Source organism: Eleutherodactylus coqui, chromosome 1 (genome assembly GCF_035609145.1).
Source record: "Eleutherodactylus coqui strain aEleCoq1 chromosome 1, aEleCoq1.hap1, whole genome shotgun sequence".
Lineage (NCBI taxonomy): Eukaryota > Metazoa > Chordata > Amphibia > Anura > Eleutherodactylidae > Eleutherodactylus > Eleutherodactylus coqui.
Window position 1 is genome coordinate 475,862,314 of NC_089837.1, and position 144,179 is coordinate 476,006,492.

General features: G+C 43.4%; 2 protein-coding genes across 2 annotated transcripts; both read left to right on the forward strand.

Moving 5' to 3' along the window:
• Positions 1–18,749: 18,749 nt before the first annotated feature.
• Positions 18,750–74,212, forward strand: TAC3 (tachykinin precursor 3). The gene is made up of 6 exons (XM_066589002.1): positions 18,750–18,860; positions 54,666–54,768; positions 58,837–58,869; positions 61,500–61,553; positions 69,778–69,844; positions 73,901–74,212. Exons 1-6 carry the CDS (start codon positions 18,750–18,752, stop codon positions 73,917–73,919), a joined length of 387 nt encoding a protein of 128 aa, XP_066445099.1. The 3' UTR covers positions 73,920–74,212.
• Positions 74,213–103,501: 29,289 nt separating this feature from the next.
• ZBTB39 (zinc finger and BTB domain containing 39) lies at positions 103,502–120,415 on the forward strand. Its single transcript, XM_066584457.1, has 2 exons — positions 103,502–103,576; positions 117,714–120,415. Exon 2 carries the CDS (start codon positions 117,840–117,842, stop codon positions 119,919–119,921), a length of 2,082 nt encoding a protein of 693 aa, XP_066440554.1. The 5' UTR covers positions 103,502–103,576; positions 117,714–117,839; the 3' UTR covers positions 119,922–120,415.
• The last annotated feature ends 23,764 nt before the right edge of the window (positions 120,416–144,179 follow it).

Consider the following 144,179-nt stretch of genomic DNA (forward strand, 5'->3'; position numbering starts at 1 on the left):
TTTGAATTATGCACTGAAGAACATCAGAAAAAAAATGCAGAGGTTACAAAACCCGTTTCTGAATTGATAAAATATGATTTAAAAAGAAAACAAAAACATTTGATAGGTATTAATTAACATGTTCATAATGAACTCAACAGTGAAAATATTGTGTTATTAATCTCGCTTTAAAAAATAAATGCCAGGTTTCTTTTTGTTTGCCTCCTAGAAACCACAATGAACCTAAAACTGATACCAATAAAAACTGCAGTTTTTTTCTGCAAAAAACAAGACCTCATGCAGCTCTGTTGCTGTAAAAGTAAAAATGTTATGGGGTTTTAGAATGCAATTATGCAGATTCAATTCTTTTTCTATAAAAAACTGTTTTTTGTGCTAAGATAGTAAAAAAAAATAAATCAATCTATATAAACTTGTAGTAATCATGCTGATCCAAATAAAAAAGTTATCGTTATTTAATGTTGAACGCCGTGAAAAGAGAACCTGCCAAAAAATAGCAAAACCTCTGGGGAGGATTTTTCATCTCCCCCCAACAGAAAACTGTAATAAAAGTGATACAAACATTTTTGTACCCTGGCGTAGTGCCCAAAGTACAACTCATACCACAGAAAAACAAGCCCTCATACAGCTATGTCAATCAGTTATGGCTCTTGGCGCAACTATGAAAATCGCTTGGTCCTTAAGGCACAAACTAAGCTGATCACTAAGGGTTAATGTTTTTAGTGGTTGCCACATTCAAAAAAAAACAAAAAACTAATCTGATACAATTCTTAAATGCCAATTAATTTGGAAGGAAAAGCAAAAGAATTGCAAGTAGAAGAATAGAGGATACAAACGAGAAAGGGTGAACAATGACAGGAATAATACAAATATCCTACTGCAAAAAATGACGAGGAGATGAGGAAGGGGGGAGAGGCAGAGAGTGGAAAATAAATAGGATGAGTTATACTGGAGAGAGGGAGAGAAGGGTTGAGTGACAGGAGCATCGCATCACTGAGGACCTCAGTCTCTATTTAAAGGCAGAAATCCTGCGCTGACTCCTCAAGGCAGATCACAGCTCTTCAGCAGAGGATCAGTGTGACTCCAGCACACAGGTACAGCCTCCACTACCTTCATAGCACTGCTCTAATGTATCAGCTGTCTTGTCCTGTAAGACTTGCTTACTTCTAGGATATATTGTATCTTTAGATACAAAACAAAGTTTAGCTTTTCTAAATGATACAATGTAGATAGGAAAGTTTACAGTTCTTCTAGAATGTATCTTATAGGCTACAGTAGAACATTTCTTAATGTTAACAGCTTCCTGATTTCTGTAGACTTGCTCCCAAGTGTTTTTCCTTTTAAATGAAGGATGGATTGTAGGTTACAAAGAGATAATCTGCTCCTGTACATACAGTACAACTAGTGATGCACACGAGTGAAGTATTGAAAAAGGCTTTTCTCCATTCATGCATATACACTATATTGCAGTAGTAAATAGCATTAGTAATGTTTTTAATTAGCACATTTGTAGGATCTGAGTTGACCCTGTATGACCCCTTTACAAATCAGTTCTAAGTTTCATTAATTATGATTTGATTATATAGAAGAGGTAATGATAAGTAACATATATGGGAAGAATGCAATTACGCCCAGGTGATAAAACTTCATCATGATGATGACTTCAATGTTATAGAAAGTAGAAACTAGTATAATAAAAGCAAATAAATAGAGGATGAAGATAGCACCTTCAGTGTGTATCAATTTGTAGTAAGTAGCCTTATAGATCGACTTGTTAGGGAAAGTCTTTTTGTGCAGGTTGTGCTGAGCATTAGATTTTTAATGGAGCTCTTAGGGGTTGCATTAACATTAGACCACACTTTTCCTGTAACTCTTTCATATCCACATGTTTTTGCTTATTTCCAAAGCAAGTGTAGGTTACAAAGAGTATAGAAAGTTAAATAACTAAGTAACCAACTATCAAACTAATGATAAATGAATGGACACCCATGTAGCCATGCTGTAAATACAGTATGCACTAATGTTGATTCTATGATTAAATGTAATTTTATAAAACAAAGCCTAAGTAGGTAACAGGAATATGGAAAGAACTAGGAACTGTTGTGCTTGTAGTTGTATCTGTATTGCCACCTAACACTAGTTCATCAATACAAAATTTTTGTTCAAGGTGGGGAAATATTCCCATCACATATGGTACAAGCAAATCTATTGAATAATAAATAACACTTAATGAGTTTGTCTATATAGGCATGACCCACAACAGGGAAGGAATATTCCTTAGAGGGTTACACAGCCCTGTCAAACGCAGTAGGTGACACTTTGTAAAATGCCATCCTAATAACTATAAAACTGCAGCGCTTGAGTTATTGTTGATAATTAGTCAGTACAGCTACAAGACGACTAATGAAGGCTAATGAATGCACACCATAATGAAGAAAGGTCTCTTTAACTTTAATTAAAACTCCTAGTAATTACCGCTGTGGGAAACACTACACACTAGATTCATTTAGTATCATTATGGACATGAAGTTTAACTAGTAAGCCTAGTAAGCACTCTGAAAACCTGACAAACATTGATGTGAACAGGAAGAGATCTTCCTTAGCATGACTGTATTGTTGAAAATGTATGTATTTATTATATAGTAATTTTTACTATTATGATACCCACATATTCTACAGCATATCACCTCCTGTCACTACTGAGGCTCACAATGTAGGTTCTCTTTCTTGAACACATACTAGAACTGATTTTATGTACTGTACATCCTATTGCCTGCAGCAGTGTCTTCAGTATTACTTTATGATTAACTGTATATACCTGTGGATTGTATAAAGGAAGATGCTTACCAGCTGTTATGGTAGATTTTTACCCTCTCCTATACACACACACCTACATAACTGCATACATACTATTCCCATATATATGGGTACATTCCCATATATTATAGACTGGATTGCGGCCAAGACTCCGCCCAGACACTGCTGCAAATAGCCACATGATCTTGCCGACCTTATCGGCAACATTATGCTTCCATTGGCAGCCGTGGCTGGATGGAGTCACAGCCGCAAGCCAGAACCTGGTACATGGTAATGCAGCCTAAAGGTACTTTTACATGGGGCAATTATCGCCCAAATTGTTACAAAAACGGCAAATTCAGGCAATAGTTTTTCTGTCTACAAGAAGCCACTGACAGGGCACTGAGCAACAAATTGTTCATTTGCTTTTTAGCTTAGGTAAAAACTAAGCGACTGTCAGGCCGTCTAAGCAGGAGTCGCGCAATCTGCCTGTTCACTGTAAATGGAGCCAGGTGTGTTGGAACAATCCCCAGCCCACTCCACCTCCACTCACTACTATCACTCCTGTCTAAGAGCACAGGATCAGTAGATGCTGGGATAGCTGTCCTCAGTTGTCTCATGTAAAGGGACCTTAAAGGGGTTTTGTCATTAAAAAAAAAAATTCTATACTCGCCTATTTATTCCCCGTCAGTCTCCTTACCACATCTCCTCATTGCTGATCTTCTGCAATGTCCTGGGTCAGCTCACCACATGCTGGCCATCTTGTTATGAAGCTGGCATTCCTCACATCCCTTCCGGCTGGGTCAGTGAAGGTCATGTCTCTGTGACGTAGCGTTCACTGGCTAGGAAGGAATTCTGATCTATTGCCAAGATAGCTTGCATGAGCAGTCTCTGAAGTAGATTGGCACTCCCCCTGCTGGCCTGTGAACTGTGACGTAACATACATTGACTGGTAAGAAGATGACTGCCGGCAATGCACGTAACCTCACAGGAAGGAGAGGAATTGGCCAGCTGGAGGTGAGGTGACCCCCTTCCTCCCCTCCGGACTGCAGGAGACAGAAGAAGATAGGTGAGGTGAAGATCTGGTAAGTAGACTGATGGGGGAGGAATAGATAAGTATAGCATTTCTTTTTTTTTATGACAGAACCCTTTTAATGCTTTCAGAAAACAAGGTATTATAGTTAATAAATTCCATGTGGAGCGTAAATAAAAGTTAATTGTAGAACTAGAAGGGGGAACAAATAGAAAGCACATTCATTATGGATAGTAATAAAAACCAAGCCTTTGCTGAGTGGAGATGAGGGAGTAAGAGAGGCAGTGTTATGTCATTGTAAGGTTTCCATTTTGAACATAGATGACTTATACATTCATGCATAGTTCATAGAAGGACTATAGAATAACATTTAAACAGAAAAAATAATCTAAACTAACAAAAACTCACTAAAATAGCAATAACATATAATATCTATGTCTGTCATGTGCCAAAGCAAGTGCCCGGGAATATAAGCTACCCGTTTGCTATCTTTTATGGTGTCTTTTCCTTCAAATGTTAAAAATTGACCATCCTCAATAGCTGATAATTTTTCCAAGTTACTTTAGAATCATAGAATGGCTCCAGGGTCATCGGGTCCAACCCACTGCTCAGTGCAGGATTCGCTAAAGTATCCCAGACAGATATGTGTCCAGCCTTTGTTTGAACACTTCCATTGAAGGAGAACTCACCACCTCCCGTGGTAACCTGTTCCACTCATTGATCACCCTCACTGTCAGAAAGTTTTTTCTAATATCTAATCTGTGTCTCCTCCCTTTCAGTTTCATCCCATTGCTTCTAGTCTTTCCTTGTACAAATGAGAATAGGGCTGATCCCTCTGCATTGTGATAGCCCTTCAGATATTTGTAGACAGCTTCTCAGCCTTCTTTTTGCAAGCTAAACATTCCCAGCTCCTTTAACTGTTCCTCATAGGGCATGATTGGGAAGAATAGAGGGGGATAATTACGTCATATGATCTAGACTCTATGCTTCTCCTAATAAATCCCAGAACTGTGTTTGCCTTTTTGGCTGCTGCATCATACTGTTGACTCATGTTCAGTCTGTGATCTATTAATATACCACTATTTCACACGTGCTGTTGCTTAGCCAACTTCCTCCCATTCTGTTTATGCTTTTTTCATTTTTCTTGCCTGAATGTAGGACTTTACATTTCTCACTTTTAAATACCATTCTATTAGTCACAGCCTACTATTCCAGGTTGTCTAGATCTTTCTTCTCTAGTGTTAGCAATCCCTCCTAGCTTTGTGTCCTCTGCAAATCTCTTCCTGTTTCTTTTCTTTCAAAAGACAAAAACAGAGTCTTCAGTAGTTTTTCTATTCAGTAGATTCCAAGTTACCTTAGCCTAGTGTTTCTCAACTCCAGTCCTCAGGGACCCCAACAGGTCATGTTTTCAGGATTTCCTCAATATTGCACAAGTGATGTAATTACCGTCGGTGCCTCAGACATTGAAACAGCTGTTCTTACTATAGGATATCCTGAAAACATGACCAGTTGGTGGTCCCTGAGGGCTGCAGTTGAGAAACACTGCCTTAGCCTATCAAATGTTCGGTTACCAAAGGTGACAACTACTTTTTTACTGTGCTCACATGAGTCATTATCCCACTCCTTAATGATCTGGAATGATGTAGTATTCTGCATTATTGTACAGGGTTAGTTTCCAACCTTCAAAGCAATTCAGAAGTGCTTGCATAAAGTAGAAAGCTGAAGACAAACAGTTCCTGTACATTCCAGATAAGGTTGTATCTAAAGCCATGAATTACAGAAACAGTATTATGTCTGTCCATGGTATGGCACTTCAGCTTCATTCGCTTTAAAGGGAATGAGACGAAATACCAGAGACAGTCTATGGACAGCCATGGTGCTGTTTCTTTGCAACCGCAGAATCAATGATGCAACTCTGTTAATATTCTTAATTAAAAATCTCCTACTGTTTTGTGTCTCCATCATCCACCGTTACAGACTGCAAACAGATCTGTGTTGTCTGGTTCTACTGACAGAAATGTCTGCATAGTTATAGTATAACCTAATCCTACAATTATACATTTTTCCATATGCACCTTAACAACTGCTAATCTATTTAAAGGGGTTGTCCCGCGGCAGCAAGTGGGTCTATACACTTCTGTATGGCCATAATAATGCACTTTGTAATGTACATTGTGCATTAATTATGAGCCATACAGAAGTTATCAAAAGTTTTATACTTACCTGCTCCGTTGCTGGCGTCCTCGTCTCCATGGTGCCGACTAATTTTCGGCCTCCGATGGCCAAATTAGCCGCGCTTGCGCAGTCCGGGTCTTCTTCTGTTCTTCAATGGGGCCGCTCGTGCAGAATGCCGCCTCCGTGTAGCTCCGCCCCGTCACGTGCCGATTCCAGCCAATCAGGAGGCTGGAATCGGCAATGGACCGCACAGAAGAGCTGCGGTCCACGGAGGGAGCAGACCCCGGCGGCCATCTTCAGCAGGTGAGTATGAAGATGCCGGACCGCCGGGATTCAGGTAAGCACTCTCCGGTTTGTTTTTTTAACCCCTGCATCGGGGTTGTCTCGCGCCGAACGGGGATGGGGGGGGGGGGGGGGGGGGGGTTTAAAAAAAAAAAAACCCGTTTCGGCGCGGGACAACCCCTTTAATACATGCTAACAAGAAGTAGGGGACAGATGCAATCCTTACATTTTTTGTGGGATTTCCAAACAAAATGGACTTTAAATGGGTGTGGCTTATGCAAATGTGTGTTTCTTGAACAGTCTGTGACTAATCCTGGATGGATTGCAGTGGAACTTCAAATATCTTGTGGGTGGGGATTTAACAGTTGTGAAGTACAGTACCAGTCAAAAGTTTGGACACACATTTTCATTCCATGCTTTTTTTTTAAATTTTCTACATTGTAGATTCATATTGAAGACATGAAACCCATGAAGAAACACCAAAAAAGTGTTAAAAAAACAGAATATGTCTTATATTTTAGATTTTTCAAAAGTAGCCCACTTTTTGCTTTGTTGCCAACTTTGCACTCTTGCATTCTCTCGGTTTCATGAGGTAATCACCTGGAATGGTTTTCCAACAGTCTGGAAGCAGTTCCTTGAGGTGCTGAGCACTTGCTAGCTGCTTTTCCTTCACTCTGCAGTTCAGCGCACCCCAAATAATGTAATTTGGATTTAAGTTGGGTGGTTGTGGAGGCCAGGTCATTAGACGCAGCCCTCCATCATTTTCCTTCTTGGTTAAATAGCCATTAGATAGCCTTGAGGTACCCTGTTGAAAAATAAAGATGGGATGGTGTGTCGCTGCAGAACGCTGTTGTAGCCATTCTGCAGCAATAATGTCACCAGTAAAGCACCCCCACACCATCACACCTCCAGCTCCACGCTTCACGCATCTTTTCTGTGCCTCACAAAGACATGGTGGTTGGAACCAAAAATCTCAAATTTTGACTCATCAGACCAAAGTACAGATTTCCAGTGTTTCCTAGTGTTTCCTGGCCCAATCAAGTCTCTTCTTCTTATTGATGTTCCTTTTTTGAAACAATTTGACCATGAAGGCCTGATTCTCGCAGTCTCCCCTAAACAGTTGATGTACAGATCTCTCTGATACTTGATCTCTGTGAAGCATTTGTGTGGGCTCTAATCTGAATTTATAGTTTCTGAGAATGGTAACTCTAATGAACTTCTCTGCAGCAGAGGTAACTTTTGGTCTTCCTCTCCTGGTGTGGTCCCCATGAGAGTCAGTTTCATCATAAGCATTTGATGATTTTCATGATTGCACTTGAAGATGCCTGCAAAGTTCTTTTACATTTTCCAGACTGACTGATCTTCATATCTTAAAGTAATCTTGGAGTGTTGTTCCTTTTTACTTGGGGCCCATTTACATGCAAAGATAGTCGTTCAAAAGATAGGTTTTGAGTGATTCTTTTGCATAAGCTGCTAATGGACACTAACAGCCATTAGCAGCTTATCACCTTCATTTGCATGTTAATAAGCCTCTGGGAGCTGTATGTAGAGAACAGCAGGTGGTCTGTTCTCTGCATACAGCTTTATTCTTTTGCCACTGGGCTGCCTCGGGCTCTCTGCTAAATATAGTGTAATCAGCACTTCCACAGAGAATTCAGCACCACGGCAAGCAAAGATAGCATGTGGTCTGTGTTATCTTCACTCAGGCTGAACAATGGATTTTATGCACAGCTAAAAATCATCGTTCACCCAAAGAGTGAAAGATAGGAGCATTTACACACAATGATTATCGCTCAAACAATGGGTTTTGAGCAAATTTTGAGCGATAATCGTTAGGTGTAAATGGGCCTTTAGTTAACTGGTACTTGCAATAATGTGGTTGAATAAGGCTAAACACTGTATGGAACTATGTACCAACCCAACCTCTGCTTAACACAACTGATGGTCTTAAACACATTAAGAAAGCTTTCACGTTGTACAGAATAGGCCACACGGCACACCGCTAGCTGTGGATTTTGATGTGGCATTGAAAATGGCTTAAAACCTGCCTGCAATTCTGCATCAAAATCCGCAGTTAGACCTGCAGATTTATTATGGAATTCTGCATTCTTTAGATTTTGCTGCATCCTACATTGTAATTCCGTCCTATGCGAAAAGTTCTAAGAAGTCAAGAAATCCCACAAATTACCTCTTGACAAGCCATACCTGTTAATTGAGGACCATTCCAGGTGACGACCTCATGGAGCTCAGAATCCCCAGAGAGTGTGAAGCTGTAATCAAAACAAATAGGGGCTACTTTGAAGAAACTAAAATACAAAATATATTCTGGTGGGTGTAACACTTTTTTGTTTACCATTTAATTACCTGTGTTCCTTCATAGTTTTCATGTCTTCATGATTAATCTACAATGTAGAAAATTTAAAAAAAATAACAACGATAAAAAGAATGGAATGTAAAGGTGTGTCCAAACTTTTGACTGGTATAGTATGCAGATATGATAGTAAGATCAGATGACACATCTATTTACAGCCTATAGCGGTGGATGATGGAGACACAAAGCTTTGTATACATAATAGATCTATATAAACTTATATCTGTAGACACAAAATAGCAAAACTACTGGCAGACTAATAATAATAATAATAATCTTTATTTGTATAGCGCCAACATATTCCGCAGCGCTTACATAGACAGGGGATACAGAAAGACAAAAGTACAAACATTACAGAACCACGGTTACATAGTAATCAGCTGATGGAAACAATAGGGGTGAGGGTCCTGCTCCAACGAGCTTACATACTACAGGTAATGGGGTGATACAGAAGGTAAAGGGCTGGAGATGTGCACGGTATGGCAAGGTGGAGAGTGAGGGGTGATATACACATAGACAATGGTCAGACATTTAGCCGTGTGACGGCAGAAACAGTAGGACTGCAGGAGCGGTTTATGATGGCTAGCAGGGATTGCAGTCAGTAGGTCAGGGAGCATGTTATCAGGCGGAGTACAGAGGGGTTTGTTTAGGGAATGCGGTATGCCTCCCTGAAGAGGTGCGTTTTTAGAGCACGCCTGAAGTTCTGTGAGTCCTGGATTGCTCGGGTAGCATTTGGTAGTGCGTTCCAGAGGACCGGTGCTGCTCTGGAGAAGTCTTGGAAACGGGAATGAGAAGTTTGAATTAAAGGGGCACTCAATCTGGTTTCATTAGCAGAGCGGAGAGCCCGGGCTGGTTGATGGATTGAGATGAGGGAGGCGATATAGGGGGGCGCTGCGCTGTGGAGGGCTTTGTGGATGAAGGTGGCGAGTTTAAATTGAATTCTGTATTTAACGGGCAGCCAGTGCAGTTACTGGCACAGGGCAGAGGCGTCCGAGTAGCGGCTGGACAGGAAGATGAGCCTGGCCTACTTTTTAGGCGCCAAGACTACTGGCAGACTACTCTTTTTAGGCGCTGAGACTACTGGCAGGCTACTTTTTAAACTTTGTAGCAACAAGAACAATTACAAACGTGGAGCAACCGATAGCAAATATAACACACCTATCTGTTTCATGTGGATATGTTCAGTTTTACATCAGTTTTATGGGCTGCCAACCATTTTCACCCAATCCGATTAAACATGCCTTCTCAGGTCGAAAATTAAAAATAGGCATTAGTTGATATTTTAACTAAAATATACTAATCTTTGAGTAGGTTATTAGGAAGTGATATTCAAATATACTGATAAAATGAAGGGAAATGTTTGGACGAATTGTTATTTTGTACTTAAATAAATGTAATCATCATCGGTAATCAATCCTACATATGTAACTATAGTCTATAGGGCCTACAGGAATCGTTTTGTGATGCAGCTCTCCTCATTGAATTTTGAAACGACCCACCTACATGGGTAACTTCAGCATTCTTATAAAAATTTGCCTCTTGACTTTGATAGACCTTTAATCCTGGATTAAAACAGCATCACACCAGACCTAACGGACGTTTCTGGTATAAGACCCTGGGGCTCTTGGATGCTTTTAACTTCAGATGAAAGGACAGTGTTAGGAGCTGGGAGACCCCCTCCAAAGGCAGCTAGTAAGGAGTCCTAGGATGATGGTAAATTAGTTTTGAGTTGCTGTTTAAGTAAAATGTAAGTTTGTCCGCACTACTTTTGCAGTCAATGTTGCTATATGTGCAGTAGACAGATACAGAGGAAGATTCAACTACAGTTTATAAAAATATCTAAAAATTGAAACTTAAATCAATCACTTTTGCCCACACATTCTAAACCCAAATGGATAAAATTGGGCAAATATTCAGTTAGATGCCTTAACCATGTACATAAACACTTTGATCAAGGCAGATAGGAACCCCCCTGGCAGCAGGCACATGGGGTCGGTGTTGTCAACCATCCAGACATTCCTAGTCAATCCGTAAAATTAGGGGTTTATTTCTAGTATGTGTGAAAAAAAAATTGATGCGTCCATGATTTTTTTGAGGCTTGTGGTACTTGAGTAGTTTATTATCATTGCGCTGATCATCCTTTTATAATTCACTGGAAATGCTGGTAATTACTTCATATCAGTATGTGACCTATAGACATTTTTAAGTGTTGGCTGTTTGTGGTTTTTGGATATCTTATCTAGATAAAAGAAAAAAATCAGGTTGGCAATCCTGCATGGGGTACACTACTAGCTACACCCCTACCTCAACCATTAACACAGAAAATGTAAAATCATTATGTAAGTCTTGGATAGAAAAAAAATTGTGGCAACCAATAAAATACCTACAAAGCGACTATATTAGGACATTTTTTTATATCCTAGCAGTGACATACATAGAGAGATGAATCCCCAAAGCAAATATAAAAATGGGGCCAGTGTCAGATTTTGCTATGTATGATAAAAAGACCTGGGTGGGGGTAGATTTATTCAGACTAGCGCATTGGAATAAAAAGCTGCACTGCTTTTTGCACCAATTTACACCTCTAAACTTAATAAGTCTGTTAGATTCCCCCTAAACCCACCATTTTTCAGTGCAGAGAAAAGTTGTACATTTTAGCGCAACTATGGTGGACACCAAAATTTGTGATTTTTTTTTTTTTTACATTTTTTTTTTTTCATACCACAAAATTGATGCATATTGAATAACACCTTCTAATCCCAAAGGTTCCCCCACCATTTCCTTTTCATGACCCTTGAGTCAATTACCCACAACCCTTTTTGTTAATGAGACGATTCCTCTGAAGAGGAAGTCCTTCTAATGAAGGGAATATCAGAATGCAGAGCCTTGTGTGGTGCAGAGTGTTAAAGCAGCAGAAATGCAGTCTTTAGCTCTCACTCACGACCTGAAGGTTGTGAGTTCAATCTCCACGTGGTTCAGGTAGCCGTCTCAAGGTTGACTTATCCTTCCATCCTTTCAAGGTCAGTAAAATGATTACCCAGCTTGGTGGGAGGTAATAAATAAATTACTTGAAAGCGCTGCAGAATATGTTGGTGCTATACAAATAAAAAGATTCATTTTATTTATTTTTTATTTAGTGCAGTGGTAGCAGTAGTAAAGGCTGGGCGTTCATATACTCTTGAGATTCCAGCCACCTAGATGAAGATTACTGCATACAAAGTAGTATGGGAACAGCACTTCTCCACAAAACCAGTAAGGTAGGACCCTAGATAAACAGCTGCCAGCTACAGCAGGAGTCCGGATCAGTAGACTCCACAGAGGTATAATCCAAGTAGAAAATAAGCCGTAGCTTGACAAAGATCGCTATGTGATCGAAACGTTGCACAGAGGAATAAAGACAAACATCTGATTAACTACTGCATCATTATTGCTGCTACCGCTTATTTTCTACTTAGATGAAGATTACTGATGGAGTTATAAGTGGGCAAGTGCCTACTGCCTCTGCTGGATAGCGGAGGTAGCCTGTTCCTCTGGCAGTGGCAGTAAGCAACTGCAAGGTACAATAAAGAATATTAGGAGAACAGGGCATTTTTGGAATATGTATCTAATGGGTGAGTGATTTATTTTGATATTTAGAACACACTGGAATGAGATTCCTGAGATAGGAATACCTCTTTAACTTCTTCACCATTCTTAACCACTATAAATATTAGATGTTAACATCTAAGCCACACTAGACCTCCGGGGATATTAAGTATTAACCCATAACCATCCAAGAAAACCATGAATATTGCACTTATCTCCGAGGATACCCTAAACCATCAGAGATATTGGGTATTAACTAGAGATGAGCGAGCACCAAAATGCTCGGGTGCTCGTTACTCGAGACGAACTTTTCGCGATGCTCGAGGGTTCGTTTCGAGTAACGAACCCCATTGAAGTCAATGGGCGACTCGAGCATTTTTGTATATCGCCGATGCTCGCTAAGGTTTCCATTTGTGAAAATCTGGGCAATTCAAGAAAGTGATGGGAACGACACAGCAACGGATAGGGCAGGCGAGGGGCTACATGTTGGGCTGCATCTCAAGTTCCCAGGTCCCACTATTAAGCCACAATAGCGGCAAGAGTGGCCCCCCCCCCAACAATTTTTACTTCTGAAAAACCCTCATTAGCAATGCATACCTTAGCTAAGCACCACACTACCTCCAATAAAGCACAATCACTGCCTGCATGACACTCCGCTGCCACTTCTCCTGGGTTACATGCTGCCCAACCCCCCCCCCCCCCCCGCACAACCCAGTGTCCACAGCGCACACCAAAGTGTCCCTGCGCAGCCTTCAGCTGCCCTCATGCCACACCACCCTCATGTCTATTTATAAGCGCGTCTACCATGAGGAGGAACCGCAGGCACACACTGCAGAGGGTTGGCACGGCCAGGCAGCGACCCTCTTTAAAAGGGGCGGGGCGATAGCCCATAATGCTGTACAGAAGCAATGAGAAATCCAATCCTGTGCCACCTCCATCTGGAGCTGCACACGTGGGCATAGCAATGGGGAAACCATGTGCCACACACTATTCATTCTGTCAAGGTGTCTGCATGCCCCAGTCAGACCGTTTTTTTTTTTAAATAGTCACAGGCAGGTACAACTCCGCAATGGGAATTCCGTGTGCACCCACAGCATGTGTGGCTCCCTGGAACCCACCGGCTGTACATAAATAAATCCCATTGCAGTGCCCATCACAGCTGAGGTAACGTCAGGTTTAATGCAAGTGGTCTTCGGCCCACACTGCATGCCCCAGTCAGACTGGGGTTCTTTAGAAGTGGACACATGCAGTTACAACTCCGTGTGGACCTACAGCATGGGTGGCTCCCTGGAACCCACCGGCGGTACATAAAAATATCCCATTGCAGTGCCCAGCACAGCTGAGGTAACGTCAGCTTTAATGCAGGTGGGCTAAAAATTACTAGGATTACAATGTAGGCGAGGGCCCCAAAAAATTGGTGTACCAACAGTACAAATGTACTTCAGAAAAATTGCCCATGCCCAACCAAGAGGGCAGGTGAAACCCATTAATCGCTTTGGTTAATGTGGCTTAATTTGTAACTAGGCCTGTAGGTGGCCCAGTTAAAATAAAAATTGGTTCAGGTGCAAGTTTCAACACTTTATTGAATTGAGAATTGAAACGTATAAACATTGTTTGCAAAAGTTATATGACTGAGCCTTGTGGGCCTCGGAAAAATTGCCCGTTCGGCGTGATTACATGAGGTTTCAGGAGGAGGAGGATGAATATAATACACAGATTGATGAAGCTAAAAGGTCCCCGTTTTTTATGGTGATAGAGAATGATGCTTCCATCCGCGGGTGCAGCCTACGTATTGCTTAGGTATCGCTGCTCTCCGCTGGTGGAGAAGAGAAGTCTGGGGAAATCCAGGTTTTGTTCATCTTTATGATTGTAAGCCTGTCGGCACTGTCGGTTGACAGGCGGGTACGCTTATCCGTGATGATTCCCCCAGCCGCACTAAACACCCTCTCAGACAAGACGCTAGCCGCAGGACAAGCAAGCACCTCCAGGGCATACAGCGCGAGTTCAGGCCACGTGTCCAGCTTCGACACCCAGTAGTTGTAGGGGGCAGAGGCGTTATGGAGGACGGTCGTGCGATCGGCTACGTACTCCCTCACCATCCTTTTACAGTGCTCCCGCTGACTCAGCCTTGACTGGGGAGCGGTGACACAGTCGTGCTGGGGAGCCATAAAGCTGTCAAAGGCCTTAGAGAGTGTTCCCCTGCCGGCGGTGTACATGCTGCCTGATCTCTGCGCCTCCCCTGCTACCTGGCCCTCGGAACTGCGCCTTCTGCCACTAGCGCTGTCGGATGGGAATTGTACCATCAATTTGTCCGAAAGGGTCCTGTGGTATAGCATCACTCTCGAACCCCTTTCCTCTTCGGGTATGAGAGTGGAAAGGTTCTCCTTATACCGTGGGTCGAGCAGTGTGTACACCCAGTAATCCGTAGTGGCCAGAATGCGTGTAACGCGAGGGTCACGAGAAAGGCATCCTAACATGAAGTCAGCCATGTGTGCCAGGGTACCTGTATGCAACACATGGCTGTCCTCACTAGGAAGATCACTTTCAGGATCCTCCTCCTCCTCCTCCTCTTCCTCAGGCCATACACGCTGAAAAGATGACAGGCAAGCAGCATGGGTACCCTCAGCAGTGGGCCAAGCGGTCTCTTCCCCCTCCTCCTCATGCTCCCCCCCCCTCCTCCTCCTCCTCCTCAATGCACTGAGATATAGACAGGATGGTGCTCTGACTATCCAGCGACATACTGTCTTCCCCCGCCTCCGTTTCCGAGCGCAAAGCGTCTGCCTTTATGCTTTGCAGGGAACTTCTCAAGAGGCATAGCAGAGGAATGGTGACGCTAATGATTGCAGCATCGCCGCTCACCATCTGGGTAGACTCCTCAAAGTTTCCAAGGACCTGGCAGATGTCTGCCAACCAGGCCCACTCTTCTGTAAAGAATTGAGGAGGCTGACTCCCACTACGCCGCCCATGTTGGAGTTGGTATTCCACTATAGCTCTACGCTCTGACTCGGTCCCAGCCTCCACTAAATTCACCCAATGTGCCGTCAGGGAGATATAGTGGCCCTGCCCGCCTGTGCTTGTCCACGTGTCCGTTGTTAAGTGCACCTTGGCAGTAACTGCGTTGGTGAGGGCGCGTACAATGTTGCGGGAGACGTGGTCGTGTAGGGCTGGGACGGCACATCGGGAAAAGTAGTGGCGACTGGGAACCGAGTAGCGCGGGGCCGCCGCCATCATGTTTTTGAAAGCCTCCGTTTCCACAAGCCTATACGGCAGCATCTCCAGGCTGATCAATTTGGCTATGTGCACGTTTAACACTTGAGCGTGCGGGTGCGTGGCAGCATACTTGCGCTTGCGCTCAAACACTTGCGCTAGCAACGGCTGGACGGTGCGCTAAGAGACATTGGAAGATGGGGCCGAGGACAGCGGAGGTGAGGGTGTGGGTGCAGGCCGGGAGACGGTCGTGTCTGTGTCCTGAGAGGGGGGTTGGATCTCAGTGGCAGGTTGGGGCACAGGGGGAGAGGCAGTGGTGCAAACCGGAGGCGGTGAACGGCCTTCGTCCCACCTAGTGGGGTGCTTGGCCATCATATGCCTGCGCATGCTGGTGGTGGTGAGGCTGGTGGTGGTGGCTCCCCGGCTGATCTTGGTGCGACAAACCTTGCACAGCACAGTTCATCGGTCGTCTGCACTCTCAGTGAAAAACTGCCAGACCTTTGAGCACCTCGGCCTCTGCAGGGTGGCATGGTGCGAGGGGGTGCTTTGGGAAACAGTTGGTGGATTATTCGGTCTGGCCCTGCCTCTACCCCTGGCCACCGCACTGCCTCTTCCAACCTGCCCTGCTGCTGCACTTGCCTCCCCCTCTGAAGACCTGTCCTCAGTAGGCGTAGCAACCCAGGTGGGGTCAGTCACCTCATCGTCCTGCTGCTTTTCCTCCGAATCCTCTGTGCGCTCCTCCCTCGGACTTACTCCAATTACTACTACCTGAGTGATAGACAACTGTGTCTCATCGTCATCATCCTCCTCACCCACTGAAAGCTCTTGAGACAGTTGCTGGAAGTCCCCAGCCTCATCCCCCGGACCCCGGGAACTTTCCAAAGGTTGGGCATCGGTCACGACAAACTCCTCCGGTGGGATAGGAACCATTGCTGCCCATTCTGGGCAGGGGCCCGAGAACAGTTCCTGGGAGTCTGCCTGCTCCTCAGAATGTGTCATTGTAATGGAGTGAAGAGGCTGGGAGGAAGGAGGAGCAGCAGCCAGAGGATTCAGAGTTGCAGCAGTGGACGGCGCAGAATTCTGGGTGGTCGATAGATTGCTGGATGCACTTTCTGCCATCCACGACAGGACCTGCTCACACTGCTCATTTTCTAATAAAGGTCTACCGCGTGGACCCATTAATTGTGAGATGAATGTGGGGACGCCAGAAACGTGCCTCTCTCCTAATCCCGCAGCAGTCGGCTGCGATACACCTGGATCAGGAGCTCAGCCTGTGCCCACACCCTGACTTGGGCCTCCGCGTCCTCGCCCGCGTCCACGTCCTCTAGGCCTACCCCTACCCCTCAGCATGCTGTATTACCAGTAGTGCAGAAACAGAATGCTGTAATTAAATGTGCCGCTTATTGGCCTGTGGTTGGAGGCTGACTTCCCTTACGGAACGCACAGCAGAGCCAGGAAAGAATTTTGCGCAAGCCTGTAGTGAGACGTAGGTGCGTATGACTGAGCTAGTGGAATTCACAGCGCAGAAGCAGTCAAGTGTCCAAAGGTCACTAGTAGGCCTTAAGTATTTTCCTTCTATTTTTTTAAAGGCTGAGCTGAGACAGCAGACAGATACTGTAGGCAGCGTATATATGTATACTGTTTCCCTCTGGATGGGATGACGGCGGTGATGTAACGGGCAATGCAGAGCCAGGAAAGAATTTTGCGCAAGCCTGCTGTAACACTTAGCTGCGTATTAATTAGGACTACTACCCCCAGCAGAGACGCAGTACACTCAAGACGGTCACAGGCAGCCCAAAGATAGTATTTTTCCCAAATTTGTTTGAAAAAGCCCACTGCCTATATAGACAGTATATCTCTTTCACCTTTCCCACTGTCCCTGCCTCACCACTACTGGCCCTATACTATGTAAAATTACTGCAGACTGAGGACGCAATGCTCTGCACGCCCGATATACAAAAAAAAAAAAGGGCAACACTGCTCACTGCAGCCTTAACAGTACTGCACACGGTCAGATGTGGCCCTAAGAAGGACCGTTGGGGTTCTTCAAGCCTAAAATAACTCCCAACGCTCTCCCTATAGCAGCAGCAGCATCAGCAGCACTGTCCCTGATCTCTGTCAGAATGCATCTGTGGTGAGCCGCGGGCGGGGCAGATTTAAATACTCGGGTGACACCTGATCTCCCCAGCCACTCACTGCAGGGGGGTAGTATAGGGCTGGAACATCACAGGAGGAAGTTGTAATGCCTTCCCTGTCTTTCTATTGGCCAGAAAAGCGCGCTAACGTCTCAGAGATGAAAGTGAAAGTAACTCGAACATCGCGTGGTACTCGTCTCGAGTAACGAGCATCTCGAACACCCTAATATTCGAACGAGCATCAAACTTGGACGAGTACGTTCGCTCATCTCTAGTATTAACCAATATAGACCAACCATCTAGACAAACATGGATGTTACTAAGAATACTATTACTAACCCCTCAAAATGGTTGCCCACTTGTAAACTATTGACGGCTTATGTCTAGAATAAGACATCAATAGTAGAACAGGATAGGGCCTGCCACCAGAGATCCCTGACAGTCAGCAGTTTGCCAGGCTAGTGTGCTCATGCATTGAGCTGATTTCTGCAGGAAGTAGACAGCTCAATTCCAACTTGAGTGGCCAAGCTTGGTATTGCAGACCAAGTTCTCATTGACGTGAATGGGAACTTCACTTGTAATACCAAGCTTGGCCACTTCAGTGGAAATGGAGCTGTCTACTTTCTACAGAAATCAGCTCAGTGCATGAACCCACTGACCTGGTAAACTGCTCACCGTCAGGGGTCCATGGAGGCTGACCTACTAGTGATGGTCTACCCTAAGAATAGGTCATAAGTAGTTTACAACTGGATAACCTCTTTAACCATCCTTTGCCCATGTATAGAGATATATGGTACCTTTTGAATTAATGTAAAATACTGACATGGAAAAATTAGCATTTCTTTAACCTGATTAAAATTGACATTTGGGATTTGGGGCTATCATGTGGACCTTTTTTCTTAGATCTCCTAAGATGTCAGTTCCATGTGCAGATACAATGATGATATAAATAAGCAAGACTGAAAACTAAACAAGGAAGATAAGGAGTATTTTATGAAGCCCTGCTCTGGGATTGTTATAGAGATAGTGATTCCTCATCTTCAACCAGTATAGTCCTCTATCATTATAGATGGAGTCTTCTTATTCAAAAATGATTAATTTATCTACATTTATTTTCTCAGTTACTGCTCTCCAACGGTGACACAAGAAAACCATTGTCATTGATAAGATGAGGAATTCTACGCTAGGCCTGGCAATACTTTTCTTTATGGCAGTGAGGACATGTCGAGGAAGCTGTGCAGAACCACAAGACACTCAGGACTCCGGTGCACAGTTCAAGGTAGGACAGCTTATTTCTTCTTGTTATATTGTTATTCTCTATCACCCATTCACCTGCTAGAATGCGTGTGACTTCTATGGCTAAAATGTAGGATTACGTGATGGTCATTCATACCGTCCATGTGATGCATGACAGGAGCCACTCTTGGTTCCGGAGGGCTTTATCTACATCCAGGAGTTCCATCTTGCTTTATATCTATTAACCTAAAAACGGAAACTCTGGATGGAACCAGGATGCAACCTATCAGTTCTATTGTTGAGATCTGCTAAAACGGAGACCAATAGGTGTCCATTTTGCCAGCTTTCTATTAATTTCCGCCATTTTGTGACAGAAAAAATAATATGGATGTAAATAAAATTGAGCAGTGAACAGGCCTTTAGATGTAGTGCAGTCAGAAATGCTATATCTAATCCTTAGATTATGGGTCTATTTTATTCCCTCTGCATTTTTCTGTAAAGTTACTTTCTCTTTCTATGCTTATTGAGTGGGCGGCTCTTCTTGGGGTGATGTCACAACTGTACTATGAGCCAATCAGATGTCTCCCCTTTGCTGCTCCCCCTCATGCATTCTCACAAACAAACAGAGTCTGAGAGGTAATATTTTTCCTTATGGCAAGTACCATGGAGGTATGGGGAGTCCTATATAGGCCATGCAAAGTTTCATGGGAAAATGCTATGCAAATCAGTGATGGAATAATTCCTCTACAGCACCACCTATTGAAAGGTACCGTATATTCCGGCGTATAAGGCGACGGTGCGTATAAGACGACCCACCAGCTGTCGCCTTATACGCCTGGAATACGGTGTTAAAAATTTTTTTTTAAAAACAGTACTCACCTCCCCCGGCGTTCTGCGACGGTGCTGCAGGCTGTCGCTCCCTCCTCGTCCCCAACGGAGCATTCCTTTCTGGATGCGGGGCTTGAAATCCCTGCCTCCAGAAAACTAATGCTGTGATTGGCTAACTCGCTCGCCGTAAGCCAATTACAGCCATTCAATGACATCATTGAATGGCTGTGATTGGCTAACTCACGCAGCGCCAGCCAGCGTATAAGACGACCCCTGACTGCAGAGCAGATTTTTCGGGGTTAAAAGGTCGTCTTATACGCCGGAATATACGATAACTACCCTACGAGTTAATATCTGAACTTTGAACATGCCTTGCACTTTTCACTAGGGATGTAGTACAAACTAAAATATCCATATACAGACAGCTGTTGTAGAGATTTTGCACTTTATCAATATACAGTAGCATTCTGTTTTGGCTGAGGGAGAGGCCATCAATGTGAGTCTGAAGGGTGGTAATGTTTCTCATTGTAAAGAGCACCACTAGGGTGTAAAGAGTCTTATATAGGCTATTCAATGCTCTCTGGAAAAAAGCTATGCAAATCAGTGATGGAAAATCTGAGCTTGAGTATTCTGGATCGGTATTCTATTTCAAGGCCTAGTTCAGATGGTGTATAAAAGGTTGGATATTGACGCATAGGGTAGCTATCTTACACTAAGTGATGCTATGGAGGAATTAATCCATCACTAGTTGGCACAAACAGACAGAGATACAGTAATTGCAAGTTGATACTCCCTTCCTCTCACAGCACACCAGCACTGAAAGAGCGACCCTGCTGCAGCTCCCCCCATGTAGTATTTACCTTTTTAATGGGAACTCTTTTATCTTTGTGAGTGCAGAGTTTTTTGATAATTTACAGAAAGTGCAACAGGCTAAGGAGAGCTACAGGCTGCTGAATGGTGAGGATAGGTACGCTTTCCACTGACACAATATGCTGTATTACATATTTTCATACATTTTCATATATTATTGATTTATGCACATAAGTTATAAGGATCAGTAAACTTTAATCTTATTCCCAACCTGGGTTCCCCAGGACGATTCTATGCATTAATAAAAAAAATTCAGTGTGAATGTCATTTAGATGTAGCAAGCATCATAAATCCAGACCTGAATCTCAGGATATATAGATTTTATAATGCGCATGATGTAAGAATGAATATTATTCAGGGTAAGGGAAAAGTCTTGACACACCTGTTTAACTAGTGTAATAATGAGAACATTGACTTCCAGTGTGTGAAAGTATTAATTGAAAGGGAGGCTGCATTTTTTTGTGGAGGAGATGTTCTTGGTGGCCATTTTGAACTCTACCGTTTGGAATTCAGCTCAGGTTTTTCAAAGTGCATCATGTAATATATCAATCTTGTCTAGAATCTACTCATAAACACACCTGTAATGTTAGTTTTGCCCTATCTTTACTTGTTTAGGAGTTGAGTGAGGGAAAAGTTTCACAAAGTGCTTTTGACGATGCGTTCAATGAGTCCACCATTCTGTCGGATACACATGGTTAAACATTTAACACAGTCTTCGTGAACATGTTGAAGAAGTGCAGGTCATATTTCTTCACAGCACTTGTAGGATTTGCCATATCAGTTGAACCATATTGCGTATTTTTTCCCCACTGGTTTATGTGAATGGTGAGATAAATCCTTCAAACAGACCTCCTTGCCACAAATCGGTTTGTCTGTGGTGACAGCAGCTGGGGAACCCCGGTTTTCATGTTTAACCCCTCCAAGCAGGAAGCCGGCTTTCCTGCAGAGTCTCCAAGCTATTACACACACAGATAGTCTTGTTTGCGTGGCTGCTGACCCTACACTAGGGCAAGGTCTGAAAAAACAAGCTAGAGTCTGGGCTGGTGGCACATAAATGAGGGCCAGACTAGTAAATCAGGGCAAGCAGTCAGAAAAACAGAGTCCAGAAAAGGAGCCGAGGTGAGGGGAGGCTGCCTAATATAGCAGGTGATAGCAGATGATAGGTGGACTGGAACCAGAGGGCATGTACTGTTCCTTTAAGGGGAAGGATAGCAGCGTGCGCATGCACTCCAGGCAGGAGTCCATTCGTGAGCAGAGACCACCAAGAAGCTTGCACTACACAGATGGCGTCGGCGTCCAACTGCACACCCCAGGACAGGGGAAGCGGCAGCACTGCGCCTTGACACAATCGCCACAATCTCTGGAATTGGTCCAATAATAATTAATCACAGACTGACCCATGAAAAAGAATGTGTTTGCAAAAGGTCATAGTTTGGTGTGGTATTTAGGGGGACTTGTATCATTTGCCTTTTTTGATGGATCACTTAACAGTGAGAATTACCTCAAGATGTTACAGGATGCCATGTTCTCATCTGTGCTCAGAGAGAATAGTGAGTTCCCATTTTATTAAAAAAAAAATATATATAAATCTTGTTATTTGTATAGTGCCAACTTTGAAGTAATTTTTATTTATTACCCTCCACCAAGCTTCCTTGGAAGGAAGAAAGGCTGAGTTGACCATGAGCTGGCTACCTGAACCAATGCGGGGATTGAACTCGTGAGCGACAAGTTAGGACTGCATTTCTGCTGCCTTAACACTCCGAGCCACACAAGGCTCTTTTAAGCAGAATGCGCATCTTTGCACTTTGCTGTGCATGACTGCATGTGCAATTCCTTAGGCACTGGATTGGCTGTAGAGTTCCAACAGAATGGCCAACAAGGTCGCTGGACTCAATGCCTTTGGATTTTTATCTCTGGGGCTATTTAACCCCTTAATGATGCAGCCTCCCCCCCATTTTCATTTTTTCCTCCCCCCTTTTAAAAAATTGTAACTCCCTTATTTAATCAATCAATGTTGCTGTATGAGGGCTTGTTTTTTGCAGGACGAGTTGTATTTTTCAATGGTGCTATTTACTGTACCATATAATGTACTGCAAAACTTTCACAAAATTCTAAGTGGAGTAAAATGAAAAAAAAACCTGACATTCAGCCATCTTTCAGTGCGTCCTGATTCTACGGCGCACAAACTGCAACAAAAATGACATGATAACTTTATTCTATGCGTCAGTATGATTACTACGATACCAAACTTGTAAATATATATATTTTTTTTGCTGTACTACTCGTAATTTTTATTTTTCCATTGACAGTTGTGTGAGGGCTCATTTTTTGTGGGATGTCCTGTAGTTTATGTTGGTACCATTTCAGAATACATACGACTTTTTGATCGCTTTTTATTTTTTTTTCGGACGGCTTTCACCATGCAGGATAAATAATGCACTATTTTAATAGAGCAAACTTTAACAGATGCGGCAATATGTATTTTTGTTTTATGTTTTAGACTTTTTTATTATTGATATGGCAAAAGGAAGGGGGGGGGGGGGGATTTAAACCTTTATTACTTTTTTTTTCTACAATTAATAAAACTTTATTGATTTTACTGTTACTTTTTTTTGTAGCCCCCCCTGGGGGACCACAGCTGGCAATGCTTTGATCGCTCCTGCAGTATAATGTAATGCTATAGCATTACATCATACTGTGATTTGACAGGCATTCTATCAAGCCACCCCACAGTACGTCATATAGCGGGAAGGGGTTAAAGTTCCTTGTGCATAAGTAAAAATAGTTCTGATTCAACTGAAATCTTTTTAAAATGGTGACAATTACCTTTTAACACCCTTTGGTTACTCTTCACTCTTATTGGCATGCAGTTTCCTTAAAAAGAATACCAGCTATTTCTCAACAACAGCACCGACTCCCGATTTCCATATCTCAAACATATAGTATTTACACAGTTGTTGATGACTTGGTATTTATCACCGATGTTCAGATTTGACATCACACTACCTGATCATAACACACACGATGCTGTCTCTGTCTGCCCACGTAGGACGAGTAATGTATCAGTATGTTAATGTAGTCTGATTACTTGTTTACAAATTGTCTTTCTTTATCCAGTTATCGGCTTAAGCATTTAATTTTCTAGGTATTATTTGTTCCCATACTCTTGGCTGCACTCAATGAATTAATATGAGAGTTCAGCCTTTAGCTTTCGGTAAACAAATAGAACACACATTTTTTTCTCAAGAGTGTAATAAATGTATAGAAACTATGGATTATTATAAAGCCGGCCAAACACATGAAAGAGTTGTCAGCTGAACCATTTTCGGCAAACGGTTATTTTTTTAGACTCCACCATTAACACACAGTCAGTCCAGCTGAGCATGTATATTTAGTTCTGGTAGAGTAATCACTTAATTTAGATGATACTCAGGGGGTATCGTAGCCTTATCAATCATGTATGCCTAATTAGTATTACAATGCATCAGAGAAGAGTACACATAAGAAACACTCTAGTGAGGTTTCCAAGGTCCTTTGTTTAATTGTTGCAATGCAAGAGTTTATATAGTTGAACAAAACCCCCACACATCCCCCACAAGGTTAAACTATTCAAAGTCTATGTGTGCTTACAAAGGTTAATTATAACAAAACTGCATGCTCTGGGACCCTGTTAGTAAAATGTAACTACAATGCGTCTCTTACTCATATATTTCTTGTTATGCACACAGGACAAATATTATACACATGACACTATTGCATACAATATTAATACTTTCACAATTTCACACATAGGTGCAGTTTGTTGAAATTCAAACTACCCCATCCTTCTTTCCCATGCCCAGCGGTGGATTACAATGTAGGCGATTTGGGCAGCTACCTGGCACCCAAGGCTTCCAAACTGTCCACCATTCTAAATAAAACCTGCACTAGTAACCACCAATGAATGGGCTGCAGCAGGTTGTACTCATAGTAAGGAGGAAGTCATGACAGCAGTGGGAAAGCACAGTTGCTGCTTGCTCCTCCTCGGTTTGGTGGCTGCCATTCTCTGGACACATGCCTAGTGAAAGCCAGGCGTCTCCATTTTGGATGAGGCACAGCTACTAGTCTCCTCACATGAGCCTGGTGGTGTGCACCATGCATATCAATAGGGATGCATCAGGCGTTTATGGGGATGAACATAATATTGTCCCGGAATATATGCGGGTGGTGAAATAGGGTTTATGTGGGTTGGAACACATAATATAAAAGGGGTATAGTATGCATATCAGGGCCAAGCTGTATAGAGCGGAGTTATACACAGTAGTTGGAAAAGAATAGGGTGTATATGGGGACATTGCTGATATATACAGATGGGCACAGGAAATGTATATAGTGCAGAGGACATCTATTGGGACACAGGGTATTTATGTCTTATATATATTAATATATATTTTATTTTTGTGGAGCATTGTATAGGGTGCTGCTTCAAATACTGATACAACTCGTGGAAATATTAGCATAATGCAGATTTTTAAATCCACCACATGCTCATTATGTGGTGGAAAACCCAATAGCCAAATCATTGACAAAATCCACATATCACACGTCCATAGTTTGCTGCCGATTCACAGCAAAATCTACAGTGGAAATTATTTGCCCTTCTGGATTTGTGTTGACTAAAGATACAGAGGGGTAAATCAGTTTTTGTGGACAGCCCAGGGTCTATAATACAGTTAATCCATCACAGCCTCAGAGATTTGCCATCAGGTGCTAGTTGGGAGCTGCCCACACACATGAGATTGTTGAAAAATAAAGAAAAAAGTGGCAAATTCGTCCAACTGTTATTTCATGCATATGGGCATTCTAAAGGGGCATTAATGTTTCAGACAACTTCTGCTTATCTAATAGCTGTGTGTATCTCATCAATCTTGTAATATATTTTCATTAAAAATGTTGTTATTTTACCACTGTAAATTATGTTTAAAAATGGCTTCCACTAGTGGTCTCCCTTCCAGCTGCTCTGCAATCCACTGCCTGTTGTTAGGTACTGAACTTCTGTGGTAACTCGGATGCTGGGACATTTTCTTAGCTGTAAGGAAGGGGCTAACTTCACAGGCTCACTCCCCTGTACTCATGCTGACAGATCTGCAAACCTCTCTATAATTTCTGCCTCTACAGCTTTACAGCATGTGTGTATGTGTTGTGTGCACATTATATTGCTCTTACTAACCATTTGGCCAGAATGTCTCTGAATGCCTGACTTATACAATCATCCTGGGAAAGCAAAGTGGCAGGCATGCATATACTGCCTCCCTCTGACTGGACCAGACACAGAACAATGCAGCATAGGAAGTAAGGGAAAGGAAGTACAGGACAGTGAACTACTGGCGGAATTGTTAGGTTTACAACACACCACCTGACTAAATGTGAAATGTAGACAGCAGGTCAACAGAAAAATGGAAAGACTATCCAGAAATCGGGACTTTTAGACATGAGACAGGGTGCAAACAGCAGCAAATGAGAGAATAAAGGGAGAATCTACTGTAATTTAGAAAACTTGTTGAAAACTCATGTATGCTTGAAGGGGTGAACTATCCAGCAAATGTCTGTCAACATAACATTATGTAACCTAACATCATGTCAACATAATAATATGTAACTACAGTTTTCGGCCGCCTGCAGACGAGCGGAAATCCCGCCGCGGGATTTCCCGCGGGATTTCCGCCGCTAAAAGTCTGCATAGGAGTGCATTACAATACGCACTCCTATGCAGACGGCCGCGGTTTGGCCGCGCGAAATCTCGCGCGGCAAACAAACCGCGGCATGTTCTAATTTCCTGCGGGGCACGCACTCACCTGGCCGCCGGCTCCGGTCTGCGCATGCGCCGGCTGCGCGGCAGCCGGCACATCAAAGAGCCGGGGCCGCCAGGCGCGGGTGAGTACGCGCTCGCCCCTGCAGGCTCTGGGGTCGGATCGCGCGGCGAGATTTCTCGCTGCCGGATCCGACCCGCTCGTCTGCAGGCGGCCTAAATAGCAGAAGTATAAATGTTGTTTCTGCTGTTGTGTTCCCTTTGGTTCCAGCTGTCACCTTGTTTTCATGCTAATTTACATCTGGGGAGAATAGTTACATTTGTATTTCTGCTGTGAACTAGGAAGTGCCAGCAAAACAATGTGCAGACATCTGTCCAGTGAATTACACTGTATATTATGTAATAGTTATGCTAACATCATAAGTATCCACAAATACCAAACATACAGGAAAGCAGTTAATTATAAAAATATAGAAATTTCAATATTGAGTCTTTGTTTTGGGCTGCAGAGACCACACACAGTCTATGTTGCTTCACACATTCTTCAAGCTTGACACACTCTTCACATGTCAGGCATTAGTCTTTTTCTATATTTTGCCCTGCTCTTAAGGACCCTTATATCCTGGCAACAGTTCCCTACAGCTAAAGGGTTACTATACTCTTCCCATCTCTACGATGACGGCTAGCAATCCATCTCACCACCAGACACTCACACCCCACCTGAGGTCCTCGCTCTCACTCACTCACAGACAGCAAGACAGTCTTTGTGCATTATATGGTGTATCTCAGGACGCCTGTAACACTACCTCTTCTACTGTCAGGTTCAGTAGAGTCCAGCCTATCTCAGGACGGGACTACCAGGCCAAATCCCAGGAATGTAGAATGGCCTATTTCCTTGGAAGTTGTCTGAACAGTGTATTGTGTTTGAGGTTCTGATACGCCTTTAAAAAAGAACGAGTTAAATCTAATGCAAGTTTATTCATAGAATGAACTGTAATATAGGTGCATATAGTATACTTTTGCAATAATTTCTAGCAAAGGTTAAGTACTTATTTACTTACTTGCACATCACCAAGGGCTGTTACAAGCATCATCTGTCTGGTCATCAGCTGGAGAAGCATCAGCAAATTTCAGAAAACCCCAGGGAAATTCACAGCACATGCAGACATCTTTGGCCACGGGTACAGAGCTTCTGACTCAATTGAGGCTCCTCAGCTTATTATACACAGTAACAAATATTTTACCCGATGGAGCCACCCCTTCTCTTTTTATGCCTCCCAGTTCCCTTCTACAAGCCTCGTAGTGCAGTGTATATTTATAGTCACTGTGCTCCATCCTTAGCTAGCACCACTGGCATAACTATAGGGGATGCGGTTGCACCCGGGCCCAGAAGCCTTGGGGGACCCATAAGGCCTCTCCTCTCCATATAGGGAGCCCAGTACTATGAATGAAGCATTATAGTTGGGGGCCCTGTTACAGGTTTTGCATTGGGGCCCAGCAGCTTCAAGTTACGCCTCTGGCTAGCACCACGCTCTTCCTGGGTCTAGCTGGGCCATGTACCTCCCCTTGTGGATGTTTCCCAGAAGACACAGTCTCAGCCTTTGCACAGTCACAGCCTCACACTTATACAGCTGAAGGGGATAGACAATCTGGTGGTTAGAATATGTCTCTTGCCATCAGGGGGTCAATGAAGCTGAGACTGCAAGCCATGCTGAGGTTGGAACCTGCAATTTGGCCTGTCTGACAGGCTGTAGCCATTCTCCTCGGCGTTATAGTCACCTTCTCTGCAGCAGGATAGTAATACGACAACAAAACCTTGTGGCCAGGTTCGGAGCACCTCAAGACCATCGGAGGCCTATGTCAGGTCTTGCTAAACTGGGCCCATGACAAAATTGGGATGAGAGGTTGGACTGCATTTCCAACTTTTACTGTATATATAACAGGGCTATCCAGGCGATAGGCAATAAAATGAATAACAAGAATGTACAGCGCTCCCATGCTGAAAGTATAACTCTGGCTTCTTAGATGGTAACCAGCTGAGAGTTCCATGAACAGCTGCTTGCAAACATCCACTACAGTGACCCCAAGTAAGGCAGAGTCACTCTATTACCTTTACACGGTTTCTCCAACACAACAACTTATTGTCCTTCTCCAGGAACATGTGTGCAGTTACGCGGTAACAAAGAAGTGCGGAAGTGACTTCCCAGGAGTCATGAACCGGCATTTAGGAGAGGGAGCTGAGACTCAGTGCAAAGAGGCCACTCTAGAATAGCCACTCTATGTTCGCCCACAGGGCAGATGGCTCTGGTTTCCTGTAGGAATCAGGCCTGCACAGGAAAGAACCAGGCCTGCGTCCTTGCACGCTCTCTTCTAAACTCAGACTGGCCTCTAACTGCATGCGACCATAGAGCTCCGCAACCAAAACGGGCAGAACTCCTCTCCGCACGGCAATCCAGGCTACCTCTGCAGTACTTGCTGGTATATTTAAGACATAACACATTTGAACAACATTCCCAAAGCCCCATACGTTCTCTCTTCTACATAACGGTATCACAGAACACCACAACTTGCCATCAAGCCAGCCTGAAAAACACATATATACATGCAACACGACATATTTACATGTTCAGTGGGATTCAAAGACAATGGAGCAAAGGTAAAGCTGATTTCTTTATACGTGAATTGACATCCAACAGCCAGAATGACCTGAGAAGATAGAAGGACTTTTCAAGTTTTTAAAGCATCTTGCAGATGTTTATGTGGACGTTGTTGGGGGCACTAGAAGATGACCTAAAACAATGTCTCTAACCACAGTGGCATCAATAACAGAGGATATGCTGGGTCATATCTGGGAGACCTGGATGGCCAACTTGACATCTTACCAACCGCACCCACATCGAATTTCTATAAGGTCTATTAAAAACTTGAAGTTCTTCTATCTCTTCATGTCATCCCCCCACCCACACCTCCTTCCCCAACCCACTCACCCCCTAGGTGTCTTCACACACTTTATACCTCAAAAATCTGTTCTGGGAAACTATAGAAAGCAAGCTGGTTTATTCACGCAGCTCTTTTAGATCACATTTTCCTTTATTTTCTCCTACACTTTTATTATCTGTGATGGTATATCAATGTAAATGATGCATGTAGTATTCATATGACCAAAGCTTGGTGACCCTAATCCACTAGCTTCAGAAATAGCAATGCTTTCACACATGGATTATAATGAATCAGGAAACCAGAGAGAACCAGAGGCAATGTTACAGAAACATGCTGAAGTGGAGAGTCATCAGTTATTAGCTGGGCAAAGAAGACTATACATGGGTGAAAATGAGTTGGGACAAGGTAGTGTTAGAAACGTAATAACTGTGTTCTCCTTACAACTGAACCACACAGGGTACGTTTACGTCTTTTTATACAGTTTGGCCGCTTTCACATGTCCGAGAAAAATCACATGAGATTTGTGCATTGCGAGATGCACAAATCTCACATGAATATAAACCCCATTCTTTTGAATAGGGTCATATGCGGGAGCGATTTTATTTTCGCGGTGCCGGAAAAAATTGTGGCATGTCCTATCTTTGGGTGTCCCCTCAGAATGCCTCGTCGATTGTTTTCAATGGGGCAGAAAAAACATTGCACAGAGTGTGAAGTGCAATGCGAATGGGAAACACTTGCCGATCCACTTAAAGCCACGCTGGAGGATCACTACTTCGCTGACACAAAAACATGAACAAGAGCAATATCGCGCTCACCCGTGGGAAATTAGCCTTAGGGTATGTTAATATGGGACAGAAATGCTGCGGATTTGCCATAGCTGAAAGTCCACTGCAGAAAATCTGCACCAATTGGTGTGAATTTTGATGTGGATTTTGACAGATTTTGGTGCAGATTTCACCTCCTCATTTGAAAATATGCCGCATAAATTGTCATGCTGCAGTTTAAAATCCACAGTGAGGGCTTAAACGGACAAGTATGTTTTAGTCCCATTATGGACAAAACAGCGGGGAACAGGGGGGAGCCCTCTTTCTCTCCCTCTCCCCCCCACTCCCCACTGCAACCCCCCACTCACCCACGGCGCCCCCCGAATCTTTTCGCCCGAGTACGGAAGTACTTGAAAATCGCGGCACTCGGGCGAAAAAGGGGCGTGGCCGAGTACGCTCGCTCATCTCTACTCAGGATAGAATATCAATAGCAGATCAGCAGGGATCCACCACTCAAGATCCCCACCAATCAGCTGATCCTTCTGTTTGCTGTTAGTGCAGTGGAGCTGGACATTTACATTGGCTGCCAGTAAAAGAAGTTTAAAGAGTACCTGCACTTTCACTTTGGAGCGCTCCTGCTCCGTTGGCCGCTTTTAACTCCTTACGACACTGGAAGACAACCCCATATAGCGCTATATGGGGTTATACAGAGCTGTCTTTATCTGCCAGAAAAAGACAAAATGGCTGATGGAGCAAGAGAGGTCTAAAGTGTAAGGTCACTACTCGTGTCTGCTGCCCCTATGTGGGTACAGGCAGCTACAAGCGTTGCTCTGCTCTCCCTGTCTGCTTTTGTCCAGCACTGAAAGTGTTCTGACACATTGCTTTCTTTGGTCACCTTCTTCTGTCTAAGTTCTGTTTGTGCCATCTTAGTTCTGCCCCACTCTTTGAGTTTTCTGTATGCAGTCAGTCTGAGTTCTGTCTATATTCCTGAGTTTGTGTCTGGATTCTGTTTATGCTGTCTGAGCTCTATATCTGTATGTATGTTTGTTTTCTGTCAGTTCCCATTCCTGTTTTTAGTTTGCCCCTGTCCTTTCCTGCATCTGTGTGCTCTTCTGTCTGCTGCCCATTCCTATGTTTATTCCCTCATCAGGGATAGTCAGACCCGAGGTTCCAGCGCAGAGACGCCCTTATCGGGGTGATCGCCTTGCTGGTAGGTAGGGGTCTCCATTCCCTCTGCAGCCAAGGGTCAGTCACTCCTTTCCTGTCCTGGTCCCTCTATCTGAGGAGTCAGCTGCCAACCACACCAGGACTTGTCTAGGCTTGGTTGGTTGGTCCAGTGGATCCACAATCCAAAATCCATAACAGAATTCTGAGGCCATGGATCCCGCTGATCTCTTTACTGGGGCAATTTCAGATTTGCGCAGGAATTGACTCAACAGCGTGATCGCCAGGAACAGATCTTGAGCACCTGCTGGAGTTCCATTTCTACTGATGCAGCAGTACCGCAGTCTTCCTCAGTGGATGCAATCTCAGCTCTGTCTGAGTTCGCCTGTTCGGCATGTATTAAGTCCGTTCTGCAGTTCTGTCTGAGATCGCTAGTTCTTGGGTGTGAAAGACGTAATAGAAGTTACACGTATGAAGTGTATATCTGTGTTGTGTACATGTTCTCTGTGTTTGGCCGTATGGATAACTCTGATTCCGTATCTGTATATCTGGCCGTGTGCCTCTACAGCCTGTCAGTTCCCTCTCGTATCTGTATATCTCATGGCACATAAGCGGCTGTGCTTATGTGCTATGGACTATAATAAAGTCTGCTGATTATCTTAATTGCGCTGTCTGGAGTGCCGCCTGCATACATTACTATTGGACTGTTCTGGGAACCTGGGATCCGGTTCCCTCTGGCGTGCACCATTGTGCTTTGAGAACTCCTGCCATTTATTGGTGTTGGTGAGTGCTGCTGATACTGTCTTCTCATTGATCATATCTGTATATCTGTCCATGTGCCTCTACAGCTCTCTGAGTTTTGAGTATGCAGTCTGAGTTCTGTCTGTATTCATGAGTTTGTCTCCAGATTCTGTTTATGCTATCTGAGCCCTGTATCTGTATGTTTGTTTGTTTTCTGTCAGTACTCATTCCTGTTTTTAGTTTGCCCCTGTCCTTTCCTGCATCTGTGTGCTCCTCTGTCTGCTGCCAGTTCCTATGTTTATTCCCCCATCAGGGATAGTCGGATCCGAGGTTCCAGTGCAGGGCCGCCCTTATCAGGGCGAGTGCCTTGCTGGTAGGTAGGGGCTTTCCATTCCCTCTGCAGCCAAGGGTCAGTCACTCCTTTCCTGGTCTAGTCCCTCTATTTGAGGAGTCAGCTGCCAACCACACCAGGACAGGTCTAGTGGATTCACTTCATGTCACGGGTTTTGGGAATGTGGAAATGCAGGTACTCTTTAATAAACGGCTTCATTTCTGCCTTGACCAACAGTGTGGATGACCAACTACACTGGCTAAGGCCGGAAGTTTAATAGGTGGCTTTTCTCCCAGCATTGGACTAGTGTTATGTGTGGGGTGTTTTTCCCTTTTCCTTTCTCTATTTGTAGTGCTGTACTCCTGTTATAATGTAAGGTTACTTGTTTGGTTTACAAGTCTTTATTCTTTATCTTGTACTAATGCTTTTATCTGTATACTTTTGTTTACATTGTTGTAGCACTTTATGATTATGCACTTTTTTAGATCATGTATCTATTCCCCCCCCCCCCCCCCCCCCGAGCATGAGATACACATTCTTAGTAGGTGTTTGGGTGGTATTACTACTGATTATGGAGGGAACCATTATTCTTTAATGTTTTCTGCGGGGAGGGGGGGGGTTATGGGGGTATGTTTGGGGGTTATAGGTCTTGATTTTGTATTTGGTCTAATCAAGATTGTATGTTTTATTCTGTATTTTGTCATTACTTTGTGTGTCAATTTGCTATACATATGTTTTGCATTTTTTCTCTACTTCTGAGGTTGTGCTACATAGAGATAAGAAAGCAGGAGCACTTCTCTATTCTCTATGTATCTGTGTATTGTAACAGCTAGTCTCTACCCACTAAATCAGAGAAGACTGAAAATTAAAAATGGAGCATGCAGATGGGAAAACTGGTGACAAAATGCAGAATATAATGGACAAAAATAGTGCAATACCCCTTGTACATACCCGTGACATTTTGTTCTGTGAAATAACATGTATGCTTGAAACAGTTGATAAATATGTGTCTAAATATTCATCAAACATTGCAGTTTGACATTAGTGGCTTTTCTAAGGGTCAACTCTAAAAACTTAAGAGAATAAATACTCCTGTATTTTCAGAGAGCAGCAATGATCCTTCAGTGCATGGAGGCTGAGCATGTCAGAGATTTCTTCCGGCTGCCTGCCTCCATGCAGAGTAAACAGGCAGTTGTTCATAGATGATCAACTGCCTGTTTACACATTTTGATTTTTATGCCTGCATGAACTGAACGATAAGTGACCAAATTATCTTTTGTCGTTCAGTCGCTGATGGTGTTTACACTAAATGATTATTGTTCAATTTTGCACAATCTAGCGATACACTGAATAATACGTGTTCTATGTAAAAGGGCCCCAACACTAGTGGAGGTCTTCACACTAAAAGCCTTTACAGTACAGGACTAGAGATGAGCGAATCTACTCGTTTAGGGCGTTTTTGCACTCGAGCACCGCTTTTTCCGAGTAACTGACTACTCAGACGAAAAGATTCGGGGGGGGGGGGGCATGGTGGAGCGGGGGGTAGCAGTGGGGAACAGGCGGGAGCTCTCTCTCTCTCTCTCTCTCCCCCCCCCCCCCCACTCCCCTTTGCAACCCCCCGTTCACCTCCGGCGCCCCCGAATCTTTTCATCTGTGTAGTCAGTTACTCGGAAAAAGCGGTGCTCGAGTGCAAAAACGCCCGAACCGAGTAGGTTCGCTCATCTGTATACAGGACCCATGCATAAATGCTTTTCTTTGTCTTAACTGCTTAGGACCTCAGATGTGGATTTTAATTCCAAGGCTTAATTAGCATATTGATTAATCTGTCTGATAAGCCAAGATGTTTAATGCAATGAGATTATGAATAAGAATGTGATTTATCATAGTCTTAACTCCTTTATGCCCAGATATTTTACACCTAACTGACCAAATGAGTTAGTAATTTTGGCACAGGTCATATGAGAATATAATTTAGCAAATATAATATACCTAATAAATACAGCCTTATTAACAAAGTCCATTGTGTTCAACTATATGTTCAACTTCCATTGTCTGATAAGCAGCAATTACAGCAATGTGCCTGCTATTAAAGTGGATATGGTTACAGGACTAAACATCCAGAAACTGACAGTAAATCATTGAATAACCATGCAGACAAAATAACCATACTTCTATATTTTGTTGCTATTTTTAGTGAAATAATCTTTTAAAAGTCAACCACACATAACGTAAGGGTGGTTTGACATTCTGAGCAGGGAGCAGGAAAGGGGAATCCTCACGGCCGAACGGTTCCATTTCTGGACAGAATCGAACAGCTCCGGGTGGACCCCATTGACCATAATGGGGTCCTGTCCACTTTCCACCTTGCTGCCCGACTTTTGAATGGAAGAAAAAGTGCTGCATGCAGCATTTTTCCTTCTGGTATATTTTCAGATGGATCCATGACAGAACCTTCAAATACAAAATTAAAACTGGCGTAAGATCTATAGTCAATGACTCTAGCTCAACTATAGTGTTCTGTACTGCCTGCTAGAGTTGCATGTAATTTCTGTGATTGTCCACCGTAAGAGAAACCACATAATCTTTTGTATACAATACCTTCTAATTGCTAAAAAAATCCATGAGGTTATAGCGAGCTTTCAAACTTACTCAGGGGTCTTCCTCAGGCTTAAATGGAATAGATTCGAAGAGTTGTATGTATATATATATATATATATATATATATATATATATATATATATATATATATATATACACACACACACACACACACACACGTATACACACACACGCATACATATGAAAAGGCACAGACATGGTGTGATTAATTTTTGTTACATTCAACGAGGACGCGCTGGATCAGTCACCCGCAGATCTCCCACAAATGCAAATGAACAAACAAAACAGGGATAGAACCAAACTGTGGGAAACACTGTACCTATGTAACCAAACACACAGAAGGGCCATGCCTGAATGCAGGGCGATCACCCCGATAAGGACGGCCATGACCGCATACCTCGGCCCCTAGTTAACCTTACATGGGAAAGGGAAAACACAAGAAAACCAAAACTAGAAATGATAACAAGTGCAGTACCTAGCTTGAGATGCAGGTAACTGAATGCTGCAGCACCAGGGCTCTGAATGCTGGCTCAGCCAAACAGAGACTGACAATTAACCGAAATGTTCAGCTCAGTATCAGACCAGGTTAAATAGCCTTAGAATTACCCACAGGTGCGACCAAGCACATCACACCTAATACCACACCAACTGAGCCAGAAGATGTAGAGATATATCTAAAACCAGTACCAGACTATCAGCAAGGCAGACATTCCAGAACCGCAACTTTTTCACTTAAAACAATACCAGAATAGGATGTGTAGAACAGTATACACTTAATTAGTCTACTGATATGAGATGTGAAAGCTTTATGGTCTCTTAATTGATGTCAGGGGGTCACCAGGCCAGCATATTATCTCTTCTCCAGATTTCTCATATTCTCCACTGATGCAAAAAGCCCATCCGAGCTTCATTCCATTCTTGAGAATATCAAGGATGGTAATAAACTTAGTGGCCCCATAACACAAATTTAGAGACCATAAAACTTTTACAACCCTTATCAGTGGACTAAATAAGTATATAGTTATAAACATCCTGTTCTGGTACTTTTTAAGTGCAAATTAATCACTTAATGTCTGTGCCTTTTTATATGTATGTGTGTATATATAGATGCCTCATCTGATCTATTCCATTTAAGCCTGAGGAAGAACCCTGAGTGGGTTTGAAAGCTCACTATAACATCATGTATTTTTGTTAGCCATTAAAACGTATCATATCTACAAGATTACTTGGTTTCTCCTACTCAGAACAATCACATTTTTCTCTACTGGCTAACATGGTAAGCAAACTTTTTTCGTTCTATGTAATTTCTGTGCATGTCATAGTTTTCATTGCAGTTCCACATTCTAGATTGGCTACAGTGTTTAAGTATGAACCCAGCATTGAGGTATATTGGAGTAGTGATTTCCATGAGATCTTTGTGCACAGACCCTGTACAATGGCACACCGAGTTTCAATAGGTTCTTAGATACTCCATATGGTACCATAATCCCCTTAGGATCAATCCTTCCTGTGGAATATACCTTGGTAAGGCTATGTTCACACTGCTTTCTGACTTTAAGCTGGGGTTTCTATAATTTTTGATGGCAAATACGGTACTAGAACTTGATGCCCGCCTGTATCACATCTTGTATGCAAGCTAGAGGCAGTACAACAGGGTACTAGAGCTTACATGATCATCCATATCATATCTTGTATCCAAGCTAGAGGAGGTACAACAGGGTACTAGAGCCTCCATGCCTGCCCGTATCACATCTTGTATCCAAGCTAGAGGCGGTACAACAGGGTACTAGAGCCTCCATGCCTGCCCGTATCACATCTTGTATCCAAGCTAGAGGCGGTACAACAGGGTACTAGAGCCTCCCTTCAAGTGTTCAGTTTTCCATAATAAATTCTCCTTTGCACTGATATTGTAATCACTTACTTATATCAATGTTACAATCACACAATATACTTTTATTTGATTTTGACAACTCCTTCTAGGGGCTTAATTTTTTCACAGAGAGTGTAAAATACTAAATTAATTCCTGTTTACTTCTCTACATTCTAAGTAAATTTGACCCAAAAGTGGAGGTTCACTTTAACCCTTTGCAATCCAATTTTGGATTCAGGGTTTCCTAGGGGGCTTTCTCTTTCTGTCACTATACACAGATGCCATCTGCTGGCTACAGCCAGTACTGCAGTATGTAACAAGGCGGAGAAGCGCCTGACAACATAGTGGCCAGTAATATATATATAAAGAATACCCTGTCGGACGTCTTCCAACATCGGAGCAGAATGTCTTCAGACGTCAGACAGTGGATTGGAAAGGGTTAAAGTACAGTAAAGAAGAAATACATAATGTTGTTCTTGATTCTGCCAACTCTTATACACAGACTTCCTCCTTTTACACTATACTTACATATCATTCAATAGAATTTCTTCTGTAAAGTGAGTTGCAGCTTTCGATTGTCTAGAGAACATTATTAAGATTCATTTTCTACTTGCATATCTCGTTCATGGTATCTTGTGTTGGAGAACATGCTATTCTAACCTCTACTAAAGAGTTGTACAATAAATATGAAGTACATTACCATGCTGTCTACAAAAAACAATGTTTTAAAGAAAGAACCTCAAAATACTTAAAATATACTGAATACAGATCTGACAGTTACAGATAATGTCACGTCTCTGCCAGCACACTTGGCACTGCCCTGGCCTTCTATCCTAACTTGGTTACTATCTCCTGTGCTTACTAGTTCAGGTTAATTAGTCCTGCAGCTGTTAGCTGCGGTAATGGCTGGTGACTGACAGTTCTGTCAGCCATCAGCTCTCAAGTTTTCTTATTAATTCAGCCCTTCCTGGCTGGGAGTTGCTGGTTATTTTCTGTGGTCTTGGTCTAGTGAGGTTGCTCAGCGCTTCTGTCTGGCTCTCATGTTTTGTTTTGCTCCTCTGTCTCTGTCTGTCATGCATTCTGTATTCTCGCCTTTTATTTATTGAGTTTCTGTTTGTCTGTGGTTTCTGTACTCTGGTTCTCCTCTGACCTTGACCTGTCCTTGTGGAAGTAGTGGGTTGTCCCTTTCGGACGGATGCCCCACTGTGAGGTGGGTTCTGTCTGAGGGGTTCAGAGTGCTTCGCTTTGATCGCTACGTCTCATTCTGTCTGTTCCTGCATCTAGCCACCTGTGTAGCAAGTGAGCACATCAGTCCTGATGCTCAAGTACCAAATCTCCACATGGTTTTGTCAGCAGTCCAAGACGTACATAACAGTACATTTATGGAAAATAGAGATGAATCAAAACTTGTGCAAAGTAAAAGTAGAATCATTGCCAAGTTGCACCTTCATTTTCCAAAAGACTTCTTAAAATAAGAGTTTACCATAGGCACTGGCGTACATATAGGGGGTGCTGGGGGTGCGGTTGCGACCCGGCCCCTGAGCCCCTGGGGGCCCACGGGGCTTACTTTCCGACACTGACTGACTGCACTTACTTTCACTATGGTCTCTGCGCAGGCAGGCAGCCTCTCCTGCACATCGGCGCTTCCTCCCAGGACCTCTGCTTAGACTCCTCCCCTATCTGGTTCTCCAGCACAGAGATCATCAGAGGGGAGGAGTCTGAGCGGAGGTCCTGGGAGGAAGCGCCGATGTAGGAGAGGCTGCCTGCCTGCGCAGAGACCATAGTGAAAGTAAGTGCAGTCAGTGAGAGGGAACGTCCTCGGTATGATTAAGAGGGGGGAGGGGTGTTCTGTGTGTGATGGGGAGTGGGGGTGAGTGAGGGGTGTTCTGTGTGATGGGGAGTGGGGGAAATGAGGGGTGTTCTGTGTGATGGGGAGTGGGGGTGAGTGAGGGGTGTTTTGTGTGTGATGGTGAGTGGGGGAAACGAGGGGTGTTCTGTGTGATGGGGAGTGGGGGTGAGTGAGGGGGGTTCTGTGTGATGGGGAGTGGGGTGAGTGAGGGGGCTTCTGTGTGTGATGGGGAGTGGGGGTGAGTGAGGGGGCTTCTGTGTGTGATGGGGAGTGGGGGTGAGTGAGGGGTGTTCTGTGTGATGGGGAGTGGGGGGGACGAGGGGTGTTCTGTGTGATGGGGAGTGGGGGGGACGAGGGGGGTTTTGTGTGATGGGGAGTGGGGGTGAGTGAGGGGGCTTCTGTGTGTGATGGGGAGTGGGGGTGAGTGAGGGGGCTTCTGTGTGTGATGGGGAGTGGGGGTGAGTGAGGGGTGTTCTGTGTGTGATGGTGAGTGGGGGAAACGAGGGGTGTTCTGTGTGATGGGGAGTGGGGGTGAGTGAGGGGTGTTCTGTGTGTGATGGTGAGTGGGGGAAACGAGGGGTGTTCTGTGTGATGGGGAGTGGGGGTGAGTGAGGGGGGTTCTGTGTGATGGGGAGTGGGGGGGACGAGGGGTGTTCTGTGTGATGGGGAGTGGGGGGGACGAGGGGTGTTCTGTGTGATGGGGAGTGGGGGGGACGAGGGGGGTTTTGTGTGATGGGGAGTGGGGGTGAGTGAGGGGGGTTCTGTGTGATGGGGAGTGGGGGTGAGTGAGGGGGCTTCTGTGTGTGATGGGGAGTGGGGGTGAGTGAGGGGTGTTCTGTGTGTGATGGTGAGTGGGGGAAACGAGGGGTGTTCTGTGTGATGGGGAGTGGGGGTGAGTGAGGGGTGTTCTGTGTGTGATGGTGAGTGGGGGAAACGAGGGGTGTTCTGTGTGATGGGGAGTGGGGGTGAGTGAGGGGGGTTCTGTGTGATGGGGAGTGGGGGGGACGAGGGGTGTTCTGTGTGATGGGGAGTGGGGGGGACGAGGGGTGTTCTGTGTGATGGGGAGTGGGGGGGACGAGGGGGGTTTTGTGTGATGGGGAGTGGGGGTGAGTGAGGGGGGTTCTGTGTGATGGGGAGTGGGGGTGAGTGAGGGGGCTTCTGTGTGTGATGGGGAGTGGGGGTGAGTGAGGGGTGTTCTGTGTGTGATGGTGAGTGGGGGAAACGAGGGGTGTTCTGTGTGATGGGGAGTGGGGGTGAGTGAGGGGTGTTCTGTGTGTGATGGTGAGTGGGGGAAACGAGGGGTGTTCTGTGTGATGGGGAGTGGGGGTGAGTGAGGGGGGTTCTGTGTGATGGGGAGTGGGGGGGACGAGGGGTGTTGTGTGATGGGGAGTGGGGGGGACGAGGGGTGTTCTGTGTGATGGGGAGTGGGGGGGACGAGGGGGGTTTTGTGTGATGGGGAGTGGGGGTGAGTGAGGGGGGTTCTGTGTGATGGGGAGTGGGGGTGAGTGAGGGGGGTTCTGTGTGTGATGGGGAGTGGGGGTGAGTGAGGGGGGTTCTGTGTGTGATGGGGAGTGGGGGTGAGTGAGGGGTGTTCTGTGTGATGGGGAGTGGGGGTGAGTGAGGGGGGGGGTTCTGTGTGATGGGGAGTGAGGGTGAGTGAGGGGTGTTCTGTGTGATGGGGAGTGCGGGTGAGTGAGGGGGGTTCTGCGAGCCGGCACCTGACTTCACTATTAGAGGTATGCTAGAACCGAGCCGCTGTATTGGTGACTAAGGGCTCAATGCCACAGCCATAAGCCTACAACACTGTGGGAGACCACCAGCATCTCACACATTTCCCAGCCATGCACGCTGCCGGCAGGGACCACATATGGCCTTGTGTAGCACTGCACATGCACAGGGGGATTCTTTTTTTAATTCCCCACTCTGTTTAGAGTGACAATGCGTATGGAAACAATGTATTGTGTATGGGCAGTGTATCATACAAGTGTACAGGGCTCACGTTACGTGGTACGCAGAGAAAGAGAGCATGCTGGGATTACCACGTGTGCATAATACGTGGTGAAGACCTGGTCGTGGACATGAGCCCTAACATGTTATAAAAGTTAGCTCATGCTGTCTCCAATGTATGTGTGCCTGTATTATGTATGTGTATATATAATTATTTTTTTCTTTCTTGGGGAAGCAAAGCGTGCCTTGAGGCTTGTGTTCTGGATGTTTTAAAAATCTAAAACCCCTGATTACTAATGATCTATTGATGGGTCATTAAAAAAACAGTAATGTAGCTAAAAGTGATATACAAGGAGTAGCTGTGAAAAGGAGTGGTGGGTGGACGGGTCTGGAAGGGGGCCCCAAGCTAAACTTTTGCACCCGGGCCCATGAGCCTCTAGCTACGCCCCTGACCATAGGCAAAAACACTACTTCCCCTTTATACCTGTTTTGATTCATCTCTCCCACTGCATGATAGCTGATTTTGAAATATGAAAGTTTTCTCTTGTTTTCTCTATGTGAGCACAAAAATGTTGTCACCAAGTGCTCACTAGGCTGCAGAATCTTTAAAAAAAATCCATATTTATCTCGCTCAATCCCATGCTACTACTGTTACACCAGTGCTTGGCTCCCTTCTGCTCTCCACTTCCTGCAGCTGCGATGACATCATTGACACCAGGAACATTTGACCGTTACAGCCAATCATTGACTCACTTTGACCACTGATTAGCTGCAGCGGTCATACGTCCCTGTGCTGAACCTCATTACAGCTGCAACAGGAATAACAATGGCACGGGATTGTCACAGGCAGAACAAAAGTAGCAGAGGATTGAGTGAGGTAATTATGGCTTCTTTTATGTTTGTGAAACCTAGTTGTAAGGGGCTCCCCTAAAAGTCTACAATTTTACTATTGAGATGGACTGAATAATGCATCCAAAAATTGTGCCAGAATTACCGGGTCCTTAATTTTGGTGCAGCAGAACTGAGCATGCTCACTGGGAACCTTCAAGTGGGATGATTCCTGAATATAAAAAAGGACAATTCATGCTGCGCAACAGTGTGTGTAGGGGCCGCTGCAGAAAGAGAGGAACTGCAGCTGGCCAAGCTGAGGAGAAGAGCAGTTGCAAAGCTGCAGAAGAGGCAGCTGACCCCAAAAAGGGTGCCTGAAGGACTGTGAGCAAGGCCTGGAGACCTGCTGTGAGTATCTGGAACCAAGAGTGAAAGAGCAGCCGCGCCATCTCCCTAACCTGGTGGAGCAGCCAAAACGGACAAAAGGTTGAGGATAACCATGATAGAGTTGTACTGTTGACCCAGTACAAGCCCAGGTCAGTAGCAGCTATGACTCCCACACAACAAAGTGTGAGTGAGGCTGGCCTCAAAAGGGGACACTGGGTGTGCATACCAATAAGTAAAGTAGTAAGTAGTTCGGTAGCAGGCCTGATGCAGAAGATAGGACTTACACTTTGGACATTGTATTGCTTCCAAGTTGCTTATGCTCAAGCCTCTGTTCTTGGACAGAGTTGTTGGTGGCCCAAGGAAAGTCAGGCAGTGCCTAAGGTATTGAGCACTTCTTAAAGGGGCATTACAGGGGCATACTGTTATCTGCCTTTTGATAGACTGCATTGGAGTGTTAACCGCTAAGAGGAAGCAGTCTCCTACATTCTGTAATCTGACATTTTGTGAAACTCTGTCAATATTAATTGTGTTATTATTATTGTTAAGATTTAGAGATGAGCAAGTATACTCGCTAAAGGCAATTGCTCGAGCGAGCATTGCCTTTAGCGAGTACCTGCCCGCTCGAGACAAAAGGTTCGGGTGCCGGCGGCGGGCAGGGAGCTGCGGGGGAGAGCGGGGCGGAACGGAGGGGAGATCTCTCTCCCTCTCTCCCGCCCGCTCCCTCCTGCTGACTGCCTGTTGAGCCCAAATGCAAAGATTTTTTACAACACCCAAAACACTCTTTCATGACATTAGAAAATTGTGATTGCACATAAATATTAGTGCGCTCTGCTATAACTCAGGAACAGTAAAAGATAAGTAAAGCAATGTATGTACAATTACTTAGCCTTTTATACAGATTATTAGAGATGAGTGAACTTTTCAGTTCCGACAGTTCACTAAATTTCGTCACGACGTTCGGTTTAGTCTGAATTAGTTCAACCCGGACTGGAAGTTCATAAAAATCCCTGAAAATAGTATTCAACACTGTCTAGTAGGGTAGTGGTGATTCTTCAATGGATGTGGCTCAGTGGTTATCACTGTTACCTTGCTGTGCTGGGCTTTGTAATACTCCATGCAGATGTTGTCCTTCATTGAAATTGAATCTAGGACTCCAGTGCTGCAAGGCAATAGTGCAAAAGAAAACACCAGAAGAAGGAGGAGAAAAGGGGGATCTCTCCGGAGGAGGAGGAAGGAGGAATAAGAAGCAAGAGGAAGATGAGGAATAGAAAGAGGAGAAGAATGTCACCTTTTTCTCATCCTTCTGTGGAAGAAGAAAGAATAAGCATGGTGGCTGAGTAGTTAGCACTGCTGCCTTGCAGGGCTGGGGCCCAAGGTTCAAAACTGACTGAGGATAACAACTAAGTTGAGTTTTTATATTCTCTTTGTGTTTCTTCTTCTTGTTCCCCTCTTTCTCCTTCAAAGCAAGAAATGTAAATGTGTGGTGGCTTAGTGGTTAGCACTGTTGCCTTGCAGTCCTAAGCTCAAATCTGACCAAGGAAAACATCGTTACGGAGTTTTACACAGTCCAGGCTGATGTTGTCCTTGATCAGTTTTGAATCTAGGACCCGGAGCTGCAAGGCAACAGTACTAACCACTGAGCCACATCCATTGCAGAACTGCCGCCACACTTTAAGACAGCGTTCAATAGTAGTTTTAGGGGTTTTTATGAACTTCCAGAAACAAAACGCTTGAGGTTCAGATTCCTGCCAGACTCAACTTTTATCAAAGCCAAATTTGAAACCGTGATCCAGGGTTCTACTGGTTCAGTTCACTCAACAGAATATTGCCTCATTGACACTTGTGTAGTTCTATCAGTGTTTTGCATCGGTATTTGTCAAAATTAGGAATGGAACATAAACAGAGAGGGTTAAAATGGAAGGTTATTCATGTTTTCAGTTTATTGGATCTGCTTTTGGTCTTGGCTTACAAATACCAATGCAAAATATTGACCAGTGATACAAAAGTGTGAATGTGGTCTAGTTGTAGTATCTGTAAACTATAAACTGATAATTAGAGATAAGCGAGCATACTCGCTAAGGCAAACTACTCGAGCGAGTAGTGCCTTATTCGAGTACCTGCCCGCTTGTCTCTAAAGATTCGGCTTCCGGCGCGGGTGAGAGGTGAGTTGCGCCGGTGAGCAGGGGGGAGCGGGGGGGGGAGAGAGATCTCCCCTCCGTTCCTCCCCGCTCTCCCCCGCCGCTCCCCGCATCTTTAGAGACGAGCGGGCAGGTACTCGCATAAGGCACTACTCGCTCGAGTAGTTTGCCTTAGCGAGTATGCTCGCTCATCTCTACTGATAATCCAAGTTGACTATATGTCGATTAATTCCTTCACTCTTCCTTAGTTCTAAGCATTTCTTTGCATTCATATCCGTCGAATCTCTATTATTGATTTAATAAAGAATGAAAGTTCTGCTGTGCTCCTCTAGATTTTCAGCTTTGAGGTTGTGATGAAGAGGTGGAACTGTACAATTGTCATTTCTATGGTATGGGTATTTTGTCTGTCTCTTTGGGTGATTTGTATTTCAATCTTCTCTTTCCTTTTAGCTGCCTTTCAGCACTTTCATCTTAAATCATATTAGAATGGTTCTGGTTAAGTCATTCATTTTCCATTAAAGTTGTTTAGATATAATGGGGAGAACTGTGTCTGACATTTCCCTTAGACCAATTTTATACAACAGTTTTATTGAAGCCAGTCATAGCATTGCATGCTAGCTATAATCAGTGCATTATGTGGGGTTATTTCAGCTACAGATTCAATACTTCAGTAGTCGTAATCTATTCTTTTGTAGCATAAATTTACTGACTTTATGGTGACTCATGTATACGATTATATTTCAATGTGGTCATGCATACTGCCAAATAAAGGTGATGGTGGGGTGCTCAATTAGTTCTATTGGACCAAGTTTTTCCTTAGAAGCACAATTTTATGGGTTTCTAGATAAAAAAAACTTAGTAGGTGATATAGCACACCACATAGGAATTCCACGGGGCACAATACGGTTTTGTATTGCACAAGGTACTACAGGCCGCAGTCCATATGGCATCGAATTTGGTCATAATTAAAGGGGTTGTCCAATATGACTGCTATCTTACAGATGTACTCTCCCATTGGTGGATGGGTTTCTACAGGCTGCATGGACAGCAGTCATTTTGTGGCATTCTTGTACAACCCATTGGTGTACATAGTGTTGGATTGGAGGTAGTCTTTACTTACAATGTGGTAGACAGTAATATGTGGTAAACAATAATATGATATAAAGAAGGCACAGTGAATATTACTGAACTATCACTCAATTCTAATTAAGGTTAGCTTAGGCCTGGAAATCTTACTATATGTCCAACACAAAATAATACTGTTTCACACTTTGTATACAATAAGCAATACGCCGGTAGAGCACAATATGAACAATGCAACTTGGATCCTAAAGCAGTTAAGTAGAATATTGACCGTGGACTACTACACACAGCCCATTAATGCAGAAATATTCATGGTTTCCAGAAGCAATCTAATTAAACTTTAGTTTTGTATAAATGTCCAGGCTTGATTACAGTAAAGGTTGCAGCAATAGTCGCCTATAGCCAGTTGAGCCCTGGGTAAACGCCTACTGTCCACAAATCCAGAATTTAAATCCTCACTAATATGCAACAGACCTGTTGGCTAACTATCAAGTCTGTATGCGTGTGAACACCAATTCGGCTTTTAATGAGGCTGACCTCACTTACAACTTATTGCTACTGATCACCTTGACATCCACTTGGCACTGTCTATTGCTTGATAGTGCTATTCCACACTTGCTCTGAACTCTTGGACTAGCTTCTCTTGCAGTCTGGTTGTCCTCAGGCTGAATCTGGTGCTCCGCACCTGCAATACTCTCTCCAGCCCTGGCCGTTTCACTCTTCCATTCTGCCTCTGTATACACACCACAGCAACTCAGACCCAATCCCTCTCAAGTCTGGGGGTTTCAGGCCCTCTCCCCTTCTAATTAGTCTTTACTATCAGCAGAGCTTTCAGCTAGCATCACAGCCCCTGCATTCTCCTCTTATGGTGCAGCAAGGAGGGAGACAGACATCTCTGTAATCAATGAGCCTGTGACTACCTTATGCTGTCCTGAACATGGAGGAAGACTGCGATAGATTCCCTTTAAAAGCTGCTTTTGGTTCTACATAGGGAGTGTATGGTAAAAATACACAAAGTTTTTAAGAGACCTAGTGTGGCCTGGGTAACAGCTCTGCATGGCTCAATTGAAGTACTGACAGGGACCCAGAGTCAAGGACGTGCCACAGTGGTACGATGCAGCAAAACTCGCGTATTGTCACAGAGAGAGAGTCAGTGAGTTGGCTGAGGAAAATGTCCTGTGTATTTCTGGGCAGTGTGAAACCATCACTGCTCTGGGGAGTGGATTGTATGATAACTTCAGTCCTGGGAAGAATCAAGTTAACACGTCTCTGTGGGCTTTGCGGTATCTTCAGCCCTGTAGCTCATGATTGGGGTTTGTTAACATTAACGGGAGAAGTTAAAATAGCCGAGGGTAGCTGCAAGCAATTCTGTGGTATGTACTGACTCCACAATCATGGAGACCTCCAAAGAGGCTGGAATCGGCACACGTGACGGGGCGGAGCTATGCGATGACGTGTAGAAGGGGGCGGAGCCAGAATGCCGCTCGTGCCTGGACCGTCCAGAAGGGAAAATACCCCTCTGCGCAAGCGCGTCTAATCGGGCAATTAGACGCTGAAGTTAGACGGAGCCATGGAGACGGGGACGCCAGCGCAGGGAAGGTAAGTGAATAACTTCTGTATGGCTCATATTTAATGCACGATGTACATTACAAAGTGCATTAATATGGCCATACAGAAGTGTATAACCCCACTTGCTTTCGCGAGACAACCCCTTTAAAGCAGTTGTTCCATGAAATGGATTTTTTCCCTATCTGAGGTTGCTGAGGTCTGCTCCTATTGAGCAGAGGAGCTGCAGGTGCTGCACGGGTGGGAGCTAGTGAAACCTCTGCTGTTTGACAAGCCAAGGCCACCTTTCTAGGAGTCATGGTTTCCTTCTCTTCAGAGCCAAAAAGAAGGAAACTAAGATCTTATGGGTCAGGTCTATCTAGATTCACAGGCTGCTTATGGCAACTGGCCTTGTATTGGGCCTAGGACATCATGGGTTAGCAGGAGCTCCACGCATAAACTGTGTGCAGACATTTGCCACTCATCTTAAATACTTGAATAACGTTTACTAAGATAACATGAAACCGGGTCGATCTGGCCATCCAAACAATAATAAAGTCTACAACAGGTTGGAATCAAGCAGTATATGTGTGCTTTGTTGCTTAAAATATCTGCTATCTTAAGGCCTGGTCACTATTCATAATGAAGTAGTCTTTCTATGGCGGTATCTGCTGATGAGTCCTTTTGTTAGCAATCGAGTGGAAGGAGAGCATCAATCACTGGAAGCCGGATGTTTCAGAAGAGATGTTGTGTAAGGGCCAGACTGCAATTGCAGAATACCCGTCTGTGTCCTTTCACACTTGCTGCATGCCTCACTCTGGTCCATGGCCAGATGCCGACCATAGATCTCAGGAACAATGAAAGGAGGAGTATCCACACCCTGCAATCCCCTCCATTCCTCCGGTCCTGCACACACTGATCTCCTTCAAGTCACATTACGTCTTATCATACCAACAACAAACACGATCCCCTAAAGCAGGGGTCCCCAACTACAGTCCTCGGGGACCACCAATAGGTCCTGTTTTCAGGATATCTTATGGTAAGAACACCTGTGGCAATGTCTGAGGGACCGACCATAATTACATCACCCGTGCAACACTGAGGAAATCCTAAAAACATGACCTGTTGGCGGTCCCTGAGGATTGGAGTTGGGGAACACTGCCCTAAAGTACCCCGTGCACCATCTTGGGAAGAAAATAAAGACTACTGTTGATCACTAGATAAAAGTTAGTTTCATGGCCCAACAACTAGAAGTTGTTACAGTTGTCTCTAGCCTAGACAATTCCCTGTACAGCTTCATCTCCACATTGATACATTTTATCTACTTTGATGCATTGTAACAAGCTGTCGGAACAGGTCATGGAGTTAGCAAGCAGAAATCTTTACAATGGAGAGCAATTGAAACACAAAGTACATTAAGAAGTTGCTGAACTTTATATTAAACTGAAAAACATATTTAAATAAGCTTATTTAATGCATAAATTGCACAAAAAAATCTAGTTAGCAACAATTTTTTTGTCAGCTTTCCGAATACACCAGCTGCACTTTCTTTCATACTCGTAGAATAGAAGACTCTGTTGGAAATGTCAGAGCACCAGTATGAAGCAATTCACTGGCTGCTGGTGGCAAACTTCAGAGTTGTTCGTAACGCCACCAGGGGGAGGTTACTAATCAGTTGTCAGCTCTTTATAGAGCTGCTGTTAATCTGCACTGTCAGTTTTCACCACTTGGAAAGGCAGAACGAGCAGCTAAGTCCACATCTTTATAGTTCAAGGGCGAAACTTGTAATGGTAGAAAAACTTGTCATAATTACATAAACTGCAATTCTACCACTTTGCAAGCAGAGGATCCTCCAATGCAAGCAAGTCCTGAAACTAGTGTATAATATGGTGCTGTGATTATAGATAGTAGAAGGTCCAGCAGTGGGAAACTACAGTATATGTAGCTGACACCTCCTGCAGGGTATTATGACCTTGTTTTTTTAAGTTATTGCTTGTTTGTGTGTGTAATGACAACAGCAGAATTCTCAGTTTCCCGGTCAATGTTTAAAATCATCTCTCTACTCCTTGCTCATATTATGGAATCACCACACTTGGGTCGCCTGCACACAAACGGACTTACATTGCAGAATCCGCGGTTGGCGTCTGCACTGTGGATCGGCAGCAAATGCCATTCATTACATGCTATGGAAAAGCGATTCTTCCTACAGACTTGTGGAATCAAATTGCGATTTCCGTGAGCGAAGGAAAAATCGCAGCATGCTCCATTTTCGTGCTGATTGAACGCAGACAGCTTCCATTGTCTGACCCACGGCCCTTCCGTAATTGACATCGTGGAAAGGTCTCAGTTTCTGTGTCATCACCTAGCAGCGGCGCAAGAATGAAAATAAAAAATTCAAAATCCATCCTCAATACAGGTATGCATGGACGCCGGCCAGGCACAGGGTTGGATTCTGCTTCGGGCTCCCGCATACGGAAGCCGATCCGGTCGTGTGCAGGCGGCCTTAAAATATGTTAACTTAGGTTTTTCACTCCATAGCAAAAACACAAAGATATCACACAACAATAATGAGATTGTAGAAAAAAAATACACGATCTGTTGCAATATTTATAAGGCCGGGCTTACACAAACAGGCTGGGTTCTGCATGGGGAGGCCCGCAGTGGATTCCAGCTTTGAGCCCGGCCGGTGACCCTGCATATGGCACTTTACTGTGTTGCGCAGAACTGCGGAGCCACACAGAAGATCATGCACAGTATAGTTTTTTTTTGTATTTCCTACGCCGTAGTCACTTAGCCGTAGCTCATACGTCCGCTCGTACTACACGGTAAAATAAAGCATGCTGCGATTTTTCTTCCACTCATGGAATACTGTGAATGCTGTGATTTGTTTGCTGCAAAGCATCACATCATGGTGCCATGCAGGAAAGCATCATTAATGTGTATGACCCCATTCATATTTGTGTGAGACTTGTGCTTCTCACCATGCACAAATCTCACGTAATTTTCTCGCCAGTGTGAAGGCAGCCTTACAGCGGAAAAAATCTGCTGTACAAGAATTTCAAAATCCATAGCTCACTTTGTTGCGGAAATGGTACAAATTGACACTAATTTGGTGCAGATTCAACTATGGAATTCACTCATTGCAGCAAAGTCCTCATGCGGATTTTGATGCAAAATTTCTCAGCATTGTGTGCACATACCCTTAAAGGGGTTGCATGGGTTATGTAAAGGGCATCTCAATGGGTCCCTTGTGGTGTAAATTAACAAAGTAGCTGATACTACTACAAAGTAACTGATGCTTTTGCCGCTCCCCATTTGTCTCCTGCGACATCTCTAGGTCTCTGCTGTGCTGTTTGTTTACAGACTACAATCAGCTTGTGATGTTCCGTAAACCTGCTGCTGCAGCCAATGTAGTGGCCTAGTATTAGTGGGGCTCCTCCAGAATATTCTATGTTTGTCTCGTAACAATGTCTTGTTTCTTGATGCAGTGCATATGATTTATGTGTATTGGATGGCTGCAGGATCAAAAGGGTTACTGTCTGGTATGTTCTGTCCCATCTGGAAAATGTATCGTTTTGTGTGTGTCAATTGTGAGCACGTGATATTGCATGATATATGTGTTTGCAGAATGCAATGCAAGGAAGTAAGAGTAGTAAGCCAGTCTCGAGAGTTGAGTGAGGACCTGTTAGTCAGCCACACAAACACTATAGAGATTGGTCTGTGTGTGGAGCATGGAGGAGGCCGAGCGTTGGCTTGATGCTTAGCCTTGGCCCCTCCAACCCAGAAATCCTCAGTACTACTGCTGAGTGCTGAGAGAAAGGAACCACTCCATAGCAAGAGAAGAGAGAAAGGGTGAGTGTTTTGCCAGTGGAGAAAGTGAGAACCAGGAGTGAAGGAACCTGCAGATAACTTGGACTGTGGATTGTAGAAATACCCCATGAGTGCTATCAAGCTGTAGTTCTTGTAAGCTGTGATTTCTGCAACTGTTATTGACTTTATTGAAACGTTTAAGTAAATGGACAATATCGCCCGTTCCGCTTTTGTTCCAAAATTTACTCTTCTGGTGGTGGATTATTTTATTCAACTGCATGATCCATCCTTGGAGAAGGAACAGTGGCGTCATGGGTGACGATCAGACTACAGGTAACCCACAGTTACTATGCCTGTGATCTCCCCCAGCAGTGACGTCGTCGGGTCTCGAGCTACCTGCATGGGAGGAGATGGTAGAGCCCCGTGACAAGGTCTTTCCCTACCCCTCTGTCTCCTCGGCTATAGGCCTGCTCTTCGGACACTGTGCCAATAACAGAGCTTAGAAACGATCATAGAGCCCTGTTATTGGCTGCAGCAGCTTGCTCGGAGACAGCTCAGGGTGACTGCACCCTGTAAAGATGATGTCATCAGGGAGACTCGGGGCATAGGCAGGGAGTAGTGAGTGTAAGCTGCTTTGTTCTTTTACACCCCTTGAGATGCCCCCTACATAACTCAGACAACCCCTTTAACATGAGGTACTTTGTTATATTTTGATCAAGTTGCATAACCCTGTTACCTAATATCACCACTGCTGTCAGGTTAAGCCGCATCACCCACAGCCACTGCACTACAGCAATAGCAGCATCATGTGAACAGGCTACTAGCACTTACCTGTCCGTATGCTCCCAGAAACAGTCTGAGAAACAAGTAGCGTAGGGATGCACCAAAAAGAGGTTCCCGAGAAATGGCTAGTTTACTTTCTACAGCTTGATCAAAATGTAGCAGAGAAGCTTATGTTAATAAATGCAGCTGAGAAGCACTAGACCAATATATTATATGTGGATGTACCCCTTTAAAGGGATTGTCCAGGATTACAAAAAAATGTCATGAGGACAAGGGGTGGTCATAGTAAGGCAAGTTTTTAAATCTCTTAACGACACAGGACATACAGTTACGCCCTGTGCATTGAGGGTTGGCGGTTGTATGGACGGGTATACAATGCAGATGTCAGCTGTTTCTTACAGCTGACACCCGCAGGCAATAACTGTAATTAGCACTCATGCTAATCGCGGCTCTTAACCCAATGAAATCACAGGGCGCTGTTTGATTGCTATGAAAGCCCCCAGAGCTGCAATTGCAGATTTCCAGTCAAGTAATACCTGTGATGTGACTAGATAGATTGCCTGTCAGCTTGCAGTATAATGAAGTACTATAGTATTACATCATACTGCAGGACTGATCAAACCATCACAAGTTCTTGTCCCCTATGAAGACTTAAAGAAAATGTAAAACATAATTTTAAAAAGTTTTATTAATTACTATTTTTCTAAAGAAAAATAAAGGTAATAAAAGGTAAAAAATAAAAGCAAAAAAACTTTTCCCATATTTATAATAAAAAAAATTAAAATAAAATAAATCCCAAAACATATTTGGTATGGGCTGCGTCCAATCTATTATAGTAACACAGTATTTGCTCCGCATAGTGAACGTCGTCAGAAAGAAAAATACACAACGCTTTTTTTGGTCAACCCCTCTCCAAGAAAAAATGTAATACTAAGCGATCAAAAAGGCATATGTACTCCAAAATAGTACCTATAGAAGCTACCAGTCGTCCTGCAAAAAAACAAGTCCTGATATATGTATGTCGATGAAAAAATAAAAAAAGTTATGGCTGTCAGAAGATGGCAGTGGAAAATAATTGTATTTTTTCCCTAAGATATTTAGTTTTTTTAAAAGTAGTACAGCAAAAAAAATCTATATAAGTTTGCAATCGTAGTTATCATACTGAAAGCTTATTCAAATGGGTTTTCACGCCTGGGCGACATATGCTGCACCTCTCTGCAAGGGGAAGATGCGGGAAAGGATGGGAGTTAGTGCACCGAGCTCCCACCCCCTCTCTGTCCTCTGTCCGCCCCTAGCCACTGTTTGCAATGGGAGGGGGTGGAACTTAGCTCCACCCTCGTCCCACCCCTCCCATTGCAAACAGTAGCGAGGGGCGGAGAGGGCACGGGAGCTCAGTGCATTCGCTCCTGTCCCGTCCTTCCTCTTCCCCTTGCAAAGAGGGGTAGCATATATCGGCCGGTTGTAAAAACTCGACCGATACACGTCCATCTGAATAAGCCCTGACCCATAGAATAAGGTTATCATGTCATTTCTGTAGCACTGTGTAACACTGTAGAAACAAGACCTCCACCCCACCCCCCACCCCCACCTAAATATGATGAAATTAGTTTTTTTTTTCCATTTCACGCTACTTTAAAAAAAAAAACTTTTTCAGTATATTATGTTACATTCTATAGTACCATTGAAAAATACAACTTGTTCTGTGCGAAACAAGCTCCCAGGCAGCTACGCTGATGGGTAAATAACAGAGTTAGGATTTTTTGAATGTGGGGAGAAAAAAAAACTGAAAAAGGAAAAAAGGGTCGATTCCACTGGGGTAAAAGGAAGACATAACCCTGTTGGTGGCTTTGCATCAATCCCAAAAAAATTTTCGCTACTGATAACAAGAAAATCCTTTATTAATAATCTAGTTATTTTTTTTCTAAATTTGCCTCCCCCGGAATATCTTTTTCCAGTGGGTTTTGAGTGAGTGCCGTGGTTTTCTGTTTACTATTTTGCTACATGGAAGACATAGAGATGACAGCGCCTTGTGGTGCTCCCATACAATCAACATGGGGCGCTGAAAACCAGTTGTGTTGCCATAAAGCTCCCTTCAGATCAGTGTCTGTCATGATACTGTCATCTACATTGTATCGTCTCATTGTATCATCCTTTTGATTTCCACTACTACTTGTAGGGCAGTTTCTTGGCAGCTGTTTGCATGTGGATACATGAGATGATTGCGGCTGAGCAGTACTTCTTTACGGTAGATTACAACAGAGATTAATGCATACTTGTGCTTGTGCCCATAATTACTCACTATTTCCCGGTACATAGCAGCTGGAACTGCCGGTGACTCACGGGCGAGTGCCTTTTATTTTAGTAGTAATGTTACTAATACAATGCTGCTTGAATCATAGAAGAAATTCCCTATACTGTACAGCTGTATTCACACGGGCGATAAAATCTGACCCGCATCGCATTCTATTTTGTGGCGATTTTTCGGTAATTGCTCCCGACTCCTTGTCGCCTCACCTAACAGGACCGTAAGTTAGTTTATGGTGCTTTAGGCAGGTGACAGGTCCCCTTTAGGGCTCCTACCTACTTGTCATTGGGACTTTCAAATGTTAAAAACGCATCGCGCCAAAATCGCAAAGCACTAACCTGCCATGTGTTTTTAACATTAGAAAATCCCATTGATATTAAAGACGCAGCTTTAACGCAAGTGGAAAGGCACCCTAAGGGTTTATTCACACTCATGCAATTGCACAGTGCATTGCGCACGCAAAATTAGTGAGTGCAATCCGCAGTAAATAGAACCCATTGATTTTAATGGGTTCGTTCACATGAGTGTATTTTGTGCACGCATTTCATTTGCGCCAAAAAATGTGCAGCCTGTTTTATTGTTATGCATATACGAGAATCCACGCTGTAGCTCATATGCAATAGATTTTCCACATCATGGGGGGAAACAAAATCCATTGACATGTCTGATCTGGATGTGGATGCCCCAATGTAAGGGCGTCTTCACATGGGCGTATGAGTTTTTGTGTTCACCTGCAGTGCATGATGACATGGGTACCAGACGCACCCTTGCACTGATTTAAATGGCTATTTAGCCTAATGAGTCCCAGGTGTGTTCTTTCCCTAGTAGAATTGTGCAGTGTATTTGTGCACCCCGTAGACATCTATGGGCAGCTTTGGTGCACAAATTTGCACAAAATAGAGCAGATTGTATTTTTCTGCGCATGCATGTAAAAACAGAAGACCTGTATGAACCCACTGATATCACAGGGTGCGATTATCTGCATTTTGTATGCGTACATTCTATGTGTGCAAAAATACATGACAATACACCCATGTGAAGGAGTCCTAAAATCTACATGCGGGTTAGCCCCTATTGAAAAGCTATAATCCGTGATCAGATCTAATGAGACTCTGCATCAGAATCCTCGGTCACTGCAGATTATTGACGCATTTTTTCCTTGCCCTTGTGAATAAGGCTTTGGGGCAGAGGTTATTAGCGACGTGCCTTTTCCTGGGATTTGTATATAAATATGGATCTTTGATGTTTCTTTTAACAGAAATCTTCAGATGTCTACAAACTCCCAGCAACACTGCTGAAAAGGTTCTATGAAGACGATTCATATGATGGCTTCGTTGGACTTATGGGAAGAAGAAACTCTGGTAACTGAAATATTTGTCCATGTGTTATATTTCCCACAGTCCCCGGCCCTAATGGGGTTTACAATCTAACGTCTCTGTAGGTCAGGCACACATTAGGAGCATTTTATAGGGAGTCAATATTGATTTTATGGTGGGGAGAAACCTAGAGGAAAAGCTCACAAACACGGGGAGAACATACAACCCCAATTCCCAAAAAGTTGGGATGTTGTGTAAAATGTAAAGAAAAAAAGCATGCAATGATTTGGAAATCTCATATCCCATATTTTCTATTAACTGTAGAATATAGAAGAGATATCAGAAGGGGAAAGATTGCTTTCACATCTGCGCTCGGGATTCTGCTTTCTTGCTCTGTTCAAGAAGCAGGAAAGGGGAATCCACGTGACCGATCGGCTCCGTCTCAGGGCGGAATCAAACAGCATTGGGCGGACCCCATTGACTATAATGGGGTCCGTTCGGTTTCCTCTCAGCTGCTAGGCTGAAGAGAAAAGCTACATGCAGCGATTGTTCTTTTAGTGTTTTGAGCCGAATCTGCAACAGAACCTCGGCCAAAGTGAGACATTTCTCCAATTCATTTTAACCCCTTCCTCTGCAGCCAGTTTTGGCCTTTCTGACGAGGCCCCATTTTTCAAATCTGACACGTGTCACTTTAAGTGGGATTAACTTTTGAATGCTTTTATTTATGGAAGTGGTTCTGAGATCATTTTTTCTCGACACATTGTACTTAATGTTAGTAGTGAGTTTTGATCGATATATTTTGCATTTATTTATTTAAAAAAGCCTACATTTACAGAAAATTTTGAAGAATCTGCCATTTTCAAACGTTAAATATTTCTGCTTCTAAGAGCTTTTTTACACGGGCGTATATCGGCAGGCGTTTTCACGGCCGGCTTATATACGCTTCCATTTAAGCAGTTCCCTCACCCTCACTGGCTCTCTGCTTCTCTCCTCCCCTCCGAGCGGTTTGCGATGGGAGTGGGCAGGACGGGTGCAGAGCTAAGCTCCTGCTCCCTCCCAGCCCCTTATTCATAGCCAGCAATGGGAGCGGGTGGGACAGAGCGGAGCTTAGCTCTGCCCCATCCTGCCCACTCCCATTGCAAACGCCGGAGTGGAGGAGAGAAGCAGAGAGGCAATGAGGGGGAGGGAAGAGGGGAACTGCTTAGATGGAAGAATATATCGTCCGGCCGTAAAAACACCAGCCGATATACGCTCATGTAAATAAGCCCTAAGACAGATAATCATACAACACAAAACTGCTAATAACTAACATTTACCGTATGCGCACTGTGTGTTGGTACAATTTCGAAAACGTTCTTCTATTTATTTGGGATGTCAGAAAACATACAAGGGCATTTTTCTGATTTTCATGAAAACATCCCAAATCTATGTTTTAAGGGACCAATTTATTTCTGAAGGGAGAGAGAAGCCTACATATTAGAAATCCCCAGATATCACCCCATTTCAAAACGCGCACCCCACAAAGTATTCAAAATGGTATTACGAAATCTGTTACCTGTATATACTGCTCAGCATTGTTAGTGCCTTAAAATATGTGTAAGCTGCAGGACACTGTGTCCGTGCTTTCCAAAAATAATTCCAAATTTTGATTCATTTGACCAAGGAACAATTTTCCATTTTGCCTCAGTCCCTTTTAAATGAGCTTTGGCCCAGAGAAGATGCTGTCATTTCTGGATTGTGTTGATACATGGTTTCTTCTTTGCATTTGTGGATTGCATGGTGAACTGTGTTCACAGACAATGATTTCTGGAAATATTCCCGAGCCCGTGCAGTGATTTGCATTACAGAATCATACCTCTTTTAATGCATTGACGTCTGAGGTCCCATAACATAGTAACATAGTTCGTAAGGCCGAATGAAGACAATGTCCATCTAGTCCAGCCTGTTTATCCTCCTATGTTGTTCATCCAGAGGAAGGCAAAAAACCCCAAGAGGCAGAAGCCAATTAGCCCTTTTGGGGGAAAAATTCCTTCCCGACTCCCTAATGGCAATCAGACTAATTCCCTGATCAACCCCTGAGTTCCCACCTACCTGTAAACCCCGATTAACAGTTAACCTAAGATTTATATCCTGTAATATCCATCAAGTCCCCTTTTAAACTCCTTTATGGATTTTGCCATCACCACATCCTCAGGCAGAGAGTTCCACAGTTTAACTGCTCTTACAGTAAAGAACCCCCTTCTGTGTAAATCTCGAGCATCCCATCTTGACCGCCAGCCTTGTCCCTTGTGCACATGAATTGTTCCAGATTCTCTAAATCTTTTGATATTATATATTGTAGCTGGTAGGATGTTCAAAGTCTTCACAATTTTAAGTTGAGGAACATTTTCTTAAACTGGTCCATAGTTTTTAGATGCAGTTTTTCACAGAACCTCTGACTGTCTTTCCTTCTGGGAGACTCTGCCTCTCTAACATGTTCTTTGCATGCACAGTCATGTGACTTAGTAGAAAATTGACATTCCAGCTGTTTTTCATTAGTACCCTTACTTTTTCTGCCTTTTGTTCACCCTGTCCCAACTTTTTTGAGATGTGTTGCTGCCATCAATTTCTACATGAGTTAATTTTTTTTTTTTTATGAAAAATGTCTCACTTTCACCTTCTGATGTCTTTTTTGTTCTATTTTGAATAAAATATGGTTATATAAGATTTCCAAGTCATGGCATTCTTTTTTTCTTAACATTTATATTTTACACAGCGTCCTAACTTTTTTCAAATCGGGGTTGTACAAACTCATTCCAGATGTTGTCCTTGGTTGCTTTTGATCATAGCATGCTAGTTGTAGAAGGCATAAGTGCAGAACATCTATGTTTATTTTAATTGCAGAGGGGAGTAATCCTCTGTCAGGCCCCTTTGCAGTGTCTTAACTTCCGCAACTACAGAGGATCAGGCATGTTGAATTTACCACCATATAAGCAGTCTTGCCAATATCAGCAGGTTTAGCCAACTTTTATGTATTTACCTATATGGTATAGGCATAAAAACCACAACTGCAGTTTTTGCATGCATTTCCTTTAACTTGATAAAAGATAAAAGGTCCAACGAAGATAGAAGGTGCTGTTTTAAAAAAAAAATGTGGCTTTGTGTTTAACCCTTGAAATTGCACTTCTCATTAACATGGGATTCATAGCAGTGGGGTATCTGATATAGAGGCAGATATTTCCTTGATTCCAAAATCATAAGAGCTGCAGGGTTTGTATAACATTTTGCTGCCAGTCTTAGAAGCTATGGTTGAATGACATGACCAAGAAGCAGGAAGGTGGGCACCAATTTGATTTTGCTGAGTGCCCCTGTTCCTTTCTGTACAACCCTGATAGGTACATATGGATTTAGGCATATATATTGTTTCCATGCACAAGAGGTAAGAGGTAATTTATGATAAAAATTTTTAGACCACACTCAGCACCAATTTATAATTCATTTCACCCAAAACTTCTCAACTCTTTTTATGTCTCTTCCGGAGTTTCAAGCAAGGCTAGATGTTAAGACTGTATATTGGGATTACTCCTTCTACTGAAGGCCACCAAAGAAGGCAACTTACGAGAACCACATGAGGCACTTTGTAACAGTTTTTGTATGTGTGCTCTAGAGTTATGTGTACTATGTTACATAGTGCAGATGGCATTTTGCATTTATATAAGTTTCTTTTATATTGTTGGTGTCCCATACTTTATAGGTTAGTAAATATTAGAAAAGGATGTTGAAAGTGATACATTAATTATTCTAAGTGGAAACAGTTAAAAGCTGAAAAAAATAATGTTATACTTATCAAAATGGCTGTCCTGGCAGAAAGAAGTGCATGTGTTATTAATATCACTTGCCTATAGTTTATTTATAAGCCTTCCAAGGAGATAGCGGTGCAGTGTAATGGGGCATAGAATGCGGTACAAGTAACATTTATACATAATAGATAGCAGTATGTAGGGTGTAAAGAGCAGCCAGGCGGGAAGCAGATGTGAGCAGCAGGTGCGATGAAAGCAGCGATATCAGAAATATACTGTAGGAGATTATATACTATCATCCTCTATAACCCAAAACTGCTTTATCATTCTATAGATTCCAAGGAGTTTTCATCATTGCCCATAAAACGTAAGTAGAATAACAATAGAATTAGGGGTCATTTATGTGTGCGAAAAAAATCGTAGTTTGTCCTATTTTGGACCGTATTTGGACTGAAGTAGCCCCCATGGAGGGCTTAAACACACGGACGTATTTTTCTGCCCTTATACAGTTGTGATAATCACGGCCGTATAATGGGACAAAGCAAAGCCAATAGCACTTCAGTGATTTTGTTTTCACTGCGGGGATTTTGTCTCCCTCCTTAAACTGCTGGCGAGGGAGAGAAAATCTTCCTCGTTCAAACGCAACTACGCTAAGTACCGCCGAGTGTATTTGCAGCAGTGTGTTTTCAGCCTGAAGTCAATAGATTGCATAAATACGCAGTGAGTACACATGATACATGTAATCACATATGTAATACATGAAATCAATGGACCTACTTGCATCTTGTTGCATGCATGCATAGAAAACACTGTTAGGGCTCCTTTACACGGCATATTTGCACTTGTAAAATTTATGCAGACAAAACGAAGGGGAACTCTGGCATCAGTGCTGCTGGGGAATCCCTCCATATCCACTGCAGGGGAACCCTGGAATCCACACTGCTGGGGCATCCCTCCCTCTCCCCTGCAAGGGAATCCCTTCATCTCCCCTGCTGGGGAACCCGGCATCCATGCTGCTGGGGAATCCCTCCATCTCCCCTGCAAGGAAACCCTCGGCATCCAAGCTGCTGGGAAATCCCTTAATCTCCTTTTGCTGACCGCCTCACATAGTCTCCCATAGGAGTCTATGGAGGCTTCTGTGCTTTTAAGCACCAAAGACAAATCAGGACCTATGTTTTCGCACAGCAGGGAATTTCTTTTGCTGATGTCCTATCTTTTTAGGTGCAATTTTGTTTTGCGTGCCTAAAATTCTTTCGTCTGAATGTTTCCATAGAAAACCATTGGTTCTAATAGTTGTGGTTTTTTTGCGCATGTAAGTTAGCTGTGCAAATTCCCTTGTATGAATGAGCCCTAAGTCTTATAAAGGCACCATAGCAAACAAACTGGGTAGGTTCACATGGTGAAATCTGACGTAGATTTTTCCTTGCAGATTTGTCTCTAAAGCCACAGCAGAAATCCATAACCGAGCTGCTTACTTCTGCCGTGTGCTTTGTTGCTGATACACACGCGGATTTAGCTTTTGTAGGGGCTTCTGCAGACGACCCTGATTTTGTCCCGTTTTGCAAAACTGTACGTAATACTGCTCAGACTCCTTTCCTATCAGCAGATTGAAATGACAAAGACACTCAGGTATGCGTCACAGCTGCTTCAGTTTTCACCAGGCACAGCGCCGTCTATTCTATAGTGGCTGTGCCTGGTAGAGCAGCTCAGTCCTATTCACTTGAAAGGGAATGAGTTACTCTTATCTCAGGCCACGTGACAGATGAATGTGATGTCACAGACCTGAGAAGAGACCATGGTGCTCACCTAAGCACTCTTCAATCAGCTGATTGGTGGGGATCCCAAGGGACAGGCTCCACCAATCAACTATTCATATCCTAAGAAAAGGTCATCAAAAGTTGAGTTTGGGAAAACCCCTTTAAATTTGAGTCATATATAGTATGTATATTGCAATTCCCCTCGTTCAGGCACAACTACGCCCCAGCTTATGGCTGTCTGAAACTGCCCTTAATGAAGTTGCCAACACTATCCTACGGGCTCACTTACACGGATGCATGTGGCCGATGTATTATGTGGGTATTTTACACGCGTACTATGCGGTGCTTAAAGCCAATAAATTTCTATAGAGCCGCTCACACCTGCGTTTTTTTCACGTGCGTATTATGTGCATGAAAAAGATAACGCAGCATGTCCTTCACTTGGGCTCCTTCTCACAGGTGTATTTGCGCACTAAATATTTGTAAGCGGAATACGCAGATTTCAATGGGTTCCTTCACGTTTCCTCAATTTCCTCTACTTTCCTGTGCATTTGCGCACCAAATGTCCTCATAGAAGTCTATGGTAAGTGCGTAAATGCATGTGCAATACGTAAGGGGATGCATGAAACACTGCAAAAGACAGACAAAGACCGAGACATCCAGCAGCGAGTGCAGAGCAGAGATCCAGACATCAAACAGCGAGTGCAGAGCAGGATCCAGACATCAAACAGCGAGTGCAGAACAAGCGCACCCGAGTGTTATGGCAACAGGGACGCGGCGCGGGATGGTAACCGCTGCGTCCCCAGCAACCCGGCTAACTATGCGGCGTACAGAATCACAGCGGCCAGGAAGGTCACCATGACCGGGACTCCTCTGCGCCGCACCCCCGCCACCCGGGTAACAGGACCGGTAGTGCGGGCACGGAGAACCCCAGAGCTGCCGCGTCTGACACAGACAGCTGTTTTGGGGTGTTTGCCCCATAAGTGTGCAGTAGGTTTCTGGCTTGGCTAGTGAGGCCTGTGAGGTTGGTTGGGAGGAGTAACATTACTCCTTTGGGAGAGCACCCAGAAGGTGTGTGGCTGGTTCGGGTGCAAAAAAGCCTTGTACATACCGCATATGTTGGGCCGAGGTGTCCGCAAAATTGCATCCGCCCTGTCTGAAGGAGCCCTAATAGACAACAATATAAGCTTTAATATATGCAGAAAATACAAGTTACATAATTTCCAATTGCTCCTTACAGGAGATATGCACGACTTCTTCGTGGGTCTAATGGGAAAGAGGAATCTACAGACAGGTACGTCTTTGCTATAAAACTCATCTACTCTACATAACAAGGTTTTGTGTTTCACATGGAGGATCTCTCTTTAACATAGTCTTCATTTAGAAACTAAATCCAGCAGTAACATCCAGTATAGTAAAGGACCCTAAAGTACCAAAAACAACGCAAAGGACTAGACACCAGCTGATTAATTTGTGTTAGCAGGTGATCAGCTGCCACGGGGGTCTCTGTGATACTAAACTTATGATTATTTTTCTAACAAATTGTGAGCAAAATTTTGGGAACATCTGAAAACGGGGTAAGTTATTTTTTGACTTTATGTAATATTCACAGTTTCTTGTTGAATCTGTACTATGTTTTCCAATCTAATTTCCCTGCCACCCTTACACTTATTTAGTTGGGGTAAGAAAGCGAGTTGTAGACTCCTTGGAATTTCTTGACGGAAATGATCTGTCATGATGATTTTATTATCAATTTTTTGAAAATTAAACATGAGTTATTAAGTATATTACACTATGCAGAATAGACCTCTGACATCGGGCCTCTCTTCTGCATAGTGTTAGAAACATGTATCGGACCCCGCCCAACATGGGAACTATGCAGGGAGATCTCACAGGCATAACACTGGACTGGAAAGGGTTAAAGAGCTGATAATGGCCTCGTTCTCATTTGCGTGTCTGTAGGCCCTTTTACATAGGACAACCAGTCGGTGCAGATGCACAACAGGCCGTCCCAGCGATAATCATTTCTGTACATTTACACAGGAACGATCATTGCTAGTGAATGGAGGCGGAGCAGACTGAGAATCATTCTGCAGCACAAAGACTGATCGTTCTTCTCTTTTATGTACAGGAAGAGAGCTGTCAGTCTTCATGCAGCGGAGAGGCTGATGCAGCCCACCTCTGTGACTTGGAGTTTGACTTCCGAGTCAAATGTCAAAGAGATCCACAATGAAAATGATCTCATGTTCAAGTTTCCTATGTGAACTTTTTTTCTATTTTTTTTTTTTAAACAGTAAAAAATAAATAAAATACAATTAAAAAAACTATTTTTTCCTATTCTTCCCATAAAAATCTAAACAATAAATAACCCATATATTTGGTATCACTGTGTTTGTAAGGGCTGCTTCAGACGACCGTATATCGGCCAGGTATTCACGCCGGCCGATATACGGCGTCCCTCTCTGCAGGGGGAGGAGGCTGGAAGAGCAGGGAGCAGTGCACTGAGCTCCCGCCCCCTCTCTGCCTCCTCTCCACCCCATCTAAGTTTCCAGCCTCCACCCCCTGCAGAGAGAGACGCCGTCTGAATAAGCCCTCAAAGTCTGAACTACTGTATTAATATATTGCACTATTTATCCATAAATAGTAAAAAAAAAAGTATAGAATGGCAGAATTGCGGGTTTTGGGTTATCCCAGCTCCCCCAAAAAATGTAATAAAAAGTGATCGAAAAGATGTATGTAAAACAGAGTGGTACTCCTAAAGACTACAACTCATCCTAAAATTCACATGTCAATTTTACTGCACTGTGAACACCGTAAAAACTAAACCTCCCTGGAAAATGGGGCAATTGCATTTTTTTCAATTTCACCCCATTTCTAGAAGATTTTTATGGTAAATTAAATGGTACCACTAAAAACTACAACTCGTTCCGCAAAAACGGGGCATCCTCTTCATCTAGAGGAAAGAAGGTTTCTACACTGATGTAGAAGGGGGTTCTTTACTGTAAGAGCAGTGACACTAGGAAACTCTCTGCCTGGAGGGGCCTGGATGTACATGTTATAATCAATGATTACTTTAGAAGGGTCAGTCATCCTGGGATTATTCTAAGTTGGAGTTGTAAAGGAAATTTTTCCCTAAAAGGAGGAAAATTGGCTTCTACCTCATGGGGTCTTTTTGCCTTCCTGTGGAGCAAAATTGCAGGATAATAGGCTGAACTGGATGAATATTTGTTCAGCCTCAGATGCTGTAATACATTGCTATGAATGCTCAATGGAAGAATTGAGGCGTAAAGTAAAATATGATTTCTTTGAATTGTTTTGTAATGAGCCACTGAAGAGCTGTCTGGGCTGGGGAAGGGGGGGGGAGTCAAATTCAGCTATAATTTAAGGCTTCTTTCAGTTTAGCCAGGCAAAAACTTCTGCTTCCTGTTGTTGCAAAATTTTAGGAAACTTGGTTGGATTGAGTATTTTTTTTATTGCTAATACCTATGAGCAGGGACTGTTTGAGAGTTAGAGGGCTTGTGCCAAGATGCACAATGCCTTTGACAATGCTGTTAGCCCTGAGTCCTGCTCTCGGCACACAGCTGATTACACTGGGAAAGCTGCATCCACCCTGACATTTTCGCTGAAATGGCTGTCCTGTAATCACAGCATAGCAGACGGTTCCGCCATAACAACAACCCTTCTTGCTGAGCATCTCTATGTTTTGAGACATAGAGCTCTATGACCTTCATATGCCCTATTGGTGATGCCATCTTGGCACAAACCCTTCACTGGAGACTTCCAATTTCCTCTGACATGTTTCATTATATCATTTTTGTCTTCAATTTCTAGGTATGCTTACGTATTAACACCTTCCTGAGCGTGCATGTGAGGTGTCTGTGTATGGAGCAGGAGCCAAGCCCCCTACATACACGGCAGGTGCTGGCCATTTTTGACAGCCAATACTCATCCACAACAACTGCAATTAAAGATTACACGGGTTTACGCTTTACATGTCGCTGTCAATTCTCATTTCACTGTCCCAACTGGTATGCAGCGGTACTGAGTAACCTTTCCACCCCACAATGAGATCACGGGGAGCCTTCCAGGTGTCATGGCAGCTGAGGGCCATCTAAAAGCCACCAAGGGTGGCATGAATGATTGCCTTTCAAGATGTGCCTCTGGTATGTCTTGATAGATTGCTGGTCAGAATACCATATAATGCAATTCTATAGAATTGCATTTTACTGTATGAGCAATCAAACGATTACAAGTTCAAGCCCCGAATGGGGACTAAAGAAAATTGTAAAACTAAGTCAGATACATTTTTTTTTCATTATTATGAAAATGTTAAAAGTTAAAAGAAAAAATTTCCAAGTCATCACAATTACAATTAAAAAAATGTAAAACTATTATAAGCAGGTATACAGTAGCTGTGTCTGTGAAAGTACAAATTGTCAAAATATCACATTGTTAATCTGGCATAGTGAAAGCTGTCAGAAAAAAAATACATAATACCAGAATTGCACTTTTTTGGACTCCCTTTATTCTGACCCAAACTATAAGGGCTTACTCACACAAGCGTATATTGGCCGCCAGCGTTTTCATGGCCAGCTGATATATGCTACCATCTGATGCATTGGATTCCAATGCATCAGATCACACAGGCATATTCCCGCAACGTGAAAACGCCCAGCCGGGCACTTTTACGCTGGGCAGGAAGGATAGACCTGGAACTATCTTCCTGGCTGGACTATGGCTGCTTCTATAGACTCCTATGGGAGCCAATGACAGCGGCCGGAGAAGAGAGTTGGAAGCGTGACTGCTAAACTCCGACTTGTCTTCTCCTCTCTGCTCCCTCCCATTGCTAGATGTGGACAAAGGGCTTAGCGCCACTGGCGCACTGTCCCATTGCAAACAGACAGAGGAGAGAAGAGAGGAGGTAAGCCGGTGAGGGGGAGGGATCGGAGAGACAGCTTAGCAGAGCTAAGCTGTCTTCCCCTGCCCATGCATCACATGGTAGCGTATATCAGCCGGCCATTAAAACACCAGCCGATATACACCCGTGTGAATAAGCGCTAAAGAAAAGATGTCATTTTTAATGCAACGTGAATGCCGTATCAAACAAATTTCCCCCAAAATGGCACCATTGTGCTTTTTTCCCCCATTTTGCCACACTTACACGCACGTCAGAGGATTGCAAATGTTTCCCATGGATTTCAATCGGAAACATCACATCGCACGGCATACGAGTGCCATGCAATCTCTTTTAAGGTCCCATTGAAAACAATTGGTGAGGCGTTCAACGTCCAAAGATAGAACATGCTGCATCTTGTATCCTCGTGGCATCACTGCGAGGGGAAAAAAAATTGCTCATTTGAATAAGTACATTCAAAAGAATAGAGTTCATAATCATGCGACTTTTGTGCGTCTCGCAACCCATAAAACTCGTGCGAGATTCTCATGCGACTGAATGTAACCTAATCACCCCAAAAATCAAGCCCTCATGTAGCAATACCATTGGAAAAATAAAAAAGTAGAATTTTATAAAGTAAGGAGGCAAAAAAATGAAAAGGACAAAAAGAAAACGTGCTGCAGCGGGACGGGGTTAAAGATTTTCATTTCGTGATTAGGTAAGCTAACTGCCTACTGCATTTGCCTGAAAAAAAAAGCATATTTTTTAAATCCTCTTTTTTCCTAGACCCTTATTGATTCAGAAAGCCTCCTATTACTGATATTATAGGAACTGCAATATCTAAGTACTAGAACATCATCTCCCAATCCATCTCTAAACTCATATCCTTGACTCCTGTTATCTCTGCTTTATACAAATAGCTAATGGATAGAGGAGGTCAGCCCTCATACATTACAGAATGGGACAAAGCATTTCAAACTAAAGAAATACTGAGAAATCCCATTCCTTTTCTATTTCAAACTGAATGCATGACATGAATTACAGAGTGGTTTCTCACTGGTGATAAAACACCAGGGTTATTACATAGGATAGATACAAGCTATCCCTCAGATTGTTGGCGATGCAACAAAAGCCCAGGAAATATTTCACACATTTGGTTTAAAGGGGTAGTAAACTATTGATGGCGTATCCTCAGGATAGGTCATCAATAGTAGATTGGTGCTGGACTGCCACTGATCAGCTGTTTGCTGGGTTGGTGCACTGATGCGCTGAGCTGATTTCTGCATGAAGTAAAAAAATTTGAGTTCCCACTGTGGTCCAGGTTGGTATTGCAGGCCAAGTTCTCATTCACTTCAGTGCCTGCAATACCAAGCCAGGCCATTGCAGTGGGAACGGAGCTGTCTGCTTCCTGCAGAAATCAGCTCAATGTACAAACACCAGTCCAGAGAACAGCTTATTGGTGATGGTCCCATTCAGCAGACCCTCACCCATCTACTCATCATTGATGACCTATCCTGAGGATAGACCAAACTGGGCAACCCCTTCAAATGTGATCTGATAAATGTCTTCTAGGAGAAGATATGTGAGCTGATTAATGATTGTATTCATTCAGATATATGTTTATCTCCAGAACTGATCCTTCTCAATATTGACACAATGTATAAAATTCTAAACCATGAAACAGTGATTCCGCCCCTACTCAATGCAGTCAAGACTTTAATCCCTAAATACTGGAAGGTTCACAACTTGTGGGCAATTTAGCATCAGAAGCTAGCAGCTTCTTGGACTCTATAGAGGTGTCTTGTGGTGCCAAGAGACAAATGAATAGCATAGAAACTAATGGCAACCCAACAGAAATGGCTATATTCAGCTTTTACGTGATTGCAGCTATGCACTAATAGGCAGTTGACCCCACTCTTCGAGCATTGTCTCACTTCTTGAACCCTTCCTATCCTCTTTGGCAGTGTTTCCCAACTCCACTCCTCAGGGACCCCCAGCAGGTCATGTTTTCAGGATATCCTATAGTAAGAATACCTGAGGCACTGATGATAATTACATCACCTGTGCAATACTGAAGAAATCAAGAAAACATGACCTTTTGGGGTACCCTGAGGACTGGAGTTGGGGAAACACAGCTCTAAGGAGAAACAACACATTACCACTCTGGCACTCACTGATCTCAATCAAGTCCTTTCCGGAGGCCAATTGTCTTGGGACAGACTTTCTGTCTATCTCCAACTGGTCCACAGTTCACAGAACCCAAACCTCATTAGGCTAGATAGGCTGTTAAATCACAGCAGGGATGTCCTGCGTCCATGTTTAAAATTCCCTCTGAGCGCAAAAGTACAGTAAGGCTGGGTTCACACGAGGCGGAAATCTCGCGGAATGACTGAATTGAAAAACCGCGGGATTTCTGTGGATAAGCGCAGCTTCAAAATCCGAGGCCTTTAGAGGGTTTTAAAGTGGCTTCGCCACCTGCATTTCCACTGCAGCCATCTCTCCCCATAGAGAGGAGAGAGGCGGCTGCGGAAATGAAAAAAGAATTGACATGCTGCGTCTTTGTTTTCCGCACCACATGCCCGTTTCAGCATGGCTTGGCCGCAGCGTGTGGACGAGATTTTTGCAAATCTCCTCCTTTACCTCGCTGGCTCAATGCCTCCCTCCTCCCCTCCGGCTGTTTGCAATGGGAGGGGGCGGAGAATTCTCCGCCCCATCCTTCCCCCTCCCATTACTAGCGCCAGGGATGAGGCGGGAGCTTAGCTCCATCCCCGCCCTCTTCCATTTCAAACAGCCGTAAGGGAGGAGAGAGGCTGAGAGCCAGCGAGGGGGAGGTATGGGGGTAGACAGCTTTGATGGTAGCTCCTATATATGCTTCTGTGAATAAGCCCTTACTACCGTATTTTTTTAAGACTATATACTGATCTACCGCACGTACTGTAGTAGTGATGTTTCTCGCCACCTTATGGCGCTCTTGAGTTATGATTATTTGTAATTCTGTTTCTAGCCTTTTGATGTTTAACTGATAGAGAGACTTCATGTTGTACTTGTTGTTCCTTAGGCCGTGATATCACCCGTGATAATATGCAGTTCAATCAAATACATGGAATTACACATTAGCGGATCGCAATTGCGTAATCCGCTTGCAGAAAATAAAACGCAGCATGTTCTATTTTACCACTGAATCTGTGACCATAGAGCTCATTGTGCTCTATGATCACGGATATATCTGCAGCCCATACGCTAAGTGACGGTGTGGGAAATACACAACAGAAAAAAAATACTCTCCTGTGCATGACCGCCTGCATGCAAACGCAGTCATTAGCAATACAATTACGCAGAGTTACCGGCGGAGCCTCCCGCAATACGATCCGGTCATGTGAGCCCGGCGTAAAAATATAAATGACAATTCGGTGGTGCCATATAATTATATAGTCTAAGAGGGACGTAAGTGTCCTGGGAAATTTGATAAAGTGTGGGGCCTGTGGTGTGACTTCATCTATTCTGGAGCTCAGACGTGCCCCCTAGTGGATGCACGTTCTGGAGCGAGACCTGTGACCTCTGAGATTTGGTCTGCTTATCTGATCTGACTTTAAAGCATTAATTCGTTATTTTTGATGTATCAGGGTGACTGAACCTCCTTACCAATCTAACTATACAAGGTTATGCATTATTTATGTGCTGCACCTGTCTATTACTGTATGTTCCTTATGCTACCTAATTTTTAATAAAACGAGTTTTAAAAAAATATATAAAAATGAAAAAAAGTTTAATTAAAGAAAAGATGAGCTAGCTTAATTTTCCTGTAGAAAGGAATTTCGGCAGTCTCATCCATACCTGTAAATGGGGCTGTATCTGCAGCTTTGTTGCAAACCTCATTTAGGGCTGCTTCACACGAGTGTAAGCACTAAAACGCACACAAAAGCGCAACATTTTTGCACTGTGAGGGGGTGTATTTTGCGCGCGTGCGCAAATACTGTGTGTATTTCCGCAGGCACCACTAGTTCACATGACTAGTGGTGCCTGATTTAAATGGCTATTAAGCCAAATGGGGTCCCAGTGTTTACAGGCACATACCCACATAATAGAGTCCTATGGTGACCTTTGGTGTGCAAATACGCAATAAAATAGAGCATGTGAAATACGCGTGCAAAAAAAGGATTGGGAGCCAATGACAGCTGCCGAAGAAGGGAGGTGGGAGGGAGTTTAGCAGCATGACTGCTAAACTCCCCCCCCCCTTCTCTCCTCCTCTCTCCTCCTCTCCGGCTGTTTGCAATGGAAGGGGGTGGGGCTCAGATCCACCCCTCCCATTGCTGGCTGTGACAAGGGGCATTGAAGGGTCGGGAGCTTAGCTCCGCCCCCTCCCACTTTCTCTCATTGCAAACAGCTAGAGGGGAGGGGAGAGGAGGTGAGGCGGCGAGGTGAGGGAGGGGAGAAACAGCTTAGCAGATCACAGTTTAATAAGTTATTTAGAATCAATCACTTACGACGTGAATTTTTTTCTAATGTAGTTTTTATTGAAAACGTTAAAAAAATGTAAATAATTTTTCTACTAAGTGTAGATTTCAGTGCAATACCTTATATTCTATTTACATCTACTAAATGCATCAATCTTTATTATTTCAAGGGAACCCTAATAATGAAGAGAATGAAGCAGAGCCCAATTCCAGGTACTCAGCAAAATGCAGAATGAAGTAAGTTCAGTGTCTGCCCACTTATACGCCGTCCATAGATGTAATGCTATTTGAGAGTTGTAGTTCATGGACCGGTTTCACATCTGCGTTGGAGCCTCCAGTCGTAGCTTCTGTTACAGATCCGGATCAAAATACTGGAAGAAAAAGTTCTACATGCAGCGCTTTTTCTTCCGTACAAAAGTGGGGCAGCTGGGCGGAAACCAAACGGACCCCGTTATAGTCAATGGGGTCCATTTAACGCTGTTCGGTTCCTTCCTGAGACAGCGTTTTGGCTGCATTTCAGATTCCCCTTTCCTGCTCCCTGAACAGAGTGGGAAAGCAGAACACCGGGCACAGGTGTGAAATCACCCTTAACCCTTTCCAATCCACTGTCTGACGTCTGAAGACATTATGATTTAAGGCTGTACAGCTCCGATGTTGGAAGACGTCCGTCGGGGTTCTCTTACTGTATATTGCCAGCCTCTCTGCTGTCAGAGCCTATCCAACGTGTCACTCATGCAGTACTGGCTTTAGCCAGCAGATAGCGCCATTGTATAACGGCAGAAAAATAGTAAGCCCCCTAGGAAAATCTGGATACAAATTAGATTGGAAAGGGTTAATTAACTTTTTGATGAATGCATTAACACACATATAGAATTATATATTTGCAACAGTTTGAATGATTTTTCACTTGGCAAGTACAGCCCTGCATCACGCTAGATTTTGAAGGTTTTATTACATTTAGACCAAATATAAGTTAAGAACATCTAAATTTGAAAACAAAATTTTGTTCAAAAGAATAAAAATATCATTAAACAATTTCAATTCCTAATCGTTGCTCCAAAGACCTGTATAACGCGTTGGACATTGATTTGCAGGAATGCTGCCATCCAGTAGGTGGCGCTGCAGAGGTATTGTTCCATCTTTCTTATTTGCATATATTTCCCAAAGGAGCATGCATGGCCTTATAAGTCTCTTCACTAACCTTCTAGGTGCTCTCCTTAAGGAGTGACACTACCCCTTCTGGTGATTTAATGTATCATATGAGTAATACGACAAAGAAAAGGGTTAGAGAATGCTAAAAAATGTCCATATACAGTAAAAGTAAACTACAAAATACAATATGAAAACATTAGTAATTCATTTTGAATTGGCCATGCCTTGTTCCTGATCATGGCTCTGCATCTTTCTTATCATAGAGAAAGATAGAACCTTTTTAGCAGTTTAACCGACACTACGTTATGCCAGGTGCTGATGACACTTTCAGTGGGTTCCCTTTTGTTGGTGGGATGTCTTTTCGATGTTTTGGTGGCTGCTTTTACCATAAATTCGCAATTGGATTTAAATCCAGTGACTGAGCTGGCCAATCCATTTGCTGGATACTATTCCTCTGGAGCCACAGCTTCATGAGTTTTGTCCTATGGCAGGGAGCATTATCATGCTGAAAGATGAAGTTCTCATCAGGAAACAAATTTTGTGCACCTAATCACATTTGTTTCTTTAGTATTTTGTAGTATTTTGGGTCAGTCATCATCCCTTCAACAATGTGTAGTCTTCCAATGCCATTTACAGCCATACCATTACTGCAGTAGGGAGCCTAATTGTAGGGATTCTTCACTCTGGTTTGAATTCTCCTTCCAGCTATCTCTTAACATAGATAGATCCCAAATTTTACATCCATTGTAAAGGCCAATTCAACACTAAAATGTGCTTTCTGCCATTGTTTGGGAGACCAGTGGTGGCGTTCTTTCATCCAGGCCAAGCTTAATTTCCATTTGGCAGTTCACTTGGCTGTTTTAAGTTCTTCCATAAGGTACTATTGTATCTTGTTTCCACCAGAAAAATGGGTGGAGACCTGCTGAGTGACACTGACACCTTGTTAACGCCCCTAAAGTACCTGATTGGCTGACAAGGGCCCAGAGTTTTCCTGGCCTGAGCTTCTAGCTGTGGTCCCGAGCAGCTGGTCCTTCTGCAGCCCATGCTGCCTCAGTGCTGAGCCGACATGCCGGACAGGAGGGGAAAGGGGATGATGAAAGAGCACACTAGGGAAAGTGTGTAGCAGTGGAGCTGGGAGAACAAAGCCACATGTATATGATAGAGAAGGCCGGAGGACAGATTAAGGAGCATGGCTAGGGACAGTGTATGTGGCGGAGCCAGGAGCGGAGAAGTGAAATGAATTTCTAGATGCGTGACACAAGCCTGAAGGGGAGAGGATGGCAACTCACAGCCGCGTGGTTGGGAGCGAAGAGGCCAATCCGTACAGCCTCCTGTAAGTTTCCGGAGCTCTTGTTACTTACTGCTCCACTGCCCCTTGTGTGGCATTGCGGCTACTGCGCCTTCAGTTATCCCGCCGCTGCTGTGTTCCTCTGCTCCTGCAGCGCCAGTCTCCGGGAGCGCATGAACAACACCCGGAACCTCACATGCTCCTTGGGGAACGGGTGGAAAACCCAACCAACAGCGCTCCGTCTACTAGCCAATCGGCAGCTAGGGGCCTGACAGGGGTGTTCCCTACTGCTACGGGCTGTCAAACCCGTAGCTTCCGGTGGTGACAAGATACAACAGTATCCTTTCATAGAGATTTATAGAGAAACAGCGCACATGCTCAAATGCAGATCTATTCCTTACTGTGCGCATAATAAATTTGTACACATTTATAATTGGCTCATACAAATAATTGGGCAAAAAGCTGTTCCATGAAATATCTCCTTAAAAGACAAGCAGGCACTTCCTCCAGCTACAGAAAAAAGCTTTAAAGGATTTTTGTCATTGTTCCTGTAACTGCTAAACCAGTAGGATGTCAGGGATGCTGAAATGGGGGACAAGTGATACATACCTCCCTTGCTGCTCATACTTCATCATTAGGCCATCTTTAACCCCTCTTCTTGTCTTTTGGTTGAAAATATGATGCTAGCGACTATTCAAGAGCCAGGAAACGGGTTAAGGACTACCTAATGCAGAAAGCCCAGGACCATTTTGTAGTAATGATCCACCCTTTGATCTTTTCTAGCTTTATACGGCACACAGTGATATCCAAAGCTGATTTTTCGGGTTCCTGATGAATTATGAGCAGTAGGTTAAGTAGGTATAGCGATATTTGTTAGACTAGAGCTACACGGTGATTTTGGTTGCAACAGGGGTGGCATGACCAAAGATTGCTGTATAGCTCTGTGACCTCCCACTCTCATTAAAATCAATGGGGTTGGCTGTGGCATAAAAGGTACTGCAACTCTGAGGTTGGATTCTTTGCAACCTGTGGGTTGAGCTAAATTGTGAGTCGATCATTACCTGATTGACGTCAATGAGAGTTTGAGGTCAAAGGGCTATACAGCGATTCATTTCAGTGGGAACCTGGCTTGCAATACGGAGCTTGGCCACTGCAGTGGGAACAGAGCTGTCTGCTTCCTGTAGAAATCAGCTCAGTGAACAAGTGCATTGGCCCACAAAACAGCTGATCGACAGGGATCCCAGGTGGCAGACTACAGTTGGACAACCCCTTTAAAGGTTCCCATTTTGCCTTCCTCTGAATTAAAAATATGCTCTAGGATTTAACTCTCACCCATTCCTTCTTTCATTTCTATTCTCTGACCTCGCTTGACTGAATTTGATGGACATATGTCTTTCTTTTCTCTAATAGTGTAACTTATTATCTCACAATTATAACTGGTATGAAAAAACTAGAAGACGATGAGTAATACAGAGCAGTAAAGACATGTGCTAAAACATTTTTGCATTCTAGTTTAACTCGGGTGACGTATGTAGAGTGATACTATTCTCCATTCAGGGGCGTAACTATAGAGGATATGGGGGTGCGGTTGCACCCGGGCCCAGGAGCCTTAGGGGGCCCATAAGGCCTCTCTTCTCCATATAGGGAACCCAGTACTATGAGTAAAGCATTATACCGTAGTTGGGGGCCCTGTTACAAGTTTTGCACCGGGGCCCGGGAGCTTCACGTTATGCCTCTGTCTCCATTGATGGGTATTTGCCGAATAACATGTAAATCTAAACTATGAATGTGCTACTTCCATTCTGTGAATTGACCACCTCTATGCATACAGTATTGTATTTTTGTACCAACAGGTTCAGACGCTCAGTTTAGGATGTACGGAAGAAGTGGTCCTATCAACATAAACATTATTGGTCCAATGACAAACACGCTGGATTTCTTATTTTGTATCACTGAAGAAAAGCCCACCTATGTTGCAATATAGCTTCACTCTCCTCTATGTGGCTGTGTCCCATCATGCTAATTCATTAAAGCATCACAACATGAAACAAATGAACAAGCGGCACATGTGGACATAACTGTAGAAGATGTCTTTCTAAGCTAAACCATTTCCATCTGCATATACTTTTGGTCCATGTGTTTATCATATCATGTATGTAGTACAACACTTGCCACATCTCTTCTGATCTCTGTGAGTAGCATTTGAATATTGGAAACTTCTTTTTGGTGAACAATGAGGCAATGATTATGCTGTACTTGTGTAATTTCATTTGCTAGTTTGTCAGTCAAGTTATTGACTTTAGCAGAACGTTTTATCAACGAATGACAAAGTTGGGTGCATTGAAGTGAGCAAAACAGAAAGAAGCTCGAGGGTCTGGATTTTGGAGAGCTAAAGATAAAGGACGACTCCTTGTGCCCAACATTCTCCCCTAGTTATTAGCACCCATAACGCTATGCTTAACTGATACAATGTAGCTTCAAGAGGAAATAATCACGTTCAAAAATAATATTTTTACATATGATCTGCTGTGTTGAGTCTTTTTCTATAAATATAATGCGCTTTGCTATACATAGTAATATAGAGGTTATATAGACATAATTTAAAGGGACTCAAATAAAGTGGACGCTTGCCAAGTGTCAACAGATCATGATCTGGCCGAACCAGCTAATCCAGAGACACGCTTTGTATACACTCAGGGATATTTATGATGGCCTTAGGCCAGAATACTGGCACAGAAAACTGACAAAATGTGTCACGAAGCCCGATTGTAGAAAAAAATGTTGCGACTTTCCTGCCCTCTGGGCCACTTTTGTGGAGAGTGGCTATGGCTTGTTGAGAAAGAGCATGTCGGTTCCAGACCAACAGATTTATGTATAATTTACTCCAGAAATTTACATAGATTATGCCAGAAATGTATGCCAGTTTAGACTTGGCATACATTTCTGTGTCAGGATGCACCTAATACATGAAGAAGTATGTGCCCTTTCAATTATTAGGTGCATTGGGAAATTATACTAAGGTCTGTGTTGGAAATGCTAGTCTTGGTACATTTTGCTCTTGTGCTCAGTTGCTAGGTGAGTATGCTTAACATGTGAATTTCCTACTAGGGTATTTGAAAATGGGTTTTCTAAATGACCGTCCTTTGTTTCCCTAAGTGCAATATATACAAAACCTACACTTAGTATCCATACAAATGTACAAAAAGGAGAGGTTTGATTCATACAAGGTGTTTCACTTGAAGTGCAACCCAGAAAATCTGCAATATTTAGTGAATCCTAACTCCTACCTTTGATCTTGATGAGCTCATGTTTGTCACAGAAGCTGTTGAAAGTGGCCACCGTTGACCTACAAGCACTTTTGAACCCTGAGCTCCATGTTGCTCAACTTGCTGCAACATGCCGATATTGAGTTCTGCAATTTCATGTCTAATGCTATGCGAGGGTTTTTTAGTAAACACTTTACCTTTAAAGTGGCCCAAAAAAAATTCTGCCAGTGTAGGGTCCAGTAATCTTGGTCCTTTGAGATGATCTTGTCCCCGAAGAAAGAATGAATTTTTGTCATGCTCTGGTTGGACATCATGAGATTGAAAATAAGTATAGTTCTACATAAATTGGGAGCCGAAATATGGGTTGGGCTTTGAGTGAAACATCCCATATTTTACAAGATTGCTTAGAAGACCTTTTTCTGGTGTCTGACATGAGAGATGACCAATTACATAGGTTTAGGAGTACAGATATGTTTATTAAATGAAATATGTGTAAGATTAAAGGTACAGTAAATGACCTACTTGGCCAGATGTACCCATAAAATTGTCCCAGCCATTGTTTCAGATTTTCCTGTATGAAGGCAAAATATGTTGTGTCCTGATAAGCATTGTCACATAAATTTCACTTAGCAATGACCCATATGCTTATGCAGTGGTGGGATTGTGAAAGTGGTCTATAGGGGCAAGTTCCACAGATGATGATCAATAGCAGGGTCATATACTTGTTTCTGTGTCCTTAACTGTTCACTGAAAAGTTGCTTGTTTTGTTACAATTCTAATCCTAAAAAAGTTGGGACTCCATGTAAAATGTAAATTAATGTTAAGAAAAAAAAGAAGGCGACTATTTGAAAGAGTCTAAATGCAACCACTTTTTATTAATGATAGAACATAAAACACATAGCAGAAGCGAAGGTGAGACATTTTTCCATGTCAGTTAAATACATTAACTTATAAAAATTGATAGTAGCAATACATGTCAAAAAAGTTGGGAAAGGGTTGCCAAAAGGCTGTAAAAGTAAGTGGTACTAATGAAAAACAGCTGGATGATCAATGTTATACTACGTAACACGACTGTTTATAACAAGAGCATGTTAGAGAGGCAGAGTCTCTCAGAAGTAAAGATGGACAGTGGTTCACCAATCTGTAAAAAAATGCATCTCAAAATTGTGGTACAGTTTCAGAAAAATATTCTTTAGTGTAAAATTGCAAAGACTTTGAATATCTCACCATCTACAGCACATAATATCATCAAAGGATTCAGAGAATCTGTAGAAATTCATGTGCACAAGGGACAAGGCTGGCGGTCAAGATGGGATGCTTGAGATCTACAGACCCTCAGGCACAACTAAATAAAATAATAAAAATCCCTGCGCTCCTGGAGAATGGATATTAAACAATATGAGAGATAGATGCACTTACTTCGTAGAGGAGTCCTGTTCCAAGGTACGACTTCTCTAAATCGCAGGCCCTCAGGCGGCACTGCATTTAAAATGGGTATGATTCTGTAATGCAAATCACTGCATGGGCTCAGGAATACTTCCAGAAATCATGGTCTGTGAACACAGTTGGCCGTGCAATTCACAAATGCAAGTTAAAGCTCTATCATGCAAAGAAGAAGCCATGTATCATCACAATCCAGAGATGCCAGCGTCTTCTCTGGGCCAAATCTCACTTAAAATGGACTGAGGCAAAATGGAAAACTGTTCTGTGGTCAGATGAATGAAAATTTAAAATTCTTCCTCTCAAGAGGAGAGGAACTATCCCGCTTGTTATCAGCGCACAGTTCAAACACCTGCATCTCTGATGGTATGGGGTTACATTAGTACCAATGGCTTGGGCAGCTTTTACATTTTGAAAAGCACAGTCAATGCTGAGTAGTATAAAGAGGTTTTAGAACAATATATGCTTCTGTCTAGACAGCATCTCTTTCAGGGAAGGTCTTGCATATTTCAGCAAGTCGTTGCTAAACCCCATACTGTATCCATCATAACAGCATGGCTTCACAGAAGAAGAGTCCGGGTGCAAAACTGGCCGTCTGCAGTCCAGACATTTTACCAATAGAAAACATTTGGTGTATTATGAAGTGAAAACCCTAACAAAGAAGACCCAGGACTGTGGAGTAGCTAGAATCCTACATCACACAAGAACGAGACAACATTCTTCTCCCGAAGCTCCAGCAATTGGTCTCCTCACTTCCCAGATGTTTGCAGACTGTTGTAAAAAGTAGAGTGGATGCTACACAATGTTGTTCCAACTTTTTTGAGATGTGTTGCTGCCATCAATTTCAAAATTAGTTAATTGTTTTTAAATGAAATGGAAAAATGTCTCACTTTCAGCTTCTGACGTGTTACATTATGGATAAAATATGGTTAGATGAGATTTCCAAATCATTACATTCTTTTTTTCTTTATATTTACTTACATTTTATGCAAGGTGACAACATTTTTGGGATTGGGGTTGTATGTTTACTGTCAAAATAGCATTTGCTATGGGCATTAAGAACTGCGTCTGTGTCAAGGAACCTTGTTTGCATGGGCACATGGATACATCTGGGTATTACAGTATAGCCCTAAATGGGAAGAGTAGTTGTGGAGAATATCTACGAGGCACAAATTGGTGCCATCAGTAGTTTGCAGGTGCACTAGAGGGAGCAATACTGTGTGTAGCATCTAAGAAAGACCAAAGAGCTGCAGTTGTGAGAGCGGTAGCGGGTGGCAGACAGAAGAGCTGCTGTCAACAAGCCTAGGGGAAACTGGGTGGTAGCAAGTCACCAGGCTATAGTGAGAGGAATAATGTGAGCTGACATGGCTGTAGGTGCGAAAGAGAGTCACCTACTAAAGGTTAGTGAAGGTTAAGAGACTAAGCTGGAGGAGTGACTGCTGCAGCACAGAGAGAGTTAGCACAACAGTACCTTAACAGAGGCCTACAAACTCTGCAGGTAGAAGAAGTTATCCACTGCCTGGCCGACCCAGAGCTCAAGACCAATGACACTGGTAAGTTTCATGGGGCGGTGAGCATTTTCAGTTGCCATATTGAGGTGGGTTGTTGACCAGAAGAACTGGATATAGAATCATTGGAGCTGTGTGGAACATTGAAGAGTATGTCTTGGGAACAAGAAAGTAAACATAACCTTGTTGCCTCATTTGGAGAAATAAAGTTTTCTGTTGTTAAGTCGCAACTTGTCTGCAATTATTCCTTACGATGACTGCACCCCTTTCCTTACCACCCGTGCCCATCTTACAGGATGGAAGAAACCAAAAAGCACTCTGTTGAAAGACTGTGAAGTTCAGCATTAACCTCCAAATAAATTATAAGTCATCGAAAATTCCAAATAAAATGGGATTATGCCACATTGTAAGATTGGAATGTTCTATCTGTGTGGATATGAAGACTTTAAAGGCTATGGACACATTAGGGGAACAATCATTTTTGCTGTAGGGTTAATATTTAACATTGTTTGCCTTCTACAGCTTCATATCACTTGTATATAGACATAGCAAGTGCTCAGTAGGAGCAGCTCCTGTTCTAGCTGACCTTCTTCCATCCCATAATACTGTATTTCCCCTGCAGCAGCTTCTTTAAGATAAACGTCAGGCTGGATGTGGCATCTCCTGACAAAATCAACTGTCTACAGGGAATGGCAAGAGTTGATCAGCTAATTGTCCTGAGCCTCGCATTCTAAAAGGGTTTGTTCCTCTTTGCACAGCCCTTTTAACCAGGGACGTAACTAAAGGCTCAGGTGCCTGGGTGCAAAAGTTCAGACATGACTCATTTCCTGCATTACATGAAAATTTGTTTGTAGCCCCGTAGGCCACTCTCTTGCACACACATCACTTTTTACCACTATTAGTGTGGCATCCCAAATGCCATGCTAATCGTGGTACGACGCTCCTATTGATTTTAATGGGATTACTCAGACCTGAGCTCAAACGCGGTGTTTCTCATGCAGCGATTTTCGAGAGCTGTCTGTTCTATTTTTGCATTTTCGCATTTTTAACGCACCTCCTCGCCCATCACAATGATGCGCTGCATGAAAAAGTGCTGTCAAATGCTGTATCATGCGTTCAAAAACACAGCTCGAAAGTGCGGAAAAAATACCACAATTTCAAGCTGTGTTTTCTGATCGCATGTGTGAGAGTGGCCTTAGGATGTGTTCATGTTTTTTGCTGTACTTTTGAACCACAATTAAGAAAAACACATACAAAACTGCAAGCGGTATTCAAAGACCACATAAGTTTTTAAGAAACTGCATGCACTATTAAAAACCACGTGTTTTTGATGCGTTTTTAAATTGTGTGTAAACTGTGCAATTATATACAGTATATACGGGAAGATGTATAACTTATACCAGCTGTAGATAGATAGATGATAGATAGATATGAGATAGATTCATGCATACCCCAGACCACTTCTCTGTGTGAGGAGAGCAGCAGGGCACGCAGCCACGGCTGCAGTACACTGTGTCAGCAGGAGCAGCAGGATGATGATATCATCATCCTGCTCTGCTTACTCTGATGTTATCGGACTCTCGCAATATAATCGCAGAGAGCCCGACTCGTTGCCTTGGCAACATGACTCCAGATACCGGCGTCCTGTGTTGCTATTGCCTATGATCGCTTTAATAAGCGATAAGGCATTGCAGGAGAAAAGTCCTGCAATGCCTTATCACAGCTGTCAGAGCTGGTATGGTGTAAGTCCCTCAGAGGGACACAAATGGTGTAAAAAAAAGATCAAAATAATGTACAGATTTGGTATCATCATGTCCGTAACGACATGTACAATAAGTTCAACATGCTTTTTCTCCTGCACGCCAAAAAGCGTTTAAAAAAAATGCTAAAAAACTGAGGCAAAAACTCCCAAAAAACGCAATTAAACTGATCAAAAAAGCCGTGTGTACCCCAAAATAGTACCAATAAAAACTACAGCGCATCTCGCAAAAAAAAAGCCCGCACAGAGCTCTGTCCATGGAAAAATAAAAATGTTCTGCGACTTTGAATGCAGCGATTTAGAAAAAAAAAAAAAAGTGGAAAAACCTAAAAAAAAGAATTTTGGTATCCTTGTAATCGTACCGGCCCGCAGAAAAAATGTATTGTGTCATTTATGCTGCATGATTAACGCTTAAATAAAAATCTATGGCAAAATTGATGCTTTTTTTCTCCCTGCAGTCCTAAAAAAAATAATAAAAGTTTTACGATATAGCCTATGTACCCAAAAATGGCACCGATAAAAACTACAGTTCGGCCCTTAAACGGCCACGTTGACGGAAAAATAAAAAAGTTATGGCTTTTGAAAAATGGAGATTAAAATCCGCCAAAAAATGGGCCATGTCCTTAAGGGGTTAAAGAGATGGACTGGTTGTCGACACCATTCAGGGTGATACAGCATATGTAGGAGCATCTTAAAGATGTCAGTATCTCATAGTGACCGGTCTTTTCTACAGCTGTTCTTTAAAACAAAGATAGTTGCACCCCATAAATGTTAATGAGGACTATTTTAATGCATTTATTTCTATTCTTAGTATGGCAGTTAGAGTCAGTCAACTTGTACAGCATGGTAAATAGCGGCATAGATCTCTAGAGACAATATTGCCTGGCTCACAAGCTAAAATCAGGATAGCACTCATAACGGGTGCATAAAACATGAAAACAGTAGTATTATACAACAAAAGAAGACAATGAACCAATTTCTCTCACATTCGTCTGCAGCAAACATATTGCAAATTGACATACAGTAGCTCCATTCTTCGCTTTTCAGAACTAATGGATTCAACTGCCTGGCAATTTCCACAAACTAACACAGAATAAAAAGCACACTGAGCGAGACAATTACTTCCCCAGTTCCAGACTCCTACACTGGATATTAGGCTGACTGGGTGCACACCAGCTAAAGGGAATTGCTCTACTTTGCATTAAATTAAGTCACTCCAAGCAAGATCATGCAAGATCTGTATTTTAAACAGGTTTGATCTAAAATAGAACTGTCTGAATGCATTTAGAGCAGGGGTGCATCATCTTTTCAGGTCCGAGGGCCACACTATCACACTGAACCACTTCCAAGGGCCACAATAAAACTTGTGTGATCATGTATGTGATGAATAGAGATGAGCGAGCGTACTCGGAAAAGCACTACTCGCTCGAGTAATTTGCTTTATCCGAGTATCGCTGTGCTCGTCCCTGAAGATTCGGGTGCCGGCACGGAGCGGGGAGCTGCAGAGGAGAGCGGGGAGGAACGGAGGGGAGATCTTTCTCTCCCTCTCTCCCGCCCGCTTTCCCCTGCTCCCCGCTGCGACTCACCTGTCAGCCGCAGCGGCACCCGAATCTTCAGGGACGAGCACAGCGATACTCGGATAAAGCAAATTACTCGAGCGAGTAGTGCTTTTCCGAGTACGCACGCTCATCTCTAGTGATGAATGTGTCATCAGAAAATCATCTATTGTATAACTCAAGTTTTATGTTTAAACATGTATTTTAGGATTTTTGGATGATTTCTTTTTAATTTTCAATGTCATGGTCTATATTTAAGAATACCGTGCAGTTTTCATACTGACCACTAAGCTTCATAATTTCTTTCTGTGGAGAAAACTTTTCAGCAGTCATCTCATTATCACAGGCAGGATTATAATAAAAGGTGACACCTATATTGTTGCTCTATCCTATACTGTCCACTTTTGGTCGATTTCCTGTTAGGCCGTTTCTACAAAGCTGAGAAAATCGCGTTAGATTTGTGCATTCCGAGCACGAATATGAACCTCATTCTTTTGAATGGGGTCATACACATGAGGGATTTTTTCCTGCATCGCACCGCAAATGCATGTGGAAAACAAATCGTGGCACGCCTATCTTTGGGCGTGCCCTCGCATCGCCCATTGTCTTCAATGGAGGCGGTGGCAATATCGCACCACGTACTAGGTGCGCACAGTGCGATGCCAGGTTTCCCCATTGAAAACAATGGGAAAAACTCTGCGATCCTCCTCCACTGTTAGTGGCTGTTAGCTGTTAGCCGCGGCAGAGGATCGATACTTCTCTGAAGTGATGTGAGGCAGTTTTGATATGAAAATGTCCTGCAAATGCGGGGAAATCGCATTTGGCAAACACAATATCGAGCCGTGATTCAATAGCTTTTGTGATTGCTGTAATCAATAGTGATAGAAAACGTTTATCCTGTTGTAAAACAGACCACTAACTTGTTGTTGTTTGTATAGCAACAACTTATTCCGCAGCGCTTTCAGGTAATTATTATTTATTACCCCCCACCAAGCTGGGTTCTCATTTTACTTACCTTGGATGGATCGAAGGCTGAGTCAACCTTGAGTCGGCTACCTGAACCATGCAGGGATTGAACTTGCAACCTTCAGGTCGTGAGCGAGAGTTTATATTCTGCGCCACACAATAAGCAAATTCAAGATGCTAAGGCTACTCTCACACATGCACTTTTTACCGCAATAACCGTGGTGTTTTGAACATCGTGGTAATCACTGTAGAACGCTCCAATTGATTTCAATGGAGCTTCGCAAACATGCATTCGAATGCGGCATTTTCTAATGCCGCGATTTTCGAGTCCTGTCTACTCTATTTTGCTTTTATGTTTTCATGCTCTTAAACGCTCCTCATTACCCATCACAATGATGGGGAGCATTTAAAACGTGGCAAAATAGAGCAAAACAAATCCACATGCTTAATTAAGCTGCAAACGCCCATGTCTCCCTATAGGCAGCTTTAACTGCGGATCATCCGCACGAATTCTGCAAAAACCGCCCGTGGATATGAGGCCTTAGAAGTAAATGGGTCAGGTCTAGAGATGAGCGAGCTACTCGGTTCGGGTGTTTTTGCACTCGAGCACCGCTTTTTCCGAGTAACTGACTACTCGGACGAAAAGATTTGGGGGGCGGCATGGTGGAGCGGGGGGTAGCAGTGGGGAACAGGGGGGAGCTCTCTTTCTCCACCCCCCCCCCACTCCCCACTGCTACCCCCCGCTCCACCATGCCGCCCCCCGAATCTTTTCATCCGAGTAGTGAGTTACTCGGAAAAAGCAGTGCTCGAGTGCAAAAACACCCGAAAAGAGTACGTTCGCTCATCTCTAGTCAGGTGCTGTCCTTTGTGTGAGTGGCCCATAAGTTCTGTTGTATAGCATCTCTAAATGCTGTTAACTGCAGCTCAGGCAAGATGGCCGCCCCCATAGTCATGTACAGACAATAGAATAAAAAAATAATCTACAGTCAGAAAATAAAAACTGATTAGAAGAATGGAAACTATTTCATTATATGATTTTAATTAGTAAAGCAATATAGTTGGCACATTCCCTTTAAATGGGTATTACCTTCTGAGATATTTCGGCATATTAAAAAGTATATGCCCTAAGTGCCTCCTGCAAATGTCTCTAGCCTCCCATCAGCACCGTGCCACAGAGATCTGGATTCACCTGTATATCGAAGCTCCCTAACTATCACTAACTATTCTTACAACTGCCATTATTTGGTTTTTGAACCTATTCCTGTACAGGGAACCAGGTGGAACCGCAACCTCTCTACCTGTGCCCCATAGTTATGCCTAACCATGTTTCGAAAGAGATGATATAATAAATCTTTCAGTTTACTTTGAACAGCATAATTACAGAGTTGGAACAAGGCATCAAACTTTCTGTGTTGGAGTCTATTACTACTATGCTGTATTTGATTTTATGGCCTCCTGCAGACGTCCGGGTGGGATCCCGCTGCAAGAATTCTCGCAGCGGGATGCAAGCCGTGCCCCTGCAGTGACCACTGCGGCTCACCTCCTCCCGGCGTCTTCTCCACTCTGCTATGTGGCGGCTGCAGACCAGAGCCAGTACGTCAGTCGTGACGTTTCTGTGCGGCCTCTGCGAGGCTCGCACGGAAATAGGACATGCCGCGATTTGTTTACCGTGGTCAAATCGCGTCTGTCTACATAGGATTGTAATCCTATGGCAGCGGCATGGGCGGAAATTCTGCAGGAAATCCCGCCGCGGAATTACCGCCCGTGTGCAAGAGGCCTTTAGGTTAATGTGGTTTTTTATTAGAATTCTATGCTTTGTTTTTGTAGGAGAGAATCTGAAATAAAACAGAAAAAAAACGGATCCGCTTTTTTTCCACATTGATTTCAAAGGGGTTTGTAAAAAAAAAACGAAAGCAAACAGAAAGGCTCCCGCTTGCTACCATTCCATCAGGTTTCTGTTTTTTTGGACGGAAACATAACGCTGCAAACTGCGCTATTTTCTCCACCCAAAAAATGTAAACTTAAGTAAACGGAAGCGAACTAAAGCCTTTTCGTTTGCGTTCATTTTTTAAAATCCCATTTTATTTCAGTTTCTCTCCTCCAAAAATGAAGCAGAGAGACAGAAACCCTGAACTGAGCCTTAATGCAGATGTGACAGCAGCCTTAGGCCGGCTCACATGGGCATACGATTATCGCATATTACGCATGTGCTGTACGTCTGCGTGATACAAGGTAATTCGCAGGCAATCATTGCCTTATGCAGTTCTTCTTATATTAACGTGTCAGAATCGCATAATATGTTAGCGCAAAAAAGTATGCAGCATCTTCTATTTTTCCGCGAATATACACTTGATATAGCCCATTGTTCTCTATGGGCACGTATCTACGCACGCCAATACGCAACAGTGCGGGAAATACAAACTGCGCGTGACAGCATGTGTGAGATAAGCTGTCGTGTGCAGTACAATTTCACTGCCATACGCGGCAGTACGCCGGCTCCACAGCGGTAAAACACTTAGGGTCACATGAGCCCAACTTTAGTCATAAATCACATACAACATAACTGAAGATAACAGCAAACACACAATGGCGCAACACTCTGATCTTAATGAGCCCGCACTGGTAAATCTCTTCAGATTTAGGATTGATTAAAATGTTATTATACTTCTATCACGCTCTGAAAATGTCGCACGGCTGCGTGTTCCGAAGAAAAATTACCTTAATTGTGCTATAATAGTTGATTGAAAATGAGATCTAAAAGGAATGCAGCAGAGCCCCCTCTTTATTGTCTCGCCTGTCTGCTCAATCTGTTTTTTTGTAAATTGATCTGTAATTACAGTCTTTTACATTTGCCCCAAAATGCATTCTGTTCCCACTCTACAAAAACAAGTCTGCACATCTTCAAAACGAGGGTCCGCACAGCAGCAACTTCACATGTTCAAACACAACACATAGAGACAGATCTCGTCTAATTAAAATATTTCCTTTCAAGAGCATCCAAGCAGAGCTGTTAATAAGGAGTATTAACTATCTTGTAAATTCTTCTTCTGTGCTTTCATTACCAAGAGATGGATAATTCAGAAGTAATTATACTGCATCAATGGACCGTGGCACATTAATTAAGGAAAAGCAGAGGATTCTTTACAGTAACAGCAGTGAGACTATGGAACTTTCTGCCTGAGAACACGGTGATGATGAATTCATTAATAGAGTTTTAAAAAGAGGGGCCTGGATGCCGTCCTTGAGTATAATATTACATGCCATGGTCAGTATGTTTCTAGAGATGGGTTGTGGATGCAGGAATATATTCTGAGTGCCAGAATTATGATATAAATGGGCTTTTGCTCCTAGGGTGGTGGGGGGGGGGGGGGTGGACCAACATTCAATTTCTGGATCAACATTTCAGGCCATTAGGTTGAATTGAAATGCAAGACGTCTCCAGCGGCCAGAGCTTGAGTCGTCAATCAACACTCTGTAGAGTGTGTTTAGAGGACGGAGATAGAAGAGAGCCTGGACCAGAGAGGGTGGTGAGCCTCGCATCGGTCCACTCGTCATTAGCACGTCAAGTCTCATATCCCTCCATGACAGCATCTATTCACAGGACACATTGCTGAATCTTCTCAGCATCCAAGTACTGAAGAAGGGGTTCACCAACCTCGAAACAGGAATACATGCTGGTTTTAATCAATAAATAGAGAAGTCTGGCAATATATAATCTCAAATATTATATTACATCTGGAGGTCGTATATGGTAAAAATGTTCACCTAGTTGGATGTCAGGTTATTTATGGTGAGCTGTACCTTTTATATTTAGAGACTCCTTCACTGTGTCTCTGTAGCCTATCTCTAATCTCTTAACACCCTTCAAGAAGAAAACATAATCTCCAAATTAATATCTCCATTTTCTACTGGGGTTGTTCCACCACTTTTTTTTATATTTCCATTTTCTACTTCTCTGCACTAACCCTCCTATAATGGCAGATGTCTGTGGAAACAAGGATTAGACATATTAGATTTCAATATGTCTGATCGTTTGTTACCACAAAAGATAAGCCGCTCACAGGAATATGGCAGCAGTTCATTCTTCTGTCCTCACAAGCAGACTTGGGCAAGTGTGAGTATGTATGGAGGAGTTGATGCTATTCTGGAAGCTTTGCCTTAAAGCATTGTTTATTAATTAAGCAAAATCACTCTCACCAGATATGGAAATTGTGTACCGATACTTTCTTGTATTGTTTACAGGAGGTAAACTACTACTTTAGAGGTATTACTACTTTAGAAGTAGTAATATCAGGATGCTTTACATGATTACCCACTTCTTTAAGGCAGCGAACAACATGGGGTTTCTACATCTTGGAATCTGCAGTTTGGCTCAAAGTACATAAAAAACAATACTGCAATTAGCAAAAATGCTGCCTGTAGTATGTGAATGACCTTCCTGCTTCTGAAGTTAAAAATGCCCTCCAACTGTAGATCTACATAAAAAGGGGTAATCTGTGATCAGATGTGGAGGGTAAAACCATGCATTTTTAGTTTTAGATGCAAGATCTACTACATAGTAACAGATGTTCAATCTACTGTACTACAAGTCTGGATGCTGAGACTGCGGCCGCTTCGGACTCCTGATTGCTGGAGAGCTAGGTGTATAAACAGACTGAAATTTTTTTCCATTTGTAGATAATTTACCTATGGGCTCATGCCCACGGGTGTATGTGTACAACACTGTGGGTCTCCTGCAGCATTTTACACATTACGGCCCATACACTCTTGCAGTGTCCCATAGGGTGACCCCGAACACAGGGCGTATGTTGAGGAGCTGGGAGGGTAAGATGGTTGCTTGTTATGGCGGCATTTACCATGCTCCCTCCTGGAGGGATGCACGTAGCCTCGACCAGAGCAGTTCCGGGCCTCTTCCGGACACGTGTCCAATAAACTTGCGAACAGGGATAAGGGTTGTCACGGATGATTCCACCATTCCAATACCCACCGGAATGACCCTCGGTGGTAAAGAAATGAGCCGCAGACTTTGTAACGTACCTCAGGTCCCTGGGAACGGTCAAGGACTGGCAGAACTTTACTTAAAGACCACATTGGGTGAAAGGCACAATTTACACAAGATGGAGGTGCAGGAAAACCAAACAGTAGGATAGTACCGCTACACGGTGATCCCTGTCACGGGACATCCGTGTAGAAAACAGCAGTATGAGTAACTCTACTCGGTGATCCCAGGCACAGGACAGACACGTAGGAACAGTAGACTTTAAGTACTTATATGTGGTGATCCCAGACACAGGATGGCAATGTAGGAGCAGTAGGAAGGGAGTACCTCTGTGCAGGGACTTTGGCCTTCACTCACCACCAACATGCTCATGCTCTCTCTCTTTTGGGGGCTCTCACTTCTCCACAGTCACTGGAACACAAAAGTTCAGGAACTGCTCTTCCTCCTCCATTCTTCACCACATGGGAGTTGAAGGTACCCCCATGTGGCTGGCACACTCAGGAACCTAGAAGAAATGGAATTTCTAGACACTCATATTTATAAGCTCACTCATACCACATGACAGGGCAAATTGATACATTGCAAGCATCTCCTAGTCTCTTGCAAACACTTAACTCCTCACTTGCTGCAGCTGTGCAATACACATAACAGAATGACTAGACAATTTGCACAGTGCACCTACAAAAGATGAATTATGTATGACATTATGGAGAGGGCAATAAATAGATGTACTGGGCCACTACAGATCCCCCTTTCTTAAAAATAAGCCGACCCTGGGGCCTCCAAAACAGAGTCTAGGATCCGGAATGAGACTATCTGGTAGTGTCACTTTCTGAGTATAGCTGGGGTTTATGACAGCATGTAAGAAATATGACTTGCAAGTACATTTAAAGTTTTCTACTAGGCTGAACAGAATTCAGGATTCACTAGTTTAGCTATGGAGCACATACATAACTCTTCTCTCCACAGACAAAAGGAATGAGACAAGTGGAATGACCATCACTGTCTCGACTAAAGGACTGAAAAACACACTGTGGCTAAAACTGCAAAATAGAGAAGGGCGACTTGCAAGAAAAACAAGAGACGAGTGGAATGACCATCACTCTCCCTGAACAGTAGTAGTCTACGGTGCAGGCAGTAGCTTATGTCAATACTGCTGTCCGTGACCAAAGAAAAGGTGAAAGGAAGGCCCCACCTACTGGGACAGACTAGACGGTGGACTAACACTGAGACACTACATTGAGGAAACATGAAACCTGCAGTCATACACATAATTCATACATATCATGCATACAGTTTCATACATACAGTGACATATTTAAATTAGCAAATTGTATTTTAAGGGGAATAAATTACTTCTAAAGCAGAAATAATAAGCACATTGAAATAACTCTCTCCTGCACGACTTAAACATTGCATAACAAACATTAATAACTTTTTAATGTGAAGAACAGTAGAATAAGGCTATGAAAAGGGGAATAAACTTTTGAGTCCTTCTTATGAAAAAGGGGCTTAACTGGGGAAAAACAGCAAGAGTCTCTTACAAAAAGAGTCCATTTCAGCTCAGAAAGTGAAAACATGCTTTATTCGCCGCACAATACTGGTCAGCGGGAGCTCCTCCTCCTCCTCGGTGTCGGTTGTCCACCCCGTAGGCAAAGGCTGACTGTCTCAAGAATAAAGTCCTGGGGAGGCGACTGACGAAGGACTAACAAGGTCTCGATGGTGGCTAGTCACAGTCCTCATGGGTGTAGTGCAACCTGGCATAGAAGGTGTCTGGAGAATAGCTGGGCTGGAAACAGGAGGGTGTAGCTTCCTCCACAGGTGCAGACACTCTTGTGAGTGAAAAAGTATCTTTACCCCAGGGTCCTCGAAAGCCCTGAATGAAGGGACGCAACCCCGGGGTATAGCTGCTCTGGCCACTTTGTTGGCTGGGTGAATAATGATCCATGGACTAATAGGATCCTTCCCGTTATAGGTCAGCAGCTGCTGTACTGGTCTCCGGTGTGGTTCAGGGACTAAGATGGCAGACACAAGAGCATAAAGACAAGAGATAGCAGGTACAGGGGCAGTAGGCATGCTCAACCAGGTGGTAGACCTCCTGGGTTTTTGCAGGCTGCAGGGGTCCAAGTCATAGCCATCATTTTTTAGCCGGTAGGACCTCTTACTCAGTCGGAGGGGAGGTAGCAGGAGCATCCGTGGTGTCAAGTTCTGGTAGGTCCTCTGCATCGCCCCAGAAGAATTGGGGCTTGGATGGCAGATAGCCAGCGGCCACGCCTGAGATGAGCTGGTTTGTGGAAGCCCTGCCAGAGAACATCATTTTCATGTGTACTATAGAAAAAAAACTGCTTTTAAATGACATATTTGCAAAAATATGAAATTTTATTTTTTCTTCTCTAAATTGCATTAACTCCTGATAAGAAACTGGAGTCAAAATACTCATAACACCCCTCAGTGAATATATTAAGATGTGTATTTTGTAAAATGAGGTTATTTGTGGGGGTATCTGTCATTCTGATACCTATGAGCCTTTGTAATTTTGGCTTGGTGCAGGAAAACAAAGTGTTCCCCAAAATGTTAGTCAATGTTAAATTTGTATGTCTACATTTGTATGTCTAAATGGTTAAAAAACTGAAGTTTTTACAATGTGCATCCAGAATAAAGTGAACAGATGAAAATATATATCTCATCAAAAATTTGTACATTATATTTGCACATATCTGACATATTGCAGTTGAAAATGTGAAAAAAATACAATTTTATCAAAATTTCCCCAATTTTGGCGCTTTTCATAAATATACACAAATTCTATCTGTCTATTTTTATCGCTTAAATGAAGCACAATATGTGGCAAAAAGACAATGTCAGAATTGCTTGGATATGCAAAACATTTACAGAGTTATTCTATGTTAATGTGACACATGCCAGATTTCCAAAATTTGGCCTGGTCATTAGGGCGCAAACAGGCTTGGTCACTAAGGGGTTAAAATAACTCCAGGACTAAAGACAAACAGACATATAAGGTTCAAAGAAATCTAACTCCTGGTTATTAAGAAGTAGGAGACAGTCCCCCCTAAACGTAGAGGTAGATACTACTTAACCCCTTAGTGACCAAGCCTGTTTGCGCCTTAATGACCAGGCCAAATTTTGCAAATCTGACACGTGTCAATTTAGCATGGAAAAACACCAGAAAGGTTTTGCATATCCAAGGGATTCTGACATTGTTTTTTCGCCACATGTTGTACTTCATTTAGGCGGAAAAAAAAGACCGATAGAATTAGTGTTTATTTATTAAAGGCACCAAAATTGGGAAAATTTTGAAAAAATCGTCATTTTTTCACATTTCCAACTGCAATATCTCAAATTGACCCCATTTTAAAAACTACACCCCTTAACGTATTCACTGAGGGGTGTCATGAGTGTTTTAACCCCACAGTTTTTTTTAGGAGTCAATGCAATTTAGAAGAAAAAAACTAAAATTTCATATTTTTGCAAATATGTCATTTTAAAGACAGGAATTTTTTCTATAGTACACATGAAAATGAGGATTTGCACCCCAGAATGGATAAGCCTGTTTGTCCTGTGCTCAGAAACATACCCATTGTGGCCCTAGTATTACGTCTGTATGCACAATGGGGCCCAAAATGAAAGGAGCAACCGGTGGCTTTCGGAACAGAAATTTTGCTTGAAGGAGATTTAGGCCCTATTGCACTCTTGTAGAGCCATTGAGTGACCAAAACGATGGAGAACGCCCACAAGTGACCCCATTTTGAAAAGTAGACCCCTTAGCGAATTTATCTAGGGGTACGATGACTTTTTTGACTTCACAGTTTTTGAATGAATCTAAGCCAAGCCGAAGGAAAAAAATTACGATTTTCATTTTTTTTGGCAATTCTGTCTTTTTAAAAGCAGTTTTTTTTTGTACAGTACATATATGAATGAAGACTTGCACCCCAAAATGGATACCACTGTTTGTTCTGTGCTCAGAAACATACCCATTGTGGCCCTAATCGTATGTCTGGATGCAGAATGGGGCCCAAAATGAAAGGAGCAACCGGTGGCTTTCGGAACAGAAATTTTGCTAGAAGGAGATTTAGGCCCTATTGCACACTTGTAGAGCCATTCAGTGACCAAAACGATGGAAAACCCCACAAGTGACCCCATTTTGAAAAGTAGACCCCTTAACGAATTTATCTAGGGGTACGATGACTTTTTTGACTTTACAGTTTTTGAATGAATCTAAGCCAAGCCGAAGGAAAAAAATTACGATTTTAATTTTTTTTGGCAATTCTGTCTTTTAAAAGCAGTTTTTTTGTACAGCACATATATGAATGAAGACTTGCACCCCAAAATGGGTACCCCTGTTTGTCCTGTGCTCAGAAACATACCCATTGTGGCCGTAATCATATGTCTGGATGCACAATGGGGCCCAAAATGAAAGGAGCAACCGGTGGCTTTCGGAACAGAAATTTAGCTTGAAGGCGATTTAGTCCCCATTGCCCACTTGTAGAGCCATTGAGTGACCAAAACGATGGAGAACCCCCACAAGTGACCCCATTTTGAAAAGTAGACCCCTTAACGAATGTATCTAGGGGTACGATGACTTTTTTGACTTCACAGTTTTTGAATGAATCTAAGCCAAGCAAAAGGAAAAAATTATGATTTTCATTTTTTTGGCAATTGTGTCAGTTTAAAAACAGTTTTTTTTTGTCCAGTGTACATAGGAATGAAGACGTTCACCCCAAAATGGATACCCCCGTTTGTCCTGTGTTTAGAAACATACCCATTGTGGCCCTAATCTACTTAAAGAAAACATGGCTAGGCCTATAATGGAAGAAGCACCCGTTGGATTTCAGGGTACAACTGAATAAATTCCAGGTCCCTTTGCCCACTTGTAGAGCCATTGAGCAGCCAAAACGATAGAGAACCCCCACAAATGGCCCCTATTTTGAGAACTAGACCCCTTAACAAATTCATCTAGGGGTGTACTGCGTATTTTGACCCCACAGTATTTGAATGAATCTAAGCAAAGCAGAAGGAAAAAATTACGATTTTCATTTTTTTGGCAATTTTGTCAATTTAAAAACAGTTTTTTTTGTACAGTGTACATAGGAATGAAGACTTTCACCCCAAAATTGATAACCCCGTTTGTCCCGTGTTCAGAAACATATCCATTATGGCCTTAATCTACTTACAGGACACATGGCTAGGCCCATAATGGAGGGAATGCCCGCTGGATTTCAGGGCAGAACTGAATAAATTCCAGGCCCCATTGCCCACTTATACGGAAAAAAAATTGACTTCCTAAAAGTAATTCCCCGGCTCCTGCGAATGTGTCTGGCATTTTGCCGGCGGGCGCATTCGCAGCAGCCGGAAGGGTCCATGGAGGATAATCGCATCTGGATTCAAATGCGGAAGCCTCCGAGAAGATGTTTCGCATCGGTGAGGGGAGATGAAACTTCCACTTTTTAAAGAACTTTTACGTGATCGCCATTATGCATTGGGTAACGGCGATCACGTGACCAGTAACCGCATACTACGGCTCCCCGTGACATCTCCAGGCTCTTGACTACCTTTGGTAGCCAGCAGCAGGGAGATTTTAAATTTCTTGGGCAATATTTCACTTTTGCGCATGCGGCCGCCATCATGCTGACAGGCGCATGCGCCGAAGCTGGGGTAAGGTCCGCGGATAAACATCCCATCAGGGAACAAATCCAGGGACCTTGGGTACGTAATTTCATCCCCCCTTACGGATAACTTTATAAACTTTTAACTTTTTTTTTTTTACTTTTTAACTTTATATGATCACCATTATCCGATGGATAATGGTGATCATATGACTGGAAACCGCATACAGCGGTCCCCAGTCATATCTCCCTGCACTCGGCTAACTGTGACAGCCGGGTGCAGGGAGATTTTGAATTTGCTGGGCTCGCTGGCCTTCTGCGCATGCGCGCCACATCGGCACATCGCAGAAGCCAGCGGGGGGTCCGGAGACCGGCCGGAGAACATGGAGGAAGCGGGGTGAGTATTTTCACCTTCCCTCATGGATCCGATCCATGAGGGGAGGTGAAACTTTTCTTTTTTTACACTTTTCTTTACTTTTCCGCGATCGCCGTTATACAATGGCTCACCGCGGTCCCCGCTGACATCTCCTGCCTCCCGGCTACCTACAGGAGCCGGGAGCCAGGAGATTTTAAATGTCCCGCGCCGCCGGGCCTTCTGCGCATGCGGCTGACGTAATGCCGCCTGGTGCGTATGCGCAGAAGGACGGCTACCGGGCCCGGAGCATCGGGAGAGCGGGGAGCAGTGCGGCGGACCTCGGTGAGTATTTTCGGGTGCCCTGATGGATCCGATCCATCAGGGCAGCTGAATATGTAACTTTTTTTCAACTTTTATTTACTTTTTTGCGATCGGCGCTATGCATTGGATAGCGCCGATCGCAATGCCGGGGGGGGGGGGGGGGGGGGTCCGTACACCCCGGGATGACAGCTCCATGCTGTCGGCGACCTGCGGACACCGACAGCATGGAGCTGTCATGTCCAGAGCCCGAGGGGCTTTATTCTTTGCAGGACACATGTTTTTACATCCTCGGAGAATAAAGCCCACTTCGGGAGGACGTAAAAACACTATGGGCTGGTCGTTAAGGGGTTAAACATATTCGATTAGATAAGGGCATTGCGTAATGAAGATTGCAGGTACACTGTCGCTAGTCTATAATGAACTTCCTAGAACATTAGCCTCTAGGTAGTCGCTGACGCATAAGCTAATACAACCTCTAGTATATAAAATCTGATGCATCAATTGTTAAATCCACTAAGGATTGGTACTTTAGATTAGCAGCTAAATGTGCCTTATGCGAGTACCTGCCCGCTCGTCTCAAAAGATTTGGGTGCCGACGGGGAAGAGCGGCGAGTTGCGGGAGTGAGCAGGGGGGAGTGGGGGGGAAGAGAATAAGAGAGAGATCTCCCCCCCCCCCCCCCGTTCCTACCCCCTCTCCCCCACCACTCCCCGCCTCCCGCCGGTACACGAATCTTTTGAGACGAGCGGGCAGGTACCAGTGATACAGAAGTGTGAATGTGGTCTAGTTGTAGTATCTGTAAACTATAAACTGATAATTAGAGATGAGCGAGCATACTCGCTAGGGCAAACTACTCGAGCGAGTAGTGCCTTATGCGAGTACCTGCCCGCTCATCTCTAAAGATTCGGCTGCCGGCGCGGGTGAGAGGTGAGTTGTGGGAGTGAGCAGGGGGGAGCAGAGGGGGGAGCGGGAGGAGAGAGATCTCCCCTCCGTTCCTCCCCGCTTTCCCCCCGCCGGCACCCGAATCTTTTGAGACGAGCGGGCAGGTACTCGCATAAGGCACTACTCGCTCGAGTAGTTTTCCTTAGTGAGTACGCTCACTCATCTCTAATCAGGAACCTTAGTTGCCAGAAACCTCATCAGATGCGAGGCTATCAAAAACCAGGACCGATTTCCCAAAAATGAAAATCACAAATGCCCCATAGGCTGTATCAGGTATAGGATAAACCCACAAAAATATATCAAAGCCCATATACTTTTCTATTTTTCGTCTTTTCCTGATAGTACTGATAAGGACCGCTGCACGGTCACATAACCTTTCAGGTCTTGAAGTCCAAATTAGTCCGTACCTGGGTGCACCGGGGAAACCAAGAACTAGACACTGAGACAGTTATCAGTTTCCTCAGATACGCAGAGATTAGCCACGGCAGGTAACAGGTGACTCTCTCTGTAAATATACTTGATAAAGGCTATTGCATAGCCGAAACGCGTTGTATGTTTCACAATAAATATTTTTTCTTTGGAACTTCATGAATACGAATCCATCTGTAATCCTACATGCCTACCAGGATTTTAGGGGTGTCATAGGCATTGACACCCCTACGAAGTAAGTCTTCTTCTGTTCCTTCTTCATTGCACACCAATCTACTGGAGCACCAGGGCTTTTTTAATTGTATTTCCTCGCATTCTGCTGTCTCTGGTGTATATTTTTACCTAGAGTCACCCTGTGATGCTCTCCCACCTTGGGATGTCCTTCTGACCAGTTCTTTGGATCCACATTTGACATCATCTGCTGTCTAGGATCATTTGAATGGACCGTGACCCCCCCTGTAGGGTACGGTTACGTCTGGGGTGAGTTCCCACTTATCTTACTCCAGCATATTGTCCTTTTCTCCACCCCACATTGGAGCGTTACTAATCTCATATACTTTACTTTACCTTAGGGAAGATACGGTAGAGCCCCGTGACAAGGTTATATCTCTACCCCGCTGTCTCCTCTGCTGAGGGCCTGCTCCTTGGACGCTGCAAAACCGCAGCAATATTGCACAGAACACTAATGTGATATCGCTGCAATTTTCTTGCTGCAATATCGCTGCTCCCCATGTAAAAGAAGCCTAAAGTTGATGTAAACTTGTCTGCTAAGCAACGGATCCTTATATTGTGTTCCTGACAGCTTGTCTGAAAGTTAGGCCATATCGGACAGCATATGTCCATACATAGTAATCTATTCTGGTCCCTGAAGATGATCGAGATTAGCACACGCGACTATTTCTTTCACACGGTCCATGTGAAGGATTTCTCAACTAAATAGCCTGATATTTATAACGGGTCCATCTGCGGTCCTTGGAATACACAAGCAGCACATAGATGGACTATATATGCCCATATGAATGGACCCGTTCAATACTGGCCTATTCACAAACTTGCTGCGGATTTCTAACATGAATTTTCATTCGTTTCAGCCGTGGGTCTGCAAGCGGATTTAGTCGGATTTAGACAAAATCCATGTGTGGATTTTCCAATGCAGAATATACATTTAGAAGTTTTCCTCCACGCATGGTCCATGCCTATGTGCAGACAGGTCCGCGCACAGAACAAATCTGAGCCGGATACAATACTGCTCACGTTACCGTTGGACGTAATTGCAGAAGCAGATTACGCAACTGATTTGATGCGGATTCTGTGTCAAATCTGCAGTGCAAACACTAAGAAAAAATACCTGAAGGCCTCTTTCACACGAGTGTTATTTTGATGCTAAGTTAGCCGCACCATAAAATCGCGAACATCGCAGCAGTAAATCGCATGAACGAAGAATAGCCTCTACCAAGTCACAAGCCCCAAAATCCCTCGGTCGGCAGAACTACTATTTAATCACTAGGGGGAGCTACCAAAATTATTTTTGCTGTGCTTTTTTCCAGGACATATAGGACTATTTTTTAATACTTTTGTTCAATTAAATTTTTTTTCCATTATCGTTTTATTAAGGGTAAGGTGTACAAAAAGATTTTTCTTTCTTATTTTTAAGATTAGTATATTTAAGCTGAGTTTACGTAATGGTCAGGAATGGGTTCCCCAGTTTGTTTCAAATGTTTTGAATTGTATAGTCTCGGAAAGCAGGATGAATATGGTGAGGGTCTAGGTTAGGGTGCGCAATGGTATTTCTTTTTAAAAATATATATATTTGCATTTTATTTTGCAATTTTTTTTACTTATTTGTGTAACTGTTTTTATTTACATCTATGTCCCCTGTGGCGTCCTATAAGACCCCTGGGGTCCATTCAAACTGTCATCCCCCTATAGTGACAGTAGTCACCGGCAGAACTGATCTGGATTTGCTAAGACCCTGCAGCTCTGACATGCCAAGGGTCACTTGCGATCATGTGATCGCGCGAGTCTCATGCAGGAAACGGCGCTGCCTCATTCTCTATCCACTACATAGCGCCCATTGAGCACTATGTAAATTGGAAAGAGTATATTTATGGGATTATAGCCCTTGGTCCCTATAGGGGTAAGTGGGTCTGGAGACTGAAAATTAGCAATAATCGTTAGTTACATGTAAATGCGGGAAGCGCACACTTTTCATTTGAACGATGATCTTAAGGTGAACTTAAAATCCATTGTTCAGCTGCAGAGATAAAGTATCTCTTAATAGACCTCAAGCTGTTATCTCCATGGGAGTCAGCAGATAACATTGTAATCTGCTGGGAGCCGCGAGGAGAACAATGCAGCTGTCTGCACAGCTTGGCTTATGATCAATCACACTCTGGGCTCTGGAAACAGCTACTGGAGGCCCTTTTACATGCAAACAAAGATGATAAAGTATTAATGGCCATTAACACTTTATGCAAAAAAATATCTAAATCTTTCAGTTGTTTGAAGGATTATCTTTGCATCTAAATGGGCCTTTACACAGAGTGAGAAATGTTACCATGCGGCAGTTGCTGGTTCTCTCAGGGCGTCGGGGTCCCGCGGTCGGGGCGTGTCCTCCCGGCTTGTGGTCCAGCTGCCGGGGGCGCGGGTGCCTGGCCGGCGTGGTGCTGGTGGCGCGCGGCGCCGTGCGTGCGTGCACCTGTGAGTGCAGCTACCATGCACGAGCTCCCTTGTTGTTTTCTGTTGGGAGTTGGCTGTCTTCCTCTCTCCGCCCCTAGGTGGAGGCTTTTGTTTAAAGGTCGGAAAGAGACTTGCAATCACTGCCAGTTATTGGTTTCCCTCAGTGTGCTAGCTAGTCTGCCTCTGCTGGTCTCCTGCTTCTGTCATCTTGTCTGCTATACTTTGCTATTACCCGACAGGTTTTTCCATCTGCCTCAGTTCTGCTTAGTATCGTTCGTGTTATTTTCATCTGCCTATTTTGTTGGTATTCTACCCTTTCCATCCAGGTACGCCAGCATTCCTTTTCGGTCCTTAGTGAGAGAAGGGACCGTCGCCCAGTTGCCCGCCTGGGGTTATCCAGGAGTGGAGGCAAGTAGGCAGGGACAGGGGTTGTGAGTGAGATCTAGGGCACCCGGGCTGGCGTATCAAGGGTAGTATACCATAACATAATAACTGGCCCTTAAAATTGCTCTCCAATGGAGGCCATGAGTACCCTCGGAAGTCAGTTGCAGGATTTAGTGGTCGTGATCCAAGACCTGTCTGGTTGCATGGTGGCCCAAGAGCAGCAGGAGTTAGTGCATGCTTCTACCGCCCATTCTATTCCTGAGCCCGTGTCCGCTTCCTGGGGTATTTTCAGGGGGGAAGAGCAAGTTTTTTGTTTTTCAGCAGGCATGTAGATTGTATTTTCGGATGCGGCCCCGCTCCTCCGGCTCAGAATCCCAGAAAGTTGGATTGATTATGTCCTTACTTCGGGGTCCCCCCCAGGCATGGGCCTGCTCCTTACCCGAGGGTTCGGCTTGCCTGCAGTCAGTTGATTTGTTTTTTCAGGAACTTGGAGGTATTTTTGATGAGCCGGACTGTGCGGGGTTGGCGGTATCTCATCTCATGTCTCTACGTCAGGGGCAACAGTGGGTAGAGGACTATTGCTCTAAATTTAGACTGTATGCAGGTGAAACCTCTTGGAATAATAGCGCTCTTAAAGATGTGTTTTTGTTGGGTCTTTCGCACGCTGTCAAGGATCTACTCATTTCTCATCCCACTCCCGTGACACTCAATGATGCGATGGAATTGGCGGTCAAAGCTGACAGGAGGCTGAGATCTAGAAAAGAGGAACGTCGGGCCTGTAGAGCTAGGGAATCCAGCAGACCCGCTCCCACTTCTCCCATGCCAACTTCTGGTGGCGAGCCTATGGAAGTGGACCAGTTAAGTCCCGAGGAATGGCGACGGTTCCGGATGATTCATCGTCTCTGCCTCTATTGTGGGAAAGCCAGACATCGTGTAGCGACCTATCCTCAGAAGTGTCTACCACATCAGTCCGAACTGGCGGAAAGCTTCAGATCCAAGGCGATTTTTGGGAGGATCGCCTCGGATCACAGGTACTCCCTAAGTTGTTGGCGCCTTGTCAGATTGGCTTCCGGAATTTCACTCGGTCCGGTCAAGCACTTATTGATTCGGGTGCTGCCGCCAATTTGATTAGTTTAAGTTTTGTCAGACCTCTGATGATTGAATTCTCAGCATTAATGATTCCCATACGCTTCACTAGTATTGATTCTACCCCTCTGTCTGCAGGTGTTGTACAATGGAGGACTCCCATGTTACAGTTCACTGTGGGTGTTCTCCATTCTGAGAATCTGTCGTTCTTGGTAATGGAAAGGATGTCTGTTGATGTAGTGCTCGGCATGCCGTGGTTGGCACTGCACAATCCCCAATTTGATTAGTCCACTCGGGAATTGACACATTGGGGGTTGTCCTGTCATAGTCACTTAGCTACTATATCCATGTGTTCAGCAGATGCCATACTTATTCCTGAGTATTTCTCTGATTTTCATGACATATTTTCCAAGAAACTGTCTGAGACTTTGCCTTCCCATAGGGAGTGGGATTGTGGTATTGATTTGATCCCTGACAGTCCCATCCCTAGGGGAGCCATTTTCAATATGTCTGGGCGTGAGCATGAAGCCCTTAAGTCCTATATCTCAGAGTCTCTAGCCAAACGACATATCAGGCCGTTCAGGGCCCCTACCTGGGCAGGTCTCTTCTTTGTAGAGAAGAAGGATGGGACATTGAGGCTATCGGTGGATTATCGGGCTATGAATAATATTACAGTGAAGAACCAGTGCTCCTTGCCCCTGATTCCTGATTTATTGAATCAGGTGGTAGGGGCGCACTGGTTTTCCAAATTGGACTTAAGGGGGGCTTACAATTCAATTTGCATCCGAAAGGGAGATGAGTGGAAGACCGCGTTCAACACCTCGTTCGGACATTTTGAATGTCTAGTCATGCCCTTCGGACTTTGTAATGTCCCCGCTGTGTTCCAGGGGTTTATGAACGCGGTCTTCCATGACTTCCTGGGGGTATTTTTGGTCATATATCTTGATGACATTCTGGTGTATTCCCCAGATTAGGATTCACATGTGCGGCACCTGAGGCTGGTTCTGACCTGTTTGCGTGAGTACCAACTTTTTGTCAAGTTGGAGAAATGCATTTTTGGTACTAAACAAGTGTCTTTCCTTGGTTATGTGATTTCACCCACGGAGATTCAAATGATAAAGTGGCTGCAATCTCTCAATGGGTCAGACGAGATAACCTGAAAGCTCTCAGGTTACCATAAATTCATTAAAAGGGTTGTCTCGCGGCGAAAGCGAAAAAAAATTTTTTCACTTACCCCCGCATTCTGCCCTGTTAAAAAGAAAGCATAGGTTAGTTTTTAAAAAGCACATTGCACTTACCTGCATCAGCGTTCTGCAGCTTCTTCTATTCTTCTTTTAAAGATGGCGCCGCTGGTCTTCTTCCACGGTGCACCGCGGGTCTTCTCCCATGGTGCACCGTAGATTTTCTTCTCCTTCCTTGCGTTCCATTGCCGATTCCAGCCTCCTGATTGGCTGGAATCGGCACACGTGACGGGGCGGAGCTACGATGACGATGCGGTGAGCAGCTCTCCGGCACGAGCGGCCACATTCACGAGGCAGAAGACCGCACAGCGCAAGTGCGTCTAAAAAAGCAAGAAGCCAGCGAAATTAGACGGAGCCATGGAGACGGGGACGCTAGCAACGGAGCAGGTAAGTGAATAACTTCTGTATGACTCATATTTAATGCACGATGTATATTACAAAGTGCATTAATATGGCCATACAGAAGTGTATAACCCCACTTGCTTTCGCGAGACAACCCCTTTAAGAATTATTCTGTTATTGCTCAACCCCTGACCGATCTTACCAAGAAGGGTGCCGACTTGGTAGGATTGTCACCAGAGGCCCTAAAGGCTTTTAGTCGTCTCAAAAGGGCATTTACTGCTCCCCTGGTGCTAGTACAGTCTGACGTGCGGCGACCGTTCTTCATTGAGGTCGATGCGTCTGAGGTGGGAGCGGGGGGTGCATTGTCTCAGGAAGTCAGCGGGAGAACTGGGTATAGTCCATGTGCGTTCTTTTTGCGGAAGTTCAGTTCGGCGGAATGTAACTACAACGTGGCTAATCGTGAGTTATTGGCGATTAAGTGGTCTCTAGAAGAGTGGCGCCACTATCTTGAGGGGGCAAGGCATCCCATTTCCGTGTATATTGATGATAAAAACTTGGTATATCTCGCCAACGCTAAGAGACTCATGGCTCATCAGGCCAGATGGGCGTTGTTTTTCGCCAGGTTTAACCTCATCGTTACATATATTCCAGGGGAGAAGAACGTTAAGGCAGATGCCCTCTCACGGAGTTTCGGTTCGCCGGAAAGTGAGACAGTGCCTCCCGAGAATATCTTGGCACCTAGGGTGGTGGTAGCAGCTGTAGAATCTGATCTCGTTCCTCATCTACAAAATTGTCAGCTGGACACTCGCTCGGGGGTGCCAGAGGGCAGATGGTTTGTGCCAGAGACCTTGCGTCTTAGAGTCATTGAGGAGTCTCACTCATCTGTTCTCGTAGGCCATCTGGGGGTTCAGGGGACTGTGGATCTTTGTACTAGACATCACTGGTGGCCAGGCATGTCTCGGGAGATCCGCGACTTTGTTAAGGGATGCTCTGTCTGTGCACGCAGTAAAAGTCGTCGTCTGGAGGGGCCTCTGTGACCGGTGCCTTCACATCCGTGGTCACATTTATCGGTAGATTTTATCACAGATCTACCTGAGTCTCAGAAGTTCACCACTATCCTAGTTGTTGTAGACCGTTTCTCAAAGATGGCACATTTCGTGGCGTTAAAGAAGCTACCATCTGCGATAGAATTTTCCAAGATTTTTGTAAAAGAAATAATTCGTCTGCATGGGGTTCCCAAGAACATCGTATCTGATCGCGTTCAGTTTGTTGCACAATTTTGGCGAACCTTCTGTAGAAACCTGGGAACTTCGCTTTCCTTTTCATCAGCATTCCATCCGCAAACTAATGGGTAGACTGAGCGGAAGAACCAGGATCCAGTGCAATATTTACGGTTGTTTGCTAGCGAAAAGGCTCATCAGTGGGCAGAATACCTGCCGTTGGCAAAGTTGGCACTAAACAACCGTACTTGTTCTTCCACTGGGGTATCTTCATTCCGTTGCGTATATGGTCAGCATCCCTACTTCCTTTCTGCTATCTCTACTCCATCTGCCTGTCCTGCAGCTGATGTCGCCACAGATGCGCTGCAGGGGGTATGGAAAGAAGTACAGAAGAACCTGGAAGCGACGGGGGCTGGTATACAGTTGCGTAGTGGGAGGAGTCTGTCAGTATCTGAACCATACAGGATGGGACAGAAGGTATATTTGTCTTCTGGAAATCTCAAGTTGAAGGTTCCGTCTTTGAAACTGGCGCCGCGTTACGTGGGTCCCTTTGTCATCATGCGTGTAGTATACCCGCTTGCTTATGATCTTGATTTGCCAGCTACATGGAGGGTTCACAGGGTTTTTCATAAGTCACTATTGAAACCTTTTGTCCCTTTGGTGAGATTTTAGGTTTTTTATAGGATATTTCTTCAGTCTTCCACCTTTGGTTTGTTTGAAAGGCGTTTTTTTTTAAAATAATAGTTCCTTTTTGCCTCCTTATTTTGGCGCGGTCTTCATATTGGCAGAAATATGTTGATACATTGCCTTAATTTCGTTCGCTCGACTGTTCCCCGGTGAATGTGAACGACTGAACGATCGCGTAACGAGCGACGGATTATTATATTTTATGCCTGTGCAAAATTAACGAGAAGTGAACAAATTATCGTTCGCCGTTGAATCGTTGGCTGTGTTTATACTGACCAATTACCGCTCAAATCTGTACGACCCAACGATTTTTTTGAAGTATAATCGCTCCGTGTAAAAGCAGCCCTGTGGTAACCTATGGAGCTACAACTACAACTCCCAGCATGCCTTGCTAGCTTGCATCCTGGCAGTTGTGGCCTCACTAAGCAGAGATGACTGTCATAATATAGACCTATTAGCTGTTCCTGACAGAACCGCTATGATTTCAGTCATCCTCCCACCATAACATGCCGAGTTCACACAGAAACCTAACAGTGTTCATGAGGAGAGCCGAGCATGGAGCGCTGTTCTAGCCTCCGCACACAAGGTGGCGCTGTCCTCACACACGTCCGTAGGTAATGAGATGATGGCGCTCTTGGAGCACGGTGCTCTCGTCTGCGTCTACGGAGGCCGGATCTACCGAGCTGCCTTTGTGTTATCCGGCCGGCGAGGCGCCGAGGAGCCTCCGGTAAGATTCCTGCCTGCGCTGTACACGTCTGCCCGAGACTGGTGCTGCCATCTTTAGGAGGGCTCTGCCAGGGGCCTCTGTTTACATCTCCGTCCTGTAGGGATAGGTGAAGCCCCAGTGCAGGTTTGAGGTGTGGACGTGCAACTGTGTGGAACTACAAGTCCCAGCATGTCTAGTGTGTAGGGGCAGCTGTGCTTTGTAGTTCTGTGCAGTCACTATTGTTGTGGTCCTTAGTGTCAATGTATGGCTGGTCTCCATGGTTACTGCACACCATATTGCCTGCGGCGCTACCAGCGCAGTTTTCTCTTATTTTGCCCGGGACTTGATTGCGACATTTTTTTAAAAATTATTTTTAAGCCACTTCAAAACGCACAAACTTTATTCGGTGGGATCGGGAACAGTTCTGTCTGTACTTTTTATCGCCACCATCGCGTTTTCTTGAGTCGGGTTTAGCGCAAAAATATCCGGCATTTTTGCGAAGTTCTGGAATGATCACAGTCGTCGGAATTTGGCTTTGGGGGAAGTTTACATCTGCTTCGAGGTTTCCGTTACGTTTGGTGACCAGGATAGCGCGGCACGCTGCACCAAGCTTGGCGACAAAGTTACCGAAACTTTGGAGCCTACAGTCGGCGGGTCTGGTCGGATCTGCGTACGACTCTAGACCGGCTCACACGCGATCGGATGCGTAAAACGCTGTGCAGGCTGTCAATTTTGCGCTGCGCATAACTGCGTATTTTAAGCATGCTGTCGTGCGCAGTCTGACTTTTAAATTCCCGCTTAGCGATGTTGCGTATAAACGCCGCACATTGCATGATTGCGTAGGTACAGCGTTCACTATTATGCGCTCATATAGAGAACAAAAGGGCGCTACTGCGTGTAATGCGCGGTAAAATAGAACATGCTGCCTTCTTTTTTACGTGTGTATTAAATGCAATAAAAAAAAACGTACTTCCGTTGACTCTGTTCGCTGCTTAATATGCGACAAACTTACACTTGAGTGAGCCTGCTTTAAGGGCGCCTTCACATCGCAGAGTTAGGAAACCAATGATTTCCGAATTTCTCACTCATGCGATGTTGCGAGAGAAAAAAATCGTGGCATGTGTTATCTTTCTGCGATTCGCTGTTTTTATTATATATATATATATATATATATATATATATATATTTTTTTTTTTTTAATCGTTTCCCCGCCTCCTTTTTATCGTAACGCACAAACTTTCAATTTTTCATGCAATGCGTTTTCAGCGTCTACCCACTTTCGCGCTCAAAAATCGTGCACTTTTTTTTTTGTTTTCCCTAGCGATGCGACGTAAGATGATTCTCGAGAAAAAGCATCGCTGACTCCTAAAAAGTCGCTGGAACGAAGATGCGTTTTTTTTCCCCTGGGACTCTAGCGTCAACATTGCGATCGCCCGTGTGAAACTAACCCAAGGGTGCTTTTACACGGGACGGTGTCAGTCAACAAGCATCACTGACTGGATGAAGGAGCCGCCGGGGATCAGTTTTTCCCACCTTCCTCCATTCGCATTGAGGCTGCTCTTGCCCGAGCGTCGGTTTAAAACACTGCATTCAACAGCGGTTTTTTAATGTATCTCCTCGCTACAATGGGTGATGAGGTGCGTTAAAAAACGCTGAAACACAATAAAATTAGAGCAAACAGCGTTTAAAAATGGCGGCATGCAAATTCTCGTCTAAGTCCCTTTAGAAACCAGTTGAGGCTGTTTGACAGCGTTTAGCGCGGCAAAAAAAAATTGAAAGAGGAGTGGCCTAAGGGCTCATTCACGCAGGGTTATCTTCACCGCATATTGCGCACGCGTACATCGCCAAGTGAATGCACGGTAAATGGATTTTCATTGATCCGTTCACATTAGCGTGTAGATGTGTACGAGAAAAAGCTGGCAGCACGCTCTTTCTCTGCAAGCCCTGCAGCGCGAGCCCCTATACATTTCTACAGCTAGGCATTACAACGCTGTCCCTACGCAATACATAAGGCGGTCACACTGGATGGTCGCGTGCGTGAGATACACGGTCATGTACAGTGCACTCGCTGTTATATGAGGCGGTAGCCGGCTCTCCGCTGGCATCGCACAGGCCCGTAAAGAATGCAGGGTCTTGCGCATACGGTCATGTGAATGAGCCCTAAGCAGGCAGTCATTCATAAGCGAATTACACGGAATGATACGCCGTTCATTTTTTTTTTTTCGCATGCAGAAACTGAATGATGAACGAGAAATGAATGGTCTTTGTTCAGTTGCTGCATACGTTTACACTGAACGATAATCGATCAGATTTCCGCTAAATTGCTGGAATCCGAATGATGATTGTTCCATGTAGTACCTTGTCTGCTGTCCCGCAAAATATCACGGCTTCCATTGCAAAAGGAAAGCCACAGCATAATGTGCCTGCAGTACCTAACTAGGCCACTGCAATGTTGACGGCGCTATCTGCTTCCAGCATTGTCCACACTGACAGGAAGGCCTGTTGATCAGCTGCTGATAGGTCATCAATAGTAGAAGTCCCAGACAACTCCTTTACATGGGTTTTGCAGTGGAGAGGGGGGCCTTGAATGTAAGCAAAAGCACAGAATACCTTGTGCTGCTTCGGTCTCTGTTCGGGCTGCAGCGGTCAAGGGGAGGCCAGCAGGAACGTCCTCAGTAACGTACCATAAACGTGCATTAGGGCTTGTACATTAGAAGGCCACATGACGTCAGAGGCCTTCTACCCGGGGGATATCACCTGCCAGGTGCTGTGGCGCCAGGCAGCGTCTCCGGTGAGTATATTGATTTTTATATAGTTTTAGGCATGGAGAGCCTAAAACTATATAAAAGCAGTAACTCCCAAAACCCCATTAAAGGGAACCTGCCCCCAGTGTGTGTGGCTAGAAGACCACCTACAGCCGTACAACAATGAAGTACTGCGCATGTCCAACGTTACTATCTTGTACATCCTGGTGTCAGCGGGTTATTAAAGAAAGCTTTCAAATTTTGTGCCCTACATGCAAATCCCCACCATCGATCTGGTGGGCTGCATTCCTCCCCCAGCACTGCTTCTCTCGGTTACTGCGACCTGACACGTCCTCCACGCCATCAATGTGACACTCCAATTTTCGCGCGTGCGCCGTGAGCTACAGGAAACGAAGCGTGCTCATCTTATCCCTTTTATGGGTGGATTCAGTAGACTCAACAGCGCATGTGCGCCGCTCCTGGAGCTCTCCATGACTCTTATCAGTGCCGCATGCTGTTTTTCTCAACGGGGGGCGCTTATAGTATTCTTCCAGCTGGTATCCCGCTGGCAGTTCTCAGCTATTGTTATTTTAAGGGCCATTTAAAGGGAACTGCTTATCTACTTTTAGCTCTTTAAAGGGGTTCTGACACTAAAAAAAAAAAATTGTACTCACCTTGCCTGGCCAGGACCGATCGCCAGGCATGTCCCCTCCAGCCGGCATCTTCTTCTGTGGCTTGTAGAAGCAGAGCAGGAGCGGTCAAAATGGCCGCTTCCTGCTCTGCTCCGTCCGTCAGCCACTTCCGAGGTGAACAGACGGGCCGCCCACAGCAAGCACGTCACAAGCAATGCTTGCTGTGGGCGGCCCGTCCGTCCTGGCTGAACTCCAAGATTCTGCGCGTGCGCAGTGGAGACGCGGCCCGTCCTGACTCCTGTCAGAGGGTGCTTCTCCACAGCGCATGCGCCCGATCCCGGAGCGGCGTGGCTTGTGGAGGAAGAAAAGGAAGAACAGCACCTGCTGGGAGATGACCCCCCCCCCCCCCCGATGTCAACAACAACAGGAGACAACGTAAGTATCATGTTTTTATGCTTTAACAGCCATTAAATAGTGGGTTCCCTGTGTCCATTAGGCAGACCAGGGAACAATGGCTGGTAAAGCATAAAAACATTATTCATGTCAGAACCCCTTTAAGCAAAGCTCGTGGGCTTAAAGTATGTGACCCGCTGAGTCCGGGGATGTGAGTGTTCTACTTGCTTTCCCCAATGTTTCCCTAAAGCCCCCCCTTCCCACTGTCAGCCGCTGCTCCGTACGTTGACCAGCGCTGCTAAGTAGTCCATCCCATTCTAAAATTAGAACGGGTGGACTACTTGGCACGCTGTCCAATGTGCTGAGTGCACGGCATTGACCCGAGGGATAAGTGTAAGGGCGCATTCACGCAAACAGTATTCTTGCGCAAGTTTTGTGTGATGCGCACAAATCTCGCACGAATATGAAATCCATTCTTCTGAATGGATTCATTCACACAAGCGATATTTCCTCATCGCAGCATGTTCTATCCCTGAGTGTTCCCGCAGGGGGAATCACCCATTGTTTTCAATAGGACCTTGAAAGACCTTGCATGCTGCACGACGCAATGTAATCCATAGAATTCAATGGGGAAACGCTTCCCATCGTATCGTGTGCGTGAGGATTGCAATTATACAGAAGCAATGCTATTTTTAATCAAAAACGCTTTGTCATAAAAAATGCGCGCTGGCAAGGATGATCAGGCTGAGTTTCTCTGCCTGACATCACGATCACCCATATGAAGATAGCCTAGCACCTCCCCGGACTCCATGGATCAGTTACTTTCAGCCCATAAGCTTAGTGTATACGGCTAAAAGTAGGTGACTGTCTCTTTAACGAAGGGATGAAAATCAAATATTTTAAAAGGTTTTCTAGGACTTTAATGTTTTATCCTTGGGCTAATCATCAGATCGGTGGGGCTGTGACTGATCGGCTGATTAACGGGGTTAGGATAAGCACCATGTACCCGTCGTTGTTTACCAGACTCGTTACATTTTGGAACATCTGTAGCCTACCTGTTGCTGAAGCTTTCTAAATGGGACACCATATATGGGGCTGTGCCTGGTAAACAACGAGGAGGCCACACCGCTACCTCTGTGAAGTCAGCACCCCATCTTTCAAAATTAATTTTTTTTATAAGTTCTGGATGCACCCCAAAGAGTTCTAGAGTTCCCAATTAATTTTAAAAATAGTTCTAGCGAATTAGGAAAAAAAATCAACAAATGTATCTCTGCGGTGCTAAGTTCCGAAAATGATATTACTAAATCCGCGAGAACTTTGTAAATATTGGTTCTAGAGCTTTGAGCAGTAAGAGTTTTCTTCAGAACTCTTGAGGTGCTACCCAGAACTCTTATAAAATTGCGGGATTTGAACAACAACAATATCGACTTTTTATATCAGATGTTGGTTGGGGAGGACACGTGCAATTGCAGGAAAGACATAGAAAGGAATTGGGAGCGAGAACTAGGTGGTGCCCCCCAGAGGAGTCTTGGAAAAAAAATCATACATCCTGTCACATAAAATGTCGGTTTCTAGCAAGATGCAGGAGTTAAACTACAAAATACTAACAAGATGGTACCAGACCACAGTGAACCTAGCCAGGATATTCCCCCAGTATCCGGATACCTGTTGGAGATGCCAATTGGAAAGAGGGTCATTTGTTCACCTCTGGTGGTCATGTCCTCTGATGCGCCCCCTCTGGCAGGAGATCAACACTCTTTACTCCACGGTATGCAGAACTCAGATCCAGTTTACGCCAGAAATAGTTCGTCCATATTCTGGGGATTATCTGTCGCATGGCCAGTATAAAAAATCTGAGTAGGGAGCTTTTGAAATGTGCCACTGATCCTGGGAACATAGACAGTAATACTATTTCTGGCGTAAACTGGATCTGAGTTCTGCATACCGTGGAGTAAAGAGTGTTGATCTCCTTCCAGAGGGGGCGCATCAGAGGACATGACCACCAGAGGTGAACAAATGACCCTCTTTCCAATTGGCATCTCCAACAGGTATCCGGATACTGGGGGAATATCCTGGCTATTTTCACTGGGGTCTGGTACCATCTTGTTAGTATTTTGTAGTTTAACTCCTGCATCTTGCTAGAAACCGACATTTTATGTGACAGGATGTATGATTTTTTTTTTCCAAGACTCCTCTGGGGGCGCCACCTAGTTCTCGCTCCCAATTCCTTTCTATGTCTTTTCCGCAATTGCGCGTGTCCTCCCCAACCAACATCTGATATAAAGTCGATATTGTTGTTATATAAGAGTTCTGGGTTGCACCTCAAGAGTTCTGAAGAAAACTCTTAATGCTCGAGGCTCTAGGACCAATATTTACAATGTTCTAGCTGATTTTTAGATGCCGGATCAAAAAAATTTCAGGTAATGTGTATAAATAATTTTTTGGGAAATCCCGCGATTTTATAAGAGTTCTGGGTAGCACCTCAAGAGTTCTGAAAAAAACTTATTGCTCAAAGCTCTAGAACCCATATTTACAAAGTTCTCGCTGATTTAGTAATATCATTTTTGGAAGTTAGCACCGCAGAGATACATTTGTTGTGTTATTTTTTTTTTTTTTTTCCTAATTCGCTAGAACTATTTTTAAAATTAATTGGGAACTCTAGAACTCTTTGGGGTGCATCCAGAACTTATTAAAAAAATTAACTTTTTTTGAAAGATGGGGTGCTGACTTCACAGAAGTCACACCACTCCCCTTTAATCATCTGATCAGTGGGGTGCCAGGAGTTGGACCATCACCGATCGGCTATTGCCGGCCTATCCAATGCACAGGCCATCAATATTAAAGTTGCAGAAAACACTTTTAAATGTTTTTCCAGATCATTAAAGGGGATGTCCGGTTACTTGACAACCCCTTTTCAGTAGGACGCCTACTGAAACAAAAATAAACGGAGCAATATCCCGCCGTAGCCCCGTGTAACCTTGGTTTCTTTTGTTTACTGTCTTACTGCTGGTTTGCATTTGGCTTTTTCTATACATAAATCCCATCGACAGATTTCTTAGTTTTGTCACAAATATTAACTTGTGTTTCCGCCCATTTGTTTTGTTGGGCATTTTCTATTATCAAGGCAGATTGTGTTTTGTATCCTGACAATTGGACGTCTTCTCAAAGCCAGATTTTTCACACCGATGGCGGGAAGCAACCAATATATTGTGGTGCAATCCATGTTGGATTTCCCTCTTGCGACTTCCTTCACACGCACACTTTTTATTCTGCCTTTTTATTTTTGTAAAATAAACAACGCTAGAAAAATTGCACAGGATTTTTTTAAGGGTGCGTTCAGACAGGCGTATTGCTGGTTTCGGTCACGTAAATAAATGTGAGTATTTATACATGCTCCATATACTTAATACAGTGGTTTTGTGCATATGCACACAAAGATAGGACATGCTGTGTTTTTTTTTTTTCGTGCCCGAAATACGCTGTGAAAATGCGTAAATGTGAATGAACCTATTGAAATCGGTAGTGGTACATAATTACTATGGTTGAGATTCGCTAGCAGGGTGGAGACAGTAGTATGAGAAAATATTTCCTAGAAGGACTGAGGTTTGTCCTTGAGTTGGTCTCGCCAGAGCAAGGAGGAGAGAGACTGGCATCAGATGGTTTGGAAATAAGTCCAAGTTTAAATTTTTAATCCTGAAGGACTTAATTGTCCCCAAAAGGCCCATTTAGACACAACGATTCTCACTCAAAATTCGCTCAAAGCTGTCTTTCGATCGATAACCGTTGCGTCTAAATACACGGACATCGTGCAGTTTTAGTGCAAGATTTGTTCTTCGCTCAATTCTAGTTTTCTATCAGCGGTGCGGGCTATCATAGTCGACGGCACTGATGAGATTCTTTCAGTTCATGTCCCTCTGGTAGTTCACAGCGGGACGCAAGCTGTAAGCTTATGTGAAAACAGCTGTATTGTTCGCCGAGCGATAGCAGCCTGCATAGCTCTTTAGTAGCTAATTAGCGACTATAGACTATGCAAAGATCACTCAAACTGTTATTTGAGGGATTTTTTTTTTATTTTTAGCGATCGTATATCGGTGTAAATTAGGTCTTATTAGTAGAGTTAAAGTTCATCAGGAACTTTTTAAGGTCTCACAACCAAATCAGCCCTTCTCTCCGGTCAAGAGCAATTCAGTGTCTGTTTGCAGTATTCTAAACTCTGGGTGACAGGAGTGAACCCATCGTCCTAAGTCAATCGCCTCATAAGGGTGCACAGCAGGAAGACCAAAACCACCAAGAACACGCCCAAGGACTAATCTATCATAGGGTAGCTTATTGTGCCTCCCCTACCAAAAAAATATGAAGAGGGAAAAGCTATTAGATATGTGAATTGAAACAATTCACATTAAATATAAGAGCTTAGGTAAGATATAGGTTTTAAGGAACTTATTTTCCCCCCATCCACGAAACAAATGGGAGAGTGGTTGAGTTTAGCTGTTTTTTTTTTTAATTTTTGAGAAGGGTCTTTATTAGAGATGAGCGAACATGTCCGTTACGGACACATCCGCACCCGGACACCGGCTTTGCCGAACACTGCAGTGTTCGCGCGTAAAGGTCCGGGTGCCGCCGGGGGGCGGGGAGATGCGCGGCGGCGTGGGCGGCAGTAGCGGGGAACAGGGGGGAGCCCTCTCTCTCTCCCTCTCACCCCCACTCCCCGCCGCACCCCCCCGCGCTGCCACGGCGGCCCCCGAACTTTTTCGCCCGAACACTGAAGTGTTCGCAAAGTTCGGTGTTCGGGCGAAAAAGGGGCGGGGCCGAACGTGTTCGCTCATCTCTAGTCTTTATTAAGTTAGATACCTGAATATTGGTTGTGATGGTTGCCAAAATTTGATATGGCCCCAAATCTTTAAAAAATTGTTATAGTATGGGGTAATGCTTGTGTTGGGTTGGTAATTAAGATAGAGGTCATCAGCAAATGCTGCATTCCAGTGAACCCAATCTCCAAATTTTCAGGCCATGAATGTTGGGGTGTTGCCTAATCACTTCTAACAGTGTTTCCATGACCAATATGAAGCTACTAGGGGTTTGGGGGGGCATCCCTGCCTAGCGCCGTTTGGGGTAACAAAAGGTTTCGGTAGGCTGCCGTTGATTCGTATGATGTGGTGACACAATTGCAGAGATGAATTTAGAGGGAAGCCAAATTTAATGAGCGTTTGAGTCATATATGTCCAAGTCGTTCAGTCAAAAGCCTTTTGGCATCAATTCTTAGAAGGATTACCAGAATCTTGTGTTTGGGGGCATAATGGAGAAGATAATTCTGGTTGAATTAAGTTTACCCTCCCTGCCTGTAACGAATTGTTAGTTCTGGATTGTTCAATTTAGGTAAATAGGCGATGTGTTTAGCCCAGATTATGTTTTTACATTTTAAAGGGAAATAGGGCGATAACCACCACAGTTCTCAAGGTTTTTCACTTCCTTTGAAATATGGCAATAGTTGCCTCTAAAGCTGGTTTTGGTAGGCCTGCCCCCTCCATCCTTGTAGTGCTCCATTTTACTATCTGAGAAAGAAGAGTTGGAAGGAACTTTTTGTAAAAGAAAACCGGTAAGCCATCAAGGCCAGGGCTTTTTTCTGACTATATTGAGAAAATGGTTTCTGTTACCTCCTTCACCCTTACTTGGGACTATCAGATTCTTGACATGAAAGACTGGGTAACCTTAAATGTGTTAGGAATGAGTCTATCCAAGTACAGGTCAGAAGGGCAAGATGCTCCAATTGACTTTAAAGGGGTTATGACACTAATCAGGTTTTTATGCTTTAGCAGCCATTGTTCCCTGGTCTGCCTAATGGACAGGCATGCATAAATACCTTATACTTGTACCTTTTTGTTGTGTTGTTGTGGAGAGAGGGTCATCTCCCAGCAGGCTTTCTGCTTCCTCCGACGAGCCAGGACGGGATGCCCCCCTCCGCGATTGCACGCAGGCGCAGAAGACATGTGCCCTCTGACAGGAGTCAGGATGGGCCGCCTTTCCACTACGCACGCTCAGAACTTGCCGTTCAGCCAGGACGGACAGGCCACCGACAGCAAGCACTGCTTGTGATGTTGCACCCGTCAGTTCACCTGGGAAGTGGCTCACGGACGGAGCAGAGCAGGAAGCGGTCATTTTGACTGCTCCAGCTCTGCTTCAAGAAGCCACAGAAGATGCCCGATGGAGGGGACATGCCTGTCGATCAGTCCTGGCCAGGCAAGGTAAGTAAAAATTATTTTTTGTTTTCATGTCAGAATTCCTTTTAAGCTTTATAAAAGGAATGATAGAATTTTTGAAATGCATTGGCTATTTGCTTTGTGCAAGAAACTTTAGTGCCAGATTATGTATACTTCTAATAAACAGAGAATCTATATAATTTTTTTTTCAAGTGAATGGACATTAATTTGACCCTTTTATGTGAGTAGTGTTTATATTTAGCATACTGGTATTGTTTAGCTTTAGCATTTAAATGGTTATACGGTTGGTTCCTAAGATTGCAAAGATCTTGTTGAGCACTTTAAGGCTTTGTCTTTTTGTGTGTTGTTTCGAAGGCGAAGATTTGGGACAGAAGGGAAATTTGGAGCTCTTCTCTTTTTACGAGTCCCTAGGGTGATTGTCTTCCCTCTGATAGAGGTCCTACGGGCGATCCAGAATATAGGTTAAAAGGTATCAGCAGAAGAATTGAAGGAAAGATGGGACTTGAGATTTCTTTTACTCAATGAGCTGATGCTTGATTATCAGGGAGTGTCTTTCAGTCTCCCAAGTCCAAGGTTTTCTGGGGAGATTGCTAAATTTACCAATACTGGTGCTTATACATGACTGGTCTAGAGGCATGTAGGTTTTCTAAGGACATGGGGATTATTTCCTATCTGCCTTTTAGCAAATAAAAAGCGGCCTCCCCGGTTTGACTGGGTCAGAGTATTCAAATGGGACAATTTAGTGAACTGCTCTGCTGACTTCTATAGCTGCTGTGTATGAGCAGCTATGGTATCAAAATTTAAAATAAGAATGTGGGAGGCTGGGGAATTTCCATATGGGTCTCCTGAGAAAAGCAGATATCTGTTTTATATTTATTAAGGCCTCATGTCCACGGGGAAAATCAGATCCGCTGCAGATTCTCCATGGAGAATCTGCAGCGGGTCCCTCCTGCCCCGCGGACATGAGCGCTGAAAATAAGAATAAATCAGAATAAACTTACCTCCCGCACGCTCCGGATTCTTCCTTCGCTGCCGCGTCATCTTCTCTGCGTCGCGGCCGGATCTTCTTTCTTCGGCTCGGCGGATGCGCAGGATGACGTTGGTGACGTGCCCCGCGCATGCGCCGGCCCGAAGCAAAATGATCCGGCCGCGACTGAGAAAAGATGGCGCCGCGGCGAAGAGAAGAAACGGAGCGGGTGAGTAAAATCTGATTTTTGTCTCCCGCGGATCCAGACGGCTTCCATAGGCTTCAATAGAAGCCCGCGGGAGACCCGCACGAAAATGGAGCATAGTCCAGATTTTTTCATGCTCCATTTTTTTTTTTTATTCACTTTTATTGACCATCTGCGGGTATTTATCTACCCGCGGGTGGTCAATGCATCCCTATGGGGTGCGGATCCGCGGGCAGGAGAAGAGTTAAAATCTGCTGCGGATTTTAATTCTTATTTTGCCCGTGGACATGAGCCCTAAGTGTGGAGAAAATCTGCAAACTTTTTGCAGGGGTATTTATTGCTCTAAGAGTAAAGGAGTTAATGCTGTTCGCCATTTAGATAGTATCGTGGACAAGGTAATGTTGTATGGGGGCCTCATGCTGGATACCATGATGCATTTAAACTGGGGTAGGAACAAATAGAAAAAACTAATTATATAACTAATAACCACCAAAATCACACCTCCATCCCCACAATCTCTACCAAGGGCAGATGGGGAGGGGCTTCAAAATGAACATGGGAATCACCAGGGAATGTTGTGGTGCGAATTTCATCGCAAATTCCTGTGCAGCGGTGATAAAATTGACATGCCACGTAAATGAATTCCACACCGCAAGCCAATTTCCATAGGGGGGTTTGTTATTTCTGCAGTTTGTGGACGCGATTTTCAAAATCTCATCCCATTTGCTACTACTGTAAATGTTGCTGAATTTCCGCGGGGACCTTCTGCACGGAAATTCCGTTGTGTGCGAACCCCACCTTACTCTGTAGATGGTCAGTCAGAGGCTTAAAGACTCTTCTTTTAGTAAGCGTGGAAGCTAGCTCTTGGAAAAAGGAAACTCTGAAGCCATCAAATTCAATGTTTGGGCTCTCTAGATGCTTTTTTGGGATGGCAGCAACATACTAGTAGCTGAGTAGACCACAGATTACATTGCATGGCGGATCCCCTCTTTTGGGGGGAGGTCTTAACGAGCGGTGAATACTATTTTAGAGGCTCTTGTTTTCGTCCAGCAGATTAGAGAATAGTTGTAAGGCAGACCCTTAATTCTCACAGTCTTGCGGCGGTCTTTTCTTTTGGTTCTCAAATATGGGTAATGCTACACAATATAATAAGCTCACTCCAGTATGATGAAAATGAGACGTTTCCAAAAGGTATCTTGGATTATCTAAGTCCAAAAGAATACCAGTATGGATAAATTCCTGAGTCTGAAATAGTAAATGTGTCGGATATTGAGGACTCACAGTAACAAGAAGAGGCACCGGGTGGCTCCAACTGTGAAAAAATAATCTAGATAATGGGGCAAATGGTCACTGCCTCGAGCTCTCAACCCATTTATAAAGGAACTGGCTGACCTCAGAACAGAAGTCCACCACATCGGGGACACAAGTGAAACACTGAAAACAAAACCGGCTTCACTGATTGATGTAATAAAGCTATCAAGCAACATATTTCAACTCAGTCGGATTCTATCATTATAGCATTATCCCTAACAAAGAACTAAGACAATGCACCTGCCTTAAAGGGGTTTTGTCATTAGAACAAAATCCCATCCTACAGCTGGATGTTGCCTAAATAGGGGGAAGCGGGGGAGAGGGTATATTTGCCTCTCTTGGAGCCCCGAGACGCAGCTGACAACTATCGGGTGTTGACTTCCGGACAGGCGGCTCGGCGAAAGCATGTAACTGCTGTGGCTAATCAAAGGCCGCTGTGACATCAGTGCTCGTATCCTCAGCACTATAATGCCAGGAGTTTGGGGACATGGCACTGCAGCCTCTGATTGGCTGCCATGGTCACATACTTCTGCCCAGAAGTCACCACCGATATTGCCGGGGGCTGTTGGTTGCGTCCCAGGGCTCTACGAGAGGTTAGTTTACCCCTTTTTTCTTTTTTTTTCATTTTGGGCAGGGCCCAATTAGGAGATGTTTGTTTGTTTTCTTGTTTGTTTTTTTTTTTTTTTCTGATGACAGAATCCCTTTTAAAGGGATTATATTGCCCACATATTTTTTAAATAATTCAAACCTGATAGTGAAACATTTTTCTAATCTGTTTTATTTTCTGGTTGTAGAATGTCTTTTTTTTTTTTTGTATTCTGTTGTATGTACATGACTATGGGCGCAGCTTTGCAGCAGCTTCATGGGCCATTCACACAATGGACGGGAAGGGACCCATTGACTTGTATGGAGACTGTTCTAGACATGCTCTGTGACCTGTGCAGAGGACTATTTGCAGGGAGGGAAGTAGATCATCACAGCTTATAACAATAGTAAATGGTATAAGTAATTTCTTCTGGCCGGCGCCTCGGTGCTCATAAGCGATCACCGCTCCGAAGGCCTCGGGGACCGCATATTAACATCTTCATCAGCACTTCTGCCCTATTAACCAATCAGGTTGCTGGAATTGCTAAATAGTGCAGAAGTGCTGATGAAGATGTTAATATGCGGACCACAGCTAGGCTATAGTTACTGCCTTCCAGGACCTAGACCGTGAGCACATGGGCAGCCAATCACATTCAGGGGGCTTTACCCCCCCTCCCTGTCTATCTTGACTCCACCAGGGGACAAAAATGTAACTTATATAGTAGGTCATTTTCTGATGGCACATTCCCTCCAACATACTGTTTGCCTTTTCATATATGCCTAAAAATATTCCCATAGTTCTGTGTGGAGCAAATCTGTATCAAGAATGTGAACTTGCCTTGCATGTCATATGTCCACATCTTAGTTTTGTTTTTAATTTTAAGGTACCATATAATGTAATCTGCTACTCTCCCTGTCTCATAACAAAATGTTTGCATGGCGGTGTCTTTCTTTTTTCCCCTTCCCCATCAGTACAATCCATTGAGTAGATGAATCCACGTGTATGACATGTTTAAATCCATCTGGATAAGTAGCAAAAATTAAAAAAAGCAAAAAAACTTTTTGTTGTACAAGTTCTCACACTCTTTATTTGTGTCTTCTAGGTACGTTCTCACTGCTCATTACATGGGGGATGAAGTGCCTCTCCGTATGCGGAAGATCTAATCTGATTAGAGGGCCAGGTGTGAAAACTTTGCACAGGGCATACTTTCTGACTTTATCACACAAAGATGGGTATGCGAATCAAACTAAACAGCAGCGACCATCCCAGCAACCTGCTAAGTGAGCTGAATAAATCTCGCTTGTCAGGGATACTTTGTGATGTTAATATTGTTGTTGGGAATCGGTCTTTTGCTGCTCATAAAGCTGTTCTTGGTTCTGCAGCGAGTTATTTTCAAAAATTGTTCTCAAGCACCGAGTTGGATGTTGCTCGAAATTATGTGGTGGACTTCATCACAGCAGCCAATTTTGAGAAAGTACTAAACTTTATCTACACTTCTGAGCTATTTACTGACCTTATTAACGTGGGAGTTATCTATGAAGTCGCAGAGAAGCTTGGCATGGAGGACTTAATAAGTGCCTGTCATGCTACATTTCCTGATCTTGAAGGCTCCTCGGGTCAGAAATATCAATGCTCTGTTTCCTCTAGCGAGGGACATTCTAGCACATCAACTGAACCCAATCCGGTAGAGTCTAGGGCCAACAGGCTGGATAATCCCATCCCTCCTCCGATAGACAAAAGTTTTAGCACACCAGGAGATGGAACCTGCACGTTCAAAGGAGAAGACCAAGAGGCTAACATGAACCAAGCAGCACAATTTCCACTACCTGCAAAAACTGAAGAACAAAGCACCTCGGCAAGGTTCCAGTCCTCCCATTGCTCAGTGAACACTGGATTTGGTCCTACAAGTACTTGCCCTTCTTATAAAACTCAACACAACGGTGATTTTAACAAAACTGGTTACTTTCCTGGGGACTCGTCTGTTAGTGGGAATTCGAAGGAATCTGCTGGAGGGTTTGAAGCAATGGGAGACCTCCACCTTGATGAATTAGAAGAGGAAGAGTTACAATTTGATGAAGCGGGTGATGAAGACTCCGGGCCATCTAGGGAAATTATCGAGTTAAGCGATGGTAGTGAAGATGAGCTGTTACTATTTGGACAGGGAGAAAGTCGAAGCGGTAAAGCCATGCCATGCCAAGTGTGCAAGAAAGTGTTGGAACCTAACCTGCAACATATCCGCCAACATGCTCAGGAACACGTAGAGCTACGCAATGGTAGTTGCAAAGTCTGTCAGGCCCGGTTCCATGACCGGGGCGCTATGATAACTCATGTTTTATCGCACATTGGCATATTTCTTTTCTGTTGTGATATGTGTGAAGACAAATTTTTTAGCCAGTGGCAACTTACCCTTCACAGAGGACAAGAAGGGGTTACATCAGAACATAATATAATAGTTCATCCAGGTACCCCGCTCCCAGGGGAGGTGAATACATTTGTTGGAGCAATGGGTACTGAGTTGCCATGCGGTGCATGTCATAGGACCATGTTGCGTGATTTTCATTCTGTGCGTTCTCATGCTTTGGAGCACCTTAACACCAAGAACTTGTCCTGTGGACTCTGTGAGCAGCGGCACTTAACACTTTGTGGTCTTATGTGGCATGTCTTATCTCACATGTCTGTATCTGTCTTCTCCTGTTCTGTGTGCGCCAGTAGCTTCCTCGATCGCCATTTACTCGAGAAACACATGACGGTCCACCAGAGTTTGGACGAAGCGTTATTTCGCTGTCATCTTTGCTCCCAAGGTTTCAAGTCTGAAGTAACTTACCGGCAGCACCTGAGTCAGCATCGTTGTGGTAGTATTCCGGCAGACCGTCCTGGATTTTCAGAGTTTTCTCAACTCCAAACTCAGGCGTCAAAGCGAGAGGTTCCAGAGGATTTCTCCGCAGACGAGCATTCGGTTACTAGACAACCAGTCCATAGCAAATATACATGTAAGGTTTGCGGAAAGTGCTTTTCTCACACCAGTGAATTTAATTACCACCGACGCATTCATACCGGGGAAAAGCCGTATCAGTGCAAAGTGTGTCACAAGTTCTTCCGAGGACGTTCTACCATCAAGTGCCACTTGAAGACGCATGCTGGGGCTCTAATGTACCGATGTACTGTGTGTGGACACTACAGCTCCACCTTGAACCTCATGGGTGAACACATTGCGGTACACCGAGGCAACTTGCCTTCAGACTTTACCATTGACCAAACGTTTATGTACACTATTCACTCCAAAGAAATAGACAAGAGTGCCGATAGCTGATGTGTTTTGAAAGAGGAACGTGACATAGGGCTGTCAGATTATTTTAAATCGATCCCACCTCATTGCTAAGCTGTCTTTTGTTAAAATGATTGCTACTAAAACTTTTTTTGTTTGTGTGTTTTTTTTATGTTAAGTTATCCTTTTAACCACAGAGCCCCAACTATAACTTTTTGGTTTTAGTTTTAATCTTGGACCTTCATAATGTCATTATTTGTCTTGGTGGACAAAGGGTTACAACAGAGAGAGCATTGTATGCGCCATATTGTAACACGCTATACAGCCAAACTAAAAAGTTTTCTTACTTTTTCCAGTTACGCGGAGTAATGTGTACTTTGCCATTTATCATGTGTTTAGCCTATGATAAACAGTAGGAAAGTCTTTTGACGTGATGCTATCTTATTCTCATATGTAAAGGAAGCCTCCAGTCAGCAATGAGAAATTGGCGTATTGTCCTTACATTGGACTTTTAGTTGCTTGCTGCCTAGTCTTCTACATTGTTGCACCAAGTGGCAGTTCAATATCTCCACCACTGTTTGTGGTGCATATATGCAACTGGGGAGATTCCACCACGAAATATGTTGGACGTGCACCACAAACAGTTGTAGAGATATTGAAGCAACAGCTACTCTTTGCAACAATGTAGAAAATATAAATCGATGATGGACCCATAGGATTGGAAAATCTACCCAGCTCTATAGGTCTATTATTGACTTATATTTTCTACATTGTTGCTGTTGAATCAATATTGCCAACACTATCTTGCACATATATGGTGGGGAAATCTCCCCAATTGTAGAAGTCTACCATAGAAACCATTTTAAACATATCTTAAAACTGATATGGGTCGGGAAGGGTATATTCTGTAGTTTCTTCTTCAGAGAGCACCCAGAAGGTTGAGGAGACTTGTAAGGCATGCATGCAAATGAGATGGAACAATGCCTCTACAGCACCACCTATTGGAAGGCAGCATTCCTGCAAATCAATGTCAGACCTTATCACAAGCCTTATAAAAATGACTTGGAATATAAACCAAAGCCAGAGTCTTCTCCAGAAGGAATAGATCACCATGTACAGACAGCTGTTTCAGACTTTTTACCCTCATCAGTGTTCAGCAGGTTGCTGGCTCGGTAAGAGGTCTATGACTTGGGTCAAAAAGGGTATAGTTTCTACTTAAGGAGAGCACTTAGAAGGTGTGAGGAGAATTGAGACCATGCGTGCTCCTCGGAGAAATATGGCCACGCCAGCAACCTACTGCACACTGACAAGGGGCAAAAACCTAGAAACAGTCTGTCTGTACATGGTGATCTTTTCCTTCTGGAGAAGGTTTGGCTTTGGTTTATAGTCCCAGTCATTGTTACAAGGCCTGTGAAGAGGTCTGACATTGACTTGCAGGAACGTTGCCTTATAGGAGGTGGCGCTGTAGAGGCATTGTTCCATCTTGCCATTTGCTAAACTAATACGCAAAACTATACCGAGAAACTTATTATAAGAAGTCCCTCTCTTGGCATATGTCAGGCGCAATATGCAATATGCTTTGTACACATTTAGTGTACGCACAGGCAGATTTCCAGGCATAAATACACACTATGTAGTTTGAACAAGCCAGGAAGTTTCACTCAAGTGTTAAGTTGGCACACCGTGCGACAGCCAAGTACTTCCCCTTGGGAATGATGCATGTGACCTAATTAAACTAAAATGAATCTAGGCATCTTGACTACATTTCTCATCCCCATCTTCACAATTATGCTATTGGTAGTCTACCGGGAAGCTTTTGCTATAAAATGTCTTGATGAGTGGGAGTTTTCTTTTACTTCGGTCTACTTTTTGGGCAGTAGTAAGTTTCTGATGAATTTGCCAATAGTTCTGCACTAGCTATGTTTAATGTACGTGGAATCGTTTCTAAAGTCCTTGACTCTACTCATAAGGTACATTCTAAAATAAATACCTCAAACCTTGTAGACCTCAAAAGCACAATGCCCAAACTCCTAATTGTAATATTCACAAATATGTACAGTTTTATGAGCCTTGAGTTTGAGGAGAGGTTTCCCTACGGAAGAAAAGAGCTTTCAGGATTAGAGAAGGTGGATACCACGACTCGGTGTTTAGTAGCCCTGTCGACCTGCCAACCTTCTCATTTTTTTTTTATCAGCGTTTCTTTTAAAGGGAATGTATCACTTATATTTTTTTACTAATTAAAACCAGGTAGTGAAGTATTTTCCATGTATCTATTTTTATTTTCTGATTGTAGATATTTTAATTCTGTCGTCTGTACATAACTACGGGGGCTGCCATCTTTTTTTCTGAGCTGCTGTTAACAGCATTTATGGATGCTTTACATGAGAAATAATGAGCCAGTCACACAGCGGACAGGAGGGGTTATTGTGTAGGGATGGCAGAGATGGGGAGGAGGTAAGCTGTGACCATTACCTATTGTGAATGTTTGATCCTGTGTTTATCTATGTATGTGTAACTTTCATTGTACTCCTGCCTGTGATGATCATGAGCTGAAAAGCTTTGTCTACAGACCAGGAAATGTCAATCTATTAGATTTAGTGTGAAAACTGCAGGATTTTTTTTTTCTCCAAATATAGATGGTGACATTGAAAATTTTTAGTAAAAACGATTCATACAATGAGGTCATTTTCTGATGACACATTCCCTTTAAAGTGAGCCAAATGCAAGGGAGTCCAAAGTAAATTTTAAAAAGTTGATGGCAAACACTTCCTTAGATCCATCACCATTGTTTTCTATGTTACATATTTGTGAATGTTTAGATCTTCCTGTTCAGCATCTTCCTAGGCGGATAGCTGATAAATTTTAGTGTTTTTGTGTTTTTTTTTACACTTTGGGAGGGTTGTGTGTAAAGGTTTGTAGTGAAATAAAATCTACTTACTGTTAATTCAGTGGTCTAAAGGCACGTTTTGTTGGGAAGAATCTTCGGCTGCCTAAAAAAAAATGTTTATTTTTTATTTATTTTTTTAACTATAGGGCTGCATTCGCATCTTGTTTTTCGGTTCCATCCAGGGTGTATGTTTTTAAAGTACGGGAATCTCAGCCACCATAGAAAACTGGTGAAACGGAGACCGATGGGTCTTCGTTTCAGTAATTTTCCGTTCACTTCTGGCATTTTTGTGCTGTAATGCACCATATTCCTTTCTGGCACAAAATGCCAGAAATGAACAGAAACCTGCTAAAACGGAGACCTTTTGGTTTCTGTTTCGGCAGTTCTTTTGTAATGACTGAGATTAGGTTCTGTGCGGCGGCGCCATTTTCGGGATTTTAAACATACACTTTGATGGGAACCCTAACAAAGCCACAAACGAGATGTGAAGGCATTGACGTTTACGTAGTTTACTTTTCTCCTAAAATGTGACTCCTTGGACAGCAAACAGTAGGGCCTCCATGTGTGGTATTCCATGTTTTCATTTGTCGCCATTCCACAGTAAAGACCCGTTTTACACAAATGTCCCATGAGCAGAATGAACATTAGGCCAGATGTACTATGGAAAATTCACCAGTTTTCTGGCTCAAATTTCGCCAGAAAACTATCTTTCATGCTTTGCAGCACTTTTATGATGTTTTATACACTTAGACATCTTTTTTTTTTTTTTTTGGTTTGTTTCTAGTGTCTTAGCTAAATGGATGTGGCCTAAATGCAACATTGCCAAAAATGGTGCCAAACGTTTGGCACAAGATCTAGTGTAAATGAAACCAACTTATAGGTGGGATAAACTTGGACTAGACAATCTAAAAAATGTGATTTATAAAGTGATCTCTTTATCATCCAAAAGAGTCACACTGATCTGATGCATTTCAAAGCAACCCTCCGGTCCTGGAGAAACAAAAGATGGCCGAACAGACTATCTGGTGCACACTGTGCATTAGTTTGCATCAGTAGTCTTAAGACATTACACGCTGATGGCCAATGCTGCTCACCTGATCCATCCAAAGCAGCTGTAGTGTCTTTTGATGCATACTAATGCAATCAGAGAAGCCAGTGTGGCCATCTTTGTTTCTGGACCAGAGGGTTGCTTTAAGACTGTCTAGTTTGCATGTCTAATCACGTTGACAGAAATAGTAAATTTGCGTTTACTTACACATGACTGTTTTGTAAGCAGTGGACGTTGAAGGGTTTTTTCCAAGCTGTTTTTTATTTACTTATTCGTAATGACTCATTGGGCATTTCAATTTACATGTTTCTCATCCGCTAAGGACCCCCCCCCCCCACCTCCCTAATTGATTTTAACCTTTAAATCCGCAGTGCATCTGCAACTGCAGATCATCCTCAACCATTGACTTCTATAGAGTCCATCCGCACTGAAAATGGGGCATGCTGCGATTTGTTTTCTGTACCCAAACGGTCCGCGAATCAAATCTGCATGCTTAAATTCCCTTGCGTATGACAATGTCTCCCTATTGGCACTTTGAATTGCAGATCTTCCGCGTGGGTGACCCATGGGGATTCCACAAATCAAATCCGCCCGTGGACATGAGGCCTAAGTGTCCGACGGTCATCCGATCGATAATCGCTCTGGTGTTTTTACACAGGAGCGATGATTGCTCTAAAAATAAAGGTTGAGCGGGCTGGAGATTGCTTCCTCCTGTCTCCACAGTAAACGGGCGGTAATAGATGAACGACTGCCTGTTTACACCGGCCAATTATCGTTGGATTTTTATGCCTGCCGAAACCAAACAATAACAAAACGAATTATCTTTAGTCGTCCAGTTGCTGGCGGCATTTACACTGAATGATTGTAGTTCAGATTCCCGCCATTGTTTCTTTATAATAAGCATGCTAACTTTTTACCAAAATTTTTTTTTTTTTTTCAATATAGACAAGACAGAAGTTTTCTGTACTATATGAAAAGTTTTTCGGAAACCCAATTCCCATGCTGCAGATTTTTGTATGATCTGATTCAAATTTCAGTCCGCAATCTGAGTCAAAATCTATCAGATCTGATGCATGTAAATGGACCCATAGAATAAAATGTCATTGTGAGCCTAATATACTTTTTTTTTTTTTTAATGTTACCCTAACTTGTTGCCATTGGGAGATTTGTTGTGATTATCCCACTACAGCTTATATAGGACATGTTCACATTTAACACTGATGATAGATGATTGAATGTTCGCTCGGTGTCCTCCATAAGGTTGCATTATGTGTGTTTCGTTTTGTTGCTCTTCTAAGTCTGTTCTTCTATTCTCTTGTCCTCCCTAGCAATATTTTTAGCAATGAACACTATTTCCAAAGGCTCACTAAATGTAAAGTGTTGAATGCACCATGTTTTCTGGAAGGGAACCTGTCGTCATGTTCATGCTGTCCAAATCACGGACAACCTTGGCGTGCGACAGGAACGTACATTGCAGGGCTGTATGTGGTGCAAAACGTTTTGAGGATCAGCATGCAGCGGAGTCTTGCTGGCTTCTTTCCACCTTCATCACATAGACTGACGGGTCTCTCGAGAAAGGAGAGATGTGTCCGCCTGTGATCTATGTGGGGAGAGGCCAGTGGGGTTCTGAGTCTGTGAGTCCAGGCTTTGTACCTTGCCGGGGCATTTCAGAAGAACACATATATAGCCATGCAATGTACGATGCTGTCTCTGCTTCGGACAGTATGAACACTACTGACAGGTTTACTTTGTGACAATAACACTTGTTTTTAATGCATAACCCATTTCCATTTCCATAGCCATGGATCGTTTTATTAAGGTTTTGTCCGAGATCTCCTGCACGTTTAGTAACTCAAGTACAGACGTTAGAAACCAGTTAAACCCATCCAGGAGCCTATTAGAATATTGACAATGGCAATGAAAGTGTTCATAGACTCGATTAGCTTTATTCAACACGCTTTTAAGCAGCATACAGGCTTAAGAGAAAGTCTGAGTCCGTACACTGATCACAGCTAAAAGGACACAGTGGTTTTGGCTGAGTACTTCTGTCGCGCTGTCTTAACACCCGGAGATCTCAAGCACCTGGCTCTCCACCCATCAAAACTTCTGATATGCTACTACCGTATAACATGTTACAAAGTATCTGAATGTTAAGTTGCCCTTTAAAAAAAAAAAAAAAAAAAAACCTCCTAAAAAAAACTTTTTGCAAATATTTTGGTGCATTGGGTCATGTGATTTGTCCGTTTTGCAGCCTTAATGTAGATGTGATCTTAAAATCACTGTTCATAGACCTGACAATATAGAATGTCCTACCGGTCCTTTAAAATGGAACTGCTCGCTATTCTGACACGCCTGTTTCAGTAAATATTTGTTTCCTGTGTAATAATGATGGATTATCTTTTCTAAGAGTTTTGCGTTTTGCCATTCTTTTGTCATTTCTCCGAAAAATATTTTTTGCCAGCTGGTTCTTGGGCCTTGTTCACACGGGGGACAGTTGCGTGATTTTGTCGCGACAAATCCGTGTTCGTTCAGCCCATGCTTTCCGATGGGTTCATTCACACGTGCGATATTTTGTAGCATGCGACATCCTGACACACAAACCTCGCGGGTCCTGCGATATGCATGCGACTCGTGAGGTTTTGTAGCCCATGTTTCCATATGAAGCCTTCCTCTCTGTTGCATCGCACGAAAACGCAATCTTCGTGCGGTGCGATGCAACTTTGACAGTAGGAAATCCTACTTTCAAAGCCATAATTTAAGCCCTAGCTGCAGAAAAAAATAAATAAAAAAAACACCTACATCATCTTTAGAAGTGCTCTCCGGCTCTGCTGCATCTTCTCCCCAGGTCCCCGACACTGTTCTTTTTCTTTTCTGGCGGGCGGGGGGGGGGGGGGGGATTGAAAAACCCCTGCCTCCTGGAAGCACTGCCTCTGATTGGCTGACGCTTAACCAATCAGTCAGCGCTCGATGAATCAATCGCAGTCATTCATCGAGTGCTGGCTCTGATTGGCTAAGCATCAGCCACTCACAGCCAGCGCTTCCAGGAGGCGGGGATTTTTCAACCCCTGGCCAGAAGAGATGAAAAGGAATAGAGCCGGGACTGGAAAGAAGCTGCAGCGGAGCCGGACAGTGCGTCTAAGGGGATGTATACTGTTTTTTGTCTTTTTCTGCAGCTATGGTTTATTTTCGTGATAGGGTGATATCTCTGTGATTTTCTTGTGGCGATGCCGTGTCGTCCGTGTGAAGGAGGCGTTACCATTACCCTTGTTAATAGATTTTGTCTCTGCTCTGTCTGCACTAATTGGACAGTGTATGATTGTAGACTAACATGCCTCATTCATTGACAAGGCAAATGGTAACAACTTAAAGGGGTTGTCCCACTTCCAGCTGTCAGACAGCTTAATACATTGCGCAGTGGCTTTGGTTGGTACTGCAGGCTGAGTCCCATTCAGTGCCATAAAACTCGACCTGCAGTACCAACCAAAGCCACTGTGCAATGTATGGAGCTGTTTGCCTCCTTCCTCAAAACAGCTAGAAGTGTGACAACCCCTTTTAAGAAGTCATTCTTGCATTCTGAATCACTGCTGTGTTTTATTAAATAAAAAAAAAACATGAAAGTCTGACTCGGAGCTGAGCTGGAATGTGGACTGCTCTCTGCTTGCCCTGTTTTTGTTTTTTGTGTCTTTTTTTTTTTTCTTCCCCCTGAAACGCAGAAGCGTATCAGAATATGTCCTGCATCGTCCGAATGGGCATATCTGTCATTCAGGCGGTGTGAACCTGGTGACCGGTTCCCTTTTTAATCTGCATTTTGAGCTACAAGTTGCATACTAAATGCATAAGCTTAACTTCCAGAATGAAGTGATGGTCATCGAGTCCATAATAGTAGAGATGCCGTTAACCAAGCAACATCTTTTTTATGTGTTTTCATATGTTTTTTGAACAGTTCATTTATAACATCAGCCACTAATGGAGGAAAGCCTTCTGTTTAGCAGCATTTGCACCGCTGTATTTCAAGCATTTGATGTTGCGTTATGTGGGTACAAAGTGATGTGTCTGATCATATCAGTCATTGCAACTTGAGACTCTTCATCAGCGTGCTAATTCTCAGTGTTACGGAGTCTTTGGAGAGGGAGTGGGGGGGTGTACCCCACCATACATTACGGAGTCTTTGGAGGGGGGGGTGTACCCCACCATACATGGAGCAACTTCTAGAGATGAAGTATACAAAATGAAGTTTTCTATAGCTGTGTTGGTGGGATAGACCGCCCTCCATACTTTGTATGTCCAGTGTCCTATGTGGAGAGTTGCATATATAATAACATGTTCATGGTTTGCAATAAATATACAGTGTTTTTCAACAGCTCCTTATGTATGCTGTGCTGTCTTCCGATAGGGCAGTAGTAGCGCTGTCGCAGCCTCAGGTTTAAATCTAACACCCTCATCTCCAATGTGTATATTCTTTTTAGGTCTTTTAGAAAACTGAAATTGCCCAAATTTTAAGGAGGTCTTGTAATTTGATATAATATTGAAATATATGCTTTTTTTTTTTTTTCTTTTAATGAATATCATTTTCCACGTTCGTAGAGCGTTTCCTATTGAATACTGCACTGCATGTGTAGTACCATATGTTTAAAAAAAAAAAACAACAAAACCCCACAGTTTTCTTGATGGTATACTACCAGTGAATGAGTATGAAACCATTATCCAATCACGGTCATGAATTAAAAATAAATAAATAAACAAAATCTTCCGGACTGTGGCATATAGACTCCAGAAACTCTTGTGGTCTCCATAGTTCAGTAAGTAGGTGTTAATTCCACAGTCTGTGTATTGCTGTCTCATGGGGAAGAGGCTTGGCGGCCTGCTCAAACTCGCGTACAGTGCCTCCCGTACTGTTTTAATACATAGGACTCTTATAATAACCGGGTAGCCTGATGGAGCACTTCTATTCTACTCCAAAATGGCTTTTTTTTTTTTCTTTTAAAATGTATTTAATTTTTGAGTTTCTTTTTTAAGTTGGGTTTGCCCAGATTATTTCAATTTTGGATATTTGTAGCAAATTGGGATCTTCGAGTGAAACTACTCAGAATATGTTAAATGTAATCTAAAAATTTGAAATGGCCAAATATAAAGTATTTATATCTTTGTGTTCTTATTGAAGACTAACAAGCTAGTGTTTTTGTTCTGTTTTTTTTTTTTTTTTTTTTTCTTACATTTTTTTCCTAGAATTGATATCCATCTACTTAGCTCAGCAGATCAGACACTTTGCTGTACTTTTCCGGGGTTAAAATTTGGAATTGCAAAAAAAAACAGGAAGATTGTCGGGCTTGCTTACTTTTTATGTGGCATTTATGTATCTGTAATCTACTTTTTGTTGTGGTTAAAAAAAAAAACTGGGAAAAATCTATTTAAACCGTCAAAGTACCGTAACCTACTCGGGCCATGTCACATTGAGGTGCCAGAGGTGAGATCCGTCTGCATGAAGCCTACTGCGCTCATATCATCTAACAAAAACAATAGATCCAAATAGTTTTGTAGTCACTGCTGAGAATACATGTCTTTGTTGTAGAATTCCCATTTCCGCAAATGTTTTCTATTTGACTAAGGTTTGTGTTATACTATTGGTATAAATTTGTAACACTAAATGCCCAATGCACCAAACATTTGTCAAAATGTAAACTTTGGAGTAGGATTTTATAATAGGCCAAAATAGAACACTACTTTAAGGTGAAATGTACCCTTGGACACACCTAATGTATTGCCAGGACCCTTAACAGATAAATATGTTATGCCCAGTACAGCCCCTGAGGGGTCTGGCCTACCCCACTAGGCGTATCACAGTATAATATATGGTAATCTATAGACTTGCCTTTAAGTTATTTTCCATGATCGCTTCATACTTGACGGGGTCTGACTGGTTTTTTGGACACAGAAGTAAGTTTAAACTGTGATATTCTTTCATACTAGTTTTGTATGTGTGTTTTTTTTTTGTTTTTGTTTTTTTTAATGTTTTTTGTCTCTGTAGCGTGCCAGAACTAATGCCTGGGGCTTTTTTAATGGTACATTAAGTTAGTATGATTGTATTAGATTTTTTAAAAACATTTTTTTTTAATTTCCTCTACGATTTGAATACATTTCTAATATGAATAAAATTCCATTGTCGGTGAATGTGGAAAAGAGAAAATAACTCGGTAGGGTCTGTTGGAATATTTCCTTTTACTGATAACTTATGCAGTATGTATGCAGTAGAAAAAATCCACTTGGTAACACCCACACCCAGGAAGTTTTTGGTTGCTTTTATTTACAGTTCCAATATATTTAGAGTTATATAATCTCCTTTTGTATTCTACCTCCGGGTTTTCTCCATTATTTGCACATTTACCTCAGTCTGCCTGTTTTCTACATTATAATGTTCTCACTTTTTTTTTTGTCTTCCTTGTTAAAAAAAAATTGGGATTTTTTTTTCATTTATTTTCCATTAAATAATTCTTACTAAATTTGCCATTTTTAGTAGGTTATTACTATAAGGCCATACCCTTCCGACAGCTCAGCCTATAAATGAATTAACTCTCAAGAAAAAAGTGTTTGTGTAAAATGTAGCTGATCTGTCAATTTCTTCTTATGGTGCTCTTAGCATGGATGGTTATGAAATGCTCTTGGGGTATCGATACAGTAATGTGATTTATAGATGTACCATATAGTGCTACTTCATGGACAACTGTCAAAACTGGGTGCGTGCCTTATACTGTTCTAAATACCCATGAAGTGTTTCATGACGTCAAGAGTTAATGCTAAAGTAAATGTGAAAAAGGAAGATAACAGGTTTCCGGTTCCACGTAACCTTTAGCATGCAGTGTTCTACAAACCCATCAGAAATTGATAACTGTGAAGAAAATCGAAATGGCAAAGATACTTAATTGGGTTATACCTAAAATAGTATCAAGTCTGAATGTTAAATTTACGCGACACAACTGTTATGCCTGTTATGTCCTCTAGGGGTCATAGTCGTTACATGACATAATCCTAGACTAGCAGCGCACCTCATATTAATGTTTAATTTGCACAATTCCTGTTAATTCATTTTGTCCTTGCTCCCTTTTAACCAAGTATTCACTAAGATCATAAAACGGTTAGAATTGTGTGTCCAGCGTATTGTATGGAGTGAAAATAATGACATTTTACGGACATTTTAGATTACCTCTAACTTTGTTTTTAATGGTTACTGTAGACATTAACTTGTTAATATTAAACATGGATGGATCACTGTAAAGTTTTGTATATTTTGTAAACCTTTTTAGATTGTGATTTTCTTTTTGTATAACACCATGTGATATTAATTTAGAATAAAAAAATGAGAAAATATGTACTTTATTGTGATTTTTATGTCCCCAGGTAGACTCGAACCCTAAAGTGCATGCCACAGTAATACTATGGCAGTGACTGCAAGAGGGACTCTCAAATTACATGGATGTGACTACTTGCATAAAAGTATGCAACCATTGTGAGGTGTGGTGTGGTTAACAGCCTGGGGTATCAGTGCTTTGTGTGGGGTGCAGCACAGCCCTCCTGGACTAATAGTAGAGTTGGCATCAACTCTTTCCAATCCACTGTCTGACGTCTGAAGACATTCTAATTGAAGGCTGTACAGCTCCGATGTCATAAGATGACCGGCAGGGTATTCTTACTGTAAATTACTGGCCACTCTGTCAGGGGGCCTCTCCAGCATGTCCCATACCGCAGTACTGGCTCTAGCCCGCAGATGGCGCAATTGTATAATGGCAGAAAGAGAGAGCCCCCTAGGGAACCCTGAATCCAAAATTGGATTGCAAAGGATTTATAGGCTGTAGGTCTGCACGGTGCACTACGTATCTGTGTGAATGGCAGCTTATGCATACCCTTTTTGTGTTCAAGGATAATAAGCAAACCCCTCTCCCTGCCCCCGGTGGATGACAGATGTGGAAGTGGTTGTTCCTCAGTGTTCTGCACCTGAGAAATTGACTGTTCTGCGTGCCGCTGCCCTTCTACTTTATCAGTAAGTATGGTCGCCTTCTGACATTTTTTTTTAATTACCTTTGTCCCCTTTTCAGTGACTTGCTGGGCATTATACTGCTAAAACCTTTCCAACATAGTGATTGCATCATAGAAATGCATAGAGGATAGAAAAGTGAACTTTTGACTTCCGTTACCCATATGCAGCATGTGCCGCCTGTGTTTATACAGTTCACACCTACCTTCAGCTGCCAGGATCAGAGATAACTGATTCTGGGCATTTTATCCCTTTCTGATGCCATAGTCATAGCACCTATGGTATCTAAGCAGTTAAATGATGGGAGTGGGCTCTGTCTTGTTTACCCCATCATAACACCCCACACCCAAGGTGCTGAGAGATCGTCATGGAACTGGAGCCGATTTCTAGGCCTGTGTGTAAATAAAAAATTTTTTTTTTAAATCTCGGTGTCCTTATTCCATGTAACAATGTTTGTAGGGTTAACGTTCTTCATCCATGTGATAACTCTAACTGCACTGACCCCAACCTGCTCGAGCTATTCTGAGGCTTTGGCATACTCTACATAAATGCTCTGCCAGATTCTGGCGGGGTTTCAGAGCTGAACAGAAAATGTTATGTATGTCAGAGAGAGCCAAACAATACATGGGAAGCTTGTTCTCACAGCGTGTCCCTGAAACACAACAGGGTCAAAGAGGCACAGGGACAGAGGTCACAGAATGTGGTGAAATGAATGGACTAGGAGTGAAATGTAAGTGATTGCTGAAATCGTCACAAGGTTTCAGTTTATCAGCCCACTTGATACAGTTATTTTAGAGAACGATAAACTAGTGATGCGCAGTATGTTGCATATGGAATAAGGTTTCAATCTGGTTAGGAATGTCACTGTGCCTAACCAGATGTATGTCTTGACATGGGCTTTACAGCAGTCACATGTACCATAGCAACCTGTAAACTGTCAGATGTTCATTGACTTCTGCGGAAGAATTTTCTAGGCATGGTCTGTGACCTGGAAACACAAAATGGATCCACATATCGAGCTTAGAGTAATTAAAATAGATAAACTTTATTACAAAGCAAAATAGTAGTTAACATATGTATAATGGGAGAAAATGAGGATCTGGATTGCAGGAACCGGACTTAAACAATAGAATAAAAATATATTCATGGTATAAATAGGATAGCAATAAATACAATGGTGGATCTACGGAGTCATATATTGGCTATCAGTTTAACCACTTAAATGCCATAATAGCAGCCATGTCATCTAGGTCGTTAAACACTAGAAAGGGACTCCCTGTGGTGTCAGGAGGTTGTCATGACAGCTAGATTCCTCATGAAGGCATCCTAGGTCTGCCATCTTGGTACAGTACAATTATAATTGTATAAGATGGCTGTCGTTGTTGGATTTCCAGGTCATAATACATTGCAATAGAAAAGTATTGCACTGTATTATGTGAATGATCACGTTACTGAAGTTCAAGTCTCCAAGTGGGACTAAAATAGAAAAGGTTTAAAGATATTGAAAATGAGAAACCCTTTCATCATTAAAATTTCTGTATCACGTGAAGTATATAATTAGTATCATTGTATCCATAATGACCAGAACTATAAAATGATCATGTTATTTAACCCCTTTAAAGACCAGGCCTTTTTTTTTTTTTTTTAAAGTTTAGTCTATTTACACTACAATAAAGCATAGGAATAGGTTCCTTATTTTGTTTCAGACGTTTTGATATATAATATGTATGGTTTTGGATTACAGGGCGCATACGGCGACTGTTTTGTTTGGTGTTGCCTTTGGTTATTTTGTTTATGTACATATATATATATTCTGTAATTTTGTTTTAAACTCATGTAATTTATTCTTTTAACCATATATGGCCTTCGTGACATGATATAAGACCTCTGGGGGACATTCACTTTTTTTTTGACACTTTTCCACTGTAGCTGTGGTATCCATAGGTGCCCCAGTTACAGGTGAAAACATTCCCCTGTAGTGACAAGTCACTGGGGGAGCTGATCAGGGCCTGCTGGGACCCTGTAACTCTGCTGTGCCAGGGGGCTCCTGGCAGTCACATGACTGCCGGCTCGTGTAATAGAAGAAACACTTCCACTTTCACTTTTAGTACATAGTGCTTATTGATCACTATATACCCGCGATTGGAGAAGGCAGAATTGGTTAAACGCTTTTCCCCTTCTCCTTAGGTTAGTCACAGCTGAGTACCCAAACAGCTGACAACCCAACCTGCTTCTGCTTGATTGCAGAAGAGGGGCTTTAATCCTGCACCATATTTCTGCGATTGAGGACTAAAGCCCAGGACCAAGCACCATAAATTTACAATGCTTGATCCTTGAGGAATTAACCCACATAGTGAAGACTGTGCAACGGAATGTAGTAATGCCTGCATTACTGCCTTTTCTTCATTTTGACTAAGAAAAAAAATTGAATAAAATAAAAGGGATCAAAAAGTTTGATTTAAGCCAAACTGGTAACAATGAAAATTTTCTTACCCCTCAAAAAAACCCAGTTCTGTCAGAAAAAGTTCAAAATAAACTGTCTCAGAATTTTGGGACATAAAGAACATGATGGATGTTTTTGTTTAAAAAAAAATTGTGTGCAAAGTAGTAAAACGTGTAATCAAATTTAATATTTCCATAATCCTAATAAGCATAGAAACAATACTGCCACTAATATATTGATGACCCATCCTCCGCATCAATATCCAATCAGTGGGAGTCTTTTCAGGCCATTGATGCTTTCATTTATCACATAATGAATGAGATTTAGCCGCTATACCAGGCACTCCTCAAATGTACAGCGCTGTGCTTGGTATGCAGTGAAGAGGCGTACTGTCTCTTCAAACAACTGATCATGTGTGAACTCCCTAAGCGTCAGACCCTCCACTGACCTGATATTAATGATCTGCCCCGAGGATTCACATCTTTTTTTTTTTTTTCTTTTTCTAGGGTCCAACTACTGGTTGTAGTGCATGAGAACTTTTATTACTACTTTTAGTTTTTCATAACATTGCTCTGTTGTGTCAAGTAGAACATTGACATAAGCACAAAAGGAATTACTTCTGTTAATCCTGAAATTTGTGAAGCCATAAAAGGTAATATACAGCTTGTAGTCACTTTAATTAAAACTCACCAGCTGCACCTCAACAACTAGTTGGCATCTCAAAGTTTAAGGATGCTGTCACACATAGCAGTTGCCGCACAGCTGGATTGAGGCAGCAATGTGGATTCAGCTTGTGCGTGTGTGTGTGTATGTATGTATGTATGTATATATATATATATATATATATAATGTGTGTGTATAATATACATACACCCTGGTACCCCGAAAATAAGACTCGTCTTATATTAATTTTTGCTCCCAAATACACGCTACGTCTTATTTTCAGGGGGTGTCTTATTTTTCCGCGGCCACAGAAACTGAAAAGCGTGCGGCCAGGTCGCTTCAAAACAAGCGGCTGAGTGCCGTGGGAAGCAGCGCTTTCCCGGCGGAAATCTCGCTGTTTATTGCTGTGGCCAAACCGCGAGATTTCCGCTGGAAATACGCTCTGTGAGAACCCAGCCTTAAGAATCACACAGAGGTTGCCTGACTCACACACACAGCCATAAAAAAAATAAGGGCTGTAAAGTAATGTACCTTTCTGCAGACAGAAGTTCCTGTACCACTCGTAAGCAGGGATGGTATTGCAGCTTCCGGCCACCAGTGGGAGCTCATCACAGCAGACGTGTACAGCAGGAACAGAACGTACAGTATGGACTTTTCCAGCCAGCAAGGGGAGCTCACAACAGCACACTCATACAGCACAGCAGGGACAGGATAACGGCAGACTGTCTGCAGATCTACCTATACATCTGGAGGTAGGAGACAACGGGGATGGCAGCAGGGGACAGGCCTCTTGACTTGCCTGCACACTTTAGTATGCCTTACTATCGGGGGGTGCCTTATATTTGGGACTTCTGCAAATTTCTTACTATGTCTTACTTTCAGGGGGATGCCTTATTTTCGGGGAAACACTGTGTGTGTGTGTGTGTGTGTGTGTGTGTGTGTGTGTGTGTGTATGTGTATGTGTGTATATATATATAACATTTTTTTTCCCCAGTCGTCTCCACGACAGCACCACCTGAGATAACCACCACCTGATTCGACAGGAACACACAGAGGTTAAAAGCTCCTCCTCCTCTCACAACTTACTCAGTGTCTTCCTGTCCTGGCAGAATCGCAGAAAGGTGCTGGGTGCAGAGTCCAACAACAAGAAAAGAAAAGAAAAAAAAAACACAGAGTGGATCGGAGGGCAGATAATGTGCTCTATCCTCCCTTCCTGAGGATCAGCACATAGGCCGCTGCATTGGGTGGTTTACCCAGGCTGGGTTTCTCCCACGGCGGCCCATCGGGGTTCAAAGTGGGGACCACAGCTTTCCTCCTCCATCCTTGATGCAGCGGTGGCCCGCTGTCTGTGTGCCGATGCAGCATTCTCCCGCCCCCTTAAGCGTGGAGTTATGGTGTCACCAGCATGATGACATAATCACGTCAGCATTGGTGGGCATGGCCAGGGGCAGAGGATGCCAAATTTCATAATGTATTTATAGGGTCTGACTTGAATACAAATTTGGTTTTGGTGCTATTGCTGCTGCAGGCTTACAGTCTTAAAAGTGGTCTGTAGACCCGGACAAAGATGAGTACTCCAGCACTGGACGTTCCCAAAGTGGCTGCTACCTCGGTGGTCGTAAGCCCATTGGGTAGAAAAACACTAACTTCAAAAATGTTATTTATGAAGTGCCTTTATGTTTATTTGCATTTTTCATGTTGTTGCCAGGGAAATAAGACAAGATGCTCCTCCCAAGAGAAAACCAAAAGAGTGTGCAAAAAGGTTGCCTTTTTACATATGATAGCCAACTATGTAAATTATGTATAGCTAAGTTGGTAAAAGAGGAATCGGGCGGTTTTATGGAAGATGTTAAGCACCCGATTAGGGAAGAAGTCCGTTCGCCCCTGACATCACAAAATAGGCAGATGGCTATGGCATCTGGTTCCAGACATTCCAGGAAGCCTTTTAGTCTAGGTGATTATTCAGATTCTAAAAAAAGCTCCATATTTTTAGACATCGATGAGCATCCGACTTCTGAGGTATCCTTGGATGAAGATGATTATAAAAAAAAAAATCTGTTTAACCAGGAGAATCTTTTTTAGAACTCATAAAATCGGTTAGGGTCACCCTTAAAATGAAGGAGCCCAGGAAACCTCGCACAATCCAAGATGAGGTTTTCGGGGGGTCTAGGGGTGATGCGTAAACATACTTTCTAAGTCCATAGCAATATACCAAAACTCATTCAAAAGAAGTGGAACAGACCCGATATCGGATCCTTCACTACCCGAGGTATCAAGAGGCGCTATCTGTTTGTGGAGGAAGTGTGCATGAATTGTGATGAGATCCCCAAGGTGGACATTCCAGTGGGCAAAGTAGCAAAACTCACAACGCTACCATTCGAGGGCGCCACACAGCTGAGGGACCCTATGGATTGCAAGGCGAAGGGTCTATTAAAGAAGACCTGGGAAGCATCAGCTAATCTACTCAAACCGGGGCTAGCGGACACTTGCACGGCTCGAACCCTGAGCGTATTGTTGGAGCAATTAGAGCTTCACTTATCTAATGGGAACAGATCCTGGATTCACTCCCGATCCTAAAGATGGCCAGAAACTTTTTTGGCAGATGCATCAGCTGAGACGGTGAAACTATCAGAACATGCTGCTGCGTTATCCAATTCCACCAGAAGGGTATTGTGGTTAAAATTGTGGTCGGGCAATCTGGCTTCTAAAAGCAAATTATGCTCGCTCTACTTTCATGGGCAATTTTTTTTTGGTCCAGATCTGGATAAGATCCTTGAAAAAGAAGCCGACAGAAAAAAGGGAATTCCGGAGGAAAGGCAGCAAAAAAGAAAAAAAAACACTTTTTAGGGCACCAATACAGCATTCTGAACCCTACAAGGGTAAAGGAAAAACAGGCAGATGGAGCTACCCTAAGGGGGGGCAAAGGCAGGGGTTTACTCTTCAACCCTCATCAAGGGGACCTTACCAAGCCTAAACCCTGATGCCATCTTTGTGGGGGCGAGTTTGCAGGACTTTGCAGACCGATGAGCCCCAGTCTGCGAAGGTTCCTGGATCCCAGAAATTTTATGATATCGGATAGAGCTAGTAGCTCATCCCAAAGAAAAATTCCTAACCACGGGGGGTTCAAATTACCAGTTACACTTCTACAAGGAGATCGAGACCTGTTGAGGTTGAAAGCAGTGTCTCCAGTACCTCAAGGAGAGAAATCCCGGGGTCACTACTCCAGGCTTTTTCTAATAATGAAACCATGCAGGAAATTGCGTGTGATTTATAACTTAAAACCCCTAAATGCCTACATAAGGTATTGGAGATTCAAGATGGAATCAGTATCCTCAGCGGTAAAATTAATAAAGAAGGGTGCACACATGGTTTCCATAGACTTGAAAGACACATACATGGCATCCATAGACTTCCACGTACCAATCCACATGGCTTCCCAAAGATTTTTCAGGTTTTCGCTAAACATGGGAGGGGGAACAAAGCATTTCCAATACAGGTGCCTTCCCTTCAGGATTTTGGCAGCTCCTCAAATTTTTACACAGTTCATGGCTGATCTAGCGACATACCTAAGACAGAAGTCTATCTTGATTGTGCCTTACCTAGACGACATCCTTCTTGTAGCAAAGTCAAAGAACTCCTAGTGGAACGTATAGCAACAACAGTTCTTCTGCTCCAATACTTGGGATAGATAATAAATTGGGAGAAATCCTATGTAACCCCCAGCAAAGAGAAGTTGTTCTTGGGCATCATGCTCAAAAAGCCAATGCTGTTTTCTTCCCAAGTCAAAAATTCAAGGATTACAGTTCTTGATCAGGACTTTTCTAAAAAAAAAAACAGATTCTAGAAAACAGATCCTGCTCAATCTGGGAAGCCATGTCACTATTGGGGAAGCTGACTTCCTGCATAGCAGTGGTAGCCTGGGCTCAAGTGCACACCAGACCTCTACAGAGTGCAGGCCTCTCAGTCTGGGACAGGAGGCAATCCTCTCTAGGAAAAAGGATGCGGATAGAGAACTCAGTAAAACTATCCCTGCGCTTGTGGATGTGTTCTTCAAACCTGTCGAAGGGAGGTCATTGGATTCAAAATCCAGCCATAGGCATCACAACAGCTGCAAGTTCTTGGGGCTGGGGGGGACACATGGGGAACCAACTTCTCCAAGGGGCTTGGACCCCAGAGATGAAAAATCAGTCCTCAAATTTCTGAGAACTCTGAGCAATTTGGGAGACCCTTCAGCAGCTAGGGGAGTCTACACGTAATCAACACTTGAAGATCCTGTCAGATAATACCATGGCAGTTGCCCACATTCGGCATCAGGGAGGAATACAATTACCAACCATAAAAAAAAAAATGTCGCCCAAAAAAATCTTCCATTGGGCGGAAGTTCGGTCTTTATCGATATCTGCAACACAGCTGAAAGGAACCCTGAATCAGAAGGTGGACGTTCTCAGCAGATGATGTGTAGACCCTGATGAATAGTGTGTCTCTCTCAGGAGACCTTCAAGATCTTGACGAACAAGTGGGGAATCCCCCAGAGATGCTTTTTGCTTCAAGAGCAAATTGCAAGGTAGAAATTTTTTTTTCCTCCTCAGGGCGGGGGATCAGACGATTTAGCGGTAGATGCATTGACCCAGGACTGGGGCAGGGGACTGGCTTATGCATTTCCTCTAATCCAGAGAGTCCTCCAGTACTTCCGTTCTCAAGAATGTACACTAATCCTAATAGCTCCCTTCTGGCCAAGAAGGAGCTGGTTCGGGCCCCTAAAAAACCTCAGCCTACAAAATCCGGTCTCCTTACCCGCTCGCGCGGATCTTCTTACACAGGGCCCTCTAAACCATCCAAACATAGCCAGTCTCCACTTAACAGCATGGATTTTGAAGAATCCATACTGAGGAGAAAGGGATTGTCTGAAAAGGTAACTCGGGCCTTGTTATCGAGTAGGAAATCAACAACTAATATTATCTATCAGAAAATCTGGAAAAATATATCTCCTGGAGTTTCCTTTCCTGACCCCATGTTTCTTTCCCGGACATCCGTCAATTTTGGAATTTCTGCAGGAGGGCCTGGATATGGGCCTCTTCCCGAACACACCTAAGAGTTCAAATAATGGTCGTTAGTGCCCTTTTTGACACCAAACTATCCGAAGTTAAATGGGTAGGTAGGTTCATGAAAGCAGCAGACAGATCAAGGCCAAAACCCACAAATCAATTCCCTGATTGGAACCTAAATTGGGTCCTCAAGGCTTTGTCGTCAATCCCATTTGAACCCATAGAATCACTCTCAGTTAGAATTCTAACAATACAAACAGTCTTTCTAGTGGCTATTACTTCAACCAGGCGGGTTAGTGAGCTGCAAGCTTTATCCGACCTCCCTTTTTCAAAATCACGAAAACCAAAATCGCATTCAATCAGACCTGGCCTTTATGCCTAAGGTAATGTCACCTTTTTTACAGGGCACAGGATGTAATAATTCCCTCATTTTTGATAACCCTAAAGACATTTAGGAACAAAAATGTAACTGTCTGGATGTAAGGGGAGCAGTCCTGCAATAGATCAACGCCACAAGCCAGTGGTGGCAGGACATTAACTTATTCATCCAATATTGCGGGCCCAATAAGGGAAAGAGAGCATCAAAAAGTTTTATAGCCAGATTGATCCACCTGGCTATTACAGAAACATATAGGGCATTAAATAAAGAAGTCCCCACTAAACTTAAAGCCCACTCTACGAGAGCAGTATCCACTTCTTAGGCTGAACATGGTTCGGCGTCGGCACAGATTTGTTAGGCGGCGGTATGAAAAAAGCCACATACTTTCATCAAACATTACAAGTTAGATGTTTGGACGGATGGAGATCTGACCTTCAGCCACAGATTCCTCTCAACTGTTATCCTGCCCTGAACAAATTGTTTTTAGTTGGTACGTCTCAGGTGGTGCTGTCTTAGAGATGACTGGGAAAAGGGGGATTATACCTACCGATAATCAAGTTTTCAGGAGCTTCCACGACAGCACCCGTACATTCCCCCGAGAAAAAAAAAAAATATATATATAATTTAATGTCCATTAAAAACAAATACCAGTTTAGGTAATAAATTTAGTTAAAGCTCCTACCCCTGGTGATTCGTTAAGTCACTGAGGAAAGCGGGAGAAGGGTGGAGCTTTTAACCTTTCTGTGTTCGTGTCCTATTAGGAGGAGGCTATCTCAGGTGTTGCTGTTATGGAAACTCCTGAAAAACCCAATTTATCTGTAGGTATAATCCATATATATATATAGAGAGAGAGAGAATGTATGCATGTATAATGTGTGTGTGTATGTATAATGTGTGTGTGTGTGTGTGTGTGTATGCATCTATAATGTGTGTATGCATGTATAGTGTGTGTGTGTGTGTGTGTGTGTGTATGCATGTATAGTGTATGTGTGTATGTATGTATATATATATATATATATATATATATATACACACACACACACACAATTAGTGTGTGTATTATATATATTAGTATGTATATATACTAGGGGTATAGAGATATACATTAGTGTTACCTTTCCTTGTAATTCTGCCTGGGATGATGATATGACTGCTGAAAAGTTTTCTCAACAGAGCAGGAAGTGTTAGACTACTATTAAGCTTAGTGGTCAGAGTGAAATTTTAGAATTTTTATAGATAGATTCTAATATCAAAAATGAAATGTATAACAAAAAAATTTGATTCAAGCAACAGGTCTTTTAAAAATGTTTTTATTTTTAGGCTTATGTTCAAAATAGTGTTCAAAAGCTTTTGTAAATGTAAGCATTTGCCAGACCTAAATATGATTTATGAATGCGCTGTATGATAATGTTGCAGTATCAAAAGACTATGTAGAATTGCTGAAAGCAATAATTACATTAGGAAAGGATGTTGTCTTATAAATGGTTCAATGAGTTGAGTTACTGAAGCTGCTTGGGCAGACAAGATGTCTTTTCTAAAACTAATCATGATTAACGCCTTAGTGACCAAGCCTGTTTGCGCCTTAATGACCAGGCCAAATTTTGGAATTCTGACGTGTCCCTTTAACATAGAATAATTCCGTAAAGGTTTTGCATATCCAAGTGATTTTGACATTGTTTTTTCGCCACATATTGTATTTCATTTAGGTGATAAAAATAGACCGATAGAATTTGTGTATATTTGTTAAAAGCACCAAAATTGCGAAAAAAAAATTTTAAATTGTCCTTTTCACATTTTCAACTGCAATATGTAAAATATGTGCAAACATACTGTACAAATGTTTGATGGTGTATATATTCCCATCTGCTTACTTAATTCTAGAAGCACATTGGAAAACTTTTTTTTTTTTTTTTAAACCATTTAGGAGACACACAAATTTAACATTTCGAGGAACATTTTGGTTTCCTATCCCAAGCCAAGATTGCAAAGGCTCATAGGTATCAGAATGATGGATGCCCCCACAAATTACCTCATTATAACAAATACACATCCTAATGCATTCACTGAGGGGTGTATGGGCGTATTTTGACCTCAGTTTCTTTTTTTAGGAGTTAATTCAGTTTAGAGGAGAAAAAAATACATTTTTATATTTTTGCAAATGTGTTATTTTAACCCCTTAGTGACGAAGCCTGTTTGCGCCTTAGTGACGGAGCCAAATTTTGGAAATCTGACATGCGTCGTTCAACGTGGCATAACTCCGTAAAGGCTTTACATATCCAAGTGATTCTGACATTGTTTTTTCGCCACATATTGTACTTCATTTTGGTTGTAAAAAGAGACCGATATAATTTGTGTATATTTATTAAAAGCACCAAAATTGGGAAAATTTTGAAAAAATTGTCATTTTTTTCAGTTTCAACTGTAATATCTCAAATATGTCCAAACATACTGTACAAATTTTTTATAAGATATATATTTCCATCTGTTTACTTTATTCTGAATGCACATTTGAAAAACTTGTGTTTTTTTTAACCATTTAGAGGACATACAAATTTAACATTACTTTTCAGCATTTTGAGGAACACTTTGTTTTCCTGCACCAAGCCAAGTTTGCAAAGGCTCATGAGTGTCAGAATAATAGATACCCCCACAAATGACCCCATTTTAAAAACGACACTCCTTAATGTATTCACTGAGGGGTGTCATGAGTATTTTGACTCCACCGTTTTTTTTCATGAATTAATTAAACTTGGAGGAGAAAAAATAAAATTTCATATTTTTGCAAATATGTCATTTAAAGACATATTTTTTTTCCTATATTGCCCATGAAAATGAGGATTTACACCCCAAAATGGATACCCTCGTTTCTCCCGTGTTCAGAAATATACCCAATGTGGCCCTAATCTTATGTCTGGATGCACAACAGGACCCAAAATGAAAGGAGTAGTCGGTGTCTTACTATCTTTGGGCTGCCTGTGACCGTCTTCAGTGTACTGCGTGTCTGCTGGGGGTAGTAGTCCTAATTAATACGCAGCAAAGCAGGCTTGCGCAAAATTGTTTCCTGGCTCTGCTGTGCCCGTTACATCATCGCCGTCATAGCGCCAGAGGGAAACAGTATACAATATATACGCTGCCTACAGTATCTGTCTGGTGTTTCAGCTCACCATTTAAACAAATTGAAGCAAAATACTTAAAGGGGTTGTCCCGAGGCAGCAAGTGGGTCTATACACTTCTGCATGGCCATAATAATGCACTTTGTAATGTACATTGTGCATTAATTATGAGCCATACAGAAGTTATCAAAAGTTTTATACTTACCTGCTCCGTTGCTGGCGTCCTCGTCTCCATGGTGCCGACTAATTTTCGCCCTCCGATGGCCAAATTAGCCGCGCTTGCGCAGTCCGGGTCTTCTCCTCTTCTCTATGGGGCTCCGTGTAGCTCCGTGTAGCTCCGCCCCGTCACGTGCCGATTCCAGCCAATCAGGAGGCTGGAATCGGCAATGGACCGCACAGAAGCCCTGCGGTCCATGAAGACAGAGGATCCCGGCGGCCATCTTCAGCAGGTGAGTATGAAGACGCCGGACCGCCGGGATTCAGGTAAGCGCTGTGCGGGTGGTTTTTTTAACCCCTGCATCGGGGTTGTCTCGCGCCGAACGAGGGGGGGGTTTAAAAAAAAAAAAACCCGTTTCGGCGCGGGACATCTCCTTTAAGGCCTACCACTGCCCTTTGGCCACTTGAATGCTTCTGCGCTGTGAATTCCACTAGCTCAGTCCTACGCACCTACGTCTCACTACAGGCGTGCGCAAAATTGTT

Excerpts from the sequence above, each read along its gene's own strand:
- ZBTB39 (XM_066584457.1), top strand. The coding sequence starts at position 117,840 with ATGGGTATGCGAATCAAACTAAACAGCAGCGACCATCCCAGCAACCTG.
- TAC3 (XM_066589002.1), top strand. The coding sequence starts at position 18,750 with ATGAGGAATTCTACGCTAGGCCTGGCAATACTTTTCTTTATGGCAGTG. Across the intron at positions 58,870-61,499 it reads TTCATCATTGCCCATAAAAC|GAGATATGCACGACTTCTTC; the intron begins GTAAGTAGAATA and ends TGCTCCTTACAG. Across the intron at positions 61,554-69,777 it reads AAAGAGGAATCTACAGACAG|GGAACCCTAATAATGAAGAG; the intron begins GTACGTCTTTGC and ends TATTATTTCAAG.